Here is a 144,179-nt window from a genome sequence, read left to right as displayed (position 1 = left end):
TGGAGTGTTTTCCTTGGTTTTTCTCCTAGGTCAGTACATTTGTTCAATGCAAAATGTCATTATTAATCTAACAGGAAAGAGAATAGCCCAGACGATCCCCTGTTAAGCCACAAAGTCATTCTTCAAAGCAAAATTTGTAATAAAGCACTTGATCCTGTATCAAGAGCTTTGACCCAACATAAATGGCAAATTTGTCAAATCTGAAAACTTGGTGGAGTTTATGGTTTTGTTTAAGACTTAACCATGATAGTAAAGACATGTTAAATTGTTAAACTTTAAAAAAAAAAATGTAATTTAGTTTATATAATATAAAAGCTCTCTTCATTGGTACTCCAATTTGGATTGCTGCAAAAATTTCAAAAGATTAAACAAAATAATAATTAACAGATTAATAGTTAGAATATAATATTAATGATACGTGGCTTTGTCAAGACTTGGTACACCGTTAAAGGGGCAAGCTTTAGAGTAAACTGCCCTTTGACTTTTTGAAGTCTTTAGCTTGGGAGTCATGCTAATAAGTTTGGTTAAACAAGTAACACACTTGTTATTATGCGTGTGTTGCAACATGTGGTTTACATGCTTTGAAAACAGGACAGGTGTAATCTATTTAGTAAATTCTCTCAAAGATATTGCACTCTTGCTAGTGCTTATAAAAGCTGCCATTTTTAAATTACATACTTTGTACAAGTTGATAATTTGCTCTGTTGAAACTGTGATATCCCTAAAACTATAGAATGTTTTGCTTTATCATTTTAAAACATAAATAATTTGTTATTAAAATGCACAGGTCCCATAGACATGGATGGATTACTAAGCAGGAACTGCCAAGACAAAATTGACTTAAAAAACTGGCCTACCACAAAGAGACACACTACAAAGAGATGCAAGGAAACAAGGAGACAATTAATAACTAAAATACTGACAACAGCCACAAAAAGATATAAAATGACCACAAAGAGACACAAAAAGACAACAAAGAGGTGCAAGGGAGCGGCCTAATGACAAAAAAAAACACAAAAAGGGACAAACCAACCACAAAGAGACACAACATGACTACCAAGGCACAGAAATCAACCAAAAAGTACCGAAGATAACCTTAAAGAGACACAAAACTACCTAAAAGAGAAACAAAACAATAACAAAGAAACATGCAGGGACATACAAAATGACTACAGAGTGACAAAAGGCTTACAAAAAAGATATAAAATAGCTACAGAGAGATACAAAACAACTAAAAGGTAATACGATACAAAAAAAATAAACAAATAAAAGAGACAAAATCACCACAGTCTGTGTGTTTTGCAAAGTTCATGTGAGGTGATGGGGTATTTTTGCATATCTGTTCCCAGGAGTCCATTGTGTTTAAATCCTTATAAGCTTGGAAATAGCAGCGCTTAATACAAAAGGTTGAATTAAACTCTTCAACAAATTAACATCATTTGAACACAAGTGAAGGCTCACACATCCACACTGAGTCCTACCCTTACTGCCACATGTAACAGTGGAAAGGCCTCACTGCGTCCTTTAGCATTCATTACAATGACAATTTTGACCACTGAGCTTCCCACCAAACTGCCACTGTAATAATATTCAGTCTCTGTCAGCACAGTCGTGTGAAAACAAATTAGGACTATGATTAATGAACACTTCCAACAACTCCCAAACTGACCACAGTGATGGGACTCCCAGTAAAGACTGCCTCCTGCCTTCAGAGCTGACATTAACCCCTTTAGCCTTCAGCATCAACACTGACGCTCCCGCGACTCTCATCAATCCAGCGCTGACAACTGTACAACCCATTCGCTCTATCGGCACATTATAGGCCTCTACTTCCAGAGTGCCTGTCTGCTGTAGGGCCATAAAATAGGAAAAACGTGGACAGGGTTCTGTTTTAAGCGCCTATGGAAAGTGTTGATTTTTTTTTTTTTTTTTTTACGTCCTCTAAAAAGGATGTTTTTAATGTGACTTGTACCCTCCAGATTATTTTTCGCTTTGTTGTTAACTGACAGGGTATCCTTACCTCAACATGGGAACATGCTAACACATAAATAATCAGTGTCCACATGCAAACATCATCGAGCAGGATCCACGCGTACCAACGTACAGCATTTATTTATGTTATATCCCTGGTGCTGATGATCCTTCAGCACTTTACTTAAACGCAATCAAACTGCGTGTGTGTCAATATAAGCTAAAAGACACCTTTGTCTGCTCTATAGTTAACTTGTCTCCTGGTCAAACTGTACAACATGAACAAGTGGTAAGGAGAGAACTGGCTGGCAGAGATGAGGTGCTCTGTGCTGACAACCATGTTGGAGTTGATAGACATGACATGTCAGCACCCAGAGTGCCCTCAGAGAGCGATGACGGTGGCCTTTACAAGAATGTCTTTCTGCAAATCACTCACTGGGCAAATATACAAAAGCTGCCCATCGCCTGGCAAGCAGATTGTCCATCAATGCTTAAAGTCCCTTGGTGCCAGTTTGGGTAATACTGAACTTAAAATGTCCATTTGCTATCAAAAGGGATATATTTTTGCCTCAACCTGTATTTTGCGCATCTCTCATCAGATCCTATTCACACACCTGTTTCACATATATACCCGCCCTCAAATACACAGGCAAAACATTGACTGGAACACAACTAGTCAAACTGAAAAACACGGGGAAGAGAACTGCAATACGAATATATATTTTTTTAAACTTAAAGTCTATGAGTGTGAAATCCAAATCATAAAACAGTATGAAGCTTCAGGGGGTGAAGTATATTGCTTACAATACAAGGTAATTACTCACATTCATCACTCTGGTTATAAATGGAAATCTTTTCCCTCCTCAAGGCAAGCTGTAAAATAATATAAACATTTACCCATAACCCAGCAATTTTATTAGTATAAAACACAACATATTTGCTCAACCTGCAGCTCTTTTCCAAGCATGTATTATGCAGTAATCTCCCTATTTTACAGTAACAGGTTTTAAATGTAATAAAGAAACACCAAGGGCACGTTTTGCTGCATGGGAAAAGTCATAAATCACACTGTGTCTGCAGAGTGACAAATTACTGATGTCATCAACACGGCATGCCAAAAGCAGAATCTTACCGTCAGCTGGTGCACACTGACTTATAGGCTGACACTGCTTATAGCATGCTGGAAAAGTGTGTGGTACAAAAAGAGCAATCCTGAAGAGAAGTTCCCACAGTTAGAAGCAGATACTTCACATAGTTAATATGTGTCTGTTTTGGGTAATATACAGTAAAGACGGTGCAAGACTTGGATGGCAGGCAAACAACTGCTATGGTACTTTGTGGCTTCTCTGCTGCTTTTGATATGATTGATCTTAATTTTATAAGTGATCGATGTTTGATAGGTTTCTCTCTCTCCAATACTTAAAACCCTCTGACACTTAATCAGTTGGCCTATATGTCAAATTATGAGGCTCTAGGTACACCCCAGCGTCAGTTTTGGATGCTCAGGGACAACATCAATTTACGTTTGTTACATCACTTGTGAACTTCGGTTTTTACATTAACTGTACAGTTTCTACTTGTTAAATGCATTCAGTCTCTTTTTTTAAAAAAAAAAAATAGAATATAGAGAAAACCCCTTTGTTTTTAGGATTATTTTCTTAGGTTCAGACAACGAAAGTATGCGGTTAGGTTTAGTAAAAATAATGGTTTGGCTTTAAATACATATTACTAACATAATGTCATATGCACCATGTGACATGCTTCACTAGCATAGTATGCTACACTTACTAGCACAACGCATTATAAGTAAAAACCTTAATTGGCTTTTGGTTTGACGGAGGACACAAACTGCAGTCTCGGGGGTGAAAGTCTGAGGTTTGTTTGACCAATTCATCTCCCCTTGAGCCCATACCAAGTTGGTCTCTCTGGTTTCTCTTGTGGAGTATTGTTAAGAGACTTTAACAGTTGTATATATTGTGATATGAAAAACGAAAAGCAGTGCCAAGAAAAAAGAGACAACAAAGATTAAACAAATCTGGCACCTGCACACGAAAGTCACCACGGACAGCAGGCACTTCAGTATAGTGAGAAATGCAGATTTCCTTGCAGTAATAGGCTAAATCAGCATGTGAACTAGTTTGGCAAGGGCTTGAATGTAAAAGACATTCATTTATGTGTTAAAGTCCCGCAGTTTAGTTTTAAATTTCTCAGGTCTTTTAAGTACATTCAATATTACAAGAACATCCAAAATGGCTGCTCTGTAAAGCATTAACTGTATAACTATATGGACAGTAATTAATACACAGAGTACACTCTGATACTCTGTTATTAATAGTCCTTCAAAACTTGCAAAACCACGAGTAGAAGCAGAAATGCCCCTAATTTCTGCAACGGGCCAGGAAATATTAAAATGAGCAATCCCACCCTCGTAGATGGTTACAAATGACGAAGAACCGCTGGAAAGCTTTCCACTCAGCACTCTACCTGCATAAGTGTGACTACTGTACAGACCAGAAATTATACAGAGACAAAAGTAAACATGTCTAAGCAATGTTTACTTTACAGCACACCTCATTTACCATGAAAAAGTTTACTGAATTAAGCAAAGACACGGTGAGAACGGGAAGTGGCGAAAGGGAAGGAAAGCTGAAAAATGGGAGACACAGGGCCAAGGAGAGATACCGAACATCATGTACACATACATGAATTAATTTTTAAGATTTATTTAAGAAAGTGTATGGTTGTATTCTCTGGCACCAGGCCACATCACTTATACAGGTGTGAGATCTGTTTCTCTCAGATGCATGCTCACCCACGGCTCCTCTCTGCCGCAACATTCAGACATGTTTATTTGGACACATGCCATAAATCCTAAGCTTTCGGGGAGGCATGGGGTGGGCCTGGGTATGGTGCAGGAGGCCTGTCCTGCTCCAATGATAATTTGTGGTTTGGTGCATGTTCGCCGGTCTACAAAGAGGCCTCAGAGTGCCACTGGCTGGCTGCACCTATGGCCACGTCCACTACAAATAAGCCAATGACCCTTATTCTGCAGAGGGAAATATTTGTATAATATAAAGTTATTTTCCTGAATTTACCTTCAGACGTCTTGGGAAACTGTTTACATTTTAAAATAGTATATATACACTTTAAGGGAGAGAAATAATATGTTCAATGAGAGTAGGAAGGTAGCATATAAAATAATTGGAAGCCAAATTAAGGCTATAGTAAAGCCGCATGACACATTTTCTTTAATGACATAGAAAAACTTGTGTGTAAAAAAAGATCCCCGCTGCAATTAATACGCACAGTAAAGCACACCTGAAAAACATAACTTTTTAATGAACTGTGCTGAAATGATTTCATTTTTTACAGCATGGCAAATAAAAGCTTTGCAAAAATTTAGATAGTGATTTGGAGACAAGTTGGAAAATGATTAGCTGCAAATTAATTCTACTCATGAATGATATCCATACTAACCTCCAAAGCCTCCTTTGAGCCCTGTACTCTCTTAACCTTAACCTTAACCTCTGCTCTCTCCCCGGTCAACACACTCTGGACAAAGTCAATTTCCTGCCAACACTCCCTTATCCACTCACAGTGTTTATAGACCTCCTTCTGTAGAAAAGGGCCGCTAATTTAGAGCTATGCTTGTGTCACCTGGTGAATCTCATACCCCAGGACCCCGATCGGAACTGCTATGGGTCAGAGGTGACTGTCTGGCCCCTGGCTTATCAAAGCTGTGTTTATTTAAAGTCTATGTGCAGCAATGGACGACAACAAACAGAAGGACCACAGGCAGTGGAGCAATTTGGAGACAAATCCTAGTTAGGCATACAGATTAGGCGTGCACGTTGCAGAGTGTATAGCTGTTGAAATGTCAGCATTGTCACTCTCAATCGCGGTGACGATGGCTTGCTTTGCTCTGGAATACTGTAAGGTGAATGCACCTCGGCACCTTGTGACATTCACAGAAAACCTGCAGAGGGGCTGAACTCGGGTGCATGTTTACAGGCTTTCCTTGGATAAACAATCTGTCTTGATTGGCACTTACATGAGTCCCCCCTCTACAAATCTGACATACATCTCATCCACAGGAATCTCAACCTGAATAGTAAACACTTTTTTTCAATCTCTGCTAATACATTTATGGCAAGAATTAACTGTCAAGCTGAGAGTCCAGAGCTGTCCAACTAGATTCCTTACAATCTCCCATTGCACAATTTCCTAGATAAATCAAACACTCCATTACACTTGTTGCGCCTATAATCCCAGAGCAAAAGATTATGGAAACACTTGTAATACTAACATTAGCCTAGTCATAAATACATCCGAAAAACAACTTGAGGCTCCCTGGAGCCTGCAGGTTCTGCTCGAGACACCACGTAGTAATTTATTAACTAATTACCAAGGTGCAGAAGAAGCAAAAAAAAAAGAAGAAAAGGTCTAGCAGAATTTTAAGCAGACTGTCAAAAGAAAAAGCATCAGTCATTTGAGCAAGTGCCCCATGTCTCCAAGTGACAATGCCTTGTGGCTTTAGGAATTATGACAGTAGTATAGGAGGACGTAGGAAGACATTGTTATAGAGCAACAGTCCGCATAGAGAGGGGGACAGGGATGACTGCCCACTGATCAGTGAGGCGGTGTTGATGTTAATGAGAAAAAACAAAGGTTATGTTACTGTTACCCTTTTTCTATTAACAAAGGTAGAGCCCTCTACCCAAGGGTGCTGTTCTCCTACACCACTTGCTAAAGCGGATGTAGGATAGCAAATGCCATCATATTCCTTCGTTTATATACTGAGGGCTCCATACCTTTTCAGGTAGGCATGTCATGATTTGCTGACTATGTTTATGCAAAGTTCAGTGGGCAAATGCACGCTCTAGATTGGAAGAGAGTATTACCTTAAGAGTGCAGTAAAGGGCAAAGCTATTAGGACTAGGGTGACAATACAGTAATATCGACTTTTGCCTTTGAGCTAACATTCACTATAGCATTGGTACATCGTAAAACATATTTTTTCAGTTAATTTGGAGGCAATTCTTGCCCCATAATGACTCTGCCAAATCAAGCTGTAACATTACCAAATATCTATCCACGTGTCTATAATGCACTTTATAAAACATGGGATTTTCTTGGATGATTCATGCTTTATCGGCATGAATGAAATAAAACATGAGCAGTGATAAAGTGGTAGTTGATGAGGTCGTTGTACCACCAAGAAAATGGGTGGCTGATAGGAAAGTATACCATTAACAGCTGGAAAAAGAGGTGCGTTTACATGCCAATACCCTCCACTACATCGCTGAACGTGAGTGTGGTTATATCAACACTATGATTAGTACTGAAAAACACCATGCTTTTGCTTTGGTGTAGAAAGGAGAAATTGTCATTTAACATTTTGTCTGGATCTTTGTACAAAAATATTAAAAATATGCTACTGATGTTATAAAATATTGTTATTTTGGTCAATTGTAACCTCAGAGCAAAGTCATTAGAAGAAGCTTTGGGCTCCGCCACACACGCCCGTTAAAGAGCATCCCGAGAAAAGGTAAGGTGTTAATCACGCTTGACCCAACTGTGTTTTCCCACCGGTCTGCACTATATGTAGCCACACATGGTGTCAGGGATGGCTCCCCTGGTTTATTTACTCTCATCTCTGGATCTCTGGAAGCTGTGTGTGGCCTCCATGCTCCTGCGTTGTAAAGGCACTGCCAGAGGAAACGTAACATTTTACAGTGCTCTCTATTGGTGACAGATCTAACACACGTGGCTGGTGGAGTTCAGACACAATGAGAGATGGATTTCAGACTTCAGCTCTGACTGCAAATAAGAGAAATATCCTGAGGTTAGAGCCCCAAATTGTACCTACGGATGTATCTCTTTTAACTTTAATGTTAACTGATGACAAAACTTTTTACTAACCCTTTTTTAAAAAAGAAAATCATGACCGATTATTATTTCTTAGCATATTAAATTCCATATGTGGAATACAAAAGTGCACTGTATAATGTGAAACCTCAGCCTGACCAGCAGTTTAAGTTCCCTTTTAATAATGAACTGATCCATGTGGCACTCTGCTATTCCTACATGATATGAGAGGTATGAGAACAAAGTCGCCCCCTTTGTGCTTCAATTACTGCTGGCAGTATCAGGTCACCCATCCTCTGCTAGATAGATTTTAGATGATCTCTCCTTCCCGGCCTGCTGTGATTGTTTGGCAAAGGAGGCAGGTTTTTATTATACAGTGGCAGGACCTGACTCTGTTTCATTATGAAGGGCAGAGGGGAGAAGGAGGGCAGGTAAGGGCGAGGGCGCAAGACTGGGATAAGTTCCCCTTTGTGTACACACAAGGAGGTAAAAGGCAGACTGTATGTGGCGGCTAGGGGATCACTTGAGTGGCTGCACGGGTCCTGTCGCGTGGCCCTGAGGCTTTCCTTTGGTTAGCAAGCTCAGCCCTCCCTGTTCACAGCTTCAGAAACGGGCCTTACAGTATGGCCACCCATTGCTCTACCAGTCACTGACACACATATGGCTGCTATGGATAGTAGAAAGTGGAATATTGTTAAACACTAACAGTAATTATGAAGGTGGACACAATTACTGTATGTCCACATTTTTCTCCATTTACTGGTTTGATCAGGTTATGGGCAGTCATGGTCCATAATGTTTTGTGGCCCATGATGATTTCTGATAATGTGTTTTACATAAACAATGCATCAAGGAAAAAAATAGCTTAATTTGGATTTCTTTCCTGACATAAAACTAATTTTTTGTTTTGTTGTATGTGTGTTTGCCTTTATTGGTTTTAGAGGTAAAGGCAACAGATGCCAGTGCCCTATGGTGGGATTAAATCCTTTTGAATTACAAATAGGCTAACACTGAACTTGTGCATAAAAACATGTCTGAAACCTTTGAGCTCAGCTGAGATGGAACATTGTTATGCATATAAATGCAACAACGGGCATGGAAACAATATTATGGTGAAAAGCTATGACAATAAGGGACCCACTCATGGCTATTTTTTCTATAGAAGTAGCATGAATATATTTCTGTCACCTACTTTTACTCACCTACAGTTTGCATCCATGTCGGGATGCTTCACACACATTTTCCTCTTGGCAGTAAAGAAGATTCAAACTATACAGTCTCCACAATTTCAAGGTGGACACCCAAGTTCAGTGTCACCACTTCATCATCTGACCAAATATCTCCCTCTCTGTTACTGAGAAATGACATTGCATAAAAGGGCCAAATTTTGAAAGATTCCTTCAGGGCATTCTTGGGATATCACATTCATGAGAATTAGACAGAGGAGGTCTCAGTGACCTTGACCTTTAACCTATGACCACCAAAATCTAATCAGTTCATTGTTAATGCCAAGTTAGCATTTGTGCCAAATTTAAAGAAATCCCTAGCAGCATTCTTGAAATATCACTTTCAGAAGTATAGGACTGACGTGCAGATACACCTCAGACAACCCAAAAACATAATGCCCTCAGCAACAACTATTGCCGGCCCAGAGGCATAAAAAGAAAAGAAAGGAAAATACAAATGGTTGGAAACTGGTACCAGCCACTAGCCAAATACTGGAAAATATACAAGTGGCTGCTAGATTTGCTTCACTCACCAGCCAAAAAAACAATAGTCATCTATTGAGTGGCTAGTAGATTTTGGACAAAAAAAGGTTATTTTCAACATAAAATGGTGGGTGTATACAAAGGGGGCACAGGCATTTATAAATATAACTATTTATGGGTGAGATAATGCATTTTCTACGCATCAATATTCAGCCCATTAATTTTTTTGTTTATGTTGTTGAAGAACCTCACATGAGAAAAGACGTAGAAATGCTCTGCAGAGCATTTGTGAATCTTTGCTTTGCAGATACAAATGAGTTGTTTTACAAGCTCAGCAACTGACTATAATATGTGTTGGTAGTGAATCTGTTTCCCTGTTTTTCTCTCAATTCCTTAACTGGAGAAACCCAATGCAAATGGTTTCAGGGACTATGTTTTACGTTCTCTGCTAAGTGTCTCAGACATTCACCTCTTCCTTTTCAGGAGGGCATGCGTGGGCACATGTGGTCTAAATTATGATGTTATATGATGCAAAAACACTGTGGCTCAGAGAATCAGTGAGGTATGAACCATTGCTATGTCTTCTTTCAGATCCCATCACTCAATTTTTTGTGCCTTCCTCAGCAAACACCACTTCCTCTGCTTGACCGTTAACACTTAATGAGTTGTTATGATGCATATAATAACTGCAAACTATTATCCAGGGTGAATGTTGTTCTTTAAAGAGGTTACATCAGTGTCTGGCAAACAGTGAGAGAGAAATTCAGCAATGCATTGAGTACTTGAAGAGTGCTCCATCTCATCATCTCCAAATGTCATACAACGGTATATATTCCTACTGATCGTACCCCACAGCAGAGGTCTGAGGCAACGGAGTGGCGATAACATGTCTCACCTTTGTCTATGACTTTTGGTATATGACGCCCAGCATGATAGCGGTGCTCCATACAGACCTGCCACCCTGAGCCTGCCTTTCAGCACCTTCTGGCCCAACAGAAAGGGCTTCTTTGTTCAGTCTTATGCTTGTGACGTCCACTCAAGACCATGCTTCCATTAGCAACAGCCTGCCAAATAACCAGGGATTGTGATGGAGCCTAATACCCACTGCATATGTAGTATTTACTTAAGGAGGAATAGAAAATTGTCCCTCCCATAGCGTCCAGAAACAAGACTACTATTATAACTCCCTTTAGTCACACTCTCTGGCTTTTACCAGGATGATTGACTGATTGATTTTACCAATAAAGGTTTGTCACCTTTGTATATTTTTGATTTATCATCATCATCTTCACTGGGTTCATAATGGCTCCAATGTTATATTCTACACTAATTGATTCTTTTTTTATAGCATGAAGCTCAAAAGATTAAGGTCATAATAATTAAGGTCCCACGGTTGTACAGCAGTAGCAGTCTGATTTAAAATACTTTGTCCAGTTGTACAATTTTCCATGTAGGCAGAATTTTAGTTGAGCAAGCAGACTTTGCAACACACACATTCAAGAATTTCATATTTTATTGGAGTCACCCGAAAGGTGTTTTATTGCGCATGAAACACAATCCTGTACAAACATAATGAAAAGTAAACTTAAATTTCCCAAAACTTCTAGGAAGACTAAATAAGTGACACCCTGGATTTGATTTGACCTGTGGTATTTTTCCACTGGGCAGGCCCGATATTCCATGACCATGTTCAAAAATAAAGTATGCCAGTCTTTTGCTTATTTTACTTGGATACGGTGACACAGATTCTCTTATCACAGCTTTCCTTTTACTCACATTGTCCCGGTATAGACTCCTAGAGCATGTGAATTAAATCCAGGCTCCCAATTCAAACATGTCTCACAGGCAGACTCACCTGCTGAGCCAAGTCTACAAGTATATGGAAATAAAACAATATTCAAACATTGCTTTTAAAATAAACATTTGCACTTGGTCGACATAGCTGGCAAATGCTCTTCTACGCTGTCTCTATTTGAGGAAATCCAATAGGTCTCTTCACATTTTCATGGATTATAATGATGGCCATGCAACCTATCAAATCATCATGCCATAAGAGCTACAAACTCACTGGTTTCTATTTAGAGACAAAGACAATCCTTTTTTTCAACCCTACCGCTCTACCCTCAATATGCATGTATGCATGCATGTATCATCCAAGATGGGAAACCCTGCCCATCTCTGTTTTTAATGAAACTTTTTTCAGGTGTTACTGTTAATGCTGACCCTTGTAGTCCAATGGCACTGATTCTATGTAGGTTTCTAACACACATTTGTGCATCTCAGGTCCTATCAACAAAGACTTGTCTTTTATCTGCTAAGGTAATCCATGACTTATATCTAAAGCAAGCTCACAGCAAACTTGTAGTCCTTTTCCTGATTTAAACTCTCAACACATTCTCAAAAGGTTGAGTGCAAATTTTAGGCGACATATCCACCAAATACTATGCCCTTTTTTGTCCACTAAACTGATGAGAATCAGTTTTTGATACAGCCACCCACTATTTTGGACATATTCTTTTCTGTTCAGAAATGCTGTGCAAATTTAGGCATAGTTTTGGTGAATTGAAACTGGTGGTTAAAAATGAACTGCCCTATTCAAACCTAAGCAGGGCAGTCTCCACAGAGAATATTTTGGTTCATTTTCTAGACCTTCTGAATACTTAAAGAAAAGGATTGTGTGTTTGTTTGTCGGTGGTAACTGGCTAAGTAACCAACTGTCAGATGTTGAAATTAAGCCTTGTTTTACATGCTTTTTTAAAAGTCTGACCACTTCGGTGAGTCCAACATACTTGGTTATAAATCTTGCAGGTACTGAAGAGAGATGCCATGCATGCATTAATTTTTCAGGCCCACCACACACCTTTCCACAGGCCTACAACAACAAAACAAGGAGTGTGGTCAGGTTTTCCAGTCCAGCCTTATTAAAGGGGAGGAATATGAAACATGTGTCCTGTGCTTACAAAGGGCTGAGGCAACCAAATGCATCACCAAGATCAACACTTATTTCAACAACCAACAGCCATGTCGTTGTTTACAGAGAATCATATATTATTATGAAGAAAGGTTAGACTATGAATACAAAATAGAAATTCAAATTAAAATTTTAATGAAAATTAATTGCCTATTATTGATACTGCTGAAATACTTATTTCAGTATTATTCTGTCAGTGTAATCACAGCACTCCAGTTATTGGCAGTAATGCACCATTAATCTCTTATAAATACAACAACCAGCAACAATGAAGACAGTGTTGAATTCAGGTTTCAGCAGGTTACAAGGTGTAGGCCTTAAACTGGTTGTTAAATTGGGATTAAAACAACAAGTGTTACGGAATATTTTAAAACATCCCAACTAGGGATGCCACAAAAACCCACATTTCGATACCAAGTCAATGACAAAATTCTGAAAATGTGACAGTACTCATGTTTCTCCTGTACCATTGTACAGGAAGTACAAGAGATGCAATCCTTTCAGCCCTGACAGGGCAGCATATACATCTACAACTATTCCAGTCTACAGTTAAATGTCAAAAGAAGAAGAACACCTACCAGAGTGGAAGAACAATAAGTTAAATCAGCTTCATCATCAGTTAAACATTCACACACACTCACACATTTTGCCCAGTAGATAGTCTGACACGTAGACTAGAGGAGCTGCTAATCAAACCAGCGATTTGAGGACAGGTGAGATAAAAAGCTTATGGGAAAGACCAACCATCACATTTTACATGTAGAAGTGCTGAAAAACATAAATCAAGGACAAATATGTCATAGGTTTTCTTGCCCTCAAAATCTCATAAATTCACATAGACCAGTAATTTGCATTTGAGGTGGATTATCAGGAATGGATAAAATTGAAATTAAATTAAATGTTTTTAATAATAAGTGTACATTTTAGTATGGGGTTTATTGTTTTGTGTTATAGAGTGGTACTGAATTCGTATGAGGAATTGTGGAATTTTACTGGTATGAGTATGAATGACAAACATTTTTGGTACTGTCACATCCCAAATTCCAACATTTGAAAACACTATTTCATAAAAGTGATACTCTGTAATATAATAAAGTTGTATTTCACTCCAGAGGTCTGTTGCTGAAGCAACATTAAATGTGGCGTTACTCGTGGCGTTTCTTTGACCCGGAGTAGTGGTCCACCTACAGTATGTGTATAATAAGTCTATTCACACAATAATTGCTGCATGGGAATACCTTTGGTAAACAAGTCAAGATATATCAAAAACAATCGGGTGGTCGCTGTAAATCCCTTCCTCTCCGTGAGCAATTGGGAACAGAGGTGCTCAGTGAGAGTTTCAGTCCCATCTGCCAGCGAGTCCATCAGGATCTGGAAACCACACTGCTTTCTCTCGCAAAAAGTCTGCAGGAATGAAGAGTGTGGTGGCTCCTGGGAGGTTGTGGCAGGACCTGGCTCACCTCAGCTTAGTTAGCTTGTGATACACTTCAGTGTACAGTACAAAATTCTAACACAAGTAGGGTTTTGGAGAAACTGCATCAGTCTTGGGACACTCTTTAGAGGAATGATGCTTGATGTCATGTCAGGAGCATTGGAAGAGTTAGTGTTTTTTTTTTGTTTTTTAATATTCCGTAAATAACAATTCAAAGGCACTGAATAAAACATGAATGCTCTTTTGAAAGCTGAGTCATCTTGGGAGTGCCGTTCCCGTATTTCCTCTGTAACACCCTTGGAAGGAGGGTCGACTCATATTTGAGCCCTGCCGTGAAGTGAGCAGTATCCCATACCTATGATGAATGAGGCTCCTAGCAGGACGGTGGCAAGGAGGACAGCTCCAATGTTATCGCACAGCGCCTTGAAGCACTACACTTCTGAGGGCCCGCTCACCTGGGAGGGCCCGGCACATTAGGGCCTTCATCAATCACATCTAGGCCAGTTTCCACAGGCAGTAGTATAGACAGGCCTGACACAGCATTAAACAGAGGGCTGCTACCGAAATAACCTCATGTTCTGACCATGATCCTCTGGTAGGAAAAAATATTAGTATCACTGTCGCATAAGCAAGAAACTGTTGTTTGTTGTTCATTAATAAAGTTGTAAAAACATGGGAACTTTATCCTTTGTTTGTACAATGAAGAAAAGTTACTGTTCATGGAAAATAAACACCTCATTGTTATGATAATATGGAGGTTAATAGGAATCGTTACTCAAACAAGACTTCTCATAATTCAAATTGGAGAAATGTGGATTTTATACAAGGCTCGCCTTTAAACCTTTACAAACCTACTTGTCTGTGCAATAATTAGTCTTTGGGGACCACCAATGCCTTTTCATAGAGACATATTATCCTTGCCATTGCCGGACGTTTTCAAAGCTCATGCAATCAATGCAGAGTTAATGAACCCAGTCCTGGGGCTCCTGTAGCCCAAAGGAGGCACACGTTGAGAGGCCCCTATACCTGAGAGATCCATTTAAGGGTGAGATATTCCAAGCGGAAAAGCCTATTGGTAGCCAGGCCACAGTTTATAGGGGTCAGAACAATTGGGAGAAAAGCACACCCAATCTTTCAGGGGTCCACATGCGCAGTAACGCTGTCAACACACAAGGGAGAGCAGGACCCCTGAGGGTCGGTCATGGGGCAAAGCCTATGCCAGAGCCTCTCACCTTCTCCCATAAATCCTTACAATCTGAACTCTCACTGAATGTTGTGGGAAGGTCAGGTGTTTGGCGCTCTCTCTGGAGAGGCCAGAGTTGTCCTGTGCACGCCTGTTACTGCAGAAAGACCCTTCAAACTCTTGACCTTTTCAACTGAATGCTACTGTTTTCATTTGATACTTGAGCGAAAGGAGATTGCTCCTGAATGTCTGTTTCAGTGAATGTACTTACAGCCTAGATGGTAAAAGAAAACGTTAGCACTGCATGTTTCTGCAAACCAGGGATACATTACACGTGTACATTTGATATGTATAATATCAACATTTCTAATGTGATGTAATTCCGATATTAGCGTATTTTTTTCATGAGAGGTGGAGTAGATGACAGCAAGACGACTGTCAAGCAGCGGACCAGCGCTGCCTCCAAAATATTGTGGCATCAAAATTAGGTTATTTTAGTGAGACACTGCAGCAGTTGCAGCAGCAATTGTGCCATTAATACCGCGTGGTTTTCTTAGCGATGCCATGACATTTCAAGCTGTGATTGTGGCACCAAAACCAGGCATTTTTAACCAAACCATAACAAAGCGTTTTTTGTGCCTCAACATATTAAGCACAGAGTTGTTAAAACGTAAAAACGTAAAGTAAGGTAAAGTTTACATAATACATAGTAATATATAACAACTTACAGATGTTACATATGTGTGGTTTGCAGACACAGACTACGCCAACATTTTATCTGGTATTTGGGTTAAAACTCAAGATGAAAACATGACTAAGTTATTATATATGCCTAAGGAAGAGGAACAAAAACTGACTAGCAAGCTATTGTTGAAAATATCTGTTTAGTTTTTAAGGCTGCCATAGGTTTAACTCTCATTTGGATTGCCCATGGTGAAAAAATGCACTCGTGTTTTTTCTTTTTTTTTTAATAAAACCTTCCACCAAATGGCCAAAGCTGTTGAATGAGGCTTCCAGCACACTGCAGTACATTGTGGTACACTGTACCCTGAGCAAGGTGTGCTGTGGTATCTGGCCTCTGTTTTTTCTAAGAGGTGGAGCGTGCCTGTCTGCTGTCTCCTGGTCCGGCTCTGAGGCTGTGGGAGAATCGGAGGGTGAGCAGCTATTTGTCTTGGCCCAGAAGGGACATGTGTACTGCACTATAGCTCACTGGATAGGTGGATGTGGGCACTGGAAGTTGGCATGGTACATTCATACTCATTATGACAAGCACACACGCACATGTCCACACACAAGCTACACCACACACAGACAGACACACACACACCACCTCTAGTGGATCCATTCCCAGAATATTTTGGAATTACACCAGCTGCATGTACTGTATGGAGTGTATGCAGGTTGGCCGTTTGGTTTGGCATTGCCAATAGACTGGAAAGATGTCATGTGACTTCTGGAAAAAGTGGTTCCCACCAGCCTTATGTCTGCATGCCAAACTAAGACATGGGCGATAGAATGCGGCACAGTCTGAGACTATTACAAGCGCCAAAACAAGGTGGGCAATTTAAGATACCTGCTGATGGTAAGTGAGTATACTTATTTATATTTCAAGCAATCATTGTCGTCAATAGATTCAACATTCTTGGACTTCTTTGAAGCTCGGTGTTACTTCTGAACAATAACTGCACAGTCGTCATATTATATAAGCTGTTAGACCTGTATCTTGCGTGACTTAAAATAGGTTGGACTACTAATGGTGCTAACAGGGCCAACAGCATTTAGGTGACCCAGCAAGGTGGCAGTTCACCTAAGCTGATAAACAGGTCCACAGAAACACAAGTCTGTTGCCTTTAGAGGGATTTAAACCAGCAGACTTGCAGGGGCCTACACTGACACTGACAGCTTTATAGAAGCATGACACTGGCAGGACTGAAGCAGTAAAAACACTAAGACAACATACACCTTAGGAAATAATGATTCCACCGGCAAGTACATTAAGTTTGTTTGTGTGTGTTAGTGTATGCATAGCGTAGTGTGTGAGAGCCACAATTTGGCATACAAATCTCCATGTCTACATGCTTGTGTTCATGCAAATGCAAACTGCTTGGCATCGAGAAAGCGACTTCTCTGTTCACTCAGGGTCAAGTGAGCGAATAATTATAGGAGGTGGCCTTCTCTGGAGTCTGTTTATAACTCTGTTAAGGGAGAGTGTCAGTGGCAGAGAATGTCATGCTCGCTTCATAAATACAATACCACCTTGCCTTTCTGAAGTGAGCTAAGAGTAGGGCAAGCCTATAAGTGACTCCCATGCTTCCAGAGAAACACACACACCCACCCAGACAGCCAAAGCCTAACAAGACTGACTATCTACATCTAAACCAGTCCACACAAACAAAGATGTATGTACACGCAAGCACACATGAAAATACAAACATGGTGGTAAAAAAAAAATGGCTGATGTCAGAGTCACGGGCACGTTCACGCTGACACCTCCTGGGTGACACGCTGCTGTTCACAGGCCAGGGCTGCAGTGTTAGCAAGCTACGGTGCCACAGAGGACAAAGACAGCCTTCATGTGGTGTTCACTCAGCCCTGGAGACTACTTCTGGTTTTGTGTGTCTGGAAATGAGAATGTGAGGTGGCAGTGAGACCCCATCGACCCAAAATCAAGCCCAGGGGTTATTTACTCACTTGACATTTACTGGAGTTTACACTGTCTTTCTTTCCCAATGCTGCTTCGGCACATTATGCATGTATACATTTCCTATCCTTTCAATTTGGGATGGAATAATTGCAAAGGAGCAAAGGTACAGTTGGATTTCTCCAACAAGCAAATGCTGATTTCCCTCAGTGGGACATGGTTTCAGTTTTCAGCAAATTCTATATTGACAAAGACAAGGCCATCACCAAGGTAACTCTCAAGTTCAACAAGTAACGGCTTCGGTTTCTGATACACAAAACCTCTCTCCATCTCCGACACCACTGAGGAGGAAATATTAGTTCCTTAATAAAACATAATTTTGTCTGGAGGTTGAGCCTGAGGGCCCTACGAAAACAGATGTTGTCTTGTCATGTTAGCAATATCACGCGTGAGGCCGGGATCTATTTCATTCTGTTTTCATAATGAGAGGATTTCTCCCTCTCTGTCCGCTGTCTCTCACGTCAGTTTGTCTTGAAAACGGAGCCGCATTCCACACACACTGTCACCTTAATTTGCTAGCCAGATTTGAGGCCTGTTCTTGAGATGACAATATTAATTAAGGGCTAATTAAAGTTATGCAAACAAAAGCTCATATTCATATTTTCTCTGCAAAGGTAACCGTATTAAATCAGATGAAGGCTAGCGGTGGCCCCGTAGGCAGACAGGAGTTGTAAGCCATGCGTAATTAAATAACATGACACCTCGCGGCCTGCTAGCTCACTGTAGGTAACCCTCCACAACATGAGACGCATTCCAACACATACGTTTGTGTGTCTTGGAATCAGTCAGTCCTCATTGTTAAAGCATGACCAGGCCACCGGAGTAGGGGAGGAATAATACAAACGTCCAAACATATGACGTGACTGACAGAGGGATTCTCCTCCACACAGCCTGGTGCCCCAGAAAGGGCAGAAATGTCATATTTATTTTGAAGGGATCTTTTTCAGTATTGTGTACTGGCATGTATTGGCTTTTAACAATCCAAATAAATGTACAGAAAAGAACTAGAATTACTGCAATTAGGTTGTATGCCTCTACGCACTAGTCGAGTTACAGTTTACAACCATGTCTGTGAAAACATGGACGCTGAACACACATCTTTGCCTGGCAGCACAAAAGATCTATACGACCAGTTTCAAGGTGGGCACCCAAGGTTAGTGTCACCCATTCAGTATCTGACCAAATGTCAAAAATTCCCTCAAGGTGTTCTTGAGATATTGCTTCACAAAAATGAGACAAATACAAGGTCATCGTCACCTTAACCTTTGACCAACAAAATCTATTAAGTTCATTTTTGAGTCCACTTGAGCATTTGTGCCAATTTTTAAGAAATTCTCTCAAAGTGTTCTTGAGATATCGCATTCACAAGAATGACAGATGAGTCACAGTGACCCTGACCTTTGACCTATGTCCCCCAAAATCTAATCCTTTCATCCTTGAGTCTACATGGATGTTTGTACTAAATGTGAAGAAAATCTCTTTCATAGTTCTTGAAATATCACAATCACAAGAATGGGCAGAGGGACAAATGGACAGACATATGGACAACCCCTAAACATAATAAAGCCTCAGCTTTTGCCGCATGGAGGCATAAAGATGTGCCAGGATGGTAAGGGCTAGGACTGACAATGGCTTTTCATTTCTGGATGCATATTCTGACTGGGCACCTCAGACTAAACACATGCCATCTATTGTTTCCAATAGAAAGTGGGAAATGACTCAACATCGAAAGGCTTCAACCAAATCTAATAAAGTCTGTTTATGTTTGTGAAGAAAGACCCAAAGGACAGTGAAGGGGTCAAAAACAGATGGATGAGAATTGTTTAAAGATGCTCTGTCAGAGGATTTGTTTTTTAGACTCCTAGAGGTACAGAATTATGTGGACTTAACCAAAGGAGTTGCAGCTATCTTTGCAGGTCTGTCTTTGAAGTGATTTCACAAGAGCACTTTGAGAGCCGTCAAAGCTCTTCCACTTCTTTCATGTGAGTCCAGCTGAGACATCTCTCTTTCTTTCTCCGGAAGTGATAGGTGGAGGGAGGGGGTGGAAGCTGCTGGCCTGACTGCAGCAGCAGAGATAGGCTCCATGGTGTTGAAAGGCTGTCTGAGCTACTGCAGGGCTCGACTCTGGAAACACCAAGTCGACTAAATAAAGAGAAATTGCAGGCCTCTGTCTGTCCACCCACACAGCTCAGTACAGGCTGCACCAATGACAGGCATAGGAACAATTTAGACGGATAAGATGCCTGATGTCCCCACAGCCTTCCTCAATGACACTGTTATCATATCAGTATAAACAGCTCCAGAGACCTGTTCAGATTGTTGCATCCGTTCAATTTCAGTGAATTCAGTGAGGTCAGACGTTTTTCAGATGGTCAAAAGTCAAAACATGAAGTACAGTATGGTGTATATGAACTCTCTAGTGTACATTGGCATAATTATTCAGACAGTGTATGTTTAAACCAAGCCTGTTGCTGACAGGTAGGGTCTGACTGAACACACTCTGAATAACTGGACCTCTTTTCTGTCCATCGTCCTCAGTGTTTCATCAGAGCCAATACTGCACAGTTCCTGTTATGCTTAATTAGTACATGACTACGAAATCATAACATAAGCAGTGTCAGGTTCCTACTGCCCAAAAATGCTCGTTTCTAAAACAAACTGTTGCTGGGAAAGCGAGGTTTTTGAAATGGCAGTGAATGTAACGGGTGTGATGGTGGCATAAGTATGGTGGGCGGTGTTTGGCAGTGGTGCAGCACTGTGGTGCAGCCCTGCGGGTTTGAAGGTCCCCTATGTTTATGCTTTTGTCAGACACTGTGTTGGCCCCCGGGCCAGGCCCCTGGAGGACCCCTCTTGGCTGCTGCTCTCGCTCCTGTCTGCTTGCCGTGACTTCTCCATAATAAATAAGCAGCTGTAGGCCTGGATCTGCGCTCTGCATATTCTCACACAACCTACTGTAAATTAGAGGGGAAGCTATCCCAGCACCGGCACTTCATACACTTACAGCCTGCCGCACTTACCGTGTTACACAACACTGGATGAAGCCAGCAACAGCCTTTCTACATACTATGTGACTCATTCACTGAACATGGAACACGTTCCTCGAATAGTTAGCAATTCAGGGTTACCTGTCAATGAAAAATCATCTACAGAACACCAACGCTCACAATTGTTCATAGAATTCAGATGATAGATAGGATCCAATGACTTAAACTGGTAAAAACACTGAATTAAGCCTTTTTATGTTAAAAGAAAACAACAACAACAACAAAAAAAACCCTGTCTTTTTCCAACACTCGTCATGAAAGAGCTGTCATCTATGGTGACTGGTGCAAAAACACAAATGACCCTATCTAGAGCCAGTGATTGGTTTGTCCATTCTGGGCTACTGCAGAAACTCTGCTGTGCCACATGGTCAACTCCATGGATGTGCTCCTACAGCTCATTTTAAGGTAATGAAAATACAAGGATGCTTATTTTTAGGTGATTATACACTCAAGAAAATATTCCTATTATGTTCTAAAGCCCAAAAATTCTACTATCTGGACCCTCTTCTAAAGTAAACAGGCAAAGTTCTGATGTCATTTGTCTGGTGGTATTAAACAAATGGGGCCTATTACAGACAGCAGGTATACTGTATGTAGGCTTAGAAACTACTGAGCAAGACCCAAAAAAGTCTGCAGTAAAAATTCTGGTAAAGTTCTTAAGTTTCTGAAAAGAACAAGTGGAAAGAGCCCTGAGTAAAGCAAAATGAAGTCAGACATAACACCTCTAACCGAGGAATAACAGCATGAGAGATTCCTGCCTTCTGGACCCATTTACACATTGCTGCAGCATATATTGTGGTTTAAACACTCTTTTAGAGATCATTAAGCTATAGAAATTTCATTTGTCAAAAAGCTTATTTTTGACACCATGGGTACATTTTCACAATCCTCAGATCCACACTCCCCTAGACCCCATCAGAGCAAGCTGGCTGGAGGGTACTTCCACGCTTCAAAGAAGTATCAAAACTTTAACATCAGCAGAGGAGCCTCAGTCATGGCGCTGAGTCGGGCGTTTTTCTGACAGATAAAAACACACAGATATAAGTCGGCTCCTCGCAGTCAGGGGTTCATTTTCAGGGAAGGCCCACAGTTGGCTGAAACCACAAAGCGGTCATATAATGCACATAGAGTGTAAAAGCCGGTCAAATGGGCCCTGGAAAGCACCTTGGGTACAATTCCCTTTCAGCCAAAGCTTAGAAAAGTGGTAATCATGATGGCTGTGGGGCTAACATGGTCTTATAAGAGACCCTGATGACAGCCCTCAGATTTCCTTTGTCATTTTCATTATGCACTTCCATACATCAAGAAAAACAAAATAATGTTTCCTCTAAAAGAGAAAAACAGAGCAAGTCAAGACCTTCAGTTTAGGAAAACCAAAGTCTCCAATCAGAATCAAAGAGATCATTCTTTTTGAATGACGCAGGGAAAAACTGAAGCAAACTGAAGCAAACTGAAGCTCACGCAACAAAACCAAGGATTCAACAAAGACTGAACTGATAACCAGGACTTTAATACAAACTTGTCTGACAAGGTGATAAAGTTCCAGAGGAGAAGAGGGCGGAGAAGCACAGGGGAGGGGAATAAGGTGATTACAGATGACAGAAAACTGGCAGGTAGCTGATTGACTCGGAAAAACTCTGGGGTAGGGAAGTACTAATGGGGTCGATTCAAGGTGTAGATGGGTAAATGAGGGCGAAGAAGTGCAGGAACACAGGAGGGGAAAAACATAAAAAAAACCCAAGAAAATACAATCTTCTTAATAATAAACCAACTGAAAACAAAGTGAAACAAAGACAGATTAACTCATTAACTTCTCCAAGCAATAGCCCTATGATAAGAAGTATGCACAAATGTGTACAAAAGAGGTAGAAATACCTATTTTATGTATTTTATGCAATTTCACAGTTGGAAGAAAAAAGACATCCAAAATTTACCCTCACACTCTTTCACTGGCATGCTGTGTGAATATGAAATGCAAAGCAAACTTTGGACTTCATAAGCATCATTAAAACGTTGCCACTTGTTATTGCAATGAACCAAATGCCTCCAGGTGCCTCTGGTATTATATAATATGTAAATTTGTTCTGGTCCTCACTTTATGGGTCCTCAGATTTGAATGTTGTTGTGGTAAATGACAACAAATGTCAGTGTGAAGATTAACTCTGGGTTAATGAGTGCAAACCTGACCTGACAGAGCAGACTTACTATCATGCCAGATGGAGTTAGCCCACGCAACCTCCGCTGGGGTTCAGGGGAGAGGCCAGACACGGCTGTGTGATGGCCAGAAAGAGGAAATTTGTAAGGCTCTAAATCCCTTCATGAACATCTTTTTTGTTAGCATCTAAGGACAGCTTAAGTGTGTTTTCTCTGAAAAAAAAATCCTCTATACCAGCTGATATCTGCCAGAGTCGTTGGGTTGCTTGCCAAGGTGCTACTATGCAATGGAAAATAACTTGCTATTATTGGCCTTTGCCACTTCAGCTCATGTAGAAAATCACTTATCCTGCATTAAATCCTTTGTGAATCCAAGATAATTTCTCCCTACAATTAAACTCAAATTGTGGATGTTGCAATACAACATCTGGCGTTTCACCTGGGAGATGTATTTGTTGTATATATGTGTGTTTTTTTCTCTCTCTCTCTTTGTGTGTATGTGTGTGCGTTGCAGCCTGTGAGTATTTACATGTGTACACTAGAGGAAGCAGGGCCTCCAGGAATTTGATACACCATCCCACTCAGGAAGAGAGCCCAAGTCACATACCAGATAACACCTCGGTAGAGTTGGCGTTGGATGTTTGGTTAAAGCCGCATGCATTATGCATGCCCTCGCACTGTAAAAGTACATGTGTCAAAAGGCTCCCATCATCATCACTCTACTCGACAGATCCGCTTCCATGGTACAGGGGTCCCTCAAGGAGACCTGGGCTCAATATTGGAGGGGAAATCAGTCATGACACTAATGAGGCCCAAGAAAAATGCTCTGAGATCTAGTCAAATTCTCCTTATTCATAATATTCTTGAGGGAGGTTATTTCGGATTGATTTCATCTGTTTAACAATCTATTCAAGTCATTTTCAGAGAATGTGTTGTACCCAAGACATACAGGGTATTGTCAAGACAACAATCATGATGTATCTTTTCTTTTGCATGCTGTAACTTCTAATGTGACCCAGTAAGACAGATCTTGTTGTCTTCTTCCTTCTTTACATCTGCTCAGTTCCCCCTGAGGTCAGTTGATGGTTATAAATTCTTGATTGTGTCTCTGCTTGTTTAAAGTAAACACAACTTCATCAATCAACTCGCCCCCACAAGATAGTATCTACTCTAACATCTTGTGGTGCACAAAAGTTGCCACTGCTCTTTCTTCATGTAGGTTTCCAGTGTGACTCTAGTAAAGTTGTGGTGGGAAACACTTTACCGGCAGGCCATCGCCTTTGACCTCCAAATAGCAGGAAGAGGAGGAAGAAGCCAAGGTTTGACCCTCAGGGGACCATTCCCAGACAGGGAATCTAGCGCGTTGAAGGAACATGTGTGGTTTTGATATCCGTCATGCTGCTGAACAGGAAACAGAGGTGAATGGCATAGGGAATCATCTGCTGATCATCTGGGATATTGGGCCTGGAAGGGCTCCACCTGAATCTTTTAGAAAACCTTCACACAACAGTTTTACAACATGTGGAAGAAGGGAATATTTTAAATGTCTTTCAGCAAAAGAAAACTTTAGCAATATAGAAATGCAAAATCACCACAAAGTCCATGTGTCTTGCTCATAAGTAGAAGGGGCAGTGGGGCCTTTTGCATATCTGTGCCCAAGGGCTCATTGTCTCACAATCAGCTCATGCATAGAGCTAAAACAAACTGACTGCAACCTTAACTATGCAATCTGTGTGATCCTGCACCAACAGACTGAAACCAGTAAAAAAAAGACAGAAGAAAGAGATTATGGTCATTTAGCATAAGATTTACGATTGAGTTTGCCCAACATACCAATGCTACTGCAATAGAGCCAAATCATGTTTGTTTTATAAAAAATGATGGATGAGTTGCAAATCCTTTGAATATTCAGATTTTTATATACTAGCTGTGAAGCCATGTCTTGGTGTGAGGTTGCTTCTATTTCAGTTGCAGGCGGGAAAACTCGGGGGCTGCAGCAGACACTGTGGCGCTGCAAGTCCCGAGCAATGTTAGCCTGGCTGTGCTGCTCGAGGGGGTTTTTACACCTGAATGTGAGAGGGCCCGGGGACATCAGAACCTTATAAGCCAGAGGACCCCCTACAGCGCCTGTCCCAGCTTCAACTGTGCCTGCCTGAAGAACGCCTGTCAAAACAAGGATTTCTTTTGGTGAAGGCGCTTTAAGTGAGTTGTGGCTCTGACAGTGATGAATGGCCTTGTCCATTGAATATGAATTTGCAACCGCAAAAATTACAAACCGAGATAACTTTATTTGTACAACGGAGCTGGCGATAAATTCAAATTCAGCACCTGATGAATTGGCACATAAATGATCCGTACTCAGTAAAAGAAATTCTCCTGGCGATCCTGCGGGGAATGAAACGGCAACAGTGAGGTTTTCTGGTATATAATAGCCTGTTTGCTTTCAGTTGCTTCAAGAGTGATTAGCCTTTACTACGATAACAAAAGCCTACCTGTCACTCGCAACAGAATCATGTAAGAGTCGTGTAATGCGATCTGCTGAGCCCATGGGCTGTGAACAGCAGCTTTATTGATTTTTTTTGGAGGTGGTTGATATTGTCAAATTTAGAGCAGTGCGTTGTATCTTTTTTCATGGAGTCCAGCCGTGTGTGCTAAAGTAAACAAATTGAGTTGCAAGGGGGTATGGTGGGGTTTGCAGGGGGTGGGCTCATGTTTGTGACACATGCAGATCTTGTCAGGATCAGGAGGAGCATGTTGGGTTGATGACAGGGCAGAGGTGGTCAGGAAAACCTGATCTCTTTCCTCAGGGAGGACCAGTGTACTGTGGCTTCCTGTTTAGTGGGACAAAGCCACGGTGTACCTCAAGACGCTGTATTACCCCTACCATCCCACGTCAAGCCCCATCACCTCCCACTCTACTCCACTCTACCCCATCCATCCCCACCTCCACGTGCGCTTTGATTTCTAGCCAAAGCAAACAGCAAACTACTGGCAGCCGCAGTCCCCGTTCCCATGGTGACAGCGCACAAGGGCACAGCGTTGGCCTTGATGATTTGGATCTGAAGGGACGGACAAAGAGGCCAATTCAGAGCCAGCCGAGACATTTGGATGCAGGCAGAGCTTTCTGCTGGACACTGGGCCTGAACACACAAGAAAAAAAATCAGCAGCGGGCAAGACTTATCGCATCCAATCAACCAAGTGATATTAACACATCCTGTCACTTGGAGGAGACTTGCCGAACAAAGAGGGTGCTTGTCAGGGTTGGATGGGATCAGTAATAGGGGTGTAATGGGGAAGGATACAACTTCAGCGAGTGTAATTAACACTGTGTACTGTTGAGAGAGTCATGCTGTGTCTGGTCTAAAAATACAGTGGAGCTGTCATAGTAAAGAGGAGTAGAAACTTAAGCAGTCTTATATTTGGTTTCAATCTATAGAGATTTGTGTGACAAAGAAGTCTAAAAGGTCTACTCACTGTTTTTTTTTTTTTGAGAGTTCAACCATATATATGATCTCTAAGTGCAACAAGTATTCATCAAAGTGTCAATCTGTAATTATTGATAAACTGAATATTTGGGCTTGTTGAAGCATTGGGTGAAGAGATAAATGTAGAAAAAATAAGTATGATCATCAGTAAGTGGGCGACATACTGTTTCCTGCATTGGAAAAATGGAGGCTAAAAAAAAACTGAGATCACATGGTAAAACTTAGCAGCGCTGATCAAAAATAAAACAAGATACTATAACTGTGTTGCTTACTTCTCACCTCAAATGTTTTCAGAGAAATACTTTATCTTACCATTTAACTGTAATTTGAGGTAATTTATTACCAGACTGCCAATAAAATGTTACCTGTGACAAAAGGGACAAGATTGAGGGAGCGTTTATGAGTCTGGTGAGGCACAGTGCATAAAGTATTTTGATTTCTCTACTACAGAGACTGTGCAGTTTAATGAAAAAATCTTTTTTTAAAACAGTGAAATAATTATCTAAGTAAATACAAGATTTGAGAGGAAGTATTATCTAACAGATTTGGTTGCATTAAAATCACAGATTGCATGAAGGTGCTTCTTCTCCCTGCAAAAACTAAAAGTTTCAATGAAACATCACTCAGGTCTGCATGTTTTCTTTAATTCCTGTTTGTTAATTTTAGAAAACCTTAGGCACTCTATAGAAGTAAAGCAGACACAATGGGTGAAATGATTCTTTTGCAATTAAGCACAACTCAAAGCACTTTCTATTAACGCCTGGGGAAAAAGGCCTGACCTATGTGATCTGTAACTCAGACAATTTGTGCCAAATAAAACCAGAATAAATCAAAGCCATATTTCAGGGTTGCCTCACTGAGATGTAAATCTGGGTCTCAGAAAGGCTCTGTGGCCTCGCCCTGGGACTGGAGGTAGTGTGTTATTGTTGATTAAAATGGATTATGGCTGAGATTACAGTCTGTCTCCTCCCAAAGTCCGCTCTAAACTAGCCCAGCGCCAGCAGTACAGGTCACTCTGAAAAGAAATAGACTCGGTAAGAGAGAGGCTCTTTCAAACCAGCTCTACAGTCTGTCTGACTGAGTGTGGTTTTAGTGACACAGTGCCTTTTTCTTTTTTTATTGGACCACAGAGAGGGAGAGGGGTTGATTGAGAGAGGAGGATAAAGGATGAAAAGAGAAGGAAAAAGGGAAAGAGAGGGTGAGAGTGTGAGACAGAAAAGTAGAGTGATATATGACACCCAGACAGAAGGAAGGACAGCTATCATGTGCCTGCAAACTTTTCAGACTGACCAGTCCTGTCTGCTGGTGGGCAGCGAGTTTGTGGACTGTGGCTGCGGTGACCTGTCCTCATAGAGCTGGAAAGATTGTTTTCACATCTCTGCTGGAACACAAGTTCATCTATACATAGCAAAGACAACTCTGACACCGATGGAAGAGCTCCATCAGTGAATAAACTAGCCTAAAAGCTCCATGACATTCATTCATCAAAAACTGAATGAATAAATGCAGAACATGCAAGATTAAAAGTTTACAGCCATGCTAACTTTGTGAGGTTGCACTGGCACAATGACAGTTTGAGTTAAATGCTAACATCAGCATGCAAATCAGCATGTGAAAGTTAGCATCGCCCTGCATGCCTCGTTAATAAGCAAATGGGATTTTACGATTGGATTTTGGATTTTTGCAGAAAATAAGCTCTGTGCCATTTATAATACTTGTGAACACCACTTTTAGGATTTTTAAATCTTAAATGCAATCGCCACAATTAAAAAAAATACGTTAGAGTGGAAACAAACTACACTGCAGTCGCATGACCCTTCTACAACAATGCTGCAAAAGCATGTCCAGCGTGATGGCATTTTGCAGTTTCATTTAGCTACTTTCTAGCAACCGCATTTTTTAAGACACATAAAAGCCTCAAAATTCATTCTGACATATTTCATGTTGCAGAACAAAACCCAAAAGTCTCTTAAGCTTGTGTTAACCACAGACCTTATTTTAGACATCTAACCAAAACCCTACTGGGAATGCCACTAGTTTTGCAGGTATTTGATTACACATAGAACAAAGTTACAATTCCTTGAAAAGGGGGACATGATGTCCGTAGCATGGCTAAAAAGTTCTGCCATCTTCACTTGAAAGCTGCCCCCCAAAGATCCACTTCTTTTGACAGGTTGGCTTATTGAAGGACTTGCAAGTACCAAATCCTACTGCTGAGCTTTGTGCAGCTTGAAGATACAGTCTGATGATTGTTTTGATGTGCCAGTGTGTACGTTATGGTTCAGTGCTAACGGCTCCACCCTGACAGTGAGATTAAAGGTTTTGTAGTGCAAACACACTGAGCTAAAAATGTTACAGACACGTATTGTATTTATAAGACAACTTTCTCTGAATGCTGAGAGAATTCCACTTGATGATGCAACTCTGTTTGAACTGTTGAACAGGATTTCATTTTCCTGGTACCAAGGCCACTGTATATATGTCAATGTCAATAAAGTTGATTTTAATAAACAACGTATAATAATGAATTTTAATCTTGTATGTCACTCAAGTCTTGCTGAAAGGGAAAGCACACCCGGTATCAAAGATATACATTTCTCCCCTTACCTGTAGTCCTAGTTATCAATCTAGATTTTTTTGGGGGGGGAGTTGCAGAGTGTTGGTGACATCAGCCGTAAAGATGTCTGGCTTCTCTATAATGAAACTAGATAGCACTCAGCTTGTGGTGCTCAATGCTCAAAAAAAAAATAAATTTGAAAAACTCAACAGCAATGTCTCCTTCCAAAAATCATGGTCAGGTTACTCAAGATAATCCACAGACCTTGCTGTGAGCTGTTTCATATAGGAACTATTAACTTTCTAATGAACTTCACCCAGCAAGCGTATCAACTCGTGGAAGAAGCATGCATCTACTCACGGACGATAGTCTTGCGCTTGTGACAGGTTCAGATGTAAACATTAATGGCGTCTTCCTCAGCTGAGCTGTAACATTAGCGAGCTCAGTGGTGCTAGGTGAGCTAGCAGTATGCACGCTTCTTTCTGCACAGGGATGCAGTTGACGGTTGTAGTTTGGTAGAAAGAAAATAGGTCCAACATGAAACTGCTCACAACAAGGTCTGTAGATTATCTTGAGTGACCAGGTCATGATTTCTGGAGAGAGACACTGCTGAAGAGATTTTATGTTCTTTGTTCTCTGTACATACTGTACATATCTTATTATAATTATTATTGTTATTTTATTTTATTTTATTTTATTCTATTCTATGTTAAGTGCCTTCCTTTGTATATATATATATATATATGCATTATTTTGCCCTTTTTAACAAATATTTCATTCAGTCGCTGCTGTCTTCTTTGCTGCTGCAACAAAACAATTTCCCTCACGGGATTAATAAAGTATTTCTATTCTACTGTATTCTGATTGTTTGGTTTTTTTTGCCACTTTGAGCCCATACGCTGAGTGACATCTAGTTCCACTGTATTTGAGAGAGGGCTACCGCTAATATCCTCGCCGCTTGGTAACTCACACCAAAACAATTTAGATTGATAAATGGCAACACAGGTAAGAAGAAAAACATGCATTTTGGATGTGGGGGTGAACTGTCACTTTAATGAAAAGTGACAGTTTAGCTTTCTCCTAAGCTCATACACCTATCCAAAAGATTTTTCATCAGATGAGATTTGTTCAAAATGAGATGACTTTTTTTCTAGTTATGTATTAAAGAGAGCTGTTCTGTGTCTCTTGCATGTCTCTGTATATTTTAAAGGTAGCGCGATGAGATTTAAGGTCCAATTAAGATAACAGGCACAAGGTCATAAAAAAGACACTGCAATTGACTTGATTATCCCTGGCTTAGCTAGAAAAATCTTGAGGGGATGGCTGAAGTGTGTGTAACAACCAGAGGGGTTTTGTTGTCATAAGGCAGTATTTATTTCTGTTTTTAATTAAGGAAAATGACTCCCATCTGTTAAAAGGTTATTGTTGTGCCCGTTATAAAAGGTTTCGGCAGAACAGTTGATTAATTGAGCATGTCTTCAGTGCTGCACTCGAGCTGGAGCTGACCAACTAATTATCATAATCCAGGACTGTTTATTTTTTCTCCGCTGCCAGTCATGACGCATTGGCTGAGCCAGTGGTTTAACACTGCGAGGCCTGGTGACAGAAGATGCTCAGTAGCCGGTGAGACGGAGGGAGGAGGCAGGACAAGGTCTGTTCAGTCTGTCAGTCATCTAAAATGCTGTAATGACTGAAAGTTGATCTGTCTGGGTTGGCTGAACGAGCTGCACACTACCTACAGGGATGAAGAAAACACGGACACATTCAGATCAAATTAGTTCTGAACTAATTTACTGTATCAGCCATGATTTTTGTTTCTTATTTTCAGGTTCATTTTGTGGTATTTTAATATCCCAAGGCCACACAGTGAGAGGACTTCTTTAGTGGGGCCACAGAGTACTAACAAGTACTACTTTCATGTCTTGCTTTAGCGTTCTGTCTTTACTCTCCTATAGAAGAAATACTGTCTCATCAGGCAGTTAAAGCCAACTGCATTACTTATGCATTATATGCATTCTCTAATGGAGAGGAAAAGTAGTGTTGTATTTACCGTTAGCTCTTGAAAACGTTGGAAATGTTCAATCCACTAAAATAGTAACATCTGGTTTTTATTGGCCAAAAAGCGACAAAGTCAGGTTTCAAGAAGCTCTTTATTTTATGTCATTTTGTAAGCCACTATGTTTAGATGACACATTTGCTGTCTACCGCTCCGACCAAGTGAGCTTAGTCACATTTGGTGACCAACGCTGCTGCGGCATGTCGACAAATGTCTAGCGCATTAATCAAACCGTGCCCACAATTGTTTTGTTTTCCAACAAAATGAAGTATGCACTGTATGTCTTCTATTTTAATTTTTGGCAAGAGTGAGTAAATGTCAGAGTTAATAAGAGGTTATCGGGAAGGAAAAAGTAATTAAACTCCCTCCCTTCAGAAAGAGTCCTTTTACAGTACATGCTGGCGGATATTTCTCCCTTTTCCTCTGTCTAGACATGCAGGGCAGGACTGCAGCTTACATACTGGACAAAAGAGTCATACAGGTCTCTGGAGAACTGTGAAGACCAATCCAACATTTTAGACTTCTCTGACCTGGGTTATATACGTGAAAGAAGCTGAGGGAAACCACCATGTTTACTAAAAGCTAGTCACTTTGGGGGTACAGAGAGATTAAAAAGGCCTTAACTCAATTTTTGTAAAGGGGAAACTTCGACAGAAACCACACAAATTCAACTAGTAGTGCTATAATATGCAGCAGTGGAGCGCCATCACCCCAAACTGGTGGTCTGGTAATTTCTGGCTACTGTGCAAGTAGCCAGTAGGAGTTTAACAGTGGCCAATAAGGAAATTAAATTTCCTTTCCCACTCTACATGTTTGATAATGGCCTCCTCCAGAAACCTGCTCCCTCCTGACCTTTGCTTCCACCTGTTATAGTCATGGTCTGCCTCATGTCACTCACCTCATAACATTGACAACACCACTCCACTGGGCGTTAATTGCTACGTACACGACTCAGTGTCCTGGCTAATAATCCTGGACGGCTGGCAACATGCGTGCCCTCGCATTAAAACAGTGGCACAACTAGTATCTGTGTGTTGAAGTTAACGACAGCAGATGTGATCATTTTCCCAGCGCAGTTACACCTATTTTCTATTGAAAAAAAAACAAAAAAACAAACAGATTTCCAGGTCAGCTCAACAGCGACTAACGCTTGTAAAAATTTCAGGAGGATAGACAATATATTGTTTGTTTCTTTTTTTTTTTTTTTTTTGCCTGGGAACAACTTGGTGGGAAACTGGAGCTATGAAGCCTGAATGCAGCCATTGTGTCAATATTAGAATGGATAAAGTTTGTAAACATTACTTATGGAAAAATATATTCCTCAAGAGGTGGGATATACCTTCTAATTATCAACTTATTGTATAAATAAGTTGATAATTAATGATACCTGCTTTATAATCTACCAAAATGTAGGTTACAAAATGTAAATTCTGACCATCAAACACTTAATTCCCTGCATTCTGGTATTTTTTTTTCTTTTTTCCAATACACAAATGTGCAATTTTTCTGTATCAAATTATGGTGTAAATGTCTTTATTTTGTAAAAATATAGTGTGTAAATATTTGTATATTGTTTTTAAAATGCAACTTCTAAATACTGATGGGGACATGTCCCCTGTGCCACCCTCCTGAAAATCTGCCTCTATGACATCTAAAACTCGTTGACCTGTTGTGTAAATCGAGGCTTCAGTCATCCATGGAGGAGACATGTGGCTGTGACCCCTCATATTCTCCTCTAACAGGAATGTAGGCTGCTGAAAGCATCATTAATTGTCAAATCGCACAGAGACCCTAAACATCAGTGGCCCGCAAGGACATCAGCTGCGAATCCTGGCAGCAAAAATGGAAAAAAATAATTGAGTGCATTTTAAAGTCACACGATTAATTAAAATGCTACTCCAAAACACCCTGTTTTCATAGAAAAATAACATTTTGAATAGTTGTATTTAGCATACAAGCAGTTTGGTTTTTACAGTATATGATAAACACAAGCCCTTTCTGAAATATAATGTTACAAGTTAAAATATCTGTTAGTGCCACTTTCAGCAGCTCATAAAATTCCTACACTGTACCGTCTCTGCCAAGAGACTCTATTTTTTCTTATCATGTACAGTATCAGACTGTGAAAGTGGAGCAATAACATCCTTGAGTGTGCCTTGCCGGGGCAGCAGCAGCCGTCTGTGAAGGAAATTAAAGTGAAATACATCTCCCTGCCTGGCTCCTGCGCTTCACATACCCATAAAGCACCTCTCTGCGATTGTCATCTTTACAGCCTACACATCATTTAAGGAGCTTTTTTTCATGTGGCTGAATAAATCAATGTTAAACATTTGAGATCTGCCTAGCAACAACAATCAAAATGCAGAGAGCATTGCTGGCAGTAAAAGAATGGGGCTTGGTGTGTGTTCAACAACCAGCAATCTGCATTAATGCCATAGAGAGTGGGGTGAAGGACTTTAGTTTACTGTTCAAAGTGTATTTATTGGGCTCTAAATGCAACTGAACAACTTTCTATAAACCAAGCAGGGCTGATACTGTTTTATCATCAGCTTCTAAAACTGTTACATAAGTATAAGTTAAGTTATAAAAGTAAGAAGTCTTCAGTGTTTGTGTCTGCAGCTCAGGTTGGTCAGGACCAGCCTGCGCTCACACTGAAAGGACCTTTTCATCCATGACAGAATGAATCAGATGCATAATTTGGAGAAAGCTGCTGACAGAAAATCAGTTAGGAAAATATTTGGACGTTCATACGCTCCCCCAAACACATCACATGTTAAAAATACAGAAGTTCCTGCACATGCGTGCGAGATACAGGACCTGGGGCGCCTGGCCGCTCTCTGGTCTCACTCCATCCGCCCCACACGCTCTGTAAATATCCCATCATCCCCAGGTGGTGGAGACACTAGTCAAGGCCAGGAAACTGCCAGCATGACAGACACATGTCTTACACTGCTACCACATCTTACTCCCCCCTCCACCTCCACCTCCACCTCCCACAAGCCTTTAGATCCCATCCTCAGTCATCTGACCCCTCAGCTGGTATAGAAAGAGAAAGTTTTGCTATATTCCAATGTATTTCCTATAAAAGTGGTTGTTGTGACTCTATGGGTCACAGCAACCTGCACAATACATACATATCTCTGAGTATAACCAAGCAAACACAGAAAGCTGCGTCATCTCACTAAGTTGGTGCACCATTGGCGCTCAGTACTTTCATTATACAGGTTGTCATTTGGGTCAAAGTCTCAAAGGAATGGCTGCCTTTTAGGAGACATACTGTATAGCTCATTAGAAACACGCTGCTTCCAGGAAAGGATCATGAAGTTACAATTTCTACAAATGGTTCAGATCTTAAGTGGTTAATTTCCTGGCAGACGGTATAAAGTACATAAATGTAGAACAAATTAACTCTAACCCTCAATTTCGTGGATACTTTACTATTCCTTCAACCATGACCACAAGAACAACATTCATAATGTACCAAAAAAACAAAACATAAAAATATAAAGCTGCATGGTCACTTTGAAAATACATGACAACCTGAAAAGTATTTAATTTAAAACATGAAACCAAAATTGAAAACTCTAAAAAAAAAAAAAAGAAAAAAAAAAAGTCATAGAGAATAAGAGTTACCCGGGAAAGTTATCAAGAGATTTTATACTGGATATCTAACAAACCGGAGAAACACACAAGACTGTGCAATTAAAAGAGGAATCTGGTGATCATGTTTGCCTCAGATCTAAACATAAAAAAGCATCTTATTTAGATTAAATATATCACAGATTAAACCTTGGCGCTATACAAGTTGAGCACAATACTCAGGATTGTATATAAAATAAATACATTTAGTTAAAGTTTAGCAGTTTGGAAAAGACTGTGGAAACAAAACCTTTTTCTCCAGTGCTTACTAGAACGTGTAACTATGTTGTGTGGATCTTCTGTTACTTATTCATCTGGGGTAGGAGTGATATTTCTGGTATTCCAGTAAAGTATTCTTGCCATGGGCGCATTATGGGACTATGGGGCCCTGGGCACAAATATGCAAAGGGCCCCACTGTCTTTCCTATATAGGAGCAAGATACGTACTTTGTGGCGATTTCTCTTTCTAGTCATTATGCTTCTTTTTGTGTTTTCTGTCTCTTTGTGTCTTTTTTGAGTTGTTTAGGTCTATGAGATAATTTTCTGTCACACTGAAGTAATTTTTAAAAATGTTTTTTTATGTCAATTTGGCAGTTTATTGTGGTTGTTAGTTGTTATGTGCCTCTTTTTAGTTCCTTTAAATCTCTTTTTGATCTTTCTGTTGTGATATCAAGTGTCTTCTTTGTCAGTACATGGTCATTTAAGGTGATGGCTAGGGCCCCCCCCTGACCTATCAGGGCCCTGGGCCTGTGCACAGTAGGCCTGCTTAGTAATCCAGCTATGGTTCTTGCACAGAATTGCAGATCTGGTTTGAGTTATGGAAAATAGCACATAGAAGAGCATTCACAGAGTGTACGGCTGTGAAAATGCATTGGGGGAAGAAGTATCAAATATTGTAATTGAATTTGAAAATCTAGAGGCTTAAAAATGACATCTTTGTATTTTACAATAACATCTTCACTTTCCTGTTTCATATGTGCTGACAGGGAGACAATAAAACGATTGAAGCCAAAGATACAAACATATGCACATTTCGAGGAAAAGTCTGTTTTTTAACTGATGCGGTGGGACTGTATACAGTAAGGCTGCCATGGTCCATGAATGTAAATCAGCATGGCTTTTCTGAGAGAGAAATATATGGTCTGGTTACAGCAGAGGCCTCTGAGGATTGGCCTTACTGCCGAAGCATCCTTCAAGATGATGCAACAGGTCAGCAGTCAGACTCTGTTGGCGGTCTCGGCTCCACTAAGATAAAGGCCTGATGTGAACTGAAAGAAATCTGGTTTTAAATCATTTTAAGTGGGTCTTTTCTGCTGTTTGGTTGTGACTGTAAAGGGCTTTTAAAGTGCTTTCTTACAGAAGCTCATTGGCTCTTAGCCCTCATGAGGGACACCACTGAAGCAATGCATCACAGTCATGTTAACGCTTAAAAGACTCAGAGGAAAAGAAAAGTGTTCACAGTGGACCAGGGACTGAAAGAAATGAACCAGAAACCTGTGTGTATACGGACATGTGTGTTTGTGTTGTGCATGTACATGTGTGGGCCCTTGTCCGCTTCAAGCAATCTATAAAATTGCTACTATTTATGCAGACTAGAAAACAATAGATTTAATATGTTTGCATATGTTGAGGTAATTCCATAGTGGATTTAAAGGCCTAATGGCCTGAGTTGAAATCACTGAAGTATTTGGAATCTAAGATCTGATAGTGATAGTTAGTGACACAGTTTTTGGCAAGGTTTGAGCTCTTGAGTTACAGAAAACAATGTTTAAAAACTGAAACTTTAACCACTGAAACGTTTTGCAAATGGACTGCAAACATGCAAGATAGACATCACGGTGATACAGAGAAAATTCTCTGATCTGTGGACGAAATGGCCAGTTCAGCTATTAACAAAACAGGCTACATTTATGTGCTATTAGGGCCATTTATTTTCAAAGAGATGGAAACAACAAGCTGATTAGCTGGACATTGCACCGCCCTCGCTTCAATCTACAGTGGAGAGCCTGTTTGTGTGTTAGGCAAAACTGAGGGGAAAATATTCTTGTTTTAGATTGGATAATAACATCGCAAATCTGATAAATTCAATCTAACTCATAGCCTATTAGATCCGGTGAATTTAACACTGAATAATGGTCATTTAGTTTTGACCAATAGATTGGGGTGCATACAAAGGTTGTACATAGTAGTTTAAAGGATGAGTCCAAACTTATTTCCCTTTACACAGACTGTATTTTGTAAACGTCTTGCTTCTTTGAAAAAGAATTTACAGGAAAAAAAAACACCCCAAATTCCCCTATTTAAAACACTTTAATAACACTTATATGCAGTTTTAGAATAGTTATAAAATGTATTTTATACTAAGTGTCAAACATGTTTCAAACTCAGCACCACAGTAACAAAACAGTGTGTGTATATATGTGCCTGTTTCTTTGTGCGTATGTGTGTATCCCTGTGTGTTGCTGCTCTCATAAGAATTCCTGAGGGATAATCCCATAATTAGAGTAGATAGCACAGGAAGTTTATTCAGGTGGGCTTTTTAAACAGGCCTGTCTACCTTCTCTACTGTATGCAAGACAGCCAAGCACAAAAGCCTGGAAATGAGAGACTGTTTAGGTGCTTTCCACTGATATATGAGTGTAAGATTATGTGCAAGAATCCTATCAGAAATCTGTGTTTTTGCTGGTTGAAACCTGGCTGTCTGGCTGCATTAACCTGCAAATGTATAAAGCAGGGGCATAAATATAGACAGTGCAGTTGCAGTGGGGTGGTGTGATGGGCGGGCCAAAAAAGAGTGGACCCTTACATTTAATTCAAAATTGCCATCTTGGAAATATGTCTGTGTTAAAAGAGGAATGATAAAAAAGGAATGTGTGTAAATTAACAGAAGTGCAATTTGCAATATACGTCCTTAAAAAGGCAACCTCATTACCATTACGGTAATTAGTAATTGTTTTATTTTAAATAGTAGCAATCTACAAGATATTATGCTTTCTACATAAACTACAAAAAGTCAAAACAAACTACAAAAACTAATCAATTAATCGAATAATTCCTCTATATGACCGTGCACAGGACAATATATGTACTATAGCGTGCACCGGCGTCTGTCATAACTAAGGTTTATTGTGTATTTATGCGTTATCAAAACCAGCTATCTGGTTAGAACTGTTTGATAACGGCATCTAATAATATGATGTGTTGATTTATACGTTTGTGTAGGCTTTATGCCAATATATACAGATATCCGCGGAGGTCTGTGAACTTATTACTGCACACAGTATCTTGATGTATTTCCCTTACTAAGAAAAAACTTTTGCTTTGCCAGCTTTCATCAGTTTTAAATGAGCATTTCACACAAAAATAATAGTCAAAACATCAGGCTTGTTCTAAATCTACAACAAAGTCAAGGGAGCACTTTTGGACACCCAAAACAAACTCTCTCTGGGTCAGAGAGAGGAAGCAGATGGCCTTCCTTCACTCTCCATGTGGGATCATATACCCTCCATAAGCCCATTAACACCTTCAATACAGTAGCTGCGCTGCCATGCTGTGCATTAAACCAGAGTTGCACATCTTTAATTTGGTCAATCACTGTTGTCTGTCTTGTTGAACACAAACAAAGCCACAGCGAGGCTGCGTGGAGCCATTAGTTGTAAATTGCCAAGAACAGTGTGAAAATCCAGTTGAAACCATGTGGTTTTAAACTGCCTCCTCCTCGCCATGTTTTTGGAATCACTTCCAGCTGCTCCACAGCCACTAATGGCACCTTGGGCCCACATTGCCGTTTTAACACCGGCCAAGTCTCAGCCCCCTCCTGCCCGCGAGAAGCTGAGGAGGTTTTCAACTACTGTTGAACAAATGATTTTAGCCCATATTACGAGCAATAAAAAGAAGCCCTGCTGAGCGTCCTGAATGTTGCGTTCATGTACATGATCAGATCCTACAGTATTTTAACAAAAGTTTCAATAGTTTCTACAAAGACATGTCATCGAATAAAAACCTCTAGTTGCGGAAAGACTGTTGATGTCTATCAACCTTGTGGGCGGGGGGCGGGGGGGTCCCCACCCAAAAGAATGTAAAATTTGAAATTTTCTACTATATCATATAACTTATCATAAGCAAGTAAAGCTATACATGCAATCACCAACAGTAAAAAGCTAACATTAGTCTGTTAAAGAAGTACACTATGGTCCTATGACTTGCCAACCCTGTTCAGCGTGATGACGATCTGTAGTCTCATGCAACTTTTCTTAGTAACACCCTTTTTTTTAAGACACATAAGGGCTTCAGAATTCACCAGTGGGATATTTACTGATATATTATATGTCTTGTGAGCTTGTGATAACCAAACTATCTAAACTCCCATTCAAAACCCCCTGCTGGCTTCAAAACGAGGGAACCAGGACTGCAAAAACTCATTTTTGAGTTTTAGAACTCATTCTGGGGAACTTTATATTCACATTTACGTCATTTGAACGAGCCTGTGAGTCCTGCAGAGGTACAGTAACTCAACTTGGACAAACCATATGCAGAACTGCAGTACACCGTTTGCAACCATGATTACATTTGCAAATGATTATTTCGTATAGCAGTGGGTGATTGCCTGTCATAGAAACGCATTTTTTATAACTTTTTTTAATCACCGTATTGCATATTTGAATAAACAAAACAGAACACAAGACAAAATTAAAAGCAAAGAAAGCACAAAAAAGTACAAAAGACCTCTTTGTGAAGGTGCTGCTTTGTGTGTAAAAGCATGTTCAGTTTAGTTCTGTTTATCAAAAACAACAACACCGCCTCTGTTCAGTTCTTACAGTATACACAGCTGTACTTACAATCTATACCAAAGTGCGGTAAGAATGTAAGGTCAGTTAACAATTGTTAGACGTCCACTGATTATCTGTGTGTGTCCAGTGTGAGCAGTTAGCAACTGCAACATATTTGCAGGTCTTGAACAATACAGGGTCTTGATGTAGACGGCCAGACAGTTTGGAGAAGCAATTGAGCGGTGTGAAAGGATTCTTTGACAGGGATAATCTCAGATGTGATCAAAGCAAGATACTGCAGTTTGAGGGACAACCTCAGTAACCATTATGCAAAATGAACACATCCCCAACACAAATACGTGTGGGACAGCCTGGGGGAATATTTAAATGCATGTCATGGCAGGGACATTTGTTTTCAGCTTGTGTTTATATTGAAGGGAGCTCACTCAGTCTGTTGGAGGCTATCAGTGACATCATCTGAGAGAGGGGACTATTGCTGATAACCTTTGACATTACACATCGCCATCAGCTATAGAAGTAGTCAAAGTTTACAACTGAGTGTGCGGGTGGCCAGTAACATAGTCGAACATGCACTCAATCAATAACAACAAATACAGAAATGTACTCAATGTAATGCAATCCAATTTAAAGTTTTGCAAAAAAAAGAAACACCTTAAAAAGTTTGCGACGCTGTGCCAAAGAGGGTTTAACTTAACTAGGTGCTGTTTTTTCAGGCTGTACTTTACAGTAGTGTTGTGTTAGATGCACATTAGATGATGATAGACAGATGTTTTTAAATACTTACTTTCTTCATGTAAGTTAATGGGAAAAATTTGCCTTGATCTAAAATTATGACAAAAAATATTGTGTTTATAATAGTCATTTTCTACTATATTTTATCAGTAATTCTACCAAAGACTTGCCTGTGTTTAACAGAGGCCATTTTTAATAGTGCTTCTCTTTGCAAAACTTGAATGTATAAATGCACAAAATTTACTCCATACATAAATGTGTTATTTTCTGAATTGTTTCAGTTATCACAGTGGCTACTCTTTAAATTCAGTGTGTATTAGTTTAAGCCATGAGCGTGAGGCACCAGAGATTGCATGTGCACATACATACATGTATGTATTCATATGTTCATGTGTCAGTTGACTGCTTATGAACCATGTTGGCTGGTCAGATGGCCAATTAGTGCTTGAACCTTTTTGCTCCAGCCCCTGAACAGTGGGGCAGGGCACATCTGGTGTCAATACATCTTAATAACTTATTGTAATTCTCCTTTTCCTGGACTGAACATGCTGGGACAGAGGCCCATTTAAAAACTTGTCAAGCAGTGTGAGTGAACCTGTTTGAATGGAGCCAGATTGCCATCACTAGATCATCAAGGGTACTGCAGGAGAGGAAAAAAAACTTCTTTTTTTTTCATTTTAAAACAAGGCAGTAAAGCTGAGAGTTTTATCGTAGTTAAAATCAATCCTTTTTTGGAAAGTAAAAAAACATTTTAATTGTGTAATGAGTGAGCAATATTCAAGAGTTAAGGGTTTAACGCATTTACACACGTTTTTGCACACTATGGCTTGATGTGGATACAAATCAAAGGTGCAAAACAAGCCAACTAATCAAGGCATTTTTGTTTCCTCTATTGTTAAAAAATGATAAAGTTTTTACAACTTATCAAATTCACCATTAAAAACAGAGGGGGAAACCTGTGCATCATTGCTGGAAAATGCAATAAAAATGTATGCTTACTGTATTAAATATATACAGTCATATATGTAGTTTGCTGTTTTTTAAACGTCGTTTCAATGTATATTATGTGTCAAGCACTTTGAGTTGCCTTCTGGTTTTACATCAAAAGAAAGTAATAAATCTTAAGTTAGTTTAAGGGCAGAATTAAGGTGAGTGTTGTGCTCCCCCAGCTTGTAGATGAAAACAAGGACAAGTTGTGGTGTTACAGTTTGGCCTCAAGGCCCCAACTTCCTACATTCTTTCTGTCTGTCTCACACATTCCTGTAACAAGAACAATACTGCAAAGGTTAATGCCGGATCATAATGGACATGCTCCACATTTGTTTTGTTTCTGCGAGGTGTTTAATTGCTGCTTTAACAATGCCATTCGTTTTTGCTGGGCGCACAGAGTTTTGCTTTGCACAAATCATTATTTTCTCCATAGAAAAGCTAAGAGAAATAACAATGGCTAAATGTGCAGCCAATACTTTCATCAAGGTTAACTTCAACAGATGTTTGGGAGGAAATAAGCGGAATACTTTCTGTCAGCAAAAGCCTACGGAATTTCAAGGTCCATGGAAAATTAAGATTAAAACATCAGATACACAAAAGAGAGCTTTTCTGTGTAAGTACCTGTGTCTTATTCAATAGTTAGAAAACAACGGGGTAATGCTGTAGGGAATGGATTGGAGGATACAGTCTTAAGGGAGCTTAGAGAGTAAATCTATCCACCATGCAATTTACTGATCTGGCTTTTGGCTGGCCGATATGTTATGAAACTAGACAAATGTCTTGATCTGTCAAACATACTTATTTTACGCAACCAAAACCATATAGTTTATGTGTCCTAGCTTGGCTGTCTTGGATGTGACAAACCATAATGTAGGAATTTCAACAGTCTTGGCAAAAACCATATGAGCCATTTATAGTATCAAAGGGAAAACCAAATATTGACGTCAAAGATGCAAAAAATTGGCAGATGCCAACGGTAACGCCTGGGCAGAAAAGAAAGTGGCTTACACATAAGCAAAAAAGACAAAAAAAAAAGACCACAGTCATTCTCTCTGCCTATTACTGGCTCCTACTGAGCCCTAAAGGGAAGAGCACAGGGAGGAGTTCCCCAGAGGACAGATTACCTCATGCTGTCCCATGCTGTGACAGCAGGCATGCCATCATCCCCTGGCATCCTCCATCTTCCTCGGGGTGATGTGATGATTAAGAAGGCTGACGTCTCTGGGATCGGACAGGCATCCAGAGTCATGCTGCAGACCGCTGGGGAAGGGACATGCTGTGTCAGTATACCACTGGCTGTTTCCATGACAAAAGCAGAGCAAATGTTTTAACGGTAACTGTGGCTGTGTCCATGCTGGTGTCAGATCTGACTGCAGAATTAGCATTACATAAAAATGGTGAAAATACTAAATGCTAATGAAACATTGCTTTATTGTTTTATATTTAGACCGCTATTCTGTACAGTATAAAGCCTAAATGCTATTTATAGTCATAAATAGCAGTGCTTTGGATTTTAGACTAATGAGCAAAGCGCCATCGACCACAATCTGTGCAGAATAAAGCTCAAGTTGCTGTTTCTGTGAGGTCAGCCAGTGCAGCAGATAATACAGCTGGCCAGTTAAAACCACAAGTTTAAACAATATAACAAAACTCCCCTGAAAATTCAGAGCAGAAGAAGCTGAGCTGGCTTTCACCACCATCACTTACTTGTATTATTTAAATGGGGACATACAAGGTGACACACAACTTACTGTGGCTCGCCTCCAAACTGAGATACCTTAACCTTTTGGTTCAGAATTTAACCGGCCTATTGGTTCATTAAATTGAGACCCTGAGGAGCTGCAGCGCTGACAGGCTCACAGAAAATAGAGGCAGGGCTTCCTCCCCTCAGAGAATAATCCCATCACACTACCATTAGCATACATATATACACACATACTCCAAGCAGCTGTTGAACATGTGCATTTCCATGCAGCTAAGCTATATACATGGAGACAGCGACACATTCACACCTGTTAGCACCGGCAGCACCGGCCAACTCTGAGTGACAGCTTCCCTCTGGCCATCATCACCTCTCAATCGCAGGAGAACTGTCCAAGCAAACAGTCCATCAGCAGTGCGTCGGAAATCTCTGCCGTACAGCATTAGTATCAACAACCTTTCCACATCTCTGCTGATTACTGGACAAAGGTTCTGAAAAAACACGAAAAAATGTTGTTTTTGTTTATTAATAGAAGCTCACTTACTGGAATATGAGCCACCAGGTGGGGGTAATTAAGTGTGTGTATAATAAGACACAAACTACTGCTGTTTTCTGCGTCTTTTTGTGTGTGTGCTGCCTGTGTGGAAGTATGGACTGTCAATCAGTAAGTTATTTTATCTTATTTGTGACCTTGAACATTAAAAGGAGGCACATTGGTAGTTGCTGGTTTTTCCAATTTTATCTTAGATTTTGCAAGAACAGAAAAATAAACTGACTTCAAAAGATTTTTTGGAGTCCCAGTGAAACAGAAGTTAGAGCGTCTGCAGCTCCTGTACTGACATACTGCCTAGTGAAATGGAATATTTGTTCAGAGTACAAATACATGAAGGATTTAAATCAAATCCTTTACATTTGATTGCACCACTTAAAGTGGTCAGACTTAGCATTTTAACATGGGGGCCTATGGGGACTGACTCTGTTTTGGAGCCAGCCTCAAGTGGCCATTTGATGACCTGCAGTTTTGGCACTTGCAGCAATGGCTTAATTTTTCCGCTTGACTACAGCGTCCACAACACCTCCCTCAGCATTAGATCAAGAAGACAATGGGAGAGAATGAATGAATGAATGAATGAATGAATGAATGAATGAAAAAGGCATTTGAACTTGACTCTAAAGTATTAAAAGACTAAAGACAAGGCAGACTTTTAGAAATCAAAAAAATACCTGTTTGTCATATTTCCAGTGTTTGTTCTAAGAAAATTGGGGTCTTAGTGTTGGTGTTTAAAAATTGGCACTAAGGAGGATCTCTGATCATTGTCAAAAGTATCTTCCCATTTGCAATATTTTTAAAAACAGCCAAACAATGAGTTTTTCTGCTGCTCAAAGCAGAGCAATATATACACCATGTGTTTGTTTTCATATGTACTGCAGAAACTTAGCAGAGCTGTGAGGTTTATTTACTGTGCTGGGAGGAATGGGACCTGTCATTGATAACAAATGGGGAGATAAATTGTCTGTTATCATGGATGAAGATCATAAGGAGTGCAGAGAGGAGATGTATCGGTCAGGATCGGCATAAATCTCCGACAGCTCCTCTGAACCCGGAGAAAAGTCCCAAATGGGAGCATTCTGTTGAAATATTAGGATCTTAAGGATTTTTAATTCAAATGACAGATTTACATGTTTGCAAGGCAAAACCAGATCAACAGAATATCCTTTTTCTGCACAGAGGGCCGTGGCGGACATAAATCCTCTAAGCATGAGAAATGGCCCTGGCCCTATCTCTCCTTGTGTCTCTCTCCTCATGGCAGGTGAATAAATAGCAGCGCTTGCTTCTAAGCGAGAAAGACGGTGTGTTAAACACCTCTCTGGCATGAACTTTGATCCTTCATTGTCTGCTTATCTGCACTAAAGACCTACAGATGGATGACTCTGAAGGGAGGACGAAGGCTGTGTGGTAAAGTCATCACAGATGATGTAAAGCAAGCGAATGCAGAGGCTTCTCCACAAGTTCAAAAGGAAATTAAATACTTACTTGATTTTTGTTTCACTTTTCCCCCAGGCAGCCTCCTTTCCTTCCATCCTGCCCATTACCAGATTTATTGATGTTATTCTTAAGATCGTCTGCATAATCTATGTCATAGATTTACATGGCTGACCTGATTTTGGCCTGCTGTCAAGGTCTGACATAGTAAGCCGACTCAGAGCTGCGGAGTCCTTAGTTTGACCCAGAGAATCAAAAACGATGTATCTAAATGTCCTTATAATGACAAACTGCTCGTCTCCTCCCTGTGGATTCTCAAACTTGTTTTCAAAGTGGTGCATGACACACTGACTGAAGATATATTAAACACTGATAAATTGAAATCTCATCTAACAATGAAAACCAAGAATGTGAAACCTTTCTGGGGTATAACTTCAGACACTGGTATAGATATGGTATTTTCTTCTGCATATCACAATATGTCTGCTTGTAAATAAAGTGTTGCTCCTTAGAGATTAAAATACAAACTCTCTGTTCTTTGTCGCAGCAAATTTCCCTCAAGTGCCTCTAAAAACGTTGCTTTGTTAACATAATTTCTATGATCGAGATTACCACACAACAAAGAAATCATTGTTGTGCCATCAATGGACAAACAGATATTACGGCCACAAGGCGAGACAAGTCTGTTTCATCTGTCACTTGCTTTCTGTTGATCTCTTTCAATCTGAAGATGTATAAAAATCATGTGAAACAAGAGTAAATGCCAAAAGCTGCAGTTCCTGGAATTGTCACTTGATGCTGGCTCCAAAAGCGAGTCAATCCTCATGTTAAAATGTCCAACTTTACAGCTTACATAAACATGCTTACAGTCTGGTAAAGAAAAATGAAATGAAGTAGCTGACTAAATGGATCGAATTCTGATGGTGACACAAATCATTCCACCCGAATTATATCATTCAAAAAAATAAAAATCTATCAACTGATTTGCAGATGTCTCTTTTATCATGTTAGTTTAAAGTCATTTTGGGCCACATGACATTACGTGACAGATGTAATCACACTGTTTGGCCACTACAAAAATTGGCTTCAAAGCCAGCCACACTTTCTGGGGGTCAGATCCACCCCTTGCTCCTCCAAAGGTCCACCCTGTTGTCCAATAACGGTCACTTGTGTCTCCAAAAATCCAAAAAGGCGACAGCCATCACAGTGGCTACGTCCATATATTTCTATGGTTTAGATGTAGACATGTTGAAGGCATGACTGGAAGCAAATATGGTTAGATACAGCACATCGAGACAGTGCTTCTTGTTCATAATCTGCAGATTAAAGTGTGAAATAACAGTGTTTCAAATCAAATATCAATATCAGTATTGACCACAACTAGAAAATAATGTTAGTTAAAATGATCAGTCCAAAATGTCTGTATTTCTTATTTGTACAGTGCTAATTCGAAGGCACACAGCTGCATGTGACTGCACAGGTGTGTTATTAATTTGTGTGCCTGTGTTTGAATGATTAACACAAAAATCAATCCCCAGTTAATGTCCAATCAAACTTGTTCATTTTGCTTAAACAACAAATTGCCTTCCACAGGCTGAGCTGACCTTGGTTATCTCACAGTATGGAGACAGTTGTGTGATATCTGCGTGGGCGGGAGGCCATCCTAGGTTATCGCCTGTGCCTCCTCCAACACTGCTCATCCTCTCCGCCTCAAGGAGTTTAACAGTTTGCACAGCACCCTGGCACAAGTCCATTCAATTAATTAGGGAGGGAAAGGACAAACTACGGTATGACCTGCGTTTCCGTCTGCTTCAAGATAATAACTCACAACTCTGACGTGTGTCTAATGTGTAATTGAGTAAATCTGTTTAACTGTGAATAAGTTGCTGGCGTAGTTTGTCGAATACACACATTTCTGTAGCATAACCAACCAGAGTTTAACTTGAAGAAGTTGCAGAATTCACATCTTTTGGTTTCACTTGAGAATGTTGCCACTGTATGACGCTGTATTTGCTCACACTTTATGTATGGTATCATCTGTTTTTATGAGCTCATCACTGTTATCCACCGCAGAACCTCTGAGCCGAGCCTGAAACCATGAGTTCAAGGAGAAGCATGACCCTTCCTCCCTTTTCTGAACAGTTTGAGTGTATTCTGACATCTCAGAGCTGTTCTCCTGCTATATCGCAGTGGTGTCTCCTCTCACACAACGCAATGTTCAGCACAGAGTAGCACCACTACGCTCACGTCTTCCATCATCATGATTTTAAAAGTGCATAGAGTGCAAACACATATACCCTCATTGTGTCTATTGGTTGATGGGCCCAGCTGCTTGTGGCCAGTAATTCAGCCATTAGTCCTTCATTGGCGACTAGCCCACATCACCGGCTGTGCTATCAACCAAGCCAACTATCTGATGGCTGTGGAATACTGATGCTCAGCTGTGGGGCCCTGTGAGGGTGGACCTCTTGCCTCTTAAAAACTTCAAGACTCTGTTTTTGTGCCAGTCCCCCTTTGTTTTTCCTTTTTTTCTTAATAATGGGAGACTAAAGTGAAATAAATTGCCAGCAAACTGTGTGGAATGGGTCAAGGCTTATATATTGTTTAGTGGATTTCAAATTCGATTTGATTTTTTTCAATCACTTTGTTGTGTCATGGTTAATCAAAAGCATTACTAGTGAATTTTGGAAATGCGCCACTCATAATGATCAATATTTGCAATTTTTTTTTTTTGTTTAAACGAATGCATAGCCTTGTTAAAATCAAAAGTCGCAAAGAACATTAAACAATTAAAGTTACATTTCCAATCAAACAATTTGCCGCAGTGTGCTGAACAAAAAAAGAACCAAGCCTTACATAAACCATATTTCTGTCTATATGGTTGAATGTAATGTGAGTAGACAGTGGCCCCGTCAGACCACAATGACTTCTACAAATCACATTTGGAAAGAAGGTGGAACTGATTTACTTTAGATACTGAACAGTCAAACAACATTCATTTTAGTCAGTATGCTCATTAATAACATTTAATTGCATGTGACCTTCCTGTTATCACCAGCTAAATATCATGTAACTCAAGATACATTGTAATTAGTCTGTATTGTTTGTGCAAGCTCTGTGTATACAGTTTGGAAATCCAACCTATGGGGCATTACAAGGTAGAGTAAACAGGCTATTTTTCAAAGCCACGAGCACTTCAGAAGCATATTTATAAACGGTTCAGCTCAGACATTTCATACGTTTCATTATAAACTCAAGTTTTGTAAAACCCCAAACCTTCGCGATCAGCAATCTTGATTTGCCTGGAAATATTGCTGCTGTCGACAGAAGAAAAATATACATGTTTCATTTTAGAAATCAGAGACAGAACATGAGCGGGCTGCCAGTGAGCAGCAGTAATAACGAAATGACTGCCCCTGGCAGGAAATGACACGCATGTCGTTCCTGGGCATCACAGGGTAGTGCTGACTTGCCCAAAATAGGCCTTGCCAGTAACAACAATATTACACACAGATCTCTCTATGTGTGTGCAGGTTAAAAAAGCAGGAGCTGGCAGCCGTTCCTTCCCCTCATTATTTCCATCTACTTCCCCTGCTAGAAAATCCTCAATCGTCTGATGCCATCTCTAATAGCCAAGACAACTAACAAATCACAGACTGATCCTCAATAAGAGCTCCAGCTTATACTGGATGCTGGGTGACCAGAAAAGAGACCGATGATCTCAAGACATATGGGGTGCTACAGTTTGAGGCAATAAGGCCCATAGGTAATTAGATGCACATACTCCCTGAATGGCCAAGTTAAATATTTCTCTTTATGAACAACACAGTTTGCCTTTTTACCCAAAATACATGCACTGTTATGAGTCTCCTTCACAAACAGAGGTTAGGCTTGACATCATTAAAAGGTGTACTAGTGTATGTAAAGTGCTAGTGCCAGTGATATTCTGGGTTACTGAGTTTAATGTTGCACATTTAACACACTTTTTTTTCACTTGACAAATTCATCAACTTAGAAAATGTTGAGCCCTGTATCAACCACAATTATAATTTTCATATGAGCAATGAGTCTGGAGTTCCCCCCAGGTACGGAGTTGGTATTTTGGTCTGCTCAAATTTTGGAACATTTAGCAAAAAGACAGATATTTCTCTCAGGAATTGGTGGAGACCAAGCTCTGGACTTCTACCTGGGAGACTACTGTTTGTGTCCCATGCGAAACCAAAAGTCAACTGATTTATTTTAATTACAAGGTGTATTAGTATATGTAAAGTGCTAAGCTAGTGATCTATGTCACGTCACATAACACTAGTGACATACTTACAAATATTAAGCCAAACCATGATGTTTGTTCCTCAACCTAACCACGTACTTTTGTTGTCTAAACCTAAGAAAGTAAACATTCAAACAAAGTCTTCTATGTATAATCTAAGTTTATTTTTAAAAAAGAGGCTGTATGCATTTAATAAGCAGAAACTATACATCCTCTATGAAAACAAAGTTAATTTTGGAAAGACGCAATATATGTTACAAGCATAAGTTAACACATCAACCCAGAACATATAAAACAGTCACTCAAAGAGTACTTAGAGCATCACAGATCGATGTTTAGGGCTACTGACCAAGCCTCAGTATTCAACAAGTTTGGAGTCATAATGTATTAAAAAAAATCCCCGTCAAAATTATGCATAATTGTCAAACACAGATCCATACATATTGTGTTTGTCTGCAATCACCAAAAATTGCAAGATCATCTATGAAAAAATTTACAATTCAACCCATCTGTCACTGCAACCCAACAACCAACAACTCCATTCAAGGACCTGCTCACTGTGAAGGCAGATGGGCCAACTAACTTAGCAAAGCTAATAGCTTGGACAGAGTTTGCCTCTATTTTAAATTTAAATGTTGGCAGGTTTGTTGGTGTGAAACCAACAATCTGACACTGTTGCTTCCATACTGGAAATTATAAATCCTTTGGTTATTATCAATCATTTATGTTATGTCTGAGACTGAGGAAAATCTCTCCAGCCAGGTGTGTTTGTCATACTAGTATGTGTGCATTTGACCGATTTGCGACTTCATGGTTTATTGCGTACTAAGCAATGCCAAAGATAAGTGTATTAATGACTTCAGGTGAACGGTCACCTGAAGTCATTAATACACTTATCTTTGGCATTGCTTAGTTTGAGGGGTTAATGCAGACAAGACGGCAGCTCATGAGGAGCTGAATTCATTTATTTGGACTGTGACCACCCCTCAGTGTGACACTTAGTGTGTTTTGTGGTTTCACATTTCACTATAGAGGTGCATGCACTCAACACAAGGACAAATATACAGCCAAGTGTTTCTCCAATGCATTGGAGCTCTTAATGGCTACATTGCTTATTTTGCCCCACTGCTGAAGAGAACATGAATTGTCTGGGGTTCACGCAGGAACCCACCTCAGCAAGGCCTAGTCGGGGGCTCAAGGCCGCTGTGCTTTTTCTGCTGCCACTGTACTCCACTCAAGAATCCATATCTGTGGAATTATAATTGAGGATAAATATTATCAAGTGCAATCGGAGAGGGTGTTGTGTATTTGTGCTGGGGCCATGAAGAGACGGGCTGTGAAACCCAACACCGACTTGGGCCCTGACCACAAGAGAGCTTAGTTGGAGAAGAAGAAACCGTCTTCCACCACAGGCATCAGGGAATACCAAGGTGAGAGGTCAAGGTAGAAAGTGACGTCATTTCCACAACTGAGACTGTGTCCAATGGTCTACAGCTAACACAACGCTCAAAAGAAATGTGGAGGTTTACTTGGGGCTGGGCGATAAAATAGATAATAATTATCTCAATATAACTTTGCTTGCTACATGTTCAATAAATTCTCCAAATAATTAAACCACTAATATGCTTGAGAGGGGCGGTAATGCACCTTACCAGTTGCCACCCACAATACACCAGAAAAAGGAGTTGCAGCAGCAGCTATAGAAGAAGATGACAGCGAGACTATGTGAGCAATCGACTGGCCACCTTTTGCCGGCCACTAACCTGCGAGGCAATGTTTTAACGTTACAACAAAGCATAGTTATTTTTAGTATGTTTGTTTTGAACATGGATAATGTCACACCGTGACTGAATTTGCCATATAATGTTAGCTACCGTAGCTGTTCAGTTTATTAACTGTATGTTAGCAAGTAAATGTGATTGACTATTCAATATAATGATACGACAGAACAAGACTAAAGGTTACGTGAATACAACTTTTATACATTAACACATCTGAAATATGATTTCTGTCTCGGTCTTGTCTGATAGACTTTAATTGCTACTTCACAACTTTGTCAAAGTCCATCTCATGTTATTGTTTTGATTGAGAAATGGCAGAAATAATTAACTGTGAGTGTAAAACTTGTTTCGAAAATACTGACCACAGTTGAGATTTTTGTTTTGTCTGTACAGAGTTTGACATGCCGCTGATCAGAATGAACAGTTTTTAATCTGTTTATTATTTTATTTAATTACATTTTGACTACAGCTTTCAAATCTACCTCCAATTTGTCAAATGTTCTGCTGTTTGGCAAATAAATAACAGTTCAAACCACAGTTAAAGATATGATTTCTTCAACTTTTACTTCAGAGCAAAACCTTTAAACTTAAAGAAATAATGATTTGTCATTTTAGGTTGATACTTATCGATATCGACCAATATTTAAATTTCATATTGTGATAATATTTTACATCGCCCAGCCCTAGGTTTACTTTCACCCATGACAACTCTGTCTCCTGGGGGTTTTGGTGTTGTGACGTTCAGCCTTTTCTTCTAGTCTCTCATCACCAGGTGGAGAAAAACAACCCATAATCCAAGTTCTCTAATCTTGTACAGGATAACTGTCAGCACCTCCATACACTGTGGAAGGCTTCCCCGGCTTGTTACAACACTGGCACCAGTGGTAATCACTCTAATCCTTTGGTATCCATGGTAAACAAGACCTCTTGCACAGTCATTATCTATTCACAGCCAAAGGCCGTCAGATAACAAAGCACATCAGCGAGAAGAGAACGAATGAAGGGAGATGCAAGAAAGCTGGAGAGAAAGTAAGAAAGAGGAGTGTGAGAGAAAGCAAATGGGGCAAAAGACAAGGGGACAAAAAGGAGAGAGAGAGAGAGAGAGAGAGCAGTATTTAATTGTATTATATAACACTCTTTGCTGTGTGCCAGGCAGCAACTGTTTTTACTCTTTCAAAGCAGAGTTTTGTGTTGTAAAAGCTCCAGGCATTTCTCAGCCTTGATGTAAACTGATACTCTGTTGTTTGATTTATGTTACAAAATCTGAACCCATCCAAGAATGAAAACGCTACGCTGTCAAAATTTTTGGAAATCTTACATAACATCAATTTAGTGACATTTATTACTAAAAGCTTGAAAGTATAAAGATGGCAAGCGTTATAGTATTTTTAAAGAACAGCCATCCGTCACTTGGCAGAAAAATGAAATGGAGTCAGGGCTTTCAGGGGCACGCACACACACACACACACACACACAAACACATACACACACACACACAATCACAGTGGAGAGGCAAAACCTGGGTGGGAACCTGACAGGTCTGCTAAGTCCTTCTCCGTCAAATTTGGACGTGCTCGCCAAAGGCCAGAAAGGTGGGTGGGTATAAACACCACCTATAATCCTTTACTCTGTGTGGTGTCTGGAGCAGAGACTCAGCCACAGGCAGATGAGGTGAAGTGCTGATTCTAGATCTGCTGGTAGCAGCACGATTTGAATCTCCTCGAGTACCAATCTAGTTCAGATGTTCGTGTTGCAGGTTGGTGGATGACAGGTTTGAAGAAGTTCCGGTTAGGTGAGGATGTACCTTTATGTATTTTCTAGTTCATCTCATAAAAAAATGTAGATAAATGAAAAAAAAAAATTCTCAAGAGCCAAAACTAACAAAAAACAAAGAACTTTGACATTAGTGTATAAATTCAGCTCTAATTAATTAGGCCTCTATGATCTAATGTCAACAATATCTGATTTACATTGTCATGTTGATCAGTAAAAGTCCTTCACAAAAAAGCAGACCTACAAAGTTTTTTAGCGGCACACCACCGCTTTTCCAGCCAAGTTTGTGCCATTCAAAGCCAGTTGCTTTGTAGCAAAACGATGAGGCCTTACCAGCCACAATCATGCCATCAAAAGCTGGGTCTTTTTTAGCAACATCTGTGATCTTTACCTCACCATAACCAAGTAGTTTTGTTGCCTTAACCTAACCACTAACCCCAATCTTACAGCCAAGCGCTTCTGCATCAAGATACAATGCCAAAGGCTGCCCTCTGCGTCATTTCAGTAATGCCCACATTGGTATGAATTATGCTGGATTTTGTCCAACCAACAGTTCAAAAATCTGTTTATTATCATGTATGACAAATAAAAGCATTACATTCTCACATTAAAGAAGCATGTTATCAGCAAACGTTTGACCTTTTTTGTTTAAAAATGGACTAAAATAATTATTTTATGTTAAAAAAATGTTGCCAATCAATTTTCTGTTGATCCAACTAATTGATTTAGTGTTGCAGCTCTAATTGCATCCTGCCACCACCTACTTTACCAGAGGCATATGTGTCTTGTTCTAAATATTGAGGGGGACATGTCCACCCTATGCCACCATCAAAAATCTATTCCTGAAAGAACAAGACACTGGTAGAGCACAGCAGAAACTAATCTGTAATATCAGATTATTTGTATCCCAGCCTTCTGACAATGCTTCAAAGTGCTCCCCTATTTAAAAAAATGCACGGATTAGCAATTCTGGCCTGGATCCAGTGCCTTTACCTTCTTTTGCAGCACCTTTTTTCCCCAAAACAAAAGTCAGTGGGAACAGCAGGAGCTTCTTACAATGTAAATGTAACCCAGTACCTGACACATAACCCCATCTTGCCTTTGCGTCTTCTTATTATTTAGGAAATGCTAGACATATTTCTGGGCTTCTCAAACACATTCTCATCTTACCATAACAATCTGATTCAATATGTGGTTTTATTGTTATGGAATGCAAAGGCTGAGCTGTCTGCCTGTAGCAGACAGTTTGGTATTGAAATTCAAACTGCAGTAATGAATCAGGTACAGTTAGGGTTTCTCTGCCCAAGGTGAGTTTTGCAACAGGCTCCACCTGGACTGGGAACTCTGTATTGGGCAAAAACAGTCATTTTCCATAAAGAAAAGCCCATAATTTCAATCAATAAATTTTCTATATTTTTGTCTGTAGTTTACAGCAAACAGATAGGAGGGCAAATTCAAAATGAGCAACCAAAGATGACATGCTTCCAGTCTAAATTCTTTGACTGCACATGAATTTCAAATGCAAGGAAATCTTCCTTAAATGTTCTTTGCAATATTGGTATGTTGTCTGCCCTCTGTTTGCATGTACATCTTACAGCAATGTTGCCGGGAATACTGGTCATGCGCATGGCAAAAAAATTAACTCCCTCTGAAATCTTGAAATGCTGTGCCTCTCATAATCCCATGTGGTATGTTCCCACTTAACCAGTAATTGTATTTTCTCTTCACGTATTTAATAGAACAACATGGCAGCAGTGCTCTTAATTTCTTCCTTGTGCTTGGAGGACAACCCAAGTGTTGAGTGCAAGGAGAAGTGCACACAATTAGCTAATATAATTCACAGATGTGCTCACTGGGTTGTTTTTTTTTTTTTTTGCTCTTTCTCTCTCTCTCTGTCTCCGTCATCTCAGCGTTGCACAGCAGGCTAAGCAACCTGAGAGTCTGGACATGCTCTTTGCTCTCACCCCACTGTGACCTACTGGCACATACATTTCAGATGACGTAGTAATTAAAATACACTAATTTGATAATAATGCAATAACAGCAGCACCCTGAAGGGCTAATTTAAAGAAAACATTTTCCCAGACCGCCAGTAAAGCATATGTAATGCCCCACAGAAAATACAGTAGCCTGTTGGTGTGCTTTCTGAGGTCTCGGGGGTATTTCAGGGTACTGATTTCATACCACAATCATTAAAATCTTAGCTCCCTTTTGGCTGAGAGCGCCTGACTGGCGACAGCGCCGGTGGATGATATTGGATCCCTAAGGTGTAAACTTGATGAATATCTGAGGCTGTTTTGCAAAGGGTTAAGTTCCTCCACAGATCAAGGCACAGTGAAGATTCAGAGCTAAACTTTATATTATTTTAAGTGGTTTGTGAAGTTCATAGGGCATCTCCAAAGGGTTAATTGATACAGAAGAGTAACTCAAGAAGACAAGAATAAAGGGGAGAACTGATTAAGATCGCTAACCTAGATTCCTGAATTTTTAAATATTATTTTGTGACAATATTTAACCTTTCCTAGCAGTTCTCGGAAGACAGAGAAACAGGAACCATGTGCAGGGAAAGAGAAGGATTAAATTGGACATATTTAAACCAAGCATGTCTTCAACCGACTTGCCACTACAAGATATAAAGCTCAAGTGTACCTGCTTACCTTCAACTCTGCTTATCAAACACACAAACTCTGCGTGTAAACAGTAATAAATAACATGAGCCTTCAGCTTGACAGCTAGTCATTTTTTGTGAGTGTAAAATGGGCTTGCAATTGTATAGCGCCTTTCTAGTCTTGTGATTTCTTGAAGCACTTTCACACATTCACCCATTCACACACACATTTAAATACATAAATATTTATCAGTCCTTTTTCGAAATTCATCATGTACTGTTCAGTTATTTCCAGATAAACGAACAGTAAACTTTAATAACCATGACAACAACAACAGCACCAAAACACACTATACACTGGTGGCCGTGGCTACCAGGTGCGGCCTGGTACGCAGTTTTATACATTCACAAGCACTTACAATTCAGGGTTCAGTATCTTGCCCATGAATACTTCTCTTATCTTTAGCGCACAAATAAACCAAAATGAGGGAACAAATTAATCAAAATGAGGGACCAAAATGTATCTCAAAGCCAAGCAACAGCATCTCGTTCACTCACTTCATAGGGAACCCCTGGTTTAAAACAAGACCAGATCAGTTTAAACAAAGGCATCAGATTTCCCATAGTCTGTAATATTGGTTTCAAGTAAGTCTCACTGTTCATTTAACCAAAGTTTTTAAAAAATAGGACAACTCTGGATTATTTCCTGATTACCAGTGCATTAATGTCCCAGCAGGACTACTTATTTGGGGACAAAATGTCCATAATTCAGCCACAGCAGTCAAATCCTCCAACATCTTTTAGTTGCAAACCAACAGAGGTAATTTCTGCACATCATTATCCAGCTTTGTTAATCATAATACCCTCATGCTTGTGACCTGATCCCAACCATGAATATCATTAAATGTGAGCCACGATGCACAGTAATTCTGCCCCTAATTCCACCTCATCAAGAGACAAAGACGAAAAAACAAACAGAGGAGCAGAGGAAAGAATTTGGCCTCTTTGTCAGTTCCCTTTGTACCGTTGGCATGGTGGTTCTGAAGCCTACAGAAGTGGAAGTGAAAGTGATTGAACTTGCTCAGTGAGGCTTGTTCTACGGGACAGAGTTGTGCAAATCACGCCTCATGACCCATTTGTGGGTGTGTTTATTAACCCCATGTACAGTACTTCCACATTTTGTGTTTGCTAATGAGCAGTGGGGACATGACTAGATAGCACATGTCAGCATCACCTTAGCCTGGTGAACTGGCAGCTCTGGTTTACAGTCTGTTAACATGAAACAAAGACTATGATTTATAAATCAGGGGCCTCATTACATAAACTATGTAAGTATGAAATCCTATCTTATCTCAGTTTACTATGACATTTAGGATTTTTGGTAGGACAAAAACATGTTTCCTAAATGCATTTAGAGGAAAATTTCTATCTTATCTTTGGAAATGACTCTAGGTATTTCAGAACTATCCTAATTTATGGATTTCCCAAGTTATGAATCCTAAGATATAGACCCTGTCGTAACTTTTAAAGAGGAATGCCAATTGAAGAATCTAATATACATTTATATTTTGGTTTGTTAAAGGAGCAGTGTATGATTTAGGAGAATTCAGTGGCATCAATGAGGACTGCAAATTGCCACCAGATGAAACTTCACCTGATTAGAATTCCTTCAGTGTTCATTGTTGGGGAGGTTTTACTGAGCCGAATTATCTTTTAAGGTCTTTTATTATCTGTTCGGCTTGTCTGCGACAAGCATGTAATCATGTGTGCTCACCTTTTTTTCTGGTCTTCTGAAGATTCCCACTGGGAGCCAAATCATCTGCAGGGGCCTCTCTCTGCAAAAAAAAAAAGCTCAATCTGTTAATTAACATGGTAAAAACACTGAATTAAGCAGTTTCACATTACAAATCAAGTTTTTCCAATGCAAATGTGTTCATCTATGCTCTCTATGTAGACAAACAGCCCATTCTAGTTTCTAGTAGGTTTAGTTTTTGCAGATCCATGAACGATTCACAGGCAAAACTCATCATGAGTTAATCTTAGCCCTCAGCAGCAGTTTGAGTTATGGCACGAATAACTGACCACTTAATCCAGTCAGAGCTGATCAGATCAATGGAAAAGAGGGAAGAGAAAGAGCAGAGTGAGTAAATGCAGACTTTTAGACCCAGCACAACAGTTAAGTTTCGCTTTCATTGCGCTTGCTGCTCAGCTGCTCCGTCTGTGACAACAGTACACTCTGCTGTGACAACAGTATGCTCTGTGCAATAAGTAAGTGCTGTATGTGTATGATGATGTTGGCTGTTATTGGAATGTAGTTATATATGATGTATATATTTCAATAGCCCTAGAAAAACTAATTGTGGCAGCATATGTGTTAATTGTGGTGGGCTGCCACAAATAAAAATGTGGGGAAACCCTGCGTGTTACATTATATTACATTTCTGCCAATATATCACACAAAATCCTACACACTGGACCTTTAAAACAAGATAGGAGGTCTGAGATAGGACACAATTATGAATTTAGGAATTGCTTCTGTAATAGGAAGATGGGATTTTTCTGCCTGTGAAACTGAACATAAAATAGGACAAGTAAGGACATTTTTTCTCTAATAAGTGCATCACTTTGTTATTGAAATAAAGATTTTTTTTTTTGAGAAAAAAGTGGTATTTGGGTTAAATCTGTAAACACGACAGTCTAAGACTCCTCTTATGGATATCATATATACTGAGTGCAGACTCCAGAGGGTGGTCGCTGGCATGGTTTACTTTCACAGGCGCATGCTTCCATTTGTCATTGTTATGCTAAACACTGCTTTGGTACTGAGGAAATTCAATTTAAGAGCCATCCAGCAGCAGTCTTGCGGCTGTCTTGTCCTTATCATTTCCATCAGCCTGATCAAAAACACATTGAGCTCCCACCAACAGAGGGTCACAAAGTCATGTAACCTTAGGCAGGCAGCCTTTTCCTGAGCACTTCATCACGATAGCCTCTGCTGTCTTTACGCAGTGATGTAACATGCAAATAAGGAGTAATTTACTCATGACCTACAGTAGTAATGCTGTTGAAAATCAACTGTTAAACACTTTACAACTGAGCACACAAACAGAGAATTGTAAGGGACTAGAAACAAAAAATGTCAGAGATGGATATCTCAAAATCTGGAAAAGTAAAACTAAAATTATCTCTCCGGGAAGATACCAGTAGAGATAAGTGATAAAATATGTTTTTTTGTTTTTGTAATTTGTGCAATATCCTTGAAGCTGATGGCAACCTCACACAAGAAACAAAAATTACAAAAGACACAAAGGAATCTGCATAATTCCATAAATGATGTTAGTCTCACAGGAGGTGGATCTAAGCACGACAACCACATTTCATTACTGTGCTTGTTGCCAAACCCCCACTGAGCAAAAATATTTTACTGTCACACTTCACTATGACTACAGGATTTAAGATGAATCAGAGTCAAATGTATAGCTGACTGAGGAAATAATCCAGTTTGCCGACAATAGCAGATGGAAACATTTACAATACACCAAAATATATTTCTATTGCCACAACATATTGACAAGTAATTAGTCAAATTACAGTAATATAACCAAGTGATTAGCTTGGAAGGGGAGGACAGAGCACTAAGACTCCTGCCACACCAGCATGAGGAAAATAAGATTCCATAAAATGCAATTTCGTACTTGCCAAAAAGTGATTGCAGCTGCTATCTTTTATTCATTTCATTCATGGTGAATATATTTGACAGACTGTAGTCCGCTCAGTCCTGTTTTACCTATATAAATACCTTTAAAAGACCAATGCATAAAATAAAATGCTATTTTCAACTTGCCAAAAAGTGATTGCAGCTTCTATCTTGCCACAGAAAGGTTGTTCCTGCCTCAAAATAATTTGATCTAAGTTTTGATTAAAAGATCTTGTTAACAAATCATTCATCCATCAGAGCTACTTCTTTATATCATACCCTATAAAGTGACAAAAATCATTTTTGGCAAGAAAGAAACTGCATTGTATGCATTGCATTGGCCCTTTAAAGGTATTTACAGGGTAAAAGGGGACTGGGTGAGCTACAATCTGTCAAATATAATCACTATGAATGAAATCAAGTCATTTTGAGGCAGAAACAACCTTTCAGTGGCAAGATGGGAGCTGCAATCACTTTTTGGCGGTTTATATGTGTTGTATTGGCTCTTCAAAGGTATTTAAACAGGCAAAATGAGGTAAAAAGGACTGAAGTGGTTATAATCTCGGGTACAGAGCAGTTAATATAATGCAGGCTCATAAGGATAATAGCAGATAATACATCTATTTTTACATTACCTATCCATAAAGTATGATAGGTTAGTTTCCAAATGTAAACTAGATTTTCGACATACTTAACACATACAAACAACGGGAATAACAATTTTGTCTATAATGGCGTGAAAGTCATGCTTGATCACACTATAAATCCCAAACACGTGAAAATTGGGTTTCAAGAAACAATAAAGTTTGACAAATACATACCTATGCTCTTGCCACGGACATAAAGTTATGTGTATTTACATGCCTATTTGTCTATTATGCCTATTTACATGCTACGATTGCGCGCGGACGGCAATCGGTTTCTGGCAGACCATCACTATTTGGGACTACACCGGCGGCGGATGAGAAGTGTAGTGCCGAAGGAAAAGACAGTGTGGCGGTGAGGTAAAGTGGTGAAAAATACTCTAAATGTAGCATCCACTTACAATGATATTGATTTTTTCAGGTAGGCCTTTTTTAAAGTTGCTAAAACACGTTTACAAAACCCTGTGGGGTGCGCGCCCCCTCTGTTTCCGCAAACCGGGAGCGCGCTATATGTTACACTAACTGTAACTTGTATTTCATACAACCCCACTTCAAAAATCCACAACGATCAATTTAATGAGATACACAAGACGCGCTGCTACCCACTTTTTTGGTTGTGTGCTGCTTTCGTTACCATGGATACTTATTTCACTTTACAGTTTACGGCTGTTCCAAACTGTGCGCAAAAGTTAAACTCAGCCGTACGCGAAGTTGGTGACCTCTGCTCTGGTAATACCTAAAAAATTTTGAAATCTTCATCTTCATTTCCTTAATTCTGAGCGTCACTCCTCTGACGGCGCATGCGCGAAGCGCGGAGCCGCAGCAGAATGACACATAACGCATGAGAATTAAGAAAATAAAGAAAGCAAATTACAGAACAACGTAAATCTGACTAGTTATTTCTTTAGTTAACTTAGATATTCGTTCCAAACGTGCAAAATAAAATGGGAGAATTGCAAAAAAGATATATGTAAACAAGAAAAACAACACCAGAATGCCCATTTGACAAATTCATAAACAATATAAGTATCTAAAATGAATAGGAGGGAGTGAGCCAGCCATCAAATCCTACCCCTTTTTCAATTTGATTAAAAAACAAAATAAAAAAATAAACATGAATGTTCCCAATTTATGCCCCAATATTCACCATACACACCCCAGTCAAAGCAAACAAGAACTAAGAAAACAATAACAGATCAAACTGAATAAACACACTCACACATTACAGAGCAAAGAAACACATCAATACAGAAAACAAAGTCTTTCAGGGTTTTGAAGTCTATGCAGTCACCAGAAGTAAAGAGCTATTGTTAGGCTATAAACAAACTAAACTATGGTCACCCCGTAATAATAATGAGGATGTAAGGCTGTGTTTTGCGCGGTATGGCTTGATGACACGACCACTTGCCAGCAATAAATGGGATATTTACTAACATATTTTATGTGGCAGAACAAAACGTTAAAGTATCTGAAGCGAGTGTTAACCACATACCGTATTTTAGAATAAATACTAGAACTCTACAAATGATGTATACATTTGATGGTCTTGAAGATATTAAATCAAATTGAGCTATCTATCTAGTTTTTCATGTGGTTTATTTTTTAAGTTTCCAAGTATTTTATTTTCTCAACTATTGAAGAGATAAATCATTATGTTGAGCGCCTCTAAGTATTGGACATTCTTTAAATTTGCGTTGACTGTTTTGTTTTGTAGCCTAATGTGTGAGTCAAACTGTGAGCATGAATGTTATGCTATGTGTATTTATGTAATCTAGTAAATAGAATATCAAAAATAAAAATAATGGAGAACCCCAAGAGGAGTATCTTCTGCTTAAAACAAAGTCTAATGGGGATCTTTATCAACAAACAAACAAACAAACTAACTAGTTGTGCAACAGACTGGCACTGAGTTGTTTGTTGCACACAAACGTTCCTTACTTTGCGTAAACTAGCTCGTCAAGTCAGTGCACAGCCAGCTACTTTGTATCGTGCGTTTAGCCTAGCTGTATTTCCATTTGTGTTTCCACAAAAAGTCTGTGGACAGTCGCTTTGGTGGCACAGGTGGCGGCGAGTTAACAACTTTATCAGCAGTTGCTACATTTTCTGGTGTCATATGAGCATACCTGGAGATTCGCAGTGAAGTATGCAGGCTTCTGCACTTCCCCTTGTGCTTTTCTCACAACCATCCAACTCAAATGTTGTTTATGAAAAAACGTTCGTCTTTGAGGTGCAAAATTTGTTAAGATGACCCACAATGTAGACTTATAACAGGTTAACTTCACTAATACCTCCAAGCACCTGAATGGTGGAGTGACACATGCATTGATCCTACATCCATGATGGATCCCGGTACTGCAGCCACATTACTAGTTCCTGTAGGAGATGCGGCTGCAGTTCTGGGGTCCTAGTTTTTCGCCACAGCGCCACCTACGGACTTGAATGATTGTAAAAGTGCAAAGACAATGTTGCATCTCAGTATTTTTTGTCATAGTTTATTTCACCCAAATACTACTTTCTGACTTACTAGCCTATTTATAGTTTTAAAATTTTATTTTCCACCCAAATAATACATTCTGATTCATCATTTACAGTCTGACAGGCTGATTCTACCCAAATACCTTGTTATAGATTTAAAGATTGTTTCCACCCAACTACTACTTTCTGATTCATAACTTGTAGTTATAAAGGCTGATTTCACTCAAATATTGCTTCCTGACTTAGTATTTATAGTTTTAAAGGTTGATTCCACCAGAATACTACTTTCATTTATAGTTTGAAAGGTTTATTCCACCTAAATACTATTTTTTGTTTCTTTACAAATAGTTTTAAAGGTTAATTCAACCCAAAAAGGCTACTACTTTCTGACTCATTATTCATAGTTTTAAAGGTTGATTCCACCAGAATACTAATTTCTGATTTATTTATTTTTTTAGTCTGAAGGGTTTATTCCACCCAAATACTACTTTTTGTTTCTTTAGTTGTAGTTTTAAAGGTTGGTTCTAGTCTAATACCTTACTATAGTTTTAAAGGTTGAATCCACCCAAATACTAATTTCTTCCAAGTACTTGTGGTTTTAAATACTTATTCAATTCAAATACTTCTTGCAATCCAGCTTGGTTGCCAAGACTTACAATTTGTGTAGTTTGCAGAATTAGCTAATTACATTCAGGGGGAAAATAAACTAAATGTACAGTTAAGACTTCCATGTGAAAAGTGCCCTAAGAGATAAACAGAGACCTCTGTTATCATTTGGGGTGATAGCAATCAATCTGACTTGACTAGATCACAAACAGATATTTTGAAATCATAGAAAGAGGCAAGACATAAGGATGAGTTTGGTCGCAGATTGAAGATGTGCACACATGGATTTCCTCCCCTCCAATCAGATTGCTTGGTCGGACCTAACTGTTGTATAATATCTCATAATACATGAAACATAAGGACAAGCAAATTGAAGGTGATGTTTATGCTTTATTGGAAGTAGTATCACCACACATACATCCTAAAAAAACTAACTAGGCAGGTAAGACAATATGTTGTATTCTGTAAATATACTGAAAATTTAATGGAAAAACTGGAATGAGAAAGAAATAAACTTTAAGGAAACTTTTTTATAGCAGACAGTGGTTTTAAAAAGTGGAAGGCAAGTGCAACTGGACTTTTTTTTTTTTTACATCAACTTAATCTAATCTATTACTTTATAATGAGTAAACATTCATACAAAAGATGAATTACAATGATCAGCAAAGTGAAAAGTGAAAGACACCATATACTTGATAAAGAGACTCAGTCAGTGTGATTTTCAGACCCCAGAGTATTTCAACATTTTGTACCTGAGTAGAATTCAGATTGTTTTTCTGCTTCTTTGGGACAGACAAATTCACATTACAAGTAAAGTGCAAGAAAGAAGATGTTCAACTGTACAGAAACGGTACATGTTGGAGCTCAGGAATGAAGAAAACAATACAAAACAATAGCAGATAACACTAGCAAAAACAAACCTGCACACTTATTTTGTGGCACTATAAATCTTAACATCAGTGCTCATGAAAAGGCACATCTCCTCTGCATAAATATGTGTAAAATACAGATTATAGCACACATTCATACGGCTTCAATACTGTCAATTTATCATGATTGTAAACTTCACCTGATGGATCTGATGAAAACAAACAACTCTTTCATCCGGTCTTTATTGCCTCTGGCTGCGCTCCTGTTTGAAGGCGATGATGAACTTCCATGCCTCAACGTACTGGGAAAGACAGATCTCAACTGGGAAGAGCTCCTCCACCTCAGGGGGGGCATCCAGGTCTTTGTGCTCCATGTAAGACACCAGTGTGACTTTCAGGCTTTTGAGAGAGAGAGAGAGAGAGACACACACACACACACACACACACACACACACACACACACACACACACACACACCAGTCTGAATAAATAAAAGTATGTAGCTAAACTTGATAGCACAATATTTCTTTAAGCATAGTGATTCAACTTCATGGGTTGTTACCAACCTCAATAAAATAAAATGGAAATAAACTTTTGTCTCTTCCTGGAAAACAACTGCAATATGTAGAGCTGACTCTGACCAAAGTTAACTTCAGGTTTGTTTGCATGCAACTCTAAATCCAGCCAAGGTGACTCAAATTTGGAAAGAAACAACATCCACTTTGTTTAAACTAAGAGCGGCACGCAATCTTTTTTTGTTTTCCTCCCTCTTATTTTTCTGTCTTTTATTTTGAATGATCTAAGCTTTATTTTTTTCAGGTTGATACATGTTTTTTGTTTCTCCCTGAACATGTTTACATGCTTATGTTCAAAAACTGTTTATTTTTCTCATACTATGCTGAAACACCTATATCCACCCTCTGTCTGAAACACTTTTAGCACCTGTCTCTTTGAGCCCTCCTCCTAAAAAATGCCAGTCTACTCTAATTGGTCAGAATTTCTGTGTTTTCTACTGTGAAAAATAACTAATAAAAGCTTCCAAACCAAAATCTTCACAACTGGACATGTTTCAGCAGGACTATGATCTAAAATTGGGGAGAAATTAATAACATCAGCAACCAAGATTACATGCTTCTCTGATGTTAGCATGTAGCTACATGCTGCAGTGTGCATACACATGCAGTAGCTTGCCTGAAGCACATAACAGCCTGAAGAAATAAATCAATCTGACATTAGTTTGTCTTGAAAGTAGATAAAACAGTTGGAAACAGAGTATTCAGAAGCGTCTGAAGCCGGAGGTTTTCCCCTCAGGAATTACTTTTACATAAGTTTATCTCATTATCTGAAACTATGGCTGCAATTAAAACAAACATCTGACATTGTAGCATTATAGTTATGACAGAAAATAACAAAAAGCATTACATGTCCCCTTTAAGAATGTTATGCATTAGCAAATGGTTAGAAAACCACAAATAATCATTAACTTTTATTTCATTACCTCCAGTCAGGCCTGTAGGTATCAGGTGCATTGGGCTTTTTAAGCACCAGCACCAGGAACTCGTGCATCTCCAGAAGGAAACTGTCAGCGCTGATCTTAGAAAAGAAGCCAATCAGCAGCCTGTGATCGTCCTCGCTCAGGGCCTGTTTGTATTTCTCTGAGACTTCCACAAATGGATCCTGAAGGACATAGGGAACACATTGAATACACAAATAATAATAATGATAGTAATACTATTTCCACCCTACTGTTAGCATCGTGTGATGCCCTACCCTCTTGAGCCGCAGCATATTTTCTGATTTGAGTGAGGCCAGCAGCTGCCACAGAGCCACACAATGCTTTAGACAGCACATGCTCATAGCCTGTGAACAAAACAAGGAGAACGTTAGGTTTTTCTCATTAAAATGACCCACACTACAATTAAAATCATGCTAATTTAGATCCAATACTCTGAGAGTGCCAGTATGGCATAATAGCACCGACAGTCAGACAGAAACATAAATTTGCTCTTAGGGGCAGATATTGTAAATTGTTTGTATGCAAAGTAACACAGTCTGTGGAAGCAAGAGAACCTGCAACAGGATTAAATAAGCGCTGTCCCAGATAGGCTGACCTTGAGGATATGTGGAGCCATCTGGTTTCCCATCTGCAGCACCTCCTCCAGGTAGCAGGACAGCTGCATGTGCGGCTCTCCCCCGGTCATGGCGAGGAAACCAAGGGCCACCTCCAGTGTGGACAAGGCCTCACACACCTCACTGTAGGAGTGCAGCTCCCCAGCCACGGCACACAAGGTGAGAGTCTGAAGAGGCTCCTGTCGGCACACAGACACAGATCGAATCATTTTTACAGCAACACACTCAGTTTGCCACACACTGTACTGTGTTTCACTACTTACCTGCTGGACTTTTGCTTTTATATCCTTTAGGATAATCTCATAGTTGCGGTCATGTCTGTTCACTAGCGTTGGAATGCCCTGTGGAAAAGAGACAAGAACAAAAGGAATATGGTATTTTACCTATGTAAAAAAACCAAAAAAAAACAGGTGTCGTCTGTGCTTTGCTTTCCAGTTGCTCACATTAAGAGTGATGAGAGGTTTGCCCAGTAAGAAGCGGGAGACAATCTGTTGCTGGATTTTGGGCAAGTCGTACTCATGAAGGGTCTCCTGGCCTCTCTCAATGCTGTACTGGGTGTTGGACAGAACCAGCGGCATCAGGTCCCTTTCCAGCTCATACCGAATCACATGCAGGTCAGTCAGATCTGCAGGGCTCACTTTGTAGCTGAGGGAGGGACAAACACATCAGCAAATCTGCAAACATGCTTTTTTTTTTAACCCTTTTTTAGATACAAGTTGGTGTAAAAAAGTTATCTTTTGACCCTTCTCTCTGGTTTGCATTCAGCGAAGTAGTTCATCCACTGTGTTCTTACAGCTAGACGTGCATGTGAGAAAAATGTGACATGAGCGCCCCCACCTGGTCTCCTCTCCAGTGTGCTTATCCACACAGTAGACCAGGTCATTGTGCAGGGCGATGAGGTAGCTGACAAGGGCTGTAGAGCACAGGCCTGGGCCTTGTCGCCGTGCTAGCAGCACCTTGAAGTCACTGTCGAGGTCCAGGTCCTTCTGGCAGAACTCAGCTGGGATCTTGATCTCACCTAAACAACAATATTTCAGTTCAAGTCCGATCACAACGTTGGACAGGACGGTGTGAGTGTAACTGAGTGTGTGTTTGTATTTACCGTTTGTTGCCAAAGACACTCTGAGCTGATTCCAGGTTGTCAGGAAGATTTTGATGTATTTATCATACCATGTTTTCAGCGAAACTGCACACAGGAGGAAAACAAAATTTCACCCCAAGTGCACACGTCGACCAGAGACACGACGCATTACAGTGGATAGACTAACTGTAGCAGTTAAAGGCATCTCACGTGTGGAAGAGATTTAGCTCTTTTAAGAATACTCAATCACTGTCTCCTCCCAGGTTAAAACAAGTCATTCTTTGGCAGGCAGGTTTCTTTACTGCATATTGCCAGCTATTTTACTATGACATTTCCGAGAAAGGGGTAATTAGGAGCTGCGTGGAACTTTGTATCTCTTGTGTAAGTGAGTCATACAGAGTGAAAAACTTGGCGTAGACAGTTAGTTTCATTACCTGCTTTCTGACTGTTGAGGAATTCAGAAATGGTGCCACAAGTCAGCTCGGTGACATTTTGGAACTTCTTGACCAGAGCTCTCTGAAGGGTGAGGATGTCAGGAAGGTGCTTCACCAGTCGCAGCTCTGCTTCCTAAAAATAAATACATATGCCTCAGTTGTGTGTTCAGATGCTCTTCATGAACTGGTTAAGCATGTCAAGATTGAAGAAGCCACAATTTATTAAAATATGTTGTGTGATGGAGCCAGTCTTGCCATATCAGATTCCATAAATGTGTATCTGTATATATTTATACAAGGACAGTTTTTTTGGCATACAAAATTACATTCTGGTAATTGTGGAGCCTAGAGGTTGACAGATTATCATTATTTTAATGATCGCTGATAAAATGAATAAATAAAAAAGTGCAAAGAAAGTGTCAGCATGGGAGGAACTTTGACTTTTTAAAATCCCAGGGAGCTATTTTTATTTATTCATTTTTTATTTAAATTTTAAATTTTGACTTAATTAAAAAAAAGTTACTGGGAACTTGCTGTATATGAAGTTCAAAGTTTCTGTTTTGATTAAGCATTTATTATAGGCATTTATACAAAGTTTTGTGTTGGAGTTTGTTATATTCCAAATTCATAATATTGACCGATAGATTTTCATTTTTATTGTTTATGCATATCAGTTGCAAATATTGATTATCGGTCTCATTAATTACTAATAATCAGTTTCAGTATCGACCCTGAAAAACCAGTATTGGTCAACCCCTGGTGGAGCCTTCAATCAACAAATTCAACACTTTTTAAGGCCACATCCAGTGTGATGTGAGCATGATAGACATTTTGTGTATGCACTTGGATTCCACTAATGATTTCAGACTTTATTAATTGTTTTGGTTTTTTAAAAATCTTGTGATTTTCTTAAAAACACATTAACACAATATACAGACTTATCCAGAAGTAATCACTCTCAAACATCACTTATGACCCAGTAGAAGTGTGTGATGGTGTATTTATCTGCCCTCTGCTTCTAAGTTTTTTATTTTGCTGTGTTTGGGAAAAATAGCAATATTGTATCAATACATGGACATCGTGAACGGATTTTTTAATCATAAAAACTATCAATATTGGAAATCCAAATTAAAGTTTTAGTAGCCTACTCAACTTCTAGAACTTCTGGTGATTCCCACCAGTAGTCAGGTCTTCATAAAAAAGGTAGTGACCAGCTGCCAGATTGTAAGCAACATGTATCCAACAGGAAGCTATGAAAATTGTGGCCATAGCAAAAAAAAAAGACAAAAAAAAGAAAAGAAAAAAAAAAGAAGACATAAATAAAGCATGGAAAAAGCTAAAAGTACAAAGCTTGTTCCAAAGCAGGAGTGAAGCTGGGGTTGGCTTTCACTTTCAAGCACTGAAGGAAAGGATGAAGAACATATGTATACAAAAAAAAAAACATACAAAAATGTAATGTTCCTACAACATCATGTTGTTGTATTGCCTTCTATGGTCTTTTGCTTTGTTGGGTCAAAACACTTTGTAAATTCTGTCTTTAAAGATGCTACACCTCCTTCATCTTTTTTCCCAAGTGCTCGATTGATGATGTATTATTATTATTGTTATTATTTTATTTTATTAAAAGTCGACCTGCATATTGGGTCAGTGCTTTCTTACCCTATGCAGAAATCTCCAGAGCACCGGCAGGGTGTCTTTGCCATCATTCTGCTCCACAATGTGCGTTAGGCTCAGCAGAGTAACTTTCTCCCTGCAGCTCCACACAGCAGACCCATGGATCAGAGAATTTTGGGGAACTGAGGCCAAGAAGTGACGAGGATCTCCGAACATGAGCTTCATGATTGGATTGGCAGAAATGCGAGAGTCAGCCCTGATGAAAGCATTCACCTCCTTCAGCTGTTTTTCCAAGTGCTGCGTGGAGGAAGTAACAGAAGACAATGTGTTATATGCAGATCTGTAACAAACAGGAAGGATCATTACTGAAATTAGAAAATGAGCTGTATTTGTTCCCTTTAGGAAAAAAAAGACACCCTGCTGGAGATTTCTGTATAGGGTAAGTAAACACTGACCCAACGTGCAAGTCCACTTTCAAAAGGTGGCAAAAGAATCCCATATCATTCATTCCCTTTAGGAACAAATCCAGTATATCAATACCTTCAACTGCGGTGTGATGATGCTGTTGCTCACTTCCATCTCCCATCCATTTCTATGTTCTTTGGTGGAGAGCACATTGTCATAAGGAACGGGCCCTGAAAGGAAAGACGAGTTGTGTTTAATAGTAGAAGATAATCCAGTGAATCTCGTGTTTGAGTAGGCAGGTCTTAAAGCGACTAAACATTTGGCATCACATCACCACATGATCCTAGTTCATATGGAAAGCCAGAAGTAGCATTGCAAAGGGCAATCCTGACCAACGAATTCTGTTTGTTTGTTGACTTAAGTGACTTAAAATAACTCCACATATACATTTGTAACATCCCGTTTGTACAGAAATTGCAAAATGAACACCACACACTGTCTGACCACTAGAGGGCACCCTTTCCCCCACTTTCCTATCTCCTGTCACTGTCTTGCAGCCTACAAATTTACAGCAACATGTTGGAAGATAGGTAGGTTTGTTGTTCCTCACATTTTTGTTGCTGTTTGGGCACCATGAGGCTGCTGATGAGCAGGTGAACAGCGCTGACTGTGTCGTCCGTGCCTTTACCCAGGGATCTGATAAGATGTACTATGTCCTTTTGCAGGTGCGCAAGTAGAAAAGCACCTGGCTCAGGGACTAGAGGGTTGATGATGGCAGAGATTGACTAGAAACACAAATAAAATGGATGAGTGATCTGATGTCCCCCTTCATAAACACCAACAGAAGGATGTCAACAGTGCTACAACACTAGAACATTAGTATGTATTGTTTGTGAGCATTTTTTTTTGTTTACCTGCACCTGTAAAAACTAAGGAATATATTGCTTGGAGAAAGGATTTCCATTAGCACTGTTTTCATTTGTTAAGCTACCTCTGGTTGATTGCAGGCGCCGAGCAGCATGGCCATGTGAGTGAGCATGCGGATCATGGTGAAGGGAACTGGAGAAATGTTCTTTGTGTCAAGCATGTCAGGATTGTCCCTGCGAATGGGGTCACCGAGAATGTGGCCTGTCTGAGTGCGGTCACCCCTGTGAAAAGATAATGAATAAATATAAATTAAAACAAATGAAAAATAACTAAACTTAGTTCTATGTTACATTTTTTTGCCAAATTAACTCATAAACCACTTACTGCAGCTGAACAGCTTGAAATCCCTGCACAGGCCTGTGGTCGACACCTCCTATCTCCACACCACAGTCCACACAGTGACTTTTTTCCATGGGCTGGCCACACTGGTGAAAAAGATGCAAGAAAATTCAACAATACTAAAAATAAGTGCCTCATTACAAGCTTAGAATGAGTCCCACTGAACAAATCATACCTCTCCAATGGTGCAGGGGTGACCATTTGGACAATCTATGATAAGAGTAAATATAGAATTACTATAGAAGTCTTGAAATCTTCACCGATATTTCAGATTTAGAAGTAATTTCTTTTGGTGTGTGTACTTACGATACCACAGCAACGGTCCCATAGCTTGTTGAGCCACTGCTAACATGTCCTCTGGCATGCTTGGCAAGAAGGCGGCCTGTGCCAACAGATAAAAACATCTCATCCACTTCAAAGACAAGGAGGCCTAGTTTCCAACACTGAAAGCAGCTCACAATACACAAACCTGCATGTTGGCAGGATCCATTGCCAGCTGCTGCAGGGGAGCTATGATCCCCTGGTTCCCACAGAGCAAGACAGCAGCCAGGTGAAGAGTTAAATCCACCAGCACATTATGGGCACCAGAGGCACCCGGACGAACACTCAGTGGCCCAAGTTGGTTGGTCACCAGACCCCTGGCAAAGGCCTTCATCTGTGGGTTGGCAAGGAATTTGGAGTTCTGGATGTAGGTCTTTAGGGCATCCAATTGCTGTTGGCACAAACATACATAATATAATGTAAACTGTATATGACAAATATTGTCTTGTAAATAAGATATTTACTTGTAAAAAAAATGTCTGGTAAATTTTAGTTGCAAGTTAGATAAACTCACAAGTTTTAGAACTGCTCTTTTGCAGTCATTTGTACAAATGGTTGTAAACAAATATGACAGATTATATCAGAGCAGCTCTTCGGTCTTATTGTAAGAATCTACCTCAGGCTTGGGATGGAAGCTGACAGTGGCCTCTCTGTAGAGAGTGGTGACTTCTCTGTACAGTGCCAAGAGGAGATAAACTGTTGTACACTGTGGTAAGCATCTGCACCCCTGTAAAGAAGAACAGCAACAAACACACATAAACATATTTCCACAAAGAGTCCTCACCTGGTGCTCAGTTACTAACAACAAGGTGACGTAACAGTACCTCACAAGTCTCGTCCAGTCCGTCCACTTTTCCCTCCATAACTGCTTTTGCAACAGCATTTCTGATGGTCTTGTAGTCTTCCCCGCACACAAGATACTGGTCTACTGGGGTGGCTTCTTCACTCTGAGCATTATAAAAATGAAACCACACTATTTAGTTACTCCTAGCATTACATTTAGACAACCTCGACCTTCATTTTTCATTTGCAAACTAGCATTGAAAATCACAATGTGGGTAACTGAACCTTTTGCAGCACTTCCTCAGGGAAGAGCCAGCGCATTTCATCCACTTTGAGGAGTTTCAACACAAACTCCACTCCATGTTGGCTGCAGATCTTGCGGATCAAGAAGACACGATACCAGTCGTTTCCACTGCGCCTACACAAGTTCACCACGCTGGTCAGGAAGGCTGTGGTTCCACTTTGACCAGTCTCCTGTGCCTCTGCTTTGATTAAAATGAAAAAGAAGAATGACATTTTGGTGAAATGACAACGTCTCAGAACACATACAACACAAACACACAATGATCCAATGATATTTGTCTGATTGATATTCATTCGTAGGGTAGGTAGGTTTTTTTTGGGGTTTTTTTAAATCATGAGCATCATTCCATGCCAGGGACAGGGTGAGAGTCCGCCTGCATACTAAAAGTGACAGGTCTAACTTTAAGCATCACATGGCTAACATCTCCAAACAGTTATCGTGTTTAACTTGTGCATTGAAACATTTCTGTGTGAGTTCATAGTGAGTGTTAGCCGTAGAACTGACCATTCGCTAGAAGGCGAGCTGCTCTGTAAAGAGTCCGTCAGTGCTGCATCTAACTTGTGTTAACACAAACGCTGAATCTTATAAATATAAAGCAGCTGGAGCAAACTCAACAACTCAGAAAATTTGCTGTTGATCACTATTGAAGCTCCAGAGCCCAAAGGATTGGTGTTTGGGACAGCCCTAAAAATTACAAACCTGTGGCTCTGAGTTTTTCCAAGATGAGGCTTGCCGCCATATCCAGGTCCATACGCACTCTGGCCACCTGCTGTAGAGAATCTACTGTGGCTGTTTGAGCAGACTGTCCATGTGATTGCAGGTATTCAGTCAGGAAGGCACTTTCATCCTGCAGACACACCTGCTGGTCTGCAGTGGACCTGAACTGCAACCTCTCAAACATGGAATCCTAAAGAAAATGAAAAGTTTCTATAGTTGCTACAATCCACTAGTGTGATTTGTATATTTGTATTGCACTGTGTTGCTGAACAAACAGGCTCATTTCAAATAAAAATTCATTCGTACCTCCAGGCAGTTGATGTACATCGAGTAGAGTTCAGTTTTGTCCGTCTCCTCCAAGATGTTGCACCGCTCAACTGCCACCAGATGCTGCTGCAGGTAACCTTTAACTTCATCGAAGCTTCAGAAACAGCACAATTTATACAAAAATGAGAAAGACGGCTAAAACTTTCAGAAGCACACATAAGTATGCGATATGCAACCGCGGTACCTCACCTGTACTTCAGCAGAAGTTTGAGCACTACTGACCGAACAACTGGGTTTTTATCCACAGAGTCATCAAACGGAGAAAGCACCTTTGTCAGCACTTGTCTACCAACTGGCAAATAAACAAAACAAGGGACTGTCAGAGCTGGCAAAACAGGAGTAAGCAGAGACATGGTTGTGCACACAGTCAAGTGAGTTGGGTTAGAACAGTGTCCTACGTCTGAAAATGGGTACAGTGTTGGCCTCCACCATGAGAAAGGACAGCAGATGGAGAATGACAGCTGAACAGGGAGGAGAGTTGTCCTTGAAGCACACAGTAGACACCAGGTCAACGAAGAAAGTGTTGCACTGCTTCCTGAACTGAGCGTGTTGGTTGACTAGAATCCTGCACATAACGAGAGACACAAGAGTTAAACAGCTTTTTGTTAAAATTCTTCACAAGCCAGATTCACAAAGCATGAAGTCGCCTTGATCCTATGAAGGAACTAATAATGGCACAGAGTGCATCAAAGAATTGTGTGTGTGTGTGTGTGTGTGTGTGTGTGTGTAAAGAAGCACACCATGCATTCCTCTTATGAGGAACAAAAATCAGTTCCCATTGCTTCACATGCAATTACCAACCTTATGTCTTCTGAGGGAACCATGGGGAAGTTGTCATCGACTGGCTGCATACAGAGGGGACAATACATCTGACCGGGCACCAGCCACTGTCTGATGCAGGCTACACAGTAGATGTGCTCACATGGCAAGCAGAGTGGATCCTGAGGGTCTCCCATACACACTGGGCACAGTTTAAGACCAAACCTGGAGAAACATAAACAAAAGGTGAAGACACAGGGTGGGGGTGAAGTACAGTAGGAGAGCTTTTGCTTAAATACAAACAATATAAATCTGGATTTCTACCTGAAGATGCGTTCGACAGCTCCATCTTTGCAGGTTTTGAGCAAACCGATCACTGCCTCAAATGACCGCTGAGTTTTGAGGTCTGAATTTTTTTCCATTATCTTGATAAATAAAGCAGATTCAACACATATCATTATGAGTGATGGAATTATTGTGGATACATTTTTGTGGTAATTCACTGAATACATGAATTTTTAGGTTAAGAAATCAGGCAAACCTGGCAAAGCCTTTTAGTATGCTCCAAAACTAAAGGTGTCAGCTTTTTCTCTATCTGCTCAATTCCCAACAACATGTGTTCCACAAAGAGCGAGAGAGTGAATATCCGATTCCATCCAGCCCTAAGAGCAAAGAAACACAAAAAATAACCATCCAACTCAATTCAGTAGTGTTTAAAGAGAACCTAAAAAACTCAGCACACATAACAGTCCAACTTGGACCAGTTTAATTAGGAATGATATTGGATTTTTTGCTAATATGTAACAACTCATTTGACCAACAACCAATACCAATATTGATTAATATTACTTTTTTCCCCACCAGTTTTAGTGATCAAGTCTCTTCTGTATCATTATTATATTATCCATACTCTTATTGTGATGGCCCACCAGCAGATGGACACATAAAATACAATGCTTTTCAGTATATATAAAATTTATTCATTGTGCAAAATAAGAAAAATCAGGTTGATAGTTTGTACATGTTTACTATATCAATAAAAAAAATATTGGTTTGTGGTATCAGCAGAAGTCAGTATGTTGGCCATTTCCAATATTTCATTTTAAAGCCAGTATCAGCTGATACTGGTGACATGCCTAATTTTAATATATTTTGTTTATTTAGTTTGACTCACTGCACTCTGCAGACGATTGCCTTGCTCCTCTCCCCATAACGTCTCACACTTTCCTCTGAGCAAATCAACTCTATGGGAACCTGTAGCTTTTTGACTTGTCTGAGCCAGGCTTGTCTTTGGACATCTGTATCCAGGAGTTGAGGCTCCAGGTACTCCACACATGCAAAAGCAGCATACACATCGAGCACCTTGGAGACAGGGGTAATATGATCAGTACATATCACAGGTAGCTTTAAAGGCAACATAAATATTACAACACATAATTTAATCTTAAAGTCAATATTATACATGTCAAGTTAACAAAAAAAACCTTGAGCTAAATGGAAAAATAAAATGTTGTTTAAATTTTTGAATGGTCTTTAAAGGCTCACCAGTTCAACTCCATCTCTGGTGTGATGATTCTGCAAGAGGTGCTGGGTAACCTGGGGCTCAATGCATATCATTCTGGAGAGGTTCTGCAGTCGGTTCTTGAACTCATGATAAGCCGCATGGACCCATGGAAGAGATGTCGCTGTATCTGTGGCATTAAGCTGCAATCGCAGCTCATTGACGCAACAGTTCAGAGCACCACACAGGAGCTGGTAGAGCAGATAATGTGTATTAGCATAAACATGCACAAACTATCACACAGATGTAACCTTATGATTGAAGTAGGATTTAGGTATAACAGGAAAACAACCTGCAGGTCTTCCTGACAAGTCACGTTCATTGTCATTGAGATGAAGTCCTGAAGGTAGCGTTGGAAAAACTCTATCTGCATCTCTCTGTCTGCTTTCTCGATGTATGGTCCCAGTGGTGTCCTCCAAAAGAACTTATCAAACTCTTGTTGAGTGTGGCCTAACAGACATATACATTTAGCTTTCACAACAATATCATGGTAATGACGTTTCAGAAGTGGAGGGTACCTGATAGCAGGCCAATACCTTCATGTTGAAGCGCATGAACCCAAAGTTCCTCCAGATAGTCCTTGATCCTCCAGCTGAAGGGCATGCTGCAGCTCATGTTCGTGTCTTGGGCAAGGTAGCTTTGTACAAGAATCGTTCTTGTCTCAGAGCTGTGAAAAGAAAAAATGTTAAAAATGCTAAAATATATGCAAAGTAAACAGTCTGTTGCATCTTATTATTTACAGGAATTTGGGTTCCTTTAAGTAAAATGCCACTTACTTGTGGTCCAGTGTTAGGCGTGGGATCTCCAGTAGCTTATCATTGCCAAAGATATCTAACCACAGCCTCTTGACATGATTACCACAGTTTTTATCTAGTAGGATGTCCAAGTTTTGGTCACGATCAATGACAGAAACCAGTTGTGCCAAGAGGGGTATAACCACAGCCTGAATGCGCTTCCATAAGGTGTGCCTGTTATGACCCCCAAAAAGTTAACAGTGCTGTTAAAAAAAACATCATATATGCATACATAGAAATTTTGCATTCTGCAGCTACAGCAGTCACCTGAAGGTGCCTCCTTCTTGCAAGGCATCAATGTTTGAGGCCTCTTTAATGACCCAGTTGCTTTTGATGGCTGAGAAAGTGTTGCCATCGTTAGTCACTAGCAATGAATGAAGATGCCTCTTCACAGTTTGCAGAAATTTACCTGACGAGAGTAAGAGAAGATGGTGAGCACTGCACTGCTGTGACAAAAACAAAAACACTGGAAAAAGTTGTGAAAGTACCTTCTACTTCATCATTTTCACTGAGGAGTGTTAACAGGATTTCAACTCTCCTAGTACTGCGGAAACCACTTTCCACCTGGTCCCTCAGCATGCCCACTGCACTTTGTACACAGCTCCGCACCAGTGCTGTCGTGTCCACAATGTTATCCCAGTCCTATAGTGGGAAGCTACACTGGTTACAAACTGTCACAAGCAGCTCAGGCTGACATAAAATGTCAATGTTGTCAGAAGGCACTGTGTGGAGGACACTTTTTTCTAAAATTGGTGCACTTATATCCAATGTTATAGGTGTGGATATTTAATTTAAGGCAGAAAACCAGTACTGTAAATTTGTGGTTTCTCCACAGCAGCAATTTTTTAAAAATGTATGTTATCTGTACTCACATTTTCCTCTGACTCTTCCTCTTGCTCATTCTCGGTGTACATGTCATCCACCTCCATGGCTGTAGAAAACAATTTAATTTAAAGCCACAATCTTTTATGTAATTATCAATTGCTATCAATTATTTATAAGTTACCTTCAGGGCGACTCATCTTTGTTTCAAACATTTGACTGATTGTCATGTTTTGCAAAGCTCTGATGTCTGAAACAATGTCCTTTGACCGTCTGAGGTCATCAATGTGAACCGATTTCCATGGGCCTGTGAATATGAATGTGACTCAGATTATTCTTCAAGCAAATTGATAAAAATAATTTAAATTAAAATTTAAGAGGGTGTCTTCTTACCTCCATGAAAGCCAACATAGGAAGTCCCTCCTTCTACTCTTGGCAGTCTGGTGATAAAGTAGACAAACACCCTGCCTCCCGTGCTCTCCTGAGTTAGTTTGTTGATTTCATTTATGGATGAATACCTAAAAACAAACAGCAAAACTAAATACAACAAAACCACACAGTGGTGCATTACCCAACAGAGAGGAACCTACTTTGCAGATGCAATGAGATTGGCACTATGAGAGGCTTCATCAAAATCACACTGAATGAGGAGGATCTTGTTGCAGGGTCCACTGTGACTTCTTTCACTCTCAGCAGTGAGGAAGTTCCTACAAGAAAACAGGGAATTAATTTTTAGACTGAAATTGTACCAAAAGATCATAGAAGTTGTCCTTGCTAATAATCATTCCCTGCTTTTCTACACATACAGTGTATCCTGGCAAACCTGTTGTAACAATACAAACATCATATCTGAGCAGATCGAAAATAATTACAATAAACTGTAAATCTGGTATTATTTCTCCCTGAAATGATTAATTTTCTTTCCTTGTCTCTTTTGTATTGTTTCTTTACAACTACACATACCAGTATTCACAAGAAATGTAAGTACTTTGTAGCTTTGTTTATTGCAGTTCACTGTGTGAAAATACCAAGATGTTTCAGGTTTATGGGCCATAACTGCTAAGTGTAAAATGAGACATTCCTTAATATATTAACCAACCTGATCTTCTTCAGGAAGGAGTGTTCTGTGTCAAACTGCTGGAGCGAGAGAAGTTCAACGCTATGCAACATTTGCTGCAAAGGTTCCAGGTCAGATACTGTCAGAAGTCTGGAGAATGTTGACACCTGTGATTTAAAAATACAATTAAAGCCTTAACAATCAATACTTAGAGCTTCAGGATATATATGAAACCTGTATCATATGACAACATTAAGCGTACCTCTGTGAAGGAGGAGAAGCAATGGACTTCCTCCCTTGTGTGAGCAAGTATGAAGTCAGCCAAACAGCTGGTATTCTGCTCTTCAAAGTAGGCCCTGGCCAGATTTTCACTCTCCACTTTGGGAAGGCCTGTGCAGTCCAAGCGCACAACTGAGTCCGGTGTGGCGCATTTGAGCAGTATGAGTTTAGCCTCATCCAGTATTCTCCTCTCAGGATCTGAGATCTCCATACTGTCCTTTTGCTTCTCTGTTACTTGAAGTATCACAGAGGCACATGTGTCCGAGTGGTAGCCAATGAAGACATCTGGTGGTTGGTACTTGTAAACCTGAGCTGCTGCTGCGTGTTGATTGTTGAGAGACACAAAAAGTCTCAACCATTTCTCCAATTCATTCACAATCCTCTTCTGCTCAGATTTAAGGACAGTGTGGATGTCCAGATAGTGTTTCTCCAGCCTGTTGATGAGAGGTATTGGGAACTGTTTGTACACCACCTCTCTTTCCTCAATGACAATTAGTCTGAAGTCTTGGTGCACCCGGCATTTCACACGATGGGTTCCCAGTCCAAGGTCAACATATTTCTGTCCTCCCAAGCAGACATAGTATTGGTTGAGGGCATCATAAAGACTTTCATAGAGGTTCTGCAAGTTCAGGAGCACAACTGTTTGACCTGTCTCCATGCAGATCTTTACTCTGTTGATGTTGCGGCAGATTTGGGTATACTCTTGGTCTTTTGGGAAACTGGATCCAAAGATTATCTCTGGCTGACCACTTTCTGAAAAGAAGCTTTGCTGCAAGATCTGTAGGGCTGCGTAGTTTTTTGTTAGCACCAGCAGGTACCGACATTCTTCTTCTTGTCCAACTGCCTGAATGTTTTCTCTCACAAACTCAATGGTACTGATGTTCTCTAGGTTGGGTGCAATCTGCAGTCTTTTGGTAAAGACTGTAACTGCATCCACATCATCCCTGCCACTGAAATTTCTCAACACGGCCTTCGCGGTTTCTTCTGCAGTGGGCCTCTTTTGAGAAGCCTTTGCTACAGCAAAAATCATCTTAATCAAGCTGTAATAGTCACGAAGGCCAAAAAAGCCTTTGCCTTGTTTGCGGCAGATGTTCAAGTAGGCTCTTGCAAAGGGTTGGAAGAAATCCCTGACCTTCTCCAAAACCATTGCATCAGATTTGCATATGCCTTTAGCACTCTCAATGAGTTCCTTCTCATCAGGGTCACCACGGGAGACAAAAATGCCTCTGTTCATCTTTGCAGGGTCTAAAGCCCAGTTGGAGATGCCAATGAATCCAACCTTCTTGTGTGGTAGTGGCTCATCATCAATGCATCCCTCTTCTAGCAGTGGATGAAGGGTTTTCAGTGGCATCTTTGGAGAATCCTCAGCCAGCCCAATCTCATCAAGAACCACAACTGAAATGTACTCATCCAGGTTCTTTCCTTCCTGGAAGCGCCCGCATTGCTTGAATGTGTTAATGATGCCTTCTGGTGTTGAGTGAGGGCTACACTGGAAGGACACCAAATGGACTTGTTTAAGCATTTTGTAGAGGTCTGAATGAGCCGCCTGGCCCTGCATCGCATCTGCCACCAGAGTTTTAGACAGAGATTTGGAACTTCCAGGTTTTCCAACTAAGAAGAGAGGGATTCTTAGCTCAATGCAGAGAACCATCATGAAGACATTCTCTTTAAGGGCACTGTTTCTTGCAATAGTAACCCCCATTGGCACACCACTGAGAAGTAAATCCTGCATGAGTGTGATTTCCTGCATCACCTTCACTGGGGTGTATGCTGGTGGTAGGCTTTTGCTGATTTTCTGTCTGTATTTATCCTTTTTTTCTAGGCAGGCATGGTAGCACACCCCTATGGCCATGACTAGAGACCAGAGCACAGGGTCTCTGACCTCACGCTGCCTGTAATGCCTTTCATTCTTCTCTGCATTTTGATTACTCTCAAATTTTTCAAGCTCTGCAAACAACATGACGTGGTTGTCGTAGAACCAAACAAAAGACTGCATGCAGCGTTCGACATCTCTCAGGCTGACAAAGCTGCATTCATCTTTTCTTGTCCGCATGTACTTCTGTGAAGCTGAAAGAACATCAGTGATCGACTTTACGTAACTTTGATTGATTTCTTTGTTTTCAACCACTCTTTGCACAATCTGATGGATGTATATTTTCTCTGTGTGATCGTTTAGTTGTCCAAAGTCCCACACGAGAGGGATCATGCTTGGTGGTAAGGCTTGAACTCTGTAGACCAACTGGCGGAGAGGGATAGACCCAAGCTTTTCATCTGTTTCTTCAGCTCGCACTCTGTAACCAAGGCCTGAAGATTCTAACCTCCCAATCATCTCATCCGTGTGCTTTCGGTAAGGGTTGCATGCTGCGATAATCTGCAAACCGCAGCTTGGTGTCAAACTTTCCCCTTTGACTGTCCTGTCACAGAGGACCTCTTTAATACTGCTGATGGCCTCAGTAGTGTTGGCCTCATCAAAGAAGAGAACGGAGTCAAATCCGTAGTCTAGCTTGTTAACATTAGCAATGTCCTCCGCTTCTCTGACTTTGGTGTAAATCATCTCTGAGGTTGTCCCTCCATGAACCTTGACCAGTTTCATGTTCTCAGTGGCCACGCCACTCCTACGCAACTCACACAGGAATTTGATGAGTCTCGTCTTACCACAACCTGTCTCCCCCATGATGATGACAGGGATGCCACACCTGAACCGCATATGGATTGCCAGCATCTTCAGTATGTTGTCAGTTGTGAGCTCATATGTTTCATCAGGGTCAAGAGGCCACTGGATGCCAAGGACATTGCAGATTCGCTCAATTTTCTCCCCTCTTGGAAGGTGATCAAAGTCCATATTAAAAGGGACTCTCTGTAGCTTTAGGCCTTCATACAATGCCCTTGTCATGACATTCTTTTTTATCACCCTTCCAGAGATGGGCTCAATTGCATCAACAAAGTTCTGGTCATTGGGCTGAAGATGGAAACCAATGAAGGTCATGGACACATGGTCATCATTAAAGAAGATGTATGGGTGTGGTTCTGTTTCCCATCTCTTTCTGATCAGAAAAGGTGCTAGGTCTTCATCTCGAACATCTGTCAGGTCCATCTGTAGCTTTCCAGGACTCTGGTCAGAGATGCTGAGTGATGGAGTGGCAAAGTCCTTTGCCATCAGAATCATGAAGTCCACCACAAAGGTTTTGAATCCAGCCAGTGTGTCTCCAGTGAAAGTGGCATCACAAAAAACAGACGTCTCACAGTCTTTCAGTTGAAGATTAAGGAACCACGCAAAATTTCTCAGTTCTGCCCACGATGGGTCAACAATTCCACAGAACATGAGAAGCATCTGAAGACATTCCACATGTGATCCTTCAACACCCTTATATGTGAACACATCAAGATTAATGTGGTTATGAAAGCGTGTCAAATACTGGTATGGCCGCTGAAAGGCTTCGCTCCTGAACTCTCCATCATCCATCAGTGGGTCATCAGAGCTTACAATGGTAGGTTCCTCTTCCTTGCTCATCTCCAGCATTAGCACCTCTTTGGGTGGTCGGCAGAAAATATTTGGAAACACATCTGTGAATGTGCTGTTCACAGTTTGTGCCTACGCAGAAAACAGAGATATTAAACACATTATAGGGTAAGCAATGGTTTAAAATCAGATGACAAATGATTAGCATTATTGCCTAAAAAACTCTTACCTGTCGGGAAGCATTTCTGGCTGACATGACAGTCGGCTCTAATATCTCGATGACATACAACTGCTTGTCACTGCACTTCCATGTCTTTCCCTCAGAGTCCATCAAATAGCGCAGAATCAACAATTTGAAAAGAAACTCATGGAGACCTTTCTGCACCTATTAATAACACAAAACACAGTTCATTAACACCATACGTAACCTGTCGAAACATATCCCAATAATAAGGCTATATTGCACTAAGCTCAGCATTTGCTCGAGACTAATTATTACCGATGATGTGATGTCGAAGTGGAACAACATGAGTTCTTTCTTCTTGGGGGTGTTCAACAGAGATTGAAGGATGACATTCTCATCAACATTTGGTTCAATCAAGCGGATGCATTTCATCATTGTCGGCTTTTTGCTTGAGTGCTTCAGTTTGTCATACAGCCTCTTGATGTAGAGAGATTTACCTGCAAGTTTAAAAACAGGTAAGTATCATGGGTATTAATAGTCATACAAATGAAATATTTAGCATGATCAATTTGAAGTAGCTGAGTACTGTACATATATACTAACCAACACCAGCCCTTTTGGATGACACGACACCAACGCACAGTCGGTCTTTGAATGCAGCTGCAGCACTGTCTTGATCTGCTGGGACAACGTAGTGTTTGTGAAGGTACCACTGGATCCTTGCCAATGGCTCCTGGGGGACCATGTGCAATCTGTACTGGCTGAAGGCTGAAGGAAGGTAGGCATGTTCTCTTTCTGAGCTGCAGATGATGACAAGTTTGTAGTCTTTCCTGCTCTGCATTTTCATTCGCTGAAAAAAGTTCTCAACTTTAGAGCTCACATCGTAAGTGAGCAGATCTCCAAAGAGTAGAGAGTATATCTTCTGCCCCCTGTAGCCTGTGCTAAGACAACGTCTGAGGAATAGCTCCACCTGTTCATATGGTGTTGAGGGGTTGCACAGGAGAACCTCATCATAGGTGGGAAGTGTCTCATCTTCACTACTCATGTAAATGGAGATGCATGCTGTCAAGACCTCATCATGCGGACAGACAATGAGGTTTGGATTTCCTGTGAGCAGGCCTTGAGGTAGTTGCCTCTGTATGAAAGCCCCAGCGTTACCTTCAGAAATATCTTCTTCGCTCTCACTTTCTTTGTTGGCCAGTATTTCCAACAGTCTTCCAAGACTTTTTATATCAAGAATGTGTGGAAGACAATTCTTCATGTCTTTCATGTAGGCATTCCATATGAGATCAAATTTCTGGGAACCATTTGTTTGCTCTGTGAGACTCAGCAGAGGATCTAACTCACTGGTGAAGTCTTGGCCTCCCAGCTCAGTTCTTGGCACCATAACAAAAGTCTGGAACTCAATGTCTTCATTTTGCTCATGTGGTTTGGTGAGGATCTCATACTGGAGTTCGTGCCAGACCTGTCTCAAGTCTAAGGCCATGCAGTTTGGCTTGACAAAGGAAAGCATCATGAGAATTTGGTCTTCCACATTGTTCACATTTTGTTGAGTCAGCTTGCTGCAGAGGTAGACAATCTGTTCAGCTGTATAGTAGTTTAGATAGTAATGCTGGGACCTCTGTTTGTCCACAAAATTCATCCAATAGTCCAGGCATTTCTCCATTTTCCTACAAAATTCAGGAAGCTGCTCCTCTATGCTGCCCTCCACAATGACAACACTGAGAAGATTGCCAAGGTTGAAGTCCATCATAATACTGGGTTCCCCACTGCTTAAACAGCAGTTGATTTGTGCTTCCCAGTGTCTGAACAGAGGATTACCAGCAGTGTAGAGGGCAATGAAGGCCTCAGCTAGTCTTTGAACACTGGCAAAAACCTGAAAAATAAATAGTTAGATGCAACTGTAAATTCTTTTTTTAATAAGCAAGAGGCATGTGTATAGTATAGCTGTCATACATTGAGCTAATGAGAATGATACCATAGTCATTGCATTTTATGCAATAAGTTCACTCAAGTCATCAGTGTTGATGTTAATGGATATTATCAGCTCTGCAATACTTAGAATAAGAATAAAATACTTTCTTTCCATAAATTATTATTTCTTTTATTTAAGCATTTCATTTATTTAGTTGATCAATTTAGATATTCTTATTACTGTTATCTCTGTGAATGAGGTTAATGTTCAAAAATGTAATGTATCTTCAAGAAGAAAAGAATGAACAAAAAATAGTATGAGCATCATAATTATCATCAGTAAATATCAGTAAAAGCATTGGTAGTATTAGAAGTAGCAATTCAGCCTATATGCTAAAGAAAGTGATGTTAATTAAATAAAAGGGAAACATTTCAATATACCTCTGCAAAGTGATCAACTTCATTCTGGCCCTGATCCCCTTTCCCAGACATGAGCATGAGTTTGTTTTGCAGCTCCCGCAGGTCCTCGAGAGAATAGCAGCGCATCTGCCGGCCTTCATCATGCTCCTCTGGAATCTGCAGCTTCAGGGCAGTGTCAAGACTCAACTGGATTGAAAAACAGAAATACACTTTCATTGTAGAAATGTTGTTCTCAGATACAATCTCTTTGCTGTACTGACATAGGGATGCCCATCAACTTCTATGTTAATATTTACCTTTTTTACATTTTGTGCACTAATCAGGTAGATACCCTTGTTGTTGATGGCTGATGCTAAAGAGAGGGATGACAGCTCCACTGACCCATGACTGTCCTTCACAGTCTTCAGCCATTCCAAATGGCGTGCACTGTCCCGCTATGAAAAAGGATAATTCTTAAATGTGTTGTTAAATATTCATTTTCTATTTCATATGTTTAGGGTTAACCCAAGCACCCTAACTACACGACAGAAGTTTTCAGGTTTATACTTTTAGTAGTTGCTTCCTCTTACCAGTTTTTCTGGTAGTTTGCTGTCATTTTCTAAAGCTCTCCAGAGCTTCTTGAGCACCTCTTTGAAGACATGAAAGCCAGAGTCTGGTTTGAGCTCATATAGCAATGAGGAGTAGCCAAGGACAGCATCATGGAAGCAAGCCACACGATCCACGTCCATGTCATTCTCTCCCGCTGAGATGGAAGCCAGGTCAACAAATACCTTCAACTCATTGATATCTGAAAAAGAAAAACATTTTTTAAATTAATTTGTATGAATGAGCATTTAAAAAAATGCTGCTGTGACTACTGCAGATAATAAATATTAATACCTTCCAATGCATCTTTTACCCATTTTACAAAGTGTCCTCTGAGTCCCAGCTCATGAAGGCACAGTCTGCGTGGCTCAGTGATGTCCACCAGGACCATCTTTGCCTGCATCAAGTCATTGTCAATCCTATTGAGCTGCTCTTTTTGAAAGCCTGCATGATTCTGAGGTGAGAAAAGAGTCAAAAGTTCAAGACATTACAATAACTTAATGTGCATATAACGTAATATTTTTGGATGCAATATGCTTCATTTAAAACATGGCCACTTACTACTTCTGTGAGCGTCTCCAAAACCCTGAAGTCCCCTTGCAGGTGAAGCGTCTCTTTGACCATCATGATAATTTGAGCGGAATTGACAGCTAGATGAAGTTCGTGATACTGCTCAATCTGTTGAACCCTGCTGTGGATCCACTGAGTGTCAGTGGATTTATCGACTCTGCACATAATGTCCAGGTCCTGTATAAGCTTTTCATACTTGCCCTTATAATCCCTGAAGAGCTCATTTACTTCCTCGAGCCTTATGCTGCCATTCTTCAGACGAGTGTAGATGTCTTTGTAATCAGCAAAGCAAGGCTCAAAAATTTCATCATGTATCATTTCTGGTGTTGCCATAATGTCCACTACTTCATGTTGGTCAGGGTTGTCTTCTAACATTTCCTCAGCGGCCACGAGTTTGGCTTGTTTCTCCCAACACACTTTGAAAATATGACTGTCTCTGAAGGTGAACAGGACCTCTGCCATAGTTCTGGTTTCTTCACTCAGACTGAAGTAGGTAACAATACCAGCCACGGGAGAAGGCATTTGGTCAAATGGATGAACCTCCATGAAATGGTTCAGGGTCTTTATCTCAATGTCGACTTGTTGACTTGCTTCCATGTCAGCAACATCAACTGTCAAGGAAATAAAATGTGTTAAATTTGCAACTCTGTGATCTGACAGATTATCCACATAAACTGTTTATAAAGATGGATGACATGAAAGCTCCCCAAGAGTGAAACCAAAACATCTCAATCACCCCCTGGTGGCTGACAGTTTAGGTCATGAAGCTGACCCCTCCCTGTTAGTGAATGGGACATGGGTCAAACTATAAACTCCAAATGCAAGTCAAATAATTTTTTTCCGAAGATGCTTGACTACGGCTACAACTGACGTCACCAGTGCAAGATGGCAGCATCTGTGATATTTTGGTTTCACCTATGCATAGCGAGGGTAAGTGGGGACATGATGTCTATCTTTAAATACAGTCTTTGATTTTCCACAATACCTGTCATATGTTCCTCAAGTATGTGGCTCATTGTTAAGAAGATGTCCACAAGCTCCTTCTCATGGTACACAGCTTTCACTTCATCCTGTCTGCAATGTAACAGCCTCCTCATTTTGGCAATATCCTTGTATTGTTCATTTTCAGAGAGGCAATCTGTTTGGATTAAATCACACACACAGACATCTCAGTATTTCTATAAGGCCATTGTATTCCATTGCACAAAACAGGCAGGTTCTGAGGTTATTCATTATCAAATTTTGAACAATTTTTTCTCGTGAAATCTTCTATGACAAGCAGATTGTTATTACCGATCTTCAGCAGGTCTAGGAAGGTGTTCCTCTTTTCCAAAATGATGTTGAGCAGACTGATCTTAATGTCTCCATGGACCAGTTGATTGGTGATGGCTGTTAGTGAGGATATGGCTATAGCAATTCTGTCCCTGGCATCTTGAGAGAGCTTTTCAATCAGCTTTTCGTCTGCGCCTGCAATGACAGAAATGACAAGTCAGAATTTTTATCTAGAACCACATCAATGAATACAGTGCTTCTGCTATTAAATCATAAACCGAGGCCTGGTTTTCTACCTCCCTAACCTACAGAATTTTTCTCTTTGATGTGTGCATGTTTCAATGGTTTATTTATTCCCAATGAGATACCATGTAGTTGGAAAATGTCTTTGGCGGCAGTCCAGGAGAGAAGGTGCTGAAGGACCAGTTCTTCATCTTCCTGATAATTTCCTTGAAGATCCTTTGGCCAAGATTTCTGAATAATGGCTGAAATGAGTTTTCCAAATTTCCAGTCGATCTTGAGCCTCTCAAAAAGCCTTCCTTCAGACTTGGTCTGCAATAAGGTAAAACAGCCTTAAACATTAGTGCATATCATGCTTCTAGATTATTTGAGTCATGATTCAGTCATTTTTGTCAATAGATTTAACTTTTAATATTGTTCTTAAATATCTTAACTATGGGAAGGACCATGGTAAACTATGTCATTGATATGTGTAAATGTATAAATCGTAGAGTTCAATGTTGAATGAGAAGTCTTCATACCTGGCACAAAGATGTAACAGCCTCAAGAGCACATCTCTCAATACTAGCAGCAACATGTGGATGAGATTCACTGAGTTCCTCAATCTTTGTGCAGTAGAATTCAATTTGATCCAAAGCAGACTCCTGAAGCCAGAGAGAAACATAAGATATATGTTATATTTTATAGTTTTATACAAAAGAAAATCCAAGCACTAGCAAAAGATGCATTACATACCTGTTTGTATTTGCCCTCAAAATCCATTGTGAATGTCTGTTTCCATTCTTTTGTGCACTCTTCATTTTTGAATTGTACGGAGATGATGTTGTTCCAAATCTGTAACAAACAACCAGCATATTAATTATTGTCAAACTTTCTCTACCAATGATGTGAGCATCTACGAGTACAGTTTGTGTTCAATCTACAAAATACATAAAGCTGCTCACTTCCATCTCAATTTTTGTGTCATCTCGCAATATGGATGACCAACCCTTCCTGAGCAAACCCTGTCTAAAGGAGCAGCTGATCCAGTCTCTCATGATGGCCATCGCCTGAGAGATTGCCAAGTCCTTTGCACATCGCTGCTCTATTTCTCCTTCTTGAGACTCCTGAAAGAGAATTATCAGTACAGCATTTGAGAAATGCAAGACTTAACACAGTGTGAAATACTAAAAGCTTGCCTCATGATATTCACTTCACATACCTGCTGCTTGTTGCAGTGAACAAAGTCTGACACTGATGCAACCAGATTCATGCATGCTACAGGAATATCAGGGAAGTTCTGTGTATATGATGCCGGTTTGACTCCTTTGCAGAGCTTCTCTAACAGTCTCACTGCTGTTATAAGGCACTCTCTCCTATAAGCCTCGGTAAAATGACTACAATAAAACAAAAAAGAATGAAATTGTGCATATCAATAACTCACCACGAGTTACCTTGAGTTCTTGAAGTAAACTTCATTTTTCTCTCATGCTTCTACTTTAAGCAAAGAAACCAGAAAGGGCAAACATTCTGCAAGAATTGTAGTTTGTGGGGGCATGTTTAACAACAGCAAAACTATATCAAAATCCCATTTACAAACTCTCATACAACTCTTGCAGTATAATTAAGTCTCACTTATGCAGTCCAATGCTTAGTTCTTCCCAGACATGCACATTTTTACTAAGACGTTTCAAATTAAAACACTTCCACCTATGAGTAGGACACCCTTGGAACACCTGAGCACATGCACTCATATGAGCTGCGCTTTAGCAAAGTCCATGCACATGTGCATGCCCATGCACATTACTCAGCTGTGCATGAGATTGTTTATACTGACATTTTCAATCCTAATGTTTTAGCAGAAATGAATGTTTTTGTAACAAACTGAGCACACAAGATAAATGAAATATGGATTATACATGAGTTCAGTGAGAGTCTGCAGCGGATGTTTTGATGTAGTTTTGCTGTTGTTAAACACGGTCTCCGTTGACTTCAAATCATAACAAAAGATTGCAATTTTTAACTTTCGTTTCGCTGTGGAGGCTTGAGAGACAACGATTTCTTCACAAATTCAATGTAACGTGGGGTGAGTAATTGGTATACAAAAAACAGTTTGCAAGTTGTTTTTTTTTAAGCATCAAATATGGTAAACATGCCTCTCTTCATGATGAAATTTTATTTCATGATCAGCAAAATCAGTAAAATAGCATTACAAGAATATGGCAAGAAGTCTTTAAATATTATCTTCCTGTGTGATACCAATCCAACCAACAAACAGAAATGACCTGTCTCTGACTTCATGCCTTCTATGATTCAAATGAAAATCTGCTTAACTTTTAAGATGAAATTACCTGTATTTTTCTTCAATGAGGTTTTCTTGGATGTGTGAGAGAATAGCAGATACTGTCTGTAAAGTGCAAATCCAAGAGCATTAATTAGTTTAATGTTCTGTAATATATCCCTGAAATTTGTAATTTGCAACTAGTGTTTCAACTTCACCTGGACGTTAGTGCCCATAATGTCAGCAGGAGCCTTGTTAGTGAAAACGTAAAGCATGTCCAAAAGCTCAGTGTTGATGATGACGATACACTCCATGAGTTCATCAAGTGGCATCAAGAACAAGCATGATCGCACTAAAAGTGCATCCACTTCCATCAAGTGACTGTGGTTTTTCATCAGATTCACCATTGCCCTGAAAACAAAATTAGTAAACATGTAAAGTAATATCTACCTGCTGGAAGATGTTTGCATACACTGTACTTCAGCAAAGGCAGGGGGACTCTTACTTCCTCGCTTGACTGTTTATGTAGTCTGAGGTCCTTATTTCAAGGCCTTGTAAACCTGCCCAGGATAAGCCGTACTTCGATTTTCCATAAGTTAGCACTTCAAAGGGCTTTATGTTGCCTTTGAGGAGGTGGAGGAGTGGTAGTACCAGAATCCATCGGGGCATCCCCCCTGCCCTCACAACGTTTATCAGAGACACCAACTGAAATGACAGACTACAACAGAGAAAATGAATTATTAGGGCACATATAAATAGTACGTCATTAGTCTTCAGTCAGCAGATTGTGACTGTCGCTTCAATTTGTTTATAGTTATTGTATCACTGAATTAGGTACCTACTTCTTGAGAATAGCGACATCCTGTGAAAAATCTGCCCAGTACTGAAGGAAATTCTCTTTGTTTAGGTTGGGCAGGCATAGCCTTGTGCAGAGCCGACTGAGCTCACCATCATTTAATTTGATATCATGCTGATTGCACACACAGAGCATGATTAAAGCCGCTCTCATTGGGTCCTGAATGTAGAGCATCTTTCCTTCTCCATCCTTCACCAACTGTGGAATAAGGTTTGTCAGCATGAACTCCTTCAGCATCTTCCTCACCTAGGATATCAGACCAGAGAAACAGAGGTAATATGAGAGGGTGTTTCTAGACCATGTGTAATGCTTCTGTGTGAAGCTGATGAACTTGCAATCTTACATCATCTTTCCCATAACCCAAGGAGCTCCATTTCTTATGCGTGTCCTCATACACAAAAGGCTCCCCATAAGTCTGGAAGAACTGGTTTAGCTGGATCAGAAAACTTTTCAAATTGGTATCACTCCAGCTCCTGAGATGATCAAAGATAGTCTCCAGCATCACGTTGCCTGCAATCTCTCTGCCTTGAATCAGATCCCTCCTTTGTTCAGGCCAGAACCTTTCTTTCCAGCGTTTGAACACATTCTTTGATGGCTCAGCACAGATAATGTCATCATATTGATGCCAGTCCCCTTTTAGAAAAAGAAAATATGACTTACATGAGATTTCAGAAGAGTAACCAGAATATAGATATTGCCAGGCAGGCAGATGTAACTACAAATAGCCTCAGAGAAAGTTGCATTTACCTTCTTCATTGAGGAGGTGGGACTTCACAAACAAACATCTGTTGGTAGGATGCTGTGTATAATCCAATTTGTATATGTACTCATACTCATATTTGCTTTTCTTCTTGTTATATACAACATATTTGTATGGAATTGACACAGACACAGCATCACTTTTGACTGTCACCAGACTGCCCTCGACCAGAAAACCATGTTCTCCAAGATTCCTGCATGGAAAGGGAAAGAAAGTCAAATGTACGTGGTATTTAGTCAGTCAAATTGGACATTAAAGGTCCACTGTGTTGCATTTAGGGGTGAATATAAAGGCAGATCTGGAATATAATAGAGTAAGTATGTTTTCTTTAGTGTATAACCACCTGAGAATAAGAATCGTGTTTTCGTTAGAATGAGCAGTTCATAACTACATAGGGAGCAGGTCTTCAACTACAGAGATTGTCATGCCATGTTTCTACAGTGGACCAGGAGGGACAAACCACACACTGGCCCTAGATAAAGCCATTTGCAATTGTACATTGGCTAATGTAGTTAGAAGCCCATATGTAAGAACAGCTTCGGAAAACAATATTTTAACATAAATCTTTATTCAGTGTATTTACTGGTTTAAATCACCAGGTCTCTTTGTTTTGGAAAGCAAGAAACCTCTGCGGATAATTTAGTTCCTGGTAAAAATCCTCCTGATTTCTGAATCAGAAATCAGTTAAGGTCACATTAGCTGGTGTAAGGCCAGTCGCCTATCCAAAACAAACCAAACAGCATTGGAAAAACACTGGTTTGTAATGTAAAACTGCTTTTTTGCGGTTCATACCTGGTTTACTAACGGGGTCCGTTTGTTTTTGAGAGGAAGAGACCTCTGCAGATAATTCTTCTCCCGTTAAAAACCTCCTGAACAATGAACACTGAAGGAAATCTAATCGGAAGAAGTTTTAGCTGGTTGTAATTCGCAATCTTCACTGCTAGATGCCATTAAACCCTCTAAATCTCAACCAATTTTCTTTTAAGAACTCCCCAGTTTGTCCAGGGACACTTCAAAAGCCACAACCATTCTTCGTTCTGCCACTAGGGGGAGGCAGCTAAACCCTGTTTGAAGATTACAGATATTGTCCGAACCAGTTTGTCAACAAACAAGTGCCATCATATGTGTAATATGTTGTATGTATGTATGTGTGTGAGTGACGATTGTGTGGGAAAAAGTGTATGTTTAAAAGTATAACAAAGAAAGAAAGAAAGAAAACTAAAAAGTTCTCTGTTCCCCCAAATGAATGTTGGGAGAATTATTTGATATGCCCATAAAGTTACCACAATCTAAGCTTAGCTGGCAATTTTTTCAAGAATATGTACCTTGTCACAGACAGCTCAACTGTATCTTCATCCCAGTTCCCAATTCGGCGGCCAGCCCTGATGAAGATACGATCTTCCTCTGGATCAAATTTGAAATCCTTTGAGAGAACTGCATGGAAGTAAATTGTGAGTCTATCACGTGCAGCAATGGTGTTGTTCCTGGTCACCCTAAAAAGCAAAAACAAAGAAACATAGAAAGCAAATATAACATACATATAAAGCTGGCAGCAGTAACCAAAAGCAAATGTTTACAACCATCTGAGAAAGCTTAATCACCTTTTGGGTGGAGGGCAAACTGGGCTGCTGGATTCTGTGTCGTCCTTACTGTCGTCTTTACTTGCTGTTGAGTCCTGCTCGCTTCCAGACTGCTGAACCTCCAGGTCCTCTACTGTCTCCTCAGGGTCCACACTGGAGCCTGTGCTGTCAGTCTGCACAAGTAGCATTAAACATGTTATATATATACCTTAAACTAAACTTAAACTTAAAATGAACTCATGAAATTTCTCCACGAAAAGAATAGAATTCATTCATTTAAATGCCTTTGCGCACTCAGTGTGTTTTTTCAGATTTTTTTTTTAATTGTCAGCTGGAAAAAAAAAAAGGTTTTGCACTGAAACCTTGAACACCAACTCCGATGCATTTTATTGTACTATTTGCGAAAATTTGCAATACGAGACAAATTGGGAGGACACATTGCCTCCCTTGCCTCTCTTCACTGGCTGTCTCCAGTTTCTCCCTCGGTCTTCCAAAGGGGCTGACCTGTCCTCCCTCTCTGTCTCTAAACTGTCTCTCTATCTGTGTGCGGTCTTAATCCTCCTCTTCATCATCATCATCCACCTGAATATCTGACCCGCTGAAAGGATGCTATCTCCAGTTATGAAATGATACTATGTGACCCTTTCTTTTGTCTTGTTGCAGAAGTGCCGCCTGCCACATTTTCTTCATTGCTTTTTGGTGAAACAACTATCTCTAACCTGTTCTGAAAATTTTGATGACTCACAAAAGTTTCGGAGTCAGTTTGCAAACGTGACTGACACATGAGGCTGCATTTATTTTTAGACGTGCAACAATTTTGGATGAAAACAAACAGACTTTGTGCAAAGGCCTTTAGTCTGCATTACCTTTGGTGATTTTTGAGGGCCAAAAACCATCTTCTGATCAGCTGCCACAGTCTGCTTTTGTTTCTGCTCCTGCTGGCCCTTTCCCTTCTGTTTGTTTTGTTCTTTCTGTTTAGCATTCGTCTTCATGTTGGCATTCTGGTCCATTTGAGGTTTTTTGGCCGCATCTTTCTTATTGCTTTCTTCTGCTGTTTTCTCCTGATTCCCACTGGAGCCCACAGAGTCGGCCTGCACAAGTAGCATCACACATCAATTTTAAATAAACATCTTCAACTCATGAAAATGAGCGTGTGAATTTTCTCCGCTAGTAGAATTAAATGCAGGCTTCTGTCAAACTTTTCAAACATTTTAGTGACTATTACCTTTGGTGATTTCTGATCAGCTGCTGCAGTCTGCTTCTGTGCCTGTTCCTGTTGGCCCTTTCCCCTCTGTTTGTTTTGTCCTTTCTGTTTAGCGTTTGTCTCCACGCTGGCATTCTGGTCCAGTTCAGGTTGTTTAGCCGTGTCTTTTTTGTTGCGTTTATCTACTGTCCCCTCCTGTTCCACACTGGAGCCTGCACTGTCAGCCTGCACACGTGGCATGAAACATTCATATTAAATACACACCTAAAACTCATAACAATTAAATCATTTACCTTATTCTAAAAACAATAAAATACAAGCTTGTGTCAAAAGCGATTTCTTTAATACATTTTAGTCAGCATTACCTTTGCTGGCTTTTGTGTGCCAAAAACCATCTTTTGTTCAGCCGCTGCAGTCAGCTTCTGTTTCTGCTCCTGCTGGCTTTTTCCCTTCTGGTTGGTTTGTTCTGTCTGTGTTGCATTTGTCTCCATGCCGGCATTCTGGTCCAGTGCAGGTTGTTTGGCCGTGTCTTTTTTGTTGCTTTCTTCAGCTGTCCTCTCCTGATCCCCACTGTCGGCCTGCACAAGAGGCATTAAACATGCATGTTCAATATACACTTCAAAGTGGCAATCTCTAAGATTTCAGTCCTGGTTGATTTGGCGACACCTGTAGTTACTGGTGATGACAGCAAATGTAAGAAACTGTAATCAGATTTTATGCTCCGAGCAGCATAATTCTGTAGCCGGCAGGGCACACTTGGCTAAAGTTACTTTGCTAAGTTGGCTGTTCATTATTCCCCGCATTATTTTTGAAACTGACCTGCTGCAAATAAAATGCTGAAAATGACTGCGGTAGTAGTGGTAATGCTTATCTCACTGACAAACGCATTGCATTTCCTGTGACAACTTCATAATAAAAGTTGATTCATATTTACCGGTTAAATGCTTTTAATCTGAGACTGCAGCAGTGGGAAATTTCCTGGTTTGCATTAGCAAAGAAACTTAATGCAGCCTTTTTTTTTCATAAATGTCACCGCTGACACACACTTCATAAAAGTGCACATGTATACATAATGCAATACTTTGATCAGTGGGCCAAAGTCTCAGTCAACGTTGTGTTAAATCATTTGTGGACAGATAGTGACTTAACATTTATTTAAATCAAAATGTTTAAGATCACTTTAAACTCATGAAATGTAATATAAAATGCAGGTGTCTGTTAAAGTTTTTTGTACATTTTAGTCAAAATTACCTTTGACGATTTCTGAGGGCCAAAAACCATCGCTTGTTCGGCTGCCACAGTCGGCTTCTGTTTCTGCTCCTGCTGGCTTTTTCCCTCCTGTTTGGTTCCTGTATGTTTTGCATTTGTCTCCACGTTGGCATTCTGGTCCAGCACAGGTTGTTTGGCCGTGTCTTCGGAGACTGGAGTCGGAGTGTCAGCTGGTGTTGTCTCGAGTATCTGACCCTGAGTTGATTTTGGTGCATTGCTCTCTCCCTCATCAGAGTTACCTGGATCATCCTCAGGCTGCGTCTCAGTTTTTGCTTCTTCTGTGACAGCAGCCTTTTCACTCTGAACGACCTGCGTGTCTTCAGGTGGAGCAGCAGGACTGTTAACTGCTAAGGACCCAGACTGGTTCTTTAGTGAGGAGGGTTCATCTTGGAGTGAGTCTGGTGTTTCATCCATTGCATAATCTGAACTTTCACTGTCAGAGGAGTCTTTTTCTCCCTGCGTACTCTTCCTCTGTTTGTCTCCGAGGGACACATGGGACGGCTCTTGGTCTGATGACAAGCTGCCATCTTTCTTCTTTTTGTTCCTCTTCCTCTTTTTTTTCTATAATGACCAGAATAAAGATCAGTTTAATGAGAAGTGCTGCAAAAATGAAACCATGCCACAGTCTAAATATAGTCAACATATTCTCAGTATATTGAAAGATTAGCATTTTATATTTTTTTCATTTTAATTTCTTAAGAACTGAACTACTTCTACACACTATTTCACAGTATGTAAGTACATGATAATTAGCATAGAGTTAGAAGAATTGTTAACTTGAAGCATGTGTTTGTGACTTTTGTTTTCAATGGACGTGTACCACTCGATTTCTGCTGAATCTCACAGGACATGTTAACTATAGGTAGAGACAACTCTCCGTGTATAGGTGTGACGGCTCCAGAGTCCTGTTGCCTCGCAACTGTGTGTTTGCTTACATTTATGTGATATGCAGGTCATTGGCTGGGTGGAGCTGAGATCTGATTGCCCAAACTGGGAACACCTGGCCCATGGTGTTCAGCTACTAATGTTGTAATACATTGAAAGTTGGATGTCAATAATTTTGAGTCTGAATTCCCGACAATCTAAATGCGTCCCGGCGCATCTGCAGAGGATCTACATGAATAAACACAGCACCACTGACGAAGAGAAAAGGTGTACGCAATACTTTAACTGTCCCTCTTGTTTTTGCTCAATAAAACAATGTACAAAAGTTCAAATTTGTGTAAACGGTTGCAGAGCATAATAGTGTGAACCACCACAGGCAGCAGCATGAAGTTGTGTGCGTTCGATATGTGTGTACAGAGACAAAGTGTATCCATGCACGCAAAGACTTTTATCAAACAAAAATCAACTTGTAGCGACAACATTGTTACAGTACGTTTCACAACACGATATGAAACACTAATAAAGTAAAACTTTATGAAAATGTCATTCTGCTCATTGTTCACTGTTCTCGCCGCCATGTTGCTGCGACATCAGGTTTGTTGATGCCGGCAAAGTCAGGACCGAGTTTCAGGCCTGGAATTGCGACTGTAATGACAGTTCCACTGTATTTTTACGTGTCAGAGGTTGTTTTTTTCCGCGTTCTGAGTACAGCGGATTGCAGGGTTAGGTCGCCTTTCCAGATGCCAGTGTGCTGCTGGTCCTTTACCAAGCTGATTATTATCTCTGCTGAGTTGCTATCTTTTGTTTTACGCTGACAACACGCACCTCACATTGATCACTGCACCTTACTGCGATCATCACGGTTACCCTCATTTGTATCTTCACTAAATTTCTGTTCATTATTGCAAAGTTTGGCATGCACATTAAGAAAATAATAAAAGGGATGATTGCAATCTGACATAACTCTGGCATAAGAAATTTCAGCATGTTAAAACAACTTATTTTAAACTTCTGTTTAAAGTACCTTTATACGTGTTTGAGAATCATAAAGTTATTGTAGACCAAAGGCAGCTGCACTTAGACTTAAATGAAGAGAGATAAAACTGAAAAGCAGAGCCACAGAGTTACACTCACCTTTTTCTTTGGGTTGATGACGCTTTCATCATTCGGTCGTTTGGGGGATTTATTGGAGTCTTTGCTGTCAGGTGGGTGATTTTTCTGTGAAGCGGATTTCTCAGCCAAACCTTCCGATTCTGCTACCAAGGATTTGGGCTGATCTCCAGTCTCTGAAACAAAAATATGTGGTGTAAAAATCAGATTTGTCTCTAAGACAAAGACAAGCACTGTGATTATTAGAATGAATGACAGCTCCACAGCGCTATCAGCTGTGGGAGTTATCAGCAGGAAGTGTATTGCCAAAGACTAATTTGCATTGCAACCAAATCCAAATTACATAGCAGGTGAAATATTCAAAGGATGCACGAACACCTTTCAAATAACATATGCATACAATCAAATAATTTCCTTTTTTTACCTTTACTTACATTGTTATTACTTATAATAATAAATGTGTGATGCCTTGATACTGTGACAATCTCATACCACATGGCTTAAATCTCCCCATTTGTTTTTTATAGGTCACGTTATTGGCCTTACTCTCAAATGTAATCTTACTCAGTGTGTAAAGATGCCACTTGTTAAAAAACAACCTGTCTTGCTGTCTGCAAATGTGTGCACAGATAATGCTGCCATCTTGAGGTACAGTAAGAGAATAACACTAACGTCCAACTCCTCTTGTTTTACTATTTTTATGTCCATCACCTTCTAACTTGGCTTTAATAAGTGCCGCGTAAGTGATGTACTGTAGGTTCATGTTATGACAATACACAGAAAAAGGTTTTGAAAAGTTTACCCCACTTTTCATAATTCTTACTTTACATACCACTAGTTACATTTGTCAGTTAGGGAGAAAGTGAAAGTGTAATTATGTTTTATGTTTGACGCACAGCCATAGCAGTTTTGTGGCAGTGATAGGGTTCAGAGGGTAAAAAATTGATACAGAACAACATCCTGATATTTTGTGTGGCAAGGTTGTATTAATACATGGATTCCAAGTATTGATTATCTTTTTTTAATTTTATAACTAATAAATATTAGTATAGGTGAGATACTTCATTTTAAAACGTCTTATTGCAATTGCAAGTGACTATTCTGATAGGGTTTGAGGTTTCACTTCCTCCACGGCTGCCCCCCCCCCCCCCAACTGTCACTGACAACTATGAAAGTGAACTAAATCTAGCAAGCAAAATCTTTACAGGTGTGGGTCCCTGAAGAGAAATCGTATCAAATGGGGGCCCTTGACCTAATGTTTATCAATTTATGGCTCGTTTACACATTAAAAATTAACAACCACTGTTACTGTGTATGGCACAGTTTTAATCAATGTTTATGTACAGTATACCTCATATCCTTTTAAATGACCCTCTTAATGCTGTACTGACAACAACATGGTCGCTTTTATGCATTATGTGTGCCTCATTCATTAAAATCCTGTAAGTAAATATGTAATATATGATAATGGAACTTCAAATTGAATCTACTTACCCTGTGTGTATGCAGGTTGGACACACAGACTCTGGCCACACTTGCTGCAGAAATTGGCTTCTCTCTCCACAGCATTATGGCTACAACGGGGACACTTCATCTTCAGACTTCAGTGATCTCTGCAAAGAAAGAAACAAGGTTGAACTGTAATGCGCCTTAAGGTCCCACCCTGCAGAAGATTCCTTTCACTTTCAATTCTGCCACTCATGAGGCCTCGTGAGAGTGTTCAGCTGTGCAAAACAACCGCCCGGAAAAACTTTGTTTCTTCTATTGACATGGACTTTGAACAGCCTTACCCAACAAAACTGACCTAATAACATTGCATCAAATGGAAATAAGCATTCAGCAGTGAACCACTGCAGGCCCGCCTTCAGTCCCGCAAACTACCAGCCAATAATACTTTCACCTCAGCCAAAGAAAAGCAAAACTAACGAGGTTACACTCCGCATCAGAATACACCAAGTTCATCAAAAAACACCACCCCCAGAGGCCAAAACGGATCAAAAGTCATTCAAACAATAAGAAATCCTCTTCTGTAAAATAAACTTGCTTATCCATGAAATATTTAACACATATTTTGGTACAAAATAATAACTTTTCTCGGGTGCAGAGGGCAGATAGGCTCGGCAGTGTATTTGATAAGACAGGATGTCTTCATATCTATTTGATACTTCTAGGTCTGCAGTTAGTGTTAACAAGCTGAAACAGTTGTAAAAGAATATTGCGAAACAAACATACTGTACATCATCCTGGCCTTACTTTTTTTTTTACATGAGTTAAGATTTTTTTTACAAAAATTAAACTAAAATAAAATATTTTTAAAAAAATAAGAACTTAAATATTATTATGATATTTGTTGAAAATCACTTGAGAAAATTAGGGAAAAGGGATTTTGTGACACTTGTGCTTGTCCATTACTGAATGTATGCTTCATTTTCTGTTTTGGGAAAAATCAACTGAAAATCCCTGCTGTTTCTTTATTCTAAGCCCTGTGGACTTCTGGTTACACCCTGAGACAATAAATAGCTTGATGTTTAAATGTCTTTTGCATACTTTTTAAAACTGTATTGCAACCACAACTGTGGTACTTTGTTAAAGGTAAAAGTCCTGCATTAAAAATGTTACTTATGTATACTTGGGAAAATGTCCTTTAAATATGATAAGTTAAAGTACCCCATGCAGAAAAATCTAAAATTAATAATTAGTTTAAAATGTTTTATATGTTCATCAAAATAGATGCCAATTAATTTTCTGTCAATCGGTCTGTCAGTTTTCTGTCAAACTGACACTTAAATAAACTGTTGGGTGCTTTAATTTCTACCATGCCATCATATTTTATTAATTCTATGTCTTCCCTGTAAAAAAACAGATTTGTTAGGCTGACTATACTTTTAGCTATGAGATAATGTAATGAAGTATAAGATTTCCCTCTGAAATAAAGTGGACTAAAAATATAAGGCAGCATAATAAAAAAAAAAGTAAACACTCGAGTAAAGTACAAGTACCTAAAATGTGTATGAAGTACAGCATTAGAGTAAATGTGCTCATTTACATGCCACTGTACCACTGTACTTAATTATATATGGTGGCTTTTAGTTGTGCATTTTTAAATCTAACACACAACACTGTAAAAACAAACAAAATGTAAATCATTTTTGACCTGATGTGAATTTTAAACTTGCAGAGAAAAAGAGGCAGGGACTGTACTCAGATTCGCAGATCAGAAGGTGGGACATTTTTAAGTGTTCATTAATGCACATCACCGGCACTGCTGCTGGTCATGCGGCACATCCACACCATAAAGTTGCACTCAAACCTGTATAAATGTGAATTTCAATGTAAATATCAATATATATCTTTCACTCCAACCATTCTTGTATAACACTTTAATTCCATGGTTCTGTTTCTTGCACTGTTACACTGCTACTTGTGTTACTTGTTTTGTTTTGCACTGCTAGACTCGTACTTTTTATATTTTATATTTGTATCTTCTATTTTATCTGGGTTTTTTTTCTATATTTATGTTGCACCAACCCACCAGAACAAATTCCTCGTATTGTGTTAACTATACCTGGCAATAAACCTTTTTCTGATTCTGATTCTGAAGTATCGAGTGATTCCTCTTGTTTCAGAAAAGATCTTTGGCTCCACAGTTCAGCAAGTAAAACACGTTACGTCACTTCCTGTTTATTATTTCATCCTTTAACCCTTCTCAAAAGCAGCTAAACTGAGAATGCTAACTACAAAAACACAGCTGCTGTTATTTCTGCACCGTCACGACACATTTATCACTGCAGTAACAGCTCTCACACTGAAGGTCCTTGCTTTATTTTGACAGCGTGTTAACTGACTAGCTTAACGCGCTCGAGCTGCGTAACCGTGCCTCACAGTCACGTTAGCTAACACTGGCCGGGTCTGTTTGCTCCGTGACTTCCAGAAAAACAATAACAATGCAGGTGCATGCACAGGTGTCAACTAAAATGACATCGCATTTAAACCCAGCAAGAGACAGACTTACTCCGATGTGTCCCGTGATAGCGATGTATGATAGCCACTGCAGCTAATAGGATTAGTTTATTCATTTGTCATAACGTATGACGTTATCACCTTAATTTCTATAAAACGGCAACAAACATGTTAACAGTCCTACCTGTAATAACTGCAGCGCGAGCTTTTCTTCTTCTTTGCCAAATGACAAGTCCCGAAGTCATCTCTGCTGAAACTACCGATGTGCCGGCTGAGAGGAGCCGATGTCATCTCATTTCCGCATGTCTTGTAAAGTTTCGTTTTTTTAGAAATGGGCGTAAACTAATAACGTTACCTTTCTTACTGACTGTTTAAATAGATATTTATGGACTGCGGATGACGGAGCAAGTTTCCAAGCACAAGTGTGGGAAAATAACTAATAAGTTTCGATTTACTGTAACCAAGTAGTTTTAGTAACCTTTTCTGATAACGCTCTAATAAATCGTTTGGATTTAGGCTATGACACAGTGATTTATAAGTACTTTGTTACAAAAGAACAGAATAGCTATATTACATAAAACTGAAAAGCATTGCTGGCTGGTGGACAGACGGTCCATCAGGTGATTTAGGGACTGCTCTTAACTTGAGGAAGGTGGTGGCTTGGATGTGACTTTTTCTCCCTTTTTTTTTCATGATCCTCCCTAAAACTACAAATATTTTCCTTGAACCTTCCTGAGTGACTGGCGGAAAATGCATGACCCTACCTTCAACATTAGTTAGTTATTAGATTTTTTTAAAACATTGATATTTGAAAATGAAAAGGTTGAAGAGGACATCCTGGAATTTTTACTCTTGCTTTCACTCTTGTCATGCAAGCTGATTAAGCTGGTGTAAAGTGTTTGTTTTTGGCCAAGCTTTAAATGAGACAGCTGATTTTGATTTGAAATATCACTATTTTAACCTCAATTATTTTATTTTTTTTTGAAGTGTTTGTCACATGATGTGTCAAAGGGCGCTTAGGTATTTGAAAAACTAACAATAATTTCTGTTTTTACAGTTTCTGACTAGGACAGATTGTGTCATTTAGGCCTTCCAAACCTGTGGGCTTGATTTCTTTGACAAGAAAGTAGTAAAATAAAACCAAAATACAACCATTTAAATGTATACGCCCCTCCCCTAAACCAAAATATAAAAAAAAACATAAGTCTCTCCCAAGTACTTAAAAAAATACTTAACATGCTTCCCCTGTTTTGCACCACCCCCTCACAAACAGCAAAAAGTTACAAAGTAAACCCATTAAAAACCTGATTGTTCCAAACACACAAATAAGATATATTTTAATGGGGAATTTCTACTCTAAATGCACTCATAAATCATTATAAGAAAAAAAAGTAGGTTGACAAGGATATTTATGGGTTTTTATTTTCCTGGATGGATGAAGAATCTTAACACTGAAATCCCCTATCAGTGAAAATTACAATAAATGGGACAATTTTTCCGCAGAAAATGTGAGATTATTTACTGTTCATAAATGTTTAACTCATATCAATCTCTTAAGTGATGCTTTAATACAAATTGTTCACAGAAATCCCATCAAATACGTCATCAAAGTTATATCCATTGGAATGGACATGGGATCTGGGAAGATTTTCTTTTTGTATTTTTATAGATTAAAAATTAATATTTTTATAGAGTATTTCTTTCTGTTTCCAACAGACAAGTTTTAGTTAGTGCCGGTGATGTGCATTTTAGTTTAGAAACACAGTACTTCATTGGTTTCCAGTTCTGTAGCTCATGTGTACTTCTTAGAAAAAGTTGTTATTTTCAATATTTGTTTTGCTGTAATAAAAATGATATTTTGGGATTTTTTTAAATGTTGGTGCTTTATCTACCTTTGACATAAACGAGGATTATTAGTTGGCTACAAGTAAGTAATAATCAAGTAATAATAATTTAGTTTTGTTTTTACCCAACCATGCGTGCAGAAATGAACTCAGTGTACTGCAGTCACTGGTTGCATTTAAACGATCAAGTATTCAGGCCCTCAGAGAAACGTGGCTGCATTTACTTTCACTTTACTTTGACTTTGAGTAAGGACACACTGAGTTGATTGTTGCCAAATAAAAATATTACTGCAGAGGTAATGGAAATCCCTCCATGATGTGTATAAGTGTGTGAATATGAAATAAGACACCTTTCATCACAACAAAATGTCCATAAAGTAGCAGCACTTGACCAGTACCTATAACTTTATTGTACAAGAACAGTGCATGGGTTTTTTAGTTGGGCAAAGTCAAGCTTGTTTCGGTCATTTTAACGCTACACGTGGATTCAGGCTGAACTATGGCTGAAAGCAGTAGACAGAGAACTGGTCCTTAGCCATGTCTGTAGCACTTGCATGATGCTGTCTCTAGAAATGTGCAGCCAAAAAATACAGTGCTGTGTTGCTTTCTGTGACAGAAGGGATCTATGCTCTCCTGTTCCTGTAAATTCTCAGGAAAGAAAAACACGTTCAACCTGCAGGTGTTTATGGTAACACTGAGCGTCCTGTGATGCCTGCAGGATTGACCTTTTATCCTGTTATGAGCTGTTCCTCTCTATAGCTCTCACATGACACCCACTTCTCCATTGAGGAGAGTTGTTTTGCATGGAGATTCAACATTAACTTGTTTTAGGATGCCATACTCATAAATTGTCAACAGAGGGCAGAATATTCTGGAGGTTTGAGTAAGAATGATCCATGGAGCGCAGAGACTATGCAAGTTTTGTTTTTTTTCTCAAAATTTTCCAAACATCTTGCTCTAAAGGATTTAAAATGTGGATGCTGTGCTTTAAAAAAAAAAAAAAAAAAAAAAAAGCTATCCAAGTTAATTTGCTGAAACACCAATTGTGTGTTTCAGCTTTTTTTTTTTGCAGGTGCATTACCATGAAAACTTGGACTACCCTCTCAAGTTAGGAGTGCATTACATTTAGGCTGTCACATTCAGAGATTTTGGAATCTGTTTTCAACATGTAATTTTCATTTTAAAAAAAGAAAGTAAAAGAAAAGAAAAGAGTTATGTGGCCCAAAAGCATAATAATTTCGTAAAGCTCATCAGAAAACCTGCACACACAAGTTAAACATAAAACTGCAGCTGGATATTACTGAAATGACAACAAGAAGAGCAGTTTGGAGGGTGTTACCGTCTCAGATATAAGAAGCATGTCAAAGCCATTTTTTTGGCCACTGGGCTGCAAATATAAGCTAACTTTAAATGTGAAGTGTATTATTTCATCCACATCCATCACTGAAGCCCTGGAGAAAAAACAGAGAAATGTTAAAAGTCTTCAAAACAGAATCAGGCAGAAAGATGACTAAACCTTTAAGAGTCATGGTTTGACTTGTTTCACATTCACTTTTAGTGCAGTTTTCCCCTGAAATCCCTTTTATCGTTCCACTTTACAGTGCCTTTGTTTTGTTTTCATTTGATTATAAGTTTGTACCTCATATATACGTTGTGCATTTAATTCAATATATTTCCATCTTTTACAGCCTGTTGAATACATTGCAATTTGTCATTTAGTAAGCTCAGACAATAAAGACTACAGAAAGCAAATTAACTTCCACAGTGCCAGAACCACATCACAATAGCATCTGTAATTTATAAAACACTGAGCACCAGAGAGCAACCTAGCAGCCAGTGAGTGCATGCATGTTCATGCAGCTCAAACAGTTAAGTCAATTAGAGAATTAATTGGCGACTCTTTTGCTTAAGTCATTTTTAATGCATAAAACATTTCGTGGTTCCAGATCTATTTATGAGGATTTGCTGTTTCTTTTAATTTATTAAATTCATTTAAACCATTTTGCATGTGTACTTTTACTTTTAATACTTAAATACATCTTCCTGAAATCACATCTATTTTCACTGTATTTAACAGTAGGCCTACATCAGTTTAGTTTACTTCAGTTATTCTTTAAACATTACGTAGTGAAGACTTTGATGCATGACTCAATATGCATCTCATTGCATCAATTAAAAGACACACAACTGAACAGCTGTGAGCAAATTTGTTTTACCGTTTCCCTTTACAATGTTTTTGTTACGCTCTCATTTGCCCGGTATAAACCTCTTTGTATCTCACATGATTATTTCTTTTGCATATTTCCAGCTATTACAACATGTTCAACTTATTGTAACTGTTAGTAGTTTTACAGTTGGGAACATAAATTTAAACACTTGAGAAGCTCAGGGACTAAAGAATGCAGAAATATTTTGGTGTGAAAACACAAAACGGGAGTTTTGTGATTTATAAAACACTAAGCACCAGGAAGCAACTTAACTGGCAGTTTGTGCATGCACATCAACACACATGTTTGACCCAGAGGCACAGTTAAAGAAGCACAATAACATGCCTTAAATAACACAAATCACTTTGTTTGCCTTTGATGAAACCATGAGGTACGTTTCATCATTTTACATTAGTTTTGGTTGCTGGCAGACATCACCTTCCTGTAACACTGAGCATCACATTTCAGACTCAAGTCATTGCTTTGTATTGAATTGGGAATAAGGCACACTCTACACTGACAAAGTTTATGAGTTCTCATACATACACACACACACACACACACACACACACACACACACACACACACACACACACCAAAATCACTGCAATAAATAAAAACACATATTCCCTGAGCAGCAGGTTTAGCTAAATTTCCCATCAGACTACATTTTGATGCCAAGATGTGCATCACCTTCACAGACTCAGCTAACATAACAATATGAGCGGGGAGTCTGATGGCAGACTTAATGTTAAATCTTTTAGAAGCCCAAATTTACCACTAGATTTCTTTAAAAACTTTATGTTCATTTCTGTCTAATAGAGACATCTCTTGTGCACAAAATTTCAAATAAAATTCTGTAAAACTTTTTGGTTCGTGACTTTTGATGGTCTTTTCCTTTAGGGTTAGACGTGTTAGTGTTAAGGGGAAGACGAGTCCCAATTTGTCTTTTCTTGTTGTCTGGGTTATAACAATTATCTTTATCATCAAAAACCACTTGGTCAATGATTTTAGCACCAGACACCAACACAAAAAGGCACCATTCGCAGCAGTATGATACGCCACCAGACAGTGTCAGCTTGAAACAATGCAGGTAACAATGTAATTCAAGGAGGAATGTCCCTATAAGGTGGGTGGGTCAAGCAAAACTACAGTTTTACACAGTTTTCACAAGTTCGTATCCTGTGGAAAACAAAAACTCAGTGTTGGTTTAACATATTATTGAAATAAGGAGCGGTGAGACCCAATTGCAGCACAACAGAACAGGAGAGTAGTTGATAATGACATTTTTTTAGTCTTTTCGCAGGTTGAATGGAGCAAAGGTGAGTATAATCAGGTTGCAGGTAAGTAGGGACACTTCAATTTGGGGTGGAGCAGAGTTCAAGGGTCGAGCAGAGTTCATAGAGGGACTGGGATGAACTCATGTTCACAGGCGATAGTTCAGAGTTCGAGTGGGGAAATTATGAATGTGGAGCAAACTGGCAGGTGAATGTATGAGGTAAGTTTCAGAAATACTTACAGCAGGGAGCCTGTGGGAAAAGCGGGGACTCCAGAGAGGGGCGGGCAGCTCTCGTGGTCAAGGAGGAAGCAGAGTTGGCGTCAGGCAGGCAGGAAGTGGAACAGACGAATCCAGTAGGAGCAGGCAGCGGGATCAGCAAGGACAGGCAGGGAATCGATGTACCATCACAACAATAAACACCAGCAGCACTCACACGGAGGAGATGTTTCGCTCAGCGGGAGGCTCTGAAGACGGACAGATGATCTCTCTCAACTGAGCTGAAGCAGTAGAACAGCAGTAGCAGCAGATTTTAGAGCCAGGCAACGCAGTTACTCTCCGCCGACTGTTAAAGCGTGGCTCTCAGCTGATCGAACAGCTGATTGGTTCAGATGCTGACTCACCAATATGACGTGTCAGATAAACTTTTTATTTTGGTTGAATTTCAGAGATTTAGACTTCATTTGTCTTATTTGAAGGTTTTTCTGTTAACAGGGTACATGTTGTGACTTATGATGATGTTTTGCCATCACAAAGACTAAATACATTAATTATAAACTACACAGAGTCTATTGTATAGTATTTTGATTATTTTGAAGAAAGGAGGATTAAAACAGCAGAACTTGTGGTCAGTAGTCTAAGTGGGATGTGAGGATTCTTAAAATAACATGTGTACAGATGTGAAGCCCTGACTATAGGCTGTCTGACTGACCTGCACTGAGAGCTGTTATGACAGTTTTGATTTACTGATGTAGTTTGAGGGTGACAGAATCACTCAGCGGATTTAAATACAGCAGCAAAATGATATACTGCTGATATACATTAGAATTTGTGTAAATAAAGGCTGAACCATGAACAGAAATCACAGATCGCCTATATAATATTTGAAAAGTTTACAACATTGTCCATCAATACAATAACTGGAGACTGTAAACAGACTGATAAATGATATGATAAGATCTGAATATGATAAGATATGATAAGATCTGAATCCAATCTAACAGGATGTGGGTGCTTCTGTGACTTCCTGTACAGACCGAAGGCTGCTGGAAAAATGAGAAATATGTCCGACTTGATCGCAGCTTTTTGTCACTGTCTCCTGCTGACCTGCTCTGTCTGTCCAGGCGAGACGCAGCTCAGCTCAAATTAGCCCATTGTCTTACGCAGTCGTCACTTACTTGATGTATTTACGTCTTATGTTGCTACGAATCCAACTTACTTATTTAAACCCAAGACATGATCTTTTCACCGAACCTAACCCAGTAGTTTTGTTGCCTAAACCTGACTGCTACTGTTTCACAACATTTTACAATGTATTTCTGCTGTGTGTCACGCTGAGACACTAAAAGGTACCCTGTGTGTTGCTATGACACACTGGGGGGCACGACAAAGCATTAGTGCTTGTAAACGTGGGAATGAGAATAAGTTGAGACCATATAACTACCATATGACTCACTTTAGGACCACTTTAGTTATGTCACTTTAAATGCTATCCTCTGGGATTTTTTGTCATGATACTCCGTTGAGCTTTTAAATTCCTAATAAAAATCAAATCAAATCATAAATACTACTGCAATCGGCATATATTTGTTGCCAGATTAGGTAGGCTCAATATATGAAAGGTTCAGCGGTTGGTTCCTGAAAAAGAGAACGAAAATATTTGCACTTAAACTATCTTAGGCAAATAATCATTTACGAAATATGTAAGTCTTCCAGAGCTTTACCTTCACAGTGTGATGTAAATCACATTTTCATCAGTCTGGGAGTCTGTTCGGTGCCTCCTGCAGGTGATACAGTTCATACAGATACATCAGTTTAAGTGCCTCAAAAACAATGGATGGTGTTAAGCGTAAAAAGATCTCACATGTTTGACTGTCTTTCGTTGTTGAAGTGTACACTTGTATAGATGACTTCTGTTGTTCCTCGCTCACACTGAATCCTCTCTTGTGATTGGTTGTCACAGTTGAGCCAGTTGACGTAGTCTGAATCCTGCATACAATCGTGAAGAAATAACACAAGATTAACAACATCCTCCTCTCACAACAAATTCTGCCTTTATGTCTTTATTATGAGTTTCTGTTTCGCCCACACAACAAAAACGACAACCTGTTTCCTCTCTCTGATGCCCATCATCAGCAGAAGCTTAAGGATGTGGGTTTGACTTGCCTCTTACATGCTTTAATGTGTTGCAGATAACTTCTGTGCAACTGCCCTTATTTCAATATAGACTGGAGTGTACTGTAAGTAACGTAAACCACAAAAAGTTCACCTCTATGCCGTCCTCCTCACAGTCTGTCTTTGGTGTCTTCTCTTTTCCACGGAGTCTTAACAGATAATCAGAAACTTGAGTAAATCTGAGAGCAACCACTGGTACTGAGACCAACATGTTAAACTGCCGAAAGATTTATGTAGATGGGTGCAGTGGTGGAAAGTACCTAAATGCATTTAGTCAAGTATTGTATTCAGAGGGACAGTTTACTCCAAAATCAAAAATCCATTTTTTACTCTTACCAGTAGTTCTATTTATCAGTCTAGTTTGTTTTATTTATTTGTTTTATTTATCAGTCTTGTTTTGGTGTGAGGTGCCACATGTTGGAGATATCAGCCATAGATATCTCTGCCTTCTCTCTAATAATGGAACTAGATAGCACTCGGCTTGCGGTGCTCAAAACACCACAACAATACATTTGAAAAACTCGACAGCAATGTCTCTTTCAAGAAATCATGACGCAGTTACTCAAGATAATCCACAAACATTGTTGTGAGCACTTTCATGTAGAATTCATTTTCTTTCAACAAAACCAAACCCACCAACCCCATCACTGTGCAGCAGTAAGCATGTATTTATTGCTAGCTTACTTAGCATCACTGAGCAACTTAACGTTGCAGCTCAGCTGAGGAGGATGCCATTAATGTTTATATCTCGCACTGTCAGGAGCATGAGTCTCTCCTCCATCATGCATGCTTTCTTCTACACAGTGTTTTGGTTGGCAGGTTTAGTTCAATAGCAAAAAAAAAAAGTTAACTCATGAAACTGCTCACATAAATTCTGTGGATTATTTTGAGTAACCATATCAGGATTTCTGGAAAGAGACACGGCTTGAGCACTACATGCCGAGTGCCGTCTAGTTCCATTATATTGGAGAGAAGGCAGACATCTCTACGGCAACACTCGGCAGCTCACACCAGAACAAATTGTTAAGTAACAAATAAATAATAATTCACTAGGTTCACTCTTCATAATAAGTCTTTTTTTGATACTTAAAATATTTTTTTCTTGAAATATGTTCTACTGAAATAAAATTTAAATTCGGGACTTTTACTTAGTATTCAGTATTATTGTTTTTACTTAGGTAAAGCTTCTAAATACTTTTTACACCAATGAAGGGGGAACGTCTAAAAGACGCGTTAAATAGAGCTTACCTTCTGACGGCAATGATAATGATCCCCATAAAAGGCACAGCAACAGCAGCAGTCATAAGTACATCTCTTATAAAGGTTTGCCAATATGCTGTGAAACAAAGGCCATGCGTTAAGAGCTGTTTTAATGCCTCTTCTTTTTAAAAAATCCCAAAATATACAACAATAATTACAACAAAAGTGGTAAATTCTAGTATCTCCCATGTTCTGTCATTTGTTTATAAGAGGCCTGTCTCCCTGTTAGACCTCTCTGGGGTCTAATTTGTATCAAACATAAGTAGTATCCCTATAATTACATGTATGTAACGTGTGTACTTTACAGTGTATAGTACATGTGTCTGTCTGTAAATTATTTTTTGACAAACAAAAGAAATATATGCACATTCTGTGCAACATGTGATTTATTTTGTGTTCGCTAAACAATAATATTAAATTACTTACGTTTAATCTTTACAGTCACAACAGAAGAGTTTTGACTTCCATGTTTGTTGGCGGCGCTGCAGAAATACTGACCACCATCACCAGGGAAAAACACAGGCTGGTGTCCAACATCCACAATATTATCATTAGCCTTTTTAAACCAAGTATAATTGTCCACTGGGGGGTTTGCATGGCTGCTGCAGACGAGGGTGTTACTGCCAGTGTACACCTCCGTCGATGGTCTGCCAGACACTGACGTGTTCTTAGGGCCATCTGAAAGAAAACTGCTTACTGTCAGAAAAATCATGTTACAAATACTCAAAATGGTTGATTTAATTTTCTTTCAGTAAAGTGTTGATCTTACGTCCAATACTCACATTCAACATCAATATTTATGACTCCTGAAGTTGTTCCTTTGTGTGTTTTAAGCGAACAAGTGTAGTTTCCAGAGCTTTTGGAGGATATGTTGCTTAAATAAAGTACAGCTCCTTCATGGAAGGGTTTTCCATTCTTAAACCAGGTGAAAGCAGATGAAATGTTTCTGCCATCACAGCTGTTTATGCAGGTCAGATTCACAGAGTCGCCCTCCTTTGTTGCTCTGCTCCCATCGGGTTTTGTCATTGAAATGTTCAAATCTAGAGGAACAAAGTGCAGATCAAGTTTCCAACTTAACAGATTGTAGTCCAGAGTACAATTATAAACCATATGAAAAGAAAACTTACCAACAACCTCTAATGAGCCAGCTGGGCCAGTCCAACTGATACCTCTGGAGTCAGTTATGAATCTAAAAGCATATTTTCCTGCATCATTATGCTCCACATGGTGTATTCGTAGAGAACAGTTGTGATGCATGTCACCAATATACTGAAATCTTGTGGCAAATTTTTCGATATTCTTGTCAGAGATGAAGCGACCACTGAAACGTTGAGACCTTACATGACCCCACATTAATCTTTCCACTCTCAGGGTGTCAGGATAGTAAAAAGAACAGAGAATGACAACTGACGAGCCTTTCACTGCACAGATATGTGGCTGCGGATTCACCAATTTCCATTCACTGCAAAGAGCACCTGAAAGAGATGGATTGATTCACACCCTTTAACATTGTCATCATAATAAAACATTAAATGAGATGTAAGTGTTGTACTTACCCGGCAGGAACAGCAGCATCAGTGTCCACGTCAAGTTTTTGGGTTCAAGAAGCATGTTTCCAGTTATATATCAAGTCAAATGGCCCATCTGTGGCAAAAGAGCTGTAAAAAGCTCTGCAAGGATTGTTGATGGCCTATTCAAAATATGCAGTAAATGAGCATGTTTTCGTTATCTGCTTCTTAATGTACACTCTGCAGACACAGCTTCCTGTGATGGAAAAAAAAGGTCTTGGGTCCCCTGAACAAAGTTTTCTGCCCGGGAAATGAGATCACAAATGAGAAAATCAGCATTCAGTGTCAGTTTCTTCTGTTTGAATGTGTGAGAACCAGTCCCCTTCTTGCAGAAAACGTATGTCCTGTGCACATACCTGACATTATATGTTGCTTTGTTGTGGTCAAAGCAATTGTGTCAGATGCAAAGCACCAATCCAGTTCTTACCGTTATTGTTGAGTGAGTGTTTCCCTTTGATGTTGTGCTTTTTAAATGTATTTTCTATTCCTGATGATGACAAATGACACTGTCCAAATATTTGTTTTAACACAAAGAGAAACAAAAATACTGTGAATTTAGAATGAGTTTGGGACTGTCTGGTTAAAAAAGGTTCAAATATATAGGTAAGAAAAGCACATCACCTAAAAATACAAATCGTGTTTTTGTAACCTTAGAATGAGTTGTTTATCTACATAGGGAGCAGTTCCTCATCATAGGAGATCACCATGTTGCACAGCCATGTTTTTTTAGCTGTTTTTTTCAGTGATTTTAACAGCTGAAATCCCAGGGTCCCTTTGTTTTGAAGAGAAGGAGATCCTTTGCGGATGATTTGGCTCCTGGTAAACGCCTGAACATCTGGATCAGAGAAAAAGGTGAAGACACATGGAGTTATCATAGAAAATAGGTGAGCATGCATTGAGAATTGCTGGGCGAGCACACCATCTGCAAAGTGCCAAATAGCATACTAGGAGAAGCTGACAATTTTTTAAATGTTAAACTGCTTTATGCAGTGTTTATACTGGTTTTAATCACCTGGTCCTTTTGTTTTGGAGAGGAAGAGATCTCTGCAGACAATGTGACTCAGAGTAAGAACCTCCCGAGCAATTAACACTGAGGGAAATCTAACTGGGAGAAGTTTCAGCTGGCTGCAAGTTGCAATCCTCACCACTACATGCTGCTAAATCCCCCTAAAACACACACTGTCGCTCTAAGTCATTTGAGCTCAATGCATGAAGATTTCTCAGACTTTCATTGGAATATTTCAGTTATTTTCATACATTTTACGACAGAGTTGGATGCATTTAAGTTTAATATTTTATCTCAAACGTTGAGGATAAACAAACGAAACAAAGCTCACCACAAGGTTTGGATTTCTCTGAGTGTGTGTGTGTGTGTGTGTGTGTGTGTGTGTGTGTGTGTGTGTATTGCTCACTCCGCGGATAGTTGACGAAATAGTGAGGATGATCACGGGGTCCCTATAAAGACTGAAGCCCTGAGCAGAGACAACAACGAGGATCAGTCAGTCAGAGGTGCGCAGGACCAAAGTCTCGGTGCTCGACATGGAGATGCCAGCAAGACTCGTGTTCCCCATCGTGGTGATCTCCGTGCTAGTGGCTTGCAGTCCGACAGAGGCATGGTACAAGCAGATGGCCGGTCCCAGCTACTACTCGGTGGGCAGGGCGTCCGGCTTGCTGTCCGGTATCCGGAGGTCACCGTACGTCAGGAGAGCCGAGCCGGAGCCGTCAGACGGCGAACAGTTGGCGACCAACAGCGTGTTTCCTGAATTCACTCCGCAAACTTTCATCCTGAAGACGATGGTCAGTGGTCACCCATTTTTTATCAAGGCATTATGGGTTGGACGGGATTACCATTACGCACGGGCGTAAAAGTGCATTATCCCACTTATGTGTATGACCCGAATATTACATTTATCTTAAAATCACAGAAGCAATTGACGGTCTTGAGCAGACTGAAAACAAGTGAAATTAAACGTTTTGGAAGTTTTGTTTTTGTTTTTTTTTTTTAGCTTTTCACATTTAAGATTTTCAACCATTGTGCTCATTATGGGTCTAGCAAAAGCTCTGACTGTAGTTTGCAGTGCCATTGCTGCATTTTTTTTCTTACAGTGAAATTTCTCTTAAGAGCATTGTAAGACCAAAAATTTTTTTTTGTTTTCTTTTTTATCCAGAAATCCTCCTTCACTTGACTCATGGCCACTTCAGTCAGGAAGGAGCCATCCAGTCAGCATTAAAACTGAGAGTCAGAGTCAGATTCATAGGAATACTGGTCTTGGTGGTCTTGGGATTTTTACACTGTACTGCATATGAGAAAGTATTCAGATCCTTAAGTTGCAAAGCAATCTAAAATTCTATTTTAGCATCAAAAACATAAAAAAAAAAAGTATTCTATTCACAGATTACTAATTAGATTTTTTTTGCTGCTGGTAGAGGTTGCACTTTAAACTTATTTATATTCTTTTGTCAGTTTAATCTGTAATGATGCATTTTTAAGTGACTTCATGTTTTGCATATTTAAAATCTCAAAATGAGTGTGCAGTATAAAATGGAAACACTGGAAGTAAATGTACTTATGTGGTCAATAAGCAGTTATAATGCAATAAATCTGTGGAGATGAGGTCCATACACACTCACTATTGATTAAAGGAATTCTCTACAGTAACATTTCTTACTGCAGATATCAAACATTACATTTGTGAACAGAATTTTATTTTTTTCTCATGTAAAGATGTAATTTTTCTGTTTGTCTTTAAACAGCCAATTTGCATCAAAGATATCACACCAGACCTGCAGAGCTGTGAACTCTTCCAGGAAATCAAGGGTTCATTTAAGTGCAAAGCGGACATCTTCCTCACTCTGGACTCTGCAGACTGTACAGCAGACTGAGTAGTAAAGCCGACAGCTCGGCTGGATGATGAAGCCTCCTTCTTGAAGGCGCTACATTTTTAAAAACTGTACATTTGTCAAATTTCAACACTAATGTAGCACTTACATGGAAGATATGCTACTTTTCATTTGCCATTTCATCAAGATATTTTTTTGATTTTCCGATAAACCTGTCTTAAGACTTAAAGCTGTGAAAGTAATTCATGAATGTACATATTAGATCTGAGTTTTCATTAATAAATTAATCATATTGCAGTCTCTTGTTGAAATTACTGACTTGGAACATTTCAGGGTAATGATTTTTCTTCTCGTCTTGACTGGTAATGAAAACTTCTGCATTTTTTGCAAACATAAATAATCTAAATAAATATGTCATAAACACACTGTGTGCAAACACTTGCACAATTATTTTGGTATTTTATTCAGTTATGTGTGATTTAGATGTTTATGTTTTAAACTAGGAAAACACTTGGTGCATCTGTCTAACTCCTGGTCAAAATGCATGTATTAAAAACAGCTCACACATAAAGGGATACTTTTAACTGAGGAAAAAAAATCCTGCATGGGTAACTATTACTAAATTTTAAGATATATGTTAAATAAACATTGAACTGTAAGATATATGATAAATAAATATTTTATTTAAAATGTTTTAAAATAAATTGGGGAAAGTGCATCTTAAAAGAACCTTATTATCTGTTTCAATAAATTAGTTAAAAATGGGGGAAACCATCTGCTTACAGGAAAACAATCATGATGTAACTACATTTCCACTGCTGAATTAGTAAAAACACAATCTCTGCAAATTTAACAGCCTTCAGGAGATTTTTACAGCAGCTGGACAGCCTCTAGATTCTCCTTCATAACCTGATCTATGACCATGTGGAAGACGACCTGTATGTTAGCGGTGTCTGTGGCGGTGGTGAAGTGGTGGTACACGGGTTTTTCAGGGCTGCTGTTACATGATGAGAACATGGCAGTGATGTGGTGGGCTGCAGCATCCACGTCACCATCTGCTCCTGGATGAGTACAAAGGAAGGAAAATGTAGATTAGGGGACATCCAACCGAGTTCAGAAAAGTGAGGAGTCAGTTTAAGGATGGTGTAAAATGCATCTGTCCATCTGATTTGTCAATTAAATTATGATAAAACAAGACACTGGCCTCCGGTGAGAATCTGTGCGCTAGTTTTCCTTTTCAGTCCCCAAATAAACAAATAAAACATGTGACAGAGTTCAATCCTCAGTTGCTGTGAATGAGTCTGAAATATGTATGAGCCTGATCTGGCCAGAATGAATGATGTTCACAAACACAGAGGACTGTATGTGAATACTCTGATGATCTCAGGTCACGAGGAATTCTGATTACCCAACGGACAGGGAGGATGCAATGACTCATCCAGCAAAAGGAGACACATTCAACCAATTCCTCATGAATTAAATATTTTAAAATATAACTGCGAGTTTCAACTTGTCAACTCCTGGGTATGAGCTGACATCCAACGTCAGCAGTATAACCTTTGTCAGTTTCTCAAGGTTGGGGTCAGAACATCATAGGGCCAGTTGCAAATGGGAGATTCCCAGGAGCACTGAATTGCTACTGTATGTTTTAGTTTTATTACAGATGAACCAAATAGGAAATAGGAATAGGAATAGGAAAACTGTCCTCCTTGTTTAATTCACTATTTGTCCTCCTTTGTTCCCAAAAAGCATAATGTAAAGTACGACATACTCAAAATAACACAGAAATTTGACATTTCTACCTGGCATCAGGGTTTCCCCACACATTACTGTATTTTTGGCAGCCCAACATCTGCTGCCACAAAGGTATTTTTTATTTTTGGTGCTGGACCTATCATTAGGAGCATTGTTGGAATATATATATTGTTTGTTTTTTTATGGCACCACACTGTCGGAGCAAAGAGCACCAGATGTATTGAAAGTGAAACTTAACCGTTCATTCTGCTGGATCTAAAAGTTTGCATTTACTTGCTACAGCTGCTCTTCTCATCCATCGGTCTGATCTGATCAGCTCTGAAAAAATGGACAGATAAATAATCCACCCCGAGTGACAAACTGCTGCTGAGGAAAAAATAATGAATTTAGAGCGCCACACTGCTTTCACAGACCCACCAAAACCTCACAATTTAGAGAGAAAAAGGGACACACGGGCATTTTGAAGTAAATAAAAAAAAAAGAAAGAAAGTTTGCTGCCCCACTCAGCTGGTCAACTACAACCACACATACACACTCATTCTACAAGAAACACCGCTTCAAACAATCATAAAAAAAATCAATCCTCTGCAAAGTACCTTTGTAACTAGAGAGGTACAATCTCAAGTGTCTTCCAGAGTGTAGGATTTTGTCACGGAAAAGATCAGTTTTGTTCATAAACAGAATCTGTAGGAGAGAGAGTACACCAGGATAGAAATATTTAAATACACTTTACAGTTGATCACACAACACAACTTATGGGTCTTAAATGTATCACATTTATGAAATTATGCAAAACCTTGTAAAAAGCTCCACTTACCTGAGGCTCAAAACAGTTTGATGGCTTTTTTAAAATTATCATTTGTCCTTGTAACATCAATCTCATGAATAAAATATTATCTCCACTGCTGTATATAAAGACATGGAGCATCCTAACATCCTCTGTAATGAGGATATCGTGGATCTCTCAACTCCCAACGGATGACACATCCCCTATACATACAAGCACCCTGCTCTACAGTTAGGGGCTACAAAGTGCACCTTTAGAGCCAAAACACACAAATACACATGTAGCCCATGACAGCATACTACTGTTACTTTAGTGAAAAGCAAATCACTCTTCAATAATAAAAATCCTACAAATTAATTTTGGTTCCCAGTAGCCTCGCCTCAAATGTACCATTATGCCCATTATCTCCATTCAAGTTCAGACTTTTATTCTCATAAGAGATGCAATTTTGAGTTTGATTCAGTCAATATGCACATTTAACATTTTACACCACCTCTAGCAAATCTTCTCTTACTATTAAAAAAATCAATTAGCTTAAAAACACGATCACCATTATAAAAATAAAAATAAAAATGATAAGAGCAAACAGCTGTTAGAAAACCCTTTCTCCTAAATGCCTTGAGGTAATCAGGTGCAGATACAATTTCTACTGACCAACATGTTAGTCAATAATGACAATTCAGACAGCCCCACAAACTCACAATATGAAGAAAGTCAAGCAGAAATCACCTGCACATCTCAGTGAGACATTGCTAATTATGTGTCTCAGATGCAATCATAGCCAGTTTGTCTCCCGTCTGCTTGGCATGAGTGATTACCAGAAAAAGCCCCTCAGTGCTTTAGTCACCTCCACACATTTAGATGAACTTTAAAACAGACATGACGTCAAGTCTGTGCAAAACACGCAAGCAGAAAACAAAGCTCTAAAGCGATACCTCGTCGTATTCTAAGCGACATTCAGAGCATTAATACAGCAGCAAACTACCATTTGCTATAAAATAGAAGAGTAAATGCATCCTGAGCAGATAATGAAGTCGTGCTTCTCTGTGACTTCTTGTAGCAATCCAGTCCTGCCGCGCATGTATGCGTGTATCCTATTGGCAAGCTCATTGCTGCCGCTTTGAACTTCGCTCATGCATTAATTCCTGCTGACATCAGGACCACATCACTGCCCAAGCATAGTGCCTATCCTGTGGTTCTCCCCCCGTGGTTAACACAGGTAGCTCTGTCAGCACTGCTGCTGTTGTTCACTGAGTTAGCACCGTTTAGATGCTACTCGCCGGATCAGCCTCCATGTTGTCCAGACAACCCGTATGCCCTGAATTTTTCATAGAGCCCCTTTTAATAAAGCTATCTAAAGTAAGTGCAATTAAACTTACCAGTGAGGAGCTACTGAAGACTGTATTGTTGCAGATGGAAGTAAAAAGTTTGAGACTTTCCTGCAGCCGATTCTAAGGGAAAATATCAAAAAAGCAGAACAAGTTCAAGAGAATAGACATAGTTTGCACCAAATTCAGCAAAACTGTGTGTTTATTCTCTTAAGTAGGAAAAGAAATATCATTTTTAAAACAAGTTAGTATTATAAATATAAATAAATACAGTATTAGTATTCCATAAGATACCCCTGAAGGCTCCTCCGTCTGTGTCATATCATAGCTGCTGAGGGCCACAACAAACAACACAGCCTGAATACAGTCAAAGCAGCGGAGCCACTTCCTCCTCTCACTGCGCTGGCCTCCGACATCATACAACCTGAAAATAAGAAGAAAGAAGCCCATTCAAGCTTTATTCATCCAATGAGTCACTAACAATTGATCACAGGGAATAAATGAAAGAAGAGAGAAAAGTATGATTCATTGCGCTTGTTTTATAGCTTAAAAGTAATCTATAATCTACAAAGACATGATTTTTTTCCGCTGTGTGTTAAACTCTCCACGGCTCGTCACATGAGAGACTAAGAGTTCATTAATAAAACTGTTATTTTGAGACAATATCCTTTAAATTAAATTCTAATATTAATTCAAACCCATTTCAAATACTGGAGCAATCCATTCCAAAATATGATGTGGCTCTAAGTAAAGTCAAAGGTCTTGCTGACACAGGTAATGAGTTCCCATTTGGGCCAGACAGTCTCCAGGTGCATGATTGAAGTACTCATGTCAGAGGCAATGAAGCGTTTATCCCCTGGGTCAAGAGTTCGTTTTAACAAGCTGGGGGACAATAAGCCTTAACTGTGGCATTTGATGGCGGTAGTTTCTGCAGAAAAGAAAATCATCAGTTATGACCGCAAGGAGGCTTTCATTTTTTTTTTTTTTTAAGATTTGGTGGAGGAACAAGATCAGACCTATAAACTGATACAACTGGCAAGACCTAAGGAAAAAAATGCTATTGAATTCAGATATTTAGTGAAATCAGCCCAAGACGAATGAGACCGACTCACTCTGTATCTGTTTTAGCCGTGCTCATCAGAATTCCATTATGCAAGTTTTCAAAAATATAGTTAAATCTTATGCCTGTAATTTAAACCAAGGCCAGATAAGCCGTTTATATGTAGCATGTGTCTTATTATCCAGACAAAAATACTACCTGCTCGGGGGAACATAAAAATAGACTGCATAAGGACAGTTATAATATTTACATGGTCTTAAATGTTGCACAACTTTGGCTGGTTTATTGTTTTGTGGTATCTGGATGGAAATCTTGCTTGACCACCTCAAACCACCTGCACACTGTAACAGTGTTCAACATGAAAGGAAAGAAAGGAGGTAGGACGCTACAGCAGCAAAACAACATTTCTATGAATTTATACCATGGTAGATTATGATCCATCAAATATTTCTGTGTATTTTTATCTTTAAAAATCAGCGACAGTGATCAAAAATTCTTGAAGTACACTCAAAGTGTTTTTTCAAAGCCTTTTTGAGCATCTGTAATATCATTTGACGAAATGTCCTTTATTGAAAGTCGAGGATTGAATTAGGCCTGCACAATATTCACCAAAAAAATGAAAAAAAAAAAATGTAATTGATTATTTTGAGAGATATTGCAAGATGACCTGCATTTTTTTTCAATTAAAAAAAAAATTTTAAAAAGTAAAAAAAAATTAAAAATATTGCTGGGGTATGTATTATTCATATATTTATTTATTTGCACAAAATTGCTCCTGCAATTTGGATAGTGCACTTGGCCATATTGCATATTGATTTTAAAATATTTTAATTAATTGTGTAGCCCTGATTTTGATGCATTTTAACACTGAAAAAGCCACAGTACATGGATTTTATTACTTATAATAACCCACACACTGAATGCTGCCATAGCACAGAAACAGGGAGAATCATGAATGGCTGCTTACTCTGAAAACAAAAAGGTCAAAGGGGAGAGGAAGATGGAGATGCAATGTTTCATCTGCGTGCCTCCTTAATATCTGTGATATTATTCCTGGAATAACCAGGTGGAGTGAAGCCATCAATATTTTATGTCTGAGCCATATCCAGGCAGCTTCCTCCTGCAGCTCAGAAGAGCTCAGCCTCCATCAGGGACCCTTCATGAGTTGGTGGTCACACCAAGTCTCCAGAGGCTCAACAAGCTGCTCTCTAGGACAGCAGCATCTTAAAGAGTGAATAACAACTCCATGAACAGTAACTCCGATGGAAAAAAAAATCTAAATCCAAAAGTCGTCAGTGGACCATAAATTGTGTTTTATTTGTTTATTCCTTTATTTGGAAACTGAGTAGACTGGGATTATTGTCACCCATTCTCCACAGGCATTTATTGTCGATTAACTCCCTCTCATTTGTCACCAGTTTTAGTGAAAATCGACTTTTATCAAATGTACTTATTTATGAAGTTACAATATCAGGTGCTACAGGCTTAAAAATAAAACAATGACCATAGAAAAGGTACACATGCTGGTCGAGCATGGAGCTTAAGCAAAGCAGCAAACCCCCATCCAAACATTGCTGGGGGTACATTTATTTCCACACAAACCACGACATTAATGTGGAGGTGAGCGCAGGATACAATGAAATCATAGGGCAGGTATCAACTCAGGTACGCAAGTTTAATAATTTTAATTAGACCATATTATGAAATCTAAAATTTAAGTATTTGCAGCCAGATATGAATCACCTAAATTAATAGTCTATGAGAAAACATTATATTTTGCGAAGGCCCACATCACCGTGTGTCATGATTGGTGTGCTAAGAATGTTACATGAATCACAGGAACCATAATGACTTCTGTGCTCGCATCTGCACTGGTTTATATGTTAGATTGATAAATGAAGGCCATTGTGGGCTATATAGCCTCAAGTCTGTCTTTTATTACATCTTGAGTTTTCTGTGTATGTGTGTTAATGGCATGTGTGTATGTGGACTAAACCTGTGCACATTAAAGTGAGTGCATGTATGCAGAGATGTCTGGATCCCCCGCGTTTGCGTTAAATGTTGCTTGCAGGTTTAATATCCAGCTTATAATCATGGATCATTACTCGTGTCTCAAGGGAATATGACACATAACACATCAATAGCTTGACTGTTCATGTAAATGAACAACATGCAAAGAGTTAAGTTTTCCTTTGAAAGTGAAGGCAGGTGAAATATTGTGTTAATATTAACTGTGCGTACTCAGGAATGTAATTGTCCCTCTGATGTTAATGTATAATATGATACTTTTTGTGAGGCCAGCGTTACTCCTTTATTAACTCAATATGCAGCGTTATGTGCATGGCACTATATCATGTTGCAGCCACCGCTGAATTTGCACAGCCAGTTTAATAAGTCTTACCGAAAGATCATTTCATTAAGTTGAAACTGCGTCTCAATGATTCCACAGGTCCGCACTCTCACTCTTAGAACATCTGTCTCGGTGGGAACGTATTTGGGAGCGATGATTCGACTCATGTTCTCAAAGAAACTGGAGAGGGAATAGGCAGAGAGCAAGAAATGTTACGAACAGATAAAAAACAGTTCAAAGACTCTATTGTGAGCAAATACACATACAGTTTTTGCTTTCCTCAGATATCCTTCTAAAATAAGGCTAAGACAATATTTGTTGCTGTGACATGCTATTTGCGGTTTTCTGATCTGTTTTTTTACTAGAAAGACCAAGTTTCTATTTGATCCAGTACACTCAGTTGCCAGTTTATTAGACAAACAGGTGAAAACTACTGAATTCTAAGACAACAGCCCTGCAAGAAATCCTACCTGTGTGAAGGGTTAAATGTCTACTTCTTGTTTAAAGAGATTTAGTGGGTTTGGGTTTCAACTTTATTGTCATTTTGGAGACTCCAAGGTATTCTGTGTTGACTTGTGTTACAGTTTAGTCTCCCTGATTGATATAACTCCCATTACAGGCGGGGAAGGACACTAGATGGTCTGTGCTGAGAGTTTAAAGGCAACTGCATCCATTTAGCACATGAACGTTTGTTTACAGGTGTTAGGGAGTTTTGCTGCATAGGAAAAAAGTTGCATAAAGGCTTTTATGTCTTTTTTAAATGTTCATCGTGAGCTGACAATATTATGTGAGTGCAATGCTAAATTGGCGAAGTACATTTTTAAAAATAACTCAGTGCAGTCGATGTGAAGCAGAGCTTAGAAAATATTTTTACCTACATAATTGGCTGCAGGTCTGTTATTTGTGGCTCGTGTTGTTGTAGAACACACAAACTGTCAAGTGAAAATGTTTGCTATTCTAAAGTGAGACATGGCCTGCTGTGTAATTTTTAATGATTTATATTCACAAAGCCTTGGCACTGCACACTAATGTTAAATATTGTGTACTTAAATGTAAATGTGCTGCCTTGCATTGACTCCAACTTCTCAAAAATACTTTAAAGGATAACTTCAGTATTTTTCATCCTGGGCCCTATTTACCCATGTTTTGTGTATAAAAGGTTTTGAAAGTGGTTTTATTGAGTGCCACGCTCTATTGAGTGAGAGCACTGCAGCCAGCAGCAGCCGAACAGGCCGCAATGTAAACACTTTGGGCATGTTCAAACCGTCAATTCATGTCCACCGAAAGGTTCAGGTTATTATTCTAAGTGTCAACATTATGGAGAGGATTCCAACAGAAATAGACCTTTTATTAAAGAGTAAAAGAGTAAGATCCATTATGTTTAACCAGAAACAACAGAAATCACCACCAGACTCAAAATAAATGAAAAGCAATGTTATTATCCTATCACATAATGTGTTCAAAGTCGACAGAAACAAAATAACACTCACGGAAATTGTCTCGGTTTGTCTTTCCACTGTTCCAACAATCAGCAACTCTGGTTTGGTTGACATAAATCCTTAATTTATGTAGTTAGATGTGAAAATATGTCAGCTCTATACATGTTAAATGGAAATGGCGCTGACGATTTCACGGCTGATTCTGGTTAAACAAAAGAAAGAACTCAACTCTTTCACAGAAATGTCTTTCTCTATAGGAATCCTTTCTATAATGTCAGTAATCTGAGCCTGTCAGTGGCAAAACAAGCAGTTTTGTGAACGTACATTGGCAGTGTGCACATTAAAAAGCTAGTGAAGATTAGAATGGATTTTGACAACACGTACGTAGGCATGATCAACGCTAAACTTCCTGTAACCTCAAATTTTTGTCTAGCAACACTAACAGCTCAGTTTATGCCAAAACTACTGTCCAAGAAGTCATTTTACACATTGAGGTGCCTTCAGGTCCCTGGGGAAGTCAAGTGTGTCACAACACAGTCTAATCCAATATTACCGGAGGAAGAAATCAATGCGGGGTCCGACAGAGTGAGAAGACTGTTCGGCAGCCAGTTGAGTTTCATATCAACCTCCAGCTCTCAAACTTATCGAGTCCCGATAATGAGGCTGTCACATCATCTCTCTCAGTCTGGCCAGCTCGAGTACCTTTTAAGTTGGCAGACCTCCTGCCTGTTGCCTCATTGATATGAACTTCTACTAAGTCCATTTATTCAAAGTTAATGTTAATATCTTTAAAAATCCACCTTTCCCTCAGACCATATGCAACCGCAAACTTTGGTCACAATACAATATTTTGCTTTGTTGTTTGTAAGAAATTCAAGCAGCCTCTAAATCAAAAAGGGCATCTTAATACTAGCAACACAAATAAATCATCCGATGAGTCCAAACATTAGCGGCTTTAGACACGTCTGACTATCACCTACTCAAAGAGGGACACTGCAATGAGGTAAAGTTTAGTATGAACAGAGAACATTCTCTATTATTAGCATTAATACAAGCACAACTAACTGGTACAAATGTTAACATCACTGTTATGATTATTTGTATACATATATAAAAAGTTGTAAAATTGTACTAGTTTTGAAAGGGTTGTGATTTTAATTTTAAAAGTTCTGTAACATGTGTCAGAAGGTGACATATATGAAAAAAAAAAAAAAACATGCTTCATGATTGGCCTGTAACCGAGAGTGCAGAATAATAATGATGCCATTTAAGTGTTCCACACTTTAGTTAATAATCTACACTTCAGCTGATGATGCAACCCACACTCACAAAGGATCTATGCTGGGCACTGCGTTGGGATTTCTTTTTTTTTCAATGAACAATGGAAAGGCCACATTGCTGAAGGACAGGGATTAAAAAACAGTTCTGCCCACATAGTTATAAAATGGGGACAAACATGCAGGCTGTACTCCAATAACTTCTGATTTATAACAACTGAACATTATCTGCCGTGAGATGTATTTTGGTAAAATCCAGATAGGCTTAAAGCTTTAAATGAATACTACAGATTCAACAAAACCTCTATCAGAATTCCCACCAGTTTAGAGCTTCTCACATATGATGCTGTTAGACTTCTTATTCATTAAACAAGTAAACTGAATATTTATCTCTTTCATCTGTTCCACACTAACAACATCCTCCTGGATATCTGCAAACAGTGCCTTTTAATTTGATCCAAATTAAGCCTCCCATTAAACAAATGTCAGAGGAATAATTTCCTGAAGACAAGATTTACTTAGTGCTTCCTTTACCGTTGCCATGCGTTGATAATATGTAACAACACGCTTTTCACTGGTTAATTTCCCTTGGCATTTCCACCGTCTGTCGTAATAGGGCAGAGTAATGCGACATAATCACTCAAGGTCATTCTACTCACTAGAGTGCAGAGTCATTCAGCTCAAACTCGTAACCCCTGGCTGCAGCTGCTCGCACGCCCTGGTCGGCCCAAAGCGCAGAGACGGCATGAGCCACAAAAGGAAGCAGCTCCTGGTCGTCGCCAATACACTGACTGCAGGACAGGATGGAGCGGGCGTGCATCTGCAGCAAAAGAGACAAAATATCATCAGAACAGGATACTATATATTAGGGATGTCCTGAACAATTTTTTTCTGCCCCAGATTCAAGTCATTTGATAGAATATTTGCTTATACTGAGTCCTGATCCAATACATGTATTCACCTGGATAATACAGCCACACAGTGCACATTTGAAGTACTTTAAATTTATTGAAATCAATCCGGTGGGTATGCTTGACAGTTTAATAGTTCTGTAATGCAATACAAGAAAAAAATGTATGCATCCAAACACTTTTGCAAGGGTTTTTAATTCTTTTTTTTTTTTTTACAAAAAGAACTAATTAAAAAACTGTCGGTCTCAAATACACTAAGTACAGCATTGTAATAAAAGTACAGAACACTTTAAATGAGTAATACAATCACAATTCCGCTTCAAAGTAGTGCTGTAGCTTAACTTTAACATTTCCAGTAACAACAAATAAAAATTGGTCACAATTCTTTTTATTACAGCATTATAGTGAGACTGGTTAACAAAACATGAACAACAAAAAATTCAAAAGTGTTGTAGCAGCTTGAACATGGGAAAAAAATTCTACTTATTGGAGTCCCAGCATTTCAATACAACCTCTCAGTTTACAACAGCTGTGTGATGGCAAAGATAAACAAAGGACTGTGCAGGGCACATGCTCAAAATACCTAATTCCCATCAATTAAAGAAATGTGTTGATCAGGCCCGACACAGATCCTTCTGATTGGGACATCCCTACTACATACACTTATATTAAGAGTTAAAATTAAAAGTGACAAAAGGACCAATATGTCGTGTCTTGCAACATCAGAACTCATAATCAAAACCGATCTCCATCAGTCACCTCGACACGTGTGTCATATACAGATGAAGACTGACATCTAGTGTTGAAAAGAGGGACTGCAGCAAAAAGTTGGCCATCAGTACAAAGCAGATTTGATGAAACTTTATTTAAAAACATTATTATCTCTCCTCACCTTGTTCTTCTTGTTTGCAAGGTTAATCCTCAGCATCCCCATTCCTCGAAGAACAAACTTCATAGAGGTCAGCAGGTTGTCCAGTACTGCAGCCTTAGGAGGGAATAACAGTCGACCTTTTGTAAATCATTTTAGACAGTTTTAATATTTCTGGGGAATACAATAAATGCTCCATTTGCTTTACAGTAGTCCAGTACCTTGAAACTTATGAGCTCTTGTCTGGAGAAGCCGTTACTATGGATTATTTTAATCTGTTTGATCAGGGTGCTCTTTCCACTCTCTGCAGCCCCTGACAAACACGAAGCCGAGAGATGTGCTTTCACGTTAAAATTATTTGAGTGAATTCTGATCAACTACAGCGATGTAAATGCATTAAACTTACCAAGCATGAGGATTTTCATCACATTCAGCTCAGTCCGGGCATGTTCGAAAAGGTCTTGCTCTATTTTAGAGCTCTGGAGTTTAGCCTTTTTACCCTCTTCTGTGACATCCTGCTGCAGACACATTCCCATGCAGATCTGAGGAAGAATTCAGTTTTCATATTGATAGTTTGCTTCTATAGTAAAGCCCTGACTGCAAAAAAAAAACTAATTATTCATCCATGACCAATAAAATCATTTTATAAATAACTGCAACAATTGCAATTGCATTGCAAGCATAAAAAATGCAAAAATGCAAATGAAATTCCTTTTACACATTAAAGGTCTAGTAGAGTGAAACTGAGAGCCCGCAGAGTGACGGGTGGCCCCCCAACCATTTTCTGCCCCACGACAGAAATAAAGTTTTTCACATTGGGAATTGTTTTTGTATTTCTTAGTATACATAAAGGTGCCAGAGTGCATAAAATGAATCAAAATAGAGCTATGATAACTATGCTGGCTGACACAAAAGGCCCTGTCTAAAACAAGTGTTAGGTTTGTCTGTTCTGGACTCCTACAATAGCAAACTCTGTATGTAGATATTTAACAGCTCATTCTGAGGAAACACAAACACAGCAATTCTTATTTACATGTGCTTATATAATAAAGGGGAAAAAATGATTATATTCCGTTCAATTTCTGCCTTAAATCTTACTCACTGAGCCTACAACAAACAAGCACATTCCCCGAAGTATTGAGAAAATATTTTTGACAGTCAGATACATCCTGAAGAGTTATTTACAGCTTTCTTTTGCTTTACAGCAAAATTCCTGTCAGCTCTTAGTTAAACCAAAAAGACTTGAAGGCAGAAAAAGCTAATCTTATCTTATATCCACTGTATGAAACACTATTTTTCTAAGTTAAATATATAAGACATTATTGTTTGCTGCTGTGGATCACATTGAGACTTTTTTTTCTCCAATTTCCTTGTTTTTATTCAGGTTGCTATTTGAAGCAAGGAACCAGAACAGCTTCACAGTCAACCAAACTGTGAGTGTAATGTCTTACACAAAAAAAACAAAACAAAAAAAAAACAAAACATAAGCTATATTCTGGCTAAAAAGAAACCATGTTGTCTGTTTTTCTCTCATAATGGTTAGTTAGTTAGCTTAATTCAGGCAATTTAAAAAAGAAAAGAAAAAGCAACTCTAAGATTTGAGGAACTTGTTACTGTAACTGACTAAACAGCAAGCTGAGGGATTACAATTTAGACTGACAAATGACAAAATCTTGCATGCTTTGGCAAAACTTTAGAGGAAGCACCTCCTAGACTTTGCTTATAGTGTGATAAGAAACGTATTTTTAAGTGACGCTGAAAATAGGATGGTTATTGTACCTGCAGTGGAACTGGCAGTATATTCAGACAGCAAAACATCTCCCTGCTTCTTCTTTGCACGCCGGTGTGGTTTAATTCACAGCCTGCACAACCACCAAACAGTCAGCAACAAACGGAAACGCTAATCAGCTGAATTGGGCACACGTGTGCACCACCTGTCTCTGCATTTAACTTGTTCCAGGGGCGGGGAAAGGACCGGAAAAACGCCTTTCTTTCAAATTAAAAGATTAAAAAGATAAAAAAAAAAAAAAAAGAAAGAAACAATTTCACTAAACTGATATATTTGAAAATCTTAAAATTAATTAATTAAATTTACTCACATAATGCAGTAGAATTATTAATATAAATAATTACAAAAATGTAGTTTTTCCCAGGATTTACATTTTGAATTGAGCCATGCTGCTTTCAGCAATGCAATGAAACTGCAGTTTTGAGGTTGGCCTATTTGTACTTCCCTTTACTTTTTTCTGTTTTATAATACTTTAAAGCCTACCTCTTACAATAGCCTACTTTATAGCCTACTTCTCAACAACATTTCAGAGAAATGTATAATTTTACCCCACTGCACTGATCTGACAGCTTACCAGGCAAAACAATTGTATAAATATGCATTGTAAGCCTAAAGATTTAATTTCCAAAGAGTAGTCTATAAAAGCCTGAAACTAGGCCTTGGCTACTTTACCTTGACAAAATAAAAATGCTGCTTACAAGGATTGTATTGTATGGGATTATATTGATTGTAAATATATTATTCAGTCATTTTGCATAATTAATAGCCTACTTTATTTTTGATACTGAAAACTGAAAACAGCATTTTGCTACTCCACATTTACTCATGTAAGATTTTGATTGCAAGCCTTTTACTTTAAAGGGAGAAGCTTTTTTTTTTTGTGGATTGCTACTTTTCAAAATCAAAATACTTCTTCCACCACTGCCTGCTTGATACAGTGCATAGAGTTACTAAAATCCATGACTTCTTCAAATATCCGTTAAAGCACAGCATGCTACCTAAAATTGGTGAATTTGTCACAATGGCCAACATGAGCAGAAGGTTCTGGGCTAATTAGAAATTTACAGTAAGAGTCCTATAATGTCAAACTTCCACCTAAAAACTGCTTTTCACATTAGGTCACAATGCATGTGTACTTTCCTCCTTCTCGAAAGATCTTACAGATCTTTGCTGGGTACCAGCCTCTGCTACTAAAAAAAATTGTACTCTTAATGACCTGACAGTAAGCTCTATGTGACTCATTCATAAGTTTCAAAATTCAGATAATTTCCTTTTTTGATCAAAGGTCATTTCTGTCTCCAAACATTAACTTTAACTTTATACTGAAGACAGACATTGCAATAAACACCCAGACATTTTCCGTTTAGAGAAAAGAAGATGACAAATAACCTTTCAGATTAGAATGCTATTATTATAAGCAACAGTATACTGTATTCCAATCAGTTTCTACAGTATTCATCAACTGGGAGTTGACAATAACATACACATTATAGCCTACACTGAATACATTCCAACTTGACATACAGACATATTATTATGGGCTTTTTTTAAACAATATGAAACCATCTATACAGTAGTTAATGGAGAGGACGTGAGTAAAATATACATCTACAAAAAATATATTATTTAATCCCATTTGATACAGAGACAGAGGTTAAATTGTTCAGGGCTCAATGACAGTCAGAGGTCTATTTCATGATCAAGTCAACAACACTGAGCATCTGTCATAGTTCTCTAGATATACTCTTAAAACAAAAGGTTAAAAGCAGTCTGTTAAAACGCTGTAGTGCTCCCTATATTAGGATAAACCTAAGGAGTGGTTTAAAAAAATACAATTGCACTCAAAAGGCCAGGCATTGTTGAGTTAAAAACCTGCTCTACCAGTAAAACAGAAACAGTTCTGATGATTTCTGAGCAGTCAGTGCAGTCTGGAGAAAGGTCTGATATGTACATGAGGTCCCCAAAGAGTTTCAACACCTTCTGACATCCAAACAACCCCAGTAAGATGCAGATAAGCAGCCAAGGTAGCCAAAACTACCTGGCCCTGCATCGGCCTGGACTCAGCACACCAGAAGAAAAATGTTAGGCCCCACCAGTTGCGGCAGCGACTCCAGATGAATGACGCCACATAACCGGGCCAAATAAAGTGGCCTGATTCCAGCTGCCAACATTGCCATCACTGGGCTGTTATCAAAATGACATGGCCCCGCATTGGCCCAAAATAGGTCTGCCAGAAGAAATAAGTTGGGTCAAATCCAGGTGCCCAGCTGAATTGACTCAGGAATTGAGCTGAATAAACTGGCTTGATTCTGGCGATGGCCTCTCTGGGCGGTCATCAAAATGACCTGGCCCAGCATCAGCCAAAACTCCAGAAATAAGTTGGGTCGTGTCTGGTTGCCCTACTTGGCTTAGACCTGATATAGGGCCGAGTAACATGGCCCGTTTGTGGCTGGTAGACATTGCCATCAAGGGGCCATTATCAAAAAGACCTGGCCCAGTATCAGCCCAAACTCGGTATGCCGTAAAAAATATGTTGGACTGCATTTGGTTCCCCTACTCGGCTTGGACCCAGAATGGGGCCAAGTAAAATGGCCAAATTCTGGCGGCTGCCATTGCCATCACTAGGCATCATTAAAGGAATGACCTGACCCAGCATCAGCTCAAACTTTGCACACTGAAAGAAATAAGTTGGGGTTGCATCTGGTTGGCTGACTGGCTAAGACTCGGAATGAGTGACGCCCCAGAACCAGGCCAAATAAACTGGCCCAACTCTGGCTGCCGATACTGCTATCTAGCTCTAATATTCTAGTGGTTTTAGCGTCCTCCAGAGAGCCAGTAATGACTTTATAATACATAGATACAGTACATACAGTATATACATAGATAGGTCAGTTTCGGGGCTCCACCCATTGCTGGGCAGAAAGCAGCAACAACCCCATGAAAATGACCAATCAAATCACTTCCTGGTTACAGTTTAATGTCTGAACAACATCTCAGGACCCCACACTTGCCCTTCATATGTCTAAATCCCATAATATAACACTTAAAAATTCAATATTTTTGAAGGCAAAAAAATAAAAGTACTTTAGGAATCAAAAATATCAGAAGACATAAAATAGATCTTCCTTGCTCTAACTTTTGTCTGTCCATAACTGTGATTGTTGACTGACATAAACATATATTTGCATATGCTGAATATATTAATAGACAGACGATCCCCCCACAAACTTGTGCGCGCACACGCACACACACACACACACACATGCTGTATGCCTGATGATCCCACAGCAGACTATGCCGCCCTGGCTATCAATGGGCTGTTGCAAGGACTGCTGTTATTAACCAGAATCGTGTGTGGAGGGTGTCATAACATATAAAAAAGTTGATTTACATGAGTTTCGATTAATTGAGCTTGTCAGTGTTATGTTGACACTTAGTCAATGGTGCTTGTTTGGGGCCTTCCTACAAAACAGCCTGGGCTCTTTCTTTTGTCTTTTCTTCCTCTTGTCGTTTCATGGCCTGAATCACAGCAATCTCTTTGGCCTCTTTCTTCTGGTTCCTTGCTTCAAATAGCAACCTGAATAAAAACAAGGAATTTGGAAAAAAAGGTCTCAGTGTGATCCACAGCAGCAAACAACAATGTCCTATATATTTAACTTAGAAAAATAGTTGTTCATACAGTGGATATAACATAAAATTAGCTTTTTCTGCCTTTAAGCCTTTTTGGTTTAACTAAGAGCTGACAGGAATTTTGCTGGTATTTTACCTGTTTTTGATGATCCTTTGCACAATGGCATCCGTAGTGAGGCTGTTCCCACTGTCAACAGTACGCAAGATTCCTTTCCTCCTTGGCTCCTGGATGTGAAAAAACAAGCCATATTAATGAAATGTATCATCTCTGCAGATTACAGCGTTAAAAGAAACAACTTTATGTGACAGAATTTGGAGTCTTACAGCATACGGGTCAGAGCCATCCTTGTCGGGATATATTTCTGTCTTCCCATGGCATACAAGATCCACCTGTGGATAAAAAGATGTGCTACTTTATTCATTTCAGTCTCAGAGAATATTACTATCTAACAATGAGAGATAATTGTATTGCCTGTACTTACCTTAAAATGGTCCAGCAAATCTTTTGTGACTGCAAAGGGTGCACCAATCACCACTTCTGACACATACTGTTGGGAAATGTAAAACAACAAAATCAGAAATCAGTCACACACAAAATTAACTGTGGATAAATAGTTGTAATGTACAGTGTTGATGATGGACGAACTTTAGACTGTCTGGAACAGGCCACCATAATGTCACCTGTTGGTTTGTGGACTACCGTTCTGTGGCCTTGAGTTTAGCCACTGGGCCGTCACCATCTTGGTTTTTTAGAGCTAGAAGTAAATGTACTTGGACGAGAGCGTGGAGCTGGCATGAATAAGCAATGTTACACCTCTCTCCTGACTGACAGGTCACCATGGTGATGACTTGTCAATGACAAGGTAGCCATGTACACCCTAAGGCATACCTAGTTTTATCTTTTAGTCGAAATGGGGCCATAATTTACTAAATGAACCTCATGCTGTATTGAAGAAGACTTCAAACTAGCTTTTGACACAATAAACTCAATAAGAAAATGTTTACTGAGGTAATAAATAGAGTGAGAAATAGGGTCATTTTCTCCTATACATGAATACACCTGGACCTCTTTTTGCAACCAGTGGTGGAGTCGCCCCCTGCTGGCCATTAGAAAGAATGCAGATTTAAAGCACTTCCAAATTAGCTTCACTTTTCAGGCGCATAGGCTACGTTAACTTCCTTTTTCAACATATTCTCACCTGAGATATCTATGATATCCAGTAAATTGGTGTCCCATAAATGACGTGACATACTTAACGTAAATTTACGTACTTACTGAAAGTTACATAGGTTAAGGATTGGTTAAATAAAGTTACTTTGGTTAGGTTTAGAAAAAGAAACATAGTGATAGTGATCATGTACCCTTAAAATAACTCAAAGTTCACTTGGTTTCACTTGGGACACAAACACAAGTCCTAAGGAAAAAGTCCTGTGTTGTTTGACCCATCAGCCACCCCAAGCTGCCTTGTTACATGGAATTTTGGGATTTTTGCTACCTCCTTCTTTACTCCAGTCAGCCTTCCTAACTACATAGGATATGCATGAATTACTGGCTCACAATTATATGGGTTTTATACGTATCAAGGTGCATTGCTCTTCATACAGCCTGCTTTCATACAGTCTATGGGAGAACAAAAGGAAGAACCTACTCGACATGCCAGGACGCTGAGGGTTCTCTCATGGACATTCATGATGGGGTAGTTTTTCCCTTTGTAGCGGTTCACCTCCTGAAAATATTATCAAAGAGGATATGTAAACGCTTGACTCAGGGAGGCAGTAAATCTCAAGCAAATAAAAAAAAAAAATAACAAAAGGAGATTCACCTGATCAAAGTGCAACCCCACTATAATGTATGGCTTTTCTGCAAGCTTATGCACTGCTTCCAGGAAGTCCACATGGCCGATGTCTGGCGGGAGACTAGTCAAGGGTAAATTTCCAAAAAGCTGACTATTTTATATCAACAGGCTCTAAAAGGATACGGAAGAGGTCAAAGGCTCCTGCCACATAGATGATAGTGTCTCCGGGTTGAGGCTCCTGGCCAGAGGCAAACTGGATGATCTTCTGTGAGGTCTGCAGGAACTGAGACACCCCTGTCCAGGGACTGTGGCCCTTCTGACCATGTGACCCCCATAATCCAGAAAAAGGCACAATGAGTACAAACAGTGTAGCAATTAGACGAATGCAAGTCAGTACAGATACAGTATCATCACTGGAGAATGTTGAGCACATGAGACCAGAGTGCTTCACTATTGCCACCTAGTGGTGTAGTGGTGAGTAGCAATGTGCTCGAACTCAAAGATGTCCCACAAATCCTCCGCACATTTATTCAACCTTTGCCAAATTCACAGCATCCCTCTGCCAGTCCTAAATGTTCAAATGTGAAGAGACCCTCTGCTGCTTTCACACTATTTAAATCCCCAGCATGTTGACTCTGAGCTACTTTCCCAATCGAAGGAACAGAAGTGGCATTCACTGTTTTACTGGCAAGGCCTGCAACTTGATTATTAAGTGGGCACACAGTAAAGGCCTTTGTTTAATAATGTTTGACGTCTGGCCCACATAGCTACTTCAACTACTTGAACAACAAAACAGTGAAAGAAGAGCCAAAAAAAATGGTTTTGAAGGGGACCTATTATGCTTTTCTGTACTTTGTATGTTTTAAAATAGTGTTACAGTGTAGTATAATGTAAACATGTAGTAGAAACCTTCAGTACAAGTATGAACCTTAAAAGGAGCATAATAAGTCCCCTTTGAAACCTGAAACAACATCATTTTTTGTGGTGCATTCAAGCATTGTTCAGAAGTATGTACATATCTGATACCTGTGTAAACTGGTTAGATTTCGCTTGAAAACAATGGACACAAGGCAACAAGTAATTTTGCAAAAAAAAAAAAAAAAAAAACTTGCAGAACAATTGCAAGAAATTAGTATATTTCGATTTTTTTAAAGACAAGGGAAATATGTCCAGAAAGTGATAACCATAATTACCATAATTATAGGCCTATACTTAAAATGACATTACAGCATTATTTAAATTTGTTACACACTTTGCTGAGGTCCTTTTCTTGTTTTTGTTTAGTTTTTTACTTTGCTTCTTTTCTTTTGTCTTTCTTTCTTTTTTTCAGTTTTTGCTAATTATCAGATAACTGTCTTCTAACTTTTTATTAATTTCTTATTTAATGCTCATCGCCTTTTCCCCATTTTTGAAAGAAATTAAGCCGATTTGCTCAGGTTTTAAAGGGTTAAACATATGCCAATTAAAAGTTTGTTAACATGCTGAGGATTTGATATAGCTGATGACAAAAGCATTAAAAAAACCATACATTTTTGTTTGGTACCTACCTTTCCAAAGTTGTCTGTGTGCTGCTGATAGTCTGAACTATCCTAAAGAGACGAGAGGCTTGATTTAGGATTGCGCTGTGTACTGAGATTGAGATACAGAGAGAATAAATTTGTACTCACAATGTTGCTATGATGCGCTTTGGTCATCAGTAGCATCCTGCCAACCAGATCTGTGGTTGAAACTCCCTGGGTTCTCTTGCATTCCCTGGAAAAACATAATACACATGTTGACAACTTTAGAAATACATAAATGTCAAAACAACTGTTATTTCTGCATTTCTTAAAAGGAAGCTCACCTGTATCGCCCTGACTTCTTCACCTCTTCATATGTGTCTTTCCCATCCACTGTTAGTGTTATATCATCTGAAACAATAAAAATCAGCCATTTAGCATTATACCTTGAGCTGACGGTTACTGTTTGACTATGAATCTATCTGTGTGTAAAAATAAAGACGTGATTTAGTAACAGAGTGTACCTCCGTGCACACAGAAGTCACAGTTGTACTTGTCGAGGGTCTGGAGGGTGGTGACATATGGCGCACCTTCCACGACCTCATCCACCCATTTTATGGCCCGCACCATCTTGTATCTTTCTGCCTGAGTGAAGACTGGCGGACCCTTGTGCTTTGCAATCTCACCTTGAAAATAAACAAAACCATAATGTTGATACACATAAACACGAGCAGAACAGCGAGACAGAAATCTCCATTTTCATGACAGTCTGATAAGCAGATTTTATCGTCACTGAACAGAGCGTCGCCTTCATCATTAAGATATTGTATCGCTTAAGCAGATGTCTGTGCTAGGCCTGACTATGAAGTCATTCTGGGTTATTATAATGTCAGTATGCCATAGGAGAGGGGACACTATCGCTGAGTTACTGCATGACTGTCATAACAGCCCCTTTAAAGCGTATAGGGCACAGCTGGTGTCCGCCTGGTAATGATGGGACTTAGATCATAAACAGACTACAGGTGCCATGGCTCCCCAGAGCCAGCAGCTCCAGGCTGAATCACGCATGAAGGAAGGAGGAGTATCAGATTAGGGGATGAAAAAAAAGTCATGTACAGATGAGCTAGACCTTAGAGAGAGGGTTTTCATTGAAGATATGGAGTCAGGAGGGAAAATGAGTCAGTGCTTCAGAGCCTTACTATCTGTGTGTACTCCAACGATGAGGTAATCTCCCATGGCCTTGGCCTGCCGCAGCTGGTTGGAGTGGCCATAATGAACCATGTCGTAACTGGGAGGATAGAAAGAGAAGTTACGTAAAAGTTATATTATCATGGCGAGGCACAGGAGCTGAGGTAATGAAAGAATTGTTTTTTAAACTTTTGGTTTGAAAAAGAACGACAGAAGATTTTTTGGATTACAGTAATGAGGTTTGGCAGCCACTCTAAATCACATGGCAAGTGTACGTCTTCTCCAGTACACTATGCCTTGTATTTGTGATGATAGAAAGATATTAAAAAGCATTTGGTGTATAGATCACAACTTGTATAGATTACAACTTTTTGTAATATTGACAAAAAAAAGGAAGATGATCAAAATATTGTGGAATAAATGAAACGCAATAACAACCTGGAATGTAGGAGATCAACAGATTTTTAGCATTTGGCCTAAAACTTATAAAAGTACCCATATGATAATTTAAAGGAGCAGTGCATACGATTTAGTGGCATCTAGCCGTGAGAAATGCAGATTACAACCAACTGAAACTTCTCCCGTTTGCCAAACATAAACTCCCGATTAAGATTCCTCCAGTTTTTATTGCAGAGGTTTTTACCAGTAGCCAAATTATCTGCAGAAGTCTCCTCATCTCCAAAACAGAACAGGTGATAAAACCTGTAAAAACACTGCAATAAAACACTTTCATAATAAAAATCAGTGTTTTGGGGCACTCTGTAGCTCACCTTGTAGAGCAGGCGGCCTGTGTTCAAAGGCTATGTCCTTGCTGCGGCGACCATAGGTTCAATTCCTTTCTCTCCCTCTTTCACACTATAGCTTTCCTACCAAATAAATAAAATCTTTTTAAAAAATCTTAAAAGTAAAAAAAAAAAGTGTAAAAACACTTAATAAAGCAGTTTGCCCCGGACAAGAACCCCCACTCTACGTAGATATAAATGGCTCATAATAAGGTAATGAAAACATGACAATTCTAATTTTCAGGTGATTTTACATAAAAGAAAACATTATATTATATTCCATTTCATCTGGACCTTGACCTTATTAAGATTTACAGTGTATCAACCCACCAAACATACTCATCGTATGATCTGCTAGATATCTGATCAAAGTCTCAACAAATAAAAAAAGTCAACAGCACAGTCAGTGTGTTTTTCCCTCCCACTTCACACCACCCTGGCTCTGATACCATCTGTAGATAATTAGATTAGCACAGATTGGAGTCTGAGATTGTAACGTGGTAATCTAGCATAGTAATAGAGAACAGATGGGTATTAGCCTTCCATCACTGTTGCTACAGCCAACAGCTGACATCAGTCTGATCCTTTTTCTTCCTGCTCTACTTGGACGGAGATATTGACTTCTGCACAAAAAAAGAGAAGAATGTGACTGGTGAAAGCGACTGCAGGTGTCACTGAGGATGCATTGAGTTTATTGAAGTCTAATCACAGAATATGAGGTTACATTACCATTAGAAAAAGCCTGTGAACACTCCTGATACTATTACTGCTCAGGGAAAAAAGTTAGAAGTTGTCTCATGTTACAAATGTCTCTGTATTTGCTTGATGACTCACTGTCTTCTTAAAAAGCTGAGTTTAAAGGGAGAAAAAGACGAGTTGCTACCACAGTTTTACAGGTTCTGGATTACGGTGATCTGTTGATATAAATGTATCTGCATATTGCTTGTTCATGTTAGATGCTGCATATCATCGTGCAACTGAGATTTGCACAAACTGCAAAGCTCTCACTCATCACTATGTGCTTTTTTCCAGGGCTGGTTGGCCATCTTTGACCTTTCGAAGGCCCAGTCACTGGTACTTTTTAATTATTTAAAGCATTAATGGGTAAACTTCCTTCAAACATTTACAATTTGATTGAACAAAGAAATGACTGTAGCAATAGTCTGAGATATCAAGATTTAGTCTCGTCTGTTTCCAGTGCACGGACTGAGCTGTGAAAGAAAGCTTTTATGTGCTTTGCTCCCCTCACTTGGAAAACCCCCCAAAAAGAAACTAAGAGAACTGGTCCCTCTGCTTGATTTTAAAGTTCTCATACAATATTTCAGGGTATTTTTGTGATGACGATTTTCTTGGTGATATGACAAAATACTTAAAAATATAAAAATACTGTATTTTAGATTATAAGAACAACTATAAAACAAGATGTACTATATTATTTAACAACCGCAACAAAATAAGCCTCATAGTTTTTAGCATAAATGTAACAGTTTGCCTTCAAATATCCAGACAGAACTAAACAAAGATAAAGTCTAATTTCTTTAGTTTTACAACAACAACCAGAAGCAGTTTTGCTCTCAGCCATACTTTTTGTTGCTGTACTTATCGGTAAGATGACATTATGTTAACAACTAAAAATATTGCCATTATCGGTATATGAATGTTTCACATTAAAAATCAAACCAGTAGTATTGTAAATGATATGATATGGCATGCCTCTAATGGTGTGTAGGTATTATTTATGTTTATTGTATATTTTTTATGTTTTTTTACTGTGGCTGTTGTTGGTAACTTTTCTCATGCTGTTGTCTGGCCAAGAGTCCCTTGAAAGGGGATCATTGATCTCAACTAGACTTACCTGGGTTCAATAAAAAAATAATTAAATAAAAAAAGCAATTCTGTGACAGCAATTAACTCCCCAAAGAGAGAGAGAGAAAAAATATAAAAATTGGCATATGTGTACTCTTTAGTATATCAAATTGCATGCAAGCTCTCTCAGGAGTCAGGAGTAAAACAGCTCTATGAATAGCATCCTCAAAAATCAATAAGAAAACAGACGCCAGAAGTACAGTATGCACATAGGCACAAGAGCAACAGAATCCCGTGCTGTTTTCAGCCCCGGGCTATGCTAATGAAAGACAGCATCTGTGCCTTGCTGCTGTGTCACTATACACAGCCTGACTGCAAACAGCCTGGACTGCACTTGAGTGGATTTGTAACACAAAAACAACTATTGCAAGACTCTGGGGCTTGTCTACGTGATTCAGATACATCCTCAGCAAAATGCACACGGCTTGTTGTCGAGGAGGCAGGATTTTCTGCGTCTTGTGCTGTCAATCTGTTGAAATGGGATCCACGTGCTCGGGCTCTGAGGTGATAGAGCAGGGCCATAAGAATGCAGTGAAAGGGTGTGTGTGTGTGTGGGGGTGTGTGGTGGGGGGGGGGGGGGGGGGCATTTGGAGGTGAATGAATAGGGAAGAAAACTTGGAGACCTAGACAGAGTTACATAAGAGCAGGAGGCTGCTTTTTTGGGGGTGTTACACTAGCTGGGTGCCCAACATGTGTTACCGTATTCCTGTTGTATTTTTTAGCAGGGATGGATCATGACCGTGAGATGGTGAAATATTAATAAGTGGAGCCTGTTAGCGGACACCCGAACAGCACCTATGCTTCTTGAGAGCAAAGCAACAGAAAACAATGGGACACGTGTCGGATTTAAGGGAGTACAAACTTAAAATCTTGACATTCTGGTGATGTTTGAGTTGAATTAAAAGTGAAAATACCAAGATGGTGCTGATGTTGTACAACAAGGTCTTTCATTCTCAGGACACCAATATGACTACTTTTATATTACTTCTTAAAAAATATCTTTATAGACTTTATACATTTTATGTAATTTCGCCTTTACATCAATCTTTTAAAATGTATCTAACCAATTGTATTTATGTTTTATTTCTTTTATATGTGGTTTTATTTAATTTATTGGGTTTTTTTTGGTCTATTTGTTAGTATTATTCTATATTGACATTTTACGTCTTGCATGCATTTGTCTTGTTTTATTTTAAGTTTTTTATTCTATCCTAACTTTCTGTTTGTCTCTGTTTTTACTATTTGTCAAAACACATTGTAAACTCTGCTTCTAAAGGTCCTATATAAATAATAATAATAATAATAATAATAACAGTAATAAACTCATATAAGGAATAAATACGACACACTGTTACATTGCGGAGGCTTTAAATAGCACATTTACATGCCTGTTTGGACACACTACCTCAGCAGAAACACAGTGGACTTTACACTCCTCCTTGATGATGCTTCACTGACAACTGATCTTTAACCCCATCACCTCTTTTCATTGTGACAAATAAGCATCTTTGTACAGAGAGGAGGGGGCAGGGTCAACAAAAGAAGTGACTGTGCTCTTTCCTTGGAATTTTCCTCTCATACCGCTGACAACGCTGAATGTCAGTAAGAGTGCGGTGGCGTCCAGTAGGGCTTCAAGGGAAACAATGCGCTCAGTGACGGGTACGGCTGCACAGGCAACAGCGGCCGTACCCGTCTCTGAGCGCATTAGAGGTTAGAGGGGGTTAATGGCATGAGCTCTGTTGACATTGGCTCTCTTTGCATGCTCACCCCACCGGTTAATATTCTGGCATCCCAAATATTCTGCAACATTCCATCAAACCGAGGACAGGCAGCCACACCTAAATGGCAGGAATTTTACCAGAGAAAGCCACCGTAATCCTGGCCTTCATACAGATATTCAAAACATTTATTTTTCTGCTGCACACTCTGTCCACCAATGCTTGGTGTTTCTCTCAGAGGAGGCATCTTAAAGGGTCCCTTCATGGGCTGCAACTAATGGTTATTTTCATTATTGATTAATAAATTTGCTTAAAAATTAAAGATAATTGTGAAAAATGCTTGTTATAAAAAACAAAAAGCTAATGGTGACATATTCAAATAGCCTGTTTTGGTCAAAAATTTGGAAGATATTCAATTAGCTGTCACATAGGCAACGAAAACTATCACATCACCTCATATATAAGGAGCTGAAAACAGTGAATATTGGAATTTTTGCTTCAAAAATGTCAATCAATTATTTGTCTAAATAGTTGGGAATCCCTTTTCTGTCAATTGAATAATCAACAAATCAGTTTGCCTGCATTTTTAAGAAACATAGAGCTGAAGATTCTATTGCAAACTCATAATTTGTACAGTTTTCAATATTTTCTGCAGAAATTAGCTTTCAAAAAAATGTATAGACCAAAGTGTGGACAGTGACTCCGGAAACAGGTTGTTGTTGAGGTTTTTTTGTTGTTTTTTTCCCCAAATGCCAGGTGTACAACAAAATGCCATTCACATCCATTGTTTTAGGGTTGCAGCAAAATCATCAGAATCAGAATACTAAAAGACTACAAAACAACATTTTCTGTTTTTTAGTGAAAATAACCCTTTACATGTCACTAAGGTGCAAAACTGATTTTTCTGTCCACCTGCCAAATAACTCGTAAATGTTCAAAATCTAACAGCCACTCAATAGATGACCATTGTATTTTTTGAATGGTGAGTGAGGCAAATCTACCAGCCACTTGCATATTTTACCAGCATTTGGCTAAGTGATGGTGCTAATTTTGTACCCTGAATGTCACTATGTGATCCATAGCTAGTTAACACTTTGTCATGTAAAATTAAGATTTCAACATCGGCCAAATTCTTGGTTTTCCATGATGCTCTGTTAACCAGACAGCAGCACAGATGTATTCTCTATCTGATCCGAGTCCTCCTGAGAGTGCCAAGGTGAGGTGATTGGAATGGTAGTGCACTGACTGAGCACCATACGTTCATCTGACATGACGCTAAAACCTTTAACTCTACCTAGTCCAGTTCATGAAACCTGCTCAGTGAGTTCAGCATCATTAGGCTCGTCTGTCACATGAAGAAGAGTGGCCAACAATAACGTCTTACTGCCTGTCATGTTAACAGGAACAGAGTGAACAGAGCTCATCTTTGCTTTTGACCTTTGTTGTACATGTTTCGCCAATTGATGTGAACACAAGTGCTAATTTGCCTGGTTAGCCTTGCCCTTCCCACAGCTGTGTGTTCACATTAATCACCTGTATTGCATTATAAGACGCGCCTGGTGCTGCGTGACCGCCTTGCTCAACTCCTGATATAATTGTTTTTTATTCCATTACACCGTGCTGAAAGGAGACACCTTGTTTGTACAGGTGTCATTATGGCATCATGAAAATAATCCCATGAAAAGTTATACCAAGCGTGTTCAGAGTGGCCTTTTAAAAAGTGCCTCCTGAAGATCATTTAAATATCCTTAAATATCAGATTTGGTCCTCGAACATCTTTGTGGCAGTGTATGACCTTCTTGGTTATGTATGGATTTTATGTAGGCCTATATATGCATTACATAGGCTTTTATACCCATATATTAGTTAAGTCTGATTTTGCTGTCAATAACAAAGTTTGTAGTGCAACATTTAGTGACCAAATCCAATGATTTTTAAAAGAATATTTGTAAACCTTGACATAAATTTACACATTTAGCCTGTGCCTTGCTCACAGGTTTGAGGAAAAAAAGTGATACAGCAACATATTGTACAATATAACAATATTGTATCAATACATCGTTTTTATTATAAATATTATTAATGTTGCAAATACAAAACTTTTGGTAGTATCGTGATAATGTCTTGTCATGGGGCTTTTGGTGATTCCCACCACTACTCTTGCATGACAATGGCATCTTAATTCTAATAGGCTGTCAACTGTGTAAAAAAATGTTGTTGCCTCTGACTCTAATAAAGCTCTGCATTAACCTTTTGAACAATTTAGTGACATCACTTTTCTTGTGCTGCATTCAGACACATTTCAATAAGTATTTGAACCTTTGAACCAACCAAATTGGTACAATTTCTTTCAAAAACATTGGAAAAAAGGCAATAAGAAACAAGCAAAAAATAAGCACAAATATCCTGCAAATATCAAGAAATTAGTAGATTTAGAATTATCTCTAAAAAGCTAGGGAAATACATCTTGGGGAAAGGGGAAAAAAATATCAAAAATATGTTACAGAATTAATATTATTTAAATGACTTTTTTGAAGTCATTTCCTTGTTTGATATTTGCGTTACTTTTTTGTAGTGCTTTTTCATTATTATTTCAAAAATAATTTTCAGGTCATTTTGTTATATTTTTACTAAGTTCTTGCTTATTTTCTTTCTTTTTTTGTTGCTCATTGCCTTCTTCGCATGTTTTTGACAGAAACCAAGCCAACCGGTTCGAGTTTTAAAGGGTTAAGTGCAGTCGGTACTATGCATTACTACAGAGTATACCTGAGCTGGTCATTTTTAGGAGGCTCCCTCTGGATGACAGTGAGTTACGATAAATTGCAGCAGAAAAGATCAATATATTAATCTGTCCTGGTGGTATTATGTAATAATGTGTCTACTGATGAGGAAAATTGAGAATAGGATGTCCCAGCAACAAGGTAGAGTAAAAGTAAAGTAATCCTGAATTACAATAGCCATGTGTCTGCCCATTGAAGCTCGCATAGCAGAATATATAAAAGATAATATTCAATTAAAAGTTTCCTGATATCTCTGCAGGATGAAGCAGCAGTCCTGGGAGCTGTGTCACCTGCAGCAGGCCTGTCCGGTGGTAGATGTCAGACACCGTGATACATTCATTCATTCGTGCTCGATGCAAACGATAAGAACAATGCTGCATCTTGTCGACACCATCAATCACCCAGTAAATTACTCACCAGCCATCACACCACACCCGGATTCTTCGCCTCCTCTTCTCGGGACTGCATGCTGCAGCGCCGGGGGTCGTCCCTGCGTCTTTCCCGGCTGCCGTGTTGACTTGGTGGTGGTGGTGTCCGTTCTTGATCATGTTGAAGCTGCTGAGTGATGAACACTTAAAGTGCAACAGAGCGACTCCTTCCAGGTGAGATGGTGAACTGTGGCAGTTGGGCGCCCCGTTTCAGTGCAGGACAGCCGGTTTGTGTGTCAGCAGCAGCAGCGGCAGCTCCAGCAGCAGCAGTAGCGCGATGCGCAAACGCCTCCTCTATGGTGCGACGCAACGACGCACGACCTATGCGCACGACGCGTTACGTCAAGCTTGCCAAAGAAAGCAGATAAGCCAAGAAGGAAAGCAAGCGCTGTTCATAAAACTCATTGCAACGCATATCACAGTGCTTGGTTTTATTTTGAAAAGACCGAACATGAAGATGTGAGTTTATCTCGGCGCACTTGATTCAGGTTGGATCGTACGATGAAGTGCCGGTGCACGCAGCCGACATGTTGTTACATAATAGCGGCGTTTTCCACTGTCATGTGACAAGATCTGGATTCCCACAGAAACAGCAGGCTTTCTGCCAGAGATGTCTTTGATGAAGTGCCAGTTTGGGGTCTGTACGTTCAGTTCCACAAGTTA

At 39.4% G+C, this 144,179-nt stretch overlaps 5 protein-coding genes across 7 annotated transcripts; 1 reads left to right on the top strand and 4 right to left on the bottom strand.

Annotated features, from left to right (window-relative positions):
- Positions 1 to 63,193: 63,193 nt before the first annotated feature.
- On the bottom strand, positions 63,194 to 101,155 carry rnf213a (ring finger protein 213a). The gene is made up of 70 exons (XM_042504301.1): positions 101,060 to 101,155; positions 98,410 to 98,528; positions 96,940 to 97,091; positions 94,903 to 95,481; positions 94,017 to 94,229; positions 93,673 to 93,876; positions 93,314 to 93,538; positions 92,469 to 92,620; positions 92,193 to 92,360; positions 90,855 to 91,060; positions 90,451 to 90,740; positions 90,094 to 90,353; positions 89,757 to 89,969; positions 89,470 to 89,662; positions 89,322 to 89,377; positions 88,193 to 88,367; positions 87,936 to 88,097; positions 87,727 to 87,825; positions 87,513 to 87,635; positions 87,120 to 87,303; positions 86,773 to 86,946; positions 86,465 to 86,617; positions 85,471 to 86,090; positions 85,204 to 85,363; positions 84,894 to 85,111; positions 84,621 to 84,758; positions 84,346 to 84,510; positions 82,594 to 83,866; positions 82,306 to 82,487; positions 82,036 to 82,191; positions 78,330 to 81,938; positions 78,110 to 78,234; positions 77,601 to 77,717; positions 77,404 to 77,528; positions 77,195 to 77,317; positions 77,061 to 77,119; positions 76,677 to 76,830; positions 76,456 to 76,597; positions 76,171 to 76,362; positions 75,931 to 76,061; positions 75,687 to 75,844; positions 75,379 to 75,585; positions 75,008 to 75,195; positions 74,375 to 74,495; positions 74,158 to 74,258; positions 73,876 to 74,058; positions 73,473 to 73,639; positions 73,264 to 73,366; positions 73,054 to 73,168; positions 72,730 to 72,937; positions 72,012 to 72,211; positions 71,768 to 71,890; positions 71,560 to 71,670; positions 71,092 to 71,334; positions 70,929 to 71,004; positions 70,798 to 70,832; positions 70,608 to 70,708; positions 70,348 to 70,504; positions 69,967 to 70,141; positions 69,492 to 69,586; positions 68,997 to 69,248; positions 67,338 to 67,470; positions 66,925 to 67,008; positions 66,660 to 66,840; positions 66,266 to 66,467; positions 66,086 to 66,163; positions 65,804 to 66,001; positions 65,463 to 65,552; positions 65,191 to 65,369; positions 63,194 to 64,091 (listed from the first exon to the last, which is right to left on the bottom strand). The coding sequence occupies exons 2-70, from the start codon at positions 98,507 to 98,509 to the stop codon at positions 63,935 to 63,937; spliced, it is 16,191 nt and encodes a 5,396-aa protein (XP_042360235.1). The 5' UTR covers positions 98,510 to 98,528; positions 101,060 to 101,155; the 3' UTR covers positions 63,194 to 63,934.
- A 2,511-nt stretch (positions 101,156 to 103,666) lies between these two features.
- LOC121956053 (B-cell receptor CD22-like) lies at positions 103,667 to 111,603 on the bottom strand. Of its 3 annotated transcripts, XR_006106664.1 has the most exons (10): positions 111,413 to 111,603; positions 110,984 to 111,331; positions 110,639 to 110,896; positions 110,283 to 110,534; positions 109,845 to 109,932; positions 108,691 to 108,745; positions 108,286 to 108,410; positions 108,146 to 108,202; positions 106,446 to 108,059; positions 103,667 to 104,170 (listed from the first exon to the last, which is right to left on the bottom strand). XR_006106664.1 is itself a non-coding variant. In XM_042504136.1 (9 exons), exons 1-8 carry the CDS (start codon positions 111,465 to 111,467, stop codon positions 108,148 to 108,150), a joined length of 1,236 nt encoding a protein of 411 aa, XP_042360070.1. In that variant the 5' UTR covers positions 111,468 to 111,603; the 3' UTR covers positions 105,507 to 108,059; positions 108,146 to 108,147. The 3 variants fall into 3 exon arrangements, 2 of the variants coding, with proteins under 2 accessions (XP_042360070.1, XP_042360071.1); XM_042504136.1 differs by lacking the exon at positions 103,667 to 104,170 and having other exon boundaries at positions 105,507 to 108,059; XM_042504137.1 differs by lacking the exon at positions 103,667 to 104,170 and having other exon boundaries at positions 105,507 to 106,669.
- A 1,321-nt stretch (positions 111,604 to 112,924) lies between these two features.
- On the top strand, positions 112,925 to 114,352 carry LOC121957291 (neuropeptide B-like). Its single transcript, XM_042505852.1, has 2 exons — positions 112,925 to 113,221; positions 114,179 to 114,352. Exons 1-2 carry the CDS (start codon positions 112,964 to 112,966, stop codon positions 114,305 to 114,307), a joined length of 387 nt encoding a protein of 128 aa, XP_042361786.1. The 5' UTR covers positions 112,925 to 112,963; the 3' UTR covers positions 114,308 to 114,352.
- A 614-nt stretch (positions 114,353 to 114,966) lies between these two features.
- Positions 114,967 to 127,939, bottom strand: LOC121956711 (guanine nucleotide-binding protein G(o) subunit alpha-like). The gene is made up of 10 exons (XM_042505080.1): positions 127,820 to 127,939; positions 126,447 to 126,582; positions 126,262 to 126,353; positions 126,065 to 126,157; positions 124,921 to 125,081; positions 121,597 to 121,725; positions 118,430 to 118,559; positions 118,187 to 118,258; positions 116,617 to 116,704; positions 114,967 to 115,326 (listed from the first exon to the last, which is right to left on the bottom strand). Exons 1-10 carry the CDS (start codon positions 127,856 to 127,858, stop codon positions 115,136 to 115,138), a joined length of 1,131 nt encoding a protein of 376 aa, XP_042361014.1. The 5' UTR covers positions 127,859 to 127,939; the 3' UTR covers positions 114,967 to 115,135.
- A 1,280-nt stretch (positions 127,940 to 129,219) lies between these two features.
- On the bottom strand, positions 129,220 to 143,788 carry LOC121956772 (ethanolamine-phosphate cytidylyltransferase-like). Its single transcript, XM_042505150.1, has 13 exons — positions 143,506 to 143,788; positions 135,954 to 136,042; positions 135,279 to 135,440; positions 135,099 to 135,165; positions 134,923 to 135,007; positions 134,803 to 134,844; positions 133,439 to 133,571; positions 133,283 to 133,365; positions 133,109 to 133,186; positions 131,942 to 132,007; positions 131,784 to 131,849; positions 131,596 to 131,684; positions 129,220 to 131,406 (listed from the first exon to the last, which is right to left on the bottom strand). The coding sequence occupies exons 1-13, from the start codon at positions 143,634 to 143,636 to the stop codon at positions 131,292 to 131,294; spliced, it is 1,206 nt and encodes a 401-aa protein (XP_042361084.1). The 5' UTR covers positions 143,637 to 143,788; the 3' UTR covers positions 129,220 to 131,291.
- Positions 143,789 to 144,179: the final 391 nt, after the last annotated feature.

The sequence above is a fragment of the Plectropomus leopardus genome, chromosome 17, assembly GCF_008729295.1.
Source record: "Plectropomus leopardus isolate mb chromosome 17, YSFRI_Pleo_2.0, whole genome shotgun sequence".
Lineage (NCBI taxonomy): Eukaryota > Metazoa > Chordata > Actinopteri > Perciformes > Serranidae > Plectropomus > Plectropomus leopardus.
This window is presented reverse-complemented; position numbering and strand designations above follow the sequence as displayed.

Coding starts and splice junctions, on each gene's coding strand:
- rnf213a (XM_042504301.1), bottom strand. CDS start 98,509: ATGAAGTGTCCCCGTTGTAGCCATAATGCTGTGGAGAGAGAAGCCAAT. Junction 74,059..74,157: donor GCTGTCGAACGCATCTTCAG/GTAGAAATCCAG, acceptor ATGTTTCTCCAG/GTTTGGTCTTAAACTGTGCC. Junction 73,169..73,263: donor AAACTTCTGCTGAAGTACAG/GTGAGGTACCGC, acceptor CTGTTTCTGAAG/CTTCGATGAAGTTAAAGGTT.
- LOC121956053 (XM_042504136.1), bottom strand. CDS start 111,467: ATGCTTCTTGAACCCAAAAACTTGACGTGGACACTGATGCTGCTGTTC. Junction 110,897..110,983: donor TGGCTCATTAGAGGTTGTTG/GTAAGTTTTCTT, acceptor TTGTTCCTCTAG/ATTTGAACATTTCAATGACA. Junction 108,411..108,690: donor GTGAGGAGGACGGCATAGAG/GTGAACTTTTTG, acceptor GATTGTATGCAG/GATTCAGACTACGTCAACTG.
- LOC121957291 (XM_042505852.1), top strand. CDS start 112,964: ATGGAGATGCCAGCAAGACTCGTGTTCCCCATCGTGGTGATCTCCGTG. Junction 113,222..114,178: donor CTTTCATCCTGAAGACGATG/GTCAGTGGTCAC, acceptor GTCTTTAAACAG/CCAATTTGCATCAAAGATAT.
- LOC121956711 (XM_042505080.1), bottom strand. CDS start 127,858: ATGTTTTGCTGTCTGAATATACTGCCAGTTCCACTGCAG. Junction 118,259..118,429: donor AGACGGAGGAGCCTTCAGGG/GTATCTTATGGA, acceptor ATTTTCCCTTAG/AATCGGCTGCAGGAAAGTCT. Junction 116,705..118,186: donor TCTTCAGTAGCTCCTCACTG/GTAAGTTTAATT, acceptor TCTCTCCTACAG/ATTCTGTTTATGAACAAAAC.
- LOC121956772 (XM_042505150.1), bottom strand. CDS start 143,636: ATGATCAAGAACGGACACCACCACCACCAAGTCAACACGGCAGCCGGG. Junction 134,845..134,922: donor AAGCGCATCATAGCAACATT/GTGAGTACAAAT, acceptor TCGTCTCTTTAG/GATAGTTCAGACTATCAGCA. Junction 133,572..134,802: donor ACACAGACAACTTTGGAAAG/GTAGGTACCAAA, acceptor TCACATGGTCAG/AAGGGCCACAGTCCCTGGAC.